This window comes from Microtus oregoni, unplaced genomic scaffold (assembly GCF_018167655.1).
Source record: "Microtus oregoni isolate MIOR12 unplaced genomic scaffold, Mior012 000067F_000, whole genome shotgun sequence".
Taxonomy (NCBI): Eukaryota; Metazoa; Chordata; class Mammalia; order Rodentia; family Cricetidae; genus Microtus; species Microtus oregoni.
Window position 1 is genome coordinate 4,918,461 of NW_024543953.1, and position 142,963 is coordinate 5,061,423.

Consider the following 142,963-nt stretch of genomic DNA (forward strand, 5'->3'; position numbering starts at 1 on the left):
TGATGCAGTGGCCTACTGGTAAGGTTCTGGCATCTTTCTCCTTTGGGAGGTACATGGCATCTCCTTGACTCTGCCTATTCTCTCTCTATATCTCTTCTATCCTGGCTATATTCTGCCCTGCCATAGGCCAAAGAAGCTTCTTTATTTACCAATAATAAAAAAATATTCATATCATATAGAGGGGAATCCCACATCATCGTCTGATGAGGCCTTCACTCCTATTACAAGTAGCCAAACATTTAGGGTAGAGCTTCCATGTACAAGTTACTGCCTGATCTTTCTAGAAATAGCATACTAAAAAGCCAATCATGTGCTTTCTGTCAAGTGTGGCATTTTGCACACATTTTTACTTTAGCATAGAAACACTTGCATCTGTTTCTTAAATTCATTTTTGAGACAGGCTCTTGGTGTGTAACTCTGGGTGGCCTCAAACTCACTGTGCACCCCACGGGGTGGTTTCACACTCAGATCAATTCTGCCTCAGCCTCCCAAGTGCTGAGACTACAGAGCCACTGTACCCTGCCAATAATTTAATTTTTATCAAAGGAAAAGAAGCCTCCTTATGGAGCAGCAAAAAGAAGAGACCAAAGTCTCAAAGATAGATTTCTCAGGACACCTAACAGGGCTGCTTAGTACCATTCCTAACACATAGTTAAGGCTGCAGTAAAGATTAGCTTCATTTTTTTTTTTTTTGATTTTTCGAGACAGGGTTTCTCCGTAGCTTTTGGTTCCTGTCCTGGAACTAACTCTTGTAGACCAGGATGGCCTCGAACTCACAGAGATCCACCTGCCTCTGCCTCCCGAGTGCTGGGATTAAAGGCGTGCGCCACCACCGCCCGGCTTTTCATTTTTTATATTAGGAGCACCACTACTCACCAACTGTAGAATCACAGCACCTTGTGTAAAATGTAAATAATTATCAGTGTACACCATACAGTGGTTTGAGGTTGGAAAGAAATTATCCCTGACATAAAAAGTGTTGTGAATATCAACTAACTCTGCACCCTGGAATCACTTGCCTTGATCCAGCTTTGTAGAGGCGGCCTTGTTGACCCCACAATGTCATGTCAAGCAGGGTTCAGAAGTCTCTGGTCTCTTGTGGTTACAGAAATTCAGATCAGATTAAGATGTCAATTGTGGGCTTGTGCTCACTGTTCTCTAGGCAGAGCAACCTCCTGGAAGAGGAGGTCTGCTGTGGGAGAATGCTTTTGTAAAGATTTGTCACTCATGTTGGTTTAATAAAATGCTGATTTGCCAGTAGCCAGGCAGGAAGTATAGGCAGGGCAATCAAACTAAGAGAATTCCGAGAAGAGGAAAGGCAGAGACCCAGTCACCAGTCAGATGTGGAGGAAGCGAGAGAAAATGCTTTGCTGAGAAAAGGTACCAAGCCACGTGGCTAAACAAAAGTGAGAATTACGGGTTAATAAGTCATAAGAGCTAGTTCATGATAAGCCTGAGCTAGTAGGTCAAACAGTTTATAATTAATGTAAGTTTCTGTGTGTTTCTTTGGGACTGAACAGCTGTAGGACTAAGCGAGACAGAAACTTATATTTACAGTCTATTCTTGGCATCCAGGTAAATCTCAATCAAGGTGACATCTGAGACCTTTTCTCCAACTCTTTTCTTGTGGGAATTGTCTATCATGTGTGTGGTTCCTCTCTGTCCTTCTCTGATCATCTTGACATACTCACTCTTTCTTATGCTACCTACATGACACCATGTCAACCCAAAGCCTCAAGGGGCCAAGACAAGCTGCCTTCAACCATACATAATTAGGCCTCTCTGAGCCCCAGCTCATGTCATTGCAGGGTGTCAACTCTGAGTTGTCATACAAGCCACTCAGCCAGCCAGTTCTGAAGATCACACAGTTTCCCTAAGATGTGTCAAGTGGAAGTTCTGACTCCTAAGTAAAGGTGATTGATGGAAGCAGCTGGTGCAAGAAGGCTGTCCTCTCACTGGGCTCAATGCCTTTTGAGTTAAGCATACTCATCCATGTGATGCACACCAAACATCAGTCCTTCTGTGTGGATTTTAGCTCACTGTTGAACCCCCAAGCCTCCCTGCTCAAAGCTGGGAGTGGGATCAGGGAAAGGGGAGATGAAAGTGTGTACCAGCCACACAGGAATTATTTCTGCTGCTGCAGGAAACCTACATCAAAGTGACCACAGGGTGAGCTAATAGAAGATTGATGAATGTGACTCTACATTTACTGCCCTTTATGTGGAATCTAGACTTTATAGGGAGGGAGGGGCCTACCTACGCCATTTTCGTGTTCTCTTCCCCTCTTTGAACCATACGGGGCCCCATTTAAGCAACTCTATGGCATTTGGGATTCTTTTGTCTTTATATTATTTTGAAGTATATACTGACATTTTCCTCTCTCCTCTACCATTATCTTTCTTTCTTTTTTCTTTTTTTTTTTTTTTTTTTTTTTTTTTGGTTTTTCAAGACAGAATTTCTCTATAGCTTTGAAGTCTGTCCTGGAACTAGCTCTTGTAGACCAGGTTGGCCTCAAACTCACAAAGATCCACCTGCCTCTACCTCCCAAGTGCTGGGATCAAAGGCGTGTGCCACCACCGCCCAGCTACCATTTTCTTTCCTGGGAGGAAATAGCACATAATGGAGGAATACCTATTTACCAAAAAACTCTGACGTGAGTCCAGCAGTTGAACATAGGGAATACACTGCCATGCCAGATCATTCCTATTTTTCTATGACACACTTCCTCCACTGACTTCCTCGGCCCTTCCCCCACTTACAGGGACTCCTTCTTCTAGGTTCTTGTTCCTGCCTCCATGTTCAGGGGCATTTGAGACCCCTGGATCTGGGCCTGAGTCAAGGCAGGAAATCAGGATGCTTGTGTTTCATGGGTAGGTTAGAGAGAGCTGCTCTCAAATTCACAGCAATCATCTTGCTTCGGTCCCCACCCCCAAGTATTGGAATTACAGGAGTGAGCCACCTTGCTCAGCTTGTATGACTTTTGAAATATCACTTCAAAACATAAATTAATGTGGTGTTTTAACCAGTTATTTCTGGATATGGTAGCTCAAATCTGTAATCCTATCACTGGGAAGGCTTCCCAGGACAGCTAAAGGGGACATAGTGAGACCCTGTCTTAAAATGACAAAGAAAAAAAACCTAGGAAAACACAGTAGTACAAGGAAAGCTAAAGGCGTTTTGTGTGCTATCATGAGGGAATGATCTGTAAAGTATGATTCTGGGTTGCTGTTTTATTTGGGGTGTGTTTATATATGTGTGTGTGAATGCCAGAAACTACAATATAAAGATTGTCTCTTCAGATGTCACCCACTTGTGACAAAGCCACTTGTCCAAGAAGGCTGCCTTGGCCACAGCTTTTGCCACCTCAGTAATTTAGTCAGGAAACATGTCCTGAGCTCTGTGGGCCACTGCCTAGACTCAAATACCGGGAGTGCTGGGAGACAGCCACGCATCACCTGCTACCTTGAATTTAGAAACATGGGCATTCACAAACTGTCACTTCTGTGTTTTGTGTGCTGTTTGTTGTGGAAATGTCCCCAGCATTTACTTACTACTCCGAAAGGAATGGCTTCTGCCTTGGAGAGCTCATGCGCTGCGGAGGGAAAAGAGGGCATTCAACTTGGAGGAACTCCAAATTCTGTCTTCAAGTATAGACTAAGGAGATTCATGTACACGATCATTTTCTTGTTTTGCAGACTATACCTTCCTGTCACCTTTATAAGCTGCCAGTGCTTGGTTAGAAAGACAGTCTGATGGGGCTGGGCTGCAGCTCAAGTAGCAGAAGGCTTCTGGTATGCACAAAACCCTGGCCCTAATGCCCAGACATTACAGTGCACACCTGTAATCCCAGCACTAGAAGTGGAGGCAGTAAAATCAGAAGTTTGAGGTCATCCTTGGCTAAATAGCAAAGTGAGTTGGAGGCCAGCCTGTGCCACAAGAGACCCTGTCTCAAAAATAATAAGGAAAAGAAAACAAAAGACAGGCTAGTTTGCTATTGGAGCTTTCTGGCCTTTGACAACCTGACAACCTGTTGGCTCCATGGTTGTGTTAACGTTTCCTTTCTGGGTTTCTGAGTGATAACCTCCCCTCCCAGCAAAGAGGGAAAAACCTATAACCAGTTATTTTATGGGGGTAACACATAGTTTCTGGCTTAAGGTATTACCCAGGAGCAAAAACTGCCACTGACTCTGGATCTCACAAGTTCCCCCCAAAAGAGTGGCCTGGCAGGGCTTGAGTTGACTCTGTAAAGTCTTGGGGGCATCAGAGTGACTCCTCAAGCTGGACCTAAAGTTTCTGAGACTGCTAAAGATAGCCTGAATGCTAAGAACAGCTTTCTTTCTTGTTTTTATTGGTTGAGTTTATTATGAAAGTAGTGTACTGTCATAAAAATATAAAAAAAAAACACAGGAACAAAGAAAATTTAAAATGTCCTCTTACCCTGCCCACACAAACCCACTTCCTAGAGGCAGCCACTATGATCATTTTTTTGTGAAACCTTCTAGATAATTTGTACATGGAGATATGAGATAAAGTGAAATTATTTTTGAATTTTTTTAAAAAAGACAAATTTAGCATCATTTTGGACAGTTGTGCACATATGCATACACGCAATGTATTAGGATCATATTCATCACATTACCCTCTCTTATCCCCTCCCACTCCTGTGGATGTCATCTTCCCAGCTAGTCCCTCTAACCTTCATGTCTCCTTTTTGAAATCACTGAGTCTAATTAGGATTAGTTGCATTGTATAATCTGTATGTCGAGGTCCAGGACCAGCCTGGACCTAAATTTGCATGAGCTTAGCTAAGCGTTATTTACTAGAACAGGGGCAACCTACCCATGGCTACACCACAGATGAAAACGATACCCTTCCCCCAGCAACCATTAACTGAGAACAGATCGCTAGGGACGGGTGAAGACCTCATGAGCACCTTCCTGATCCATGGTGGAATATTGAGGAACCCAATCTTGTGTAGGTCTTGAACAAGCAACTACAGTTGCTGTGTCTTCTTCGTGGTCATTGTATGTGTATGAGGGTATGAGTGGGATGTAGTGTGTGTGTGTGTGCTATTCATATGGGGGTCTGTAGGGATGCAGGAAAGGGGAACATAAAGAATATAAGGGCCTGAGAACGGAGAGGTATGCTTTCAAATGCTGTCTTCTAACTATGACCCCAGCTGAGGCAGGACCACAGACCTAGACCTGGTCTTTGGCAGAAGCCCAGGCCAGGATGTCACCATGGCTCCAGGTGAGTTGCACAGGCCACTCTGATTGGCATGGCCCCCAGCAATAACAGGAGCCATAGATACCAGCACATGCCCCCTCAGCTGCTCTAGGGCTCCAGACCAAGACTTGGGCCTTGGTCTTAGCCCAGGCCCAGCACTTCAACCTGGACTCCAATGGGCAGTAGGCCATTCATGTCAGCCTGTTCCCCACCACCGTTTCCTCTCCAGATCTGCCTCTCTCCTCAAACCATTCCCTCTCACCCTCTCTTCCATCTCCCCACCCCATATTCTCTCACACAGTAGTACCCAACAGCCCAGCACCAGGGCTCTTGGTTGGGTCACATTTGGCACTTGGTTGAGTCCTGCCTGCCCCAGCCACAGGCATGGCATGGATCTGTTGCCTTTTCTCTCTTTTGCCTGAGCATAGAAATCTCAGGTGACAATGTGATGGTGCCTCTGGCTCCAGACAGGCTCCTAGTTGATTGTGCCCCTTTGTCCCAGACCAAGAAGTCATGGGGGAGCATCTGTGTCCTCTGCCCATTCAGGCCCAGAAGGGACTGACATGCCCTGCTTTTTATGAAGGTTCTAGGGATTCAAACCCAGGTCCTCGTGCTTGTACAGCAAGTGCTAAACATTCAGAAGCAACCCTTCCACAACACTCCACTCTATTCTCAGGCTCTCATAGTCTCTCTGCCCCTTCCAAAATATTCCCTGGACCTTGGAAGGGGTGGTGTAGGTGTCCTTCCTGTTAAGGGCAGAGCCCTCAACAGTCACTTATTCTCAGCACTTTGATAAGTTAGGAGTCTTGGCATTAACCACCACCCACTACAAAAAGATGCTTCTCTGCCCAAGGTGGAGAGTCTGTGGGTATAATCAAGACTACTTAGAATGTAATTTGGCTCCATGTCCAAGTAGCAAAGCATCAATAGCACATTGTCCCCTGAGGCATGTGACTTCCCCAGTTACAGTCTTTTGATCAGTTCTACATGTATTCCCTACTGTAGATCAGGCCTCATCAGAAAGTGATTGCCCTCCAAAAAGTCATGCCACCATTATACTAATGGTCATATATTGCCTGGCAGATCAGCCTGCAAGGTCCACAGCTAGAAAAGACCACTGATGAGTGTTCTTCCCCGGGAACTGCACAGGACCTCCAGGCACTATGAAAGCTAGCCAGTAGAAAAGAAGCTTTCAATCAGTTTCAACTTGATTTCTATATGTCCTGCAGCAATACATTCTTACAATATACCCCTAATGGCAACCAAGAGCAATAACTGTATTCTGTATAATTTGGGGAAACTCCGGGGCTTCTATGGCTAATGATGCATAGGGAGCAGAGGGTATTTTTGTTGTTGTTTGCTTTTGTTTTGTTTTGTGTTTTGGAGACAGGGTTTCATGTAGCCCAGGCCATTCTGATCTTGAACTCTACTTTTTAAATGAGGATGACCTTAAGCTCCTAATCATCTGTCTTTACCTCCCAAGTACTGGGATTACAGGCATGGTTTTTAAAAAATGGAAGGGCCTAGAGAGATTCAGTGGTTAAGAGAACTGGCTGTTCTTCCAGAGGACCCAGATTTAGTTCCCAGCACCCTCATGACAGTCCACATAACTCCATTTCCAGGGGATCTGGTGCCCTTCTCACCTCCATGGGTATTTCATACACGTGGTGCACAGGCATATATACAGGCAAAAATCCCATAGATATAAAATAAAAATAAGTGAATCTTTAAAAAAGTGAAACATTATAGGAAATACAAAATAGAACATATAAAAACAACAAGCAGAAACAAAATTCGACTGGAATTCTAGCTTATAGATTATAATAACATTCTCCAAGGTGTTTTCAATGCCATTGTACTGAGCTGTAGAAATAAAATCACACCATGTTGTCATGTGTCCTTTCTTTCTCTCTTCCTTCCTCCCTTTCTTTTTTTAAGACAGTGTCTCACTATGTATCCTAATGCTATGTATACTAGTCTGTCTTTGAACTCCTATAGCTCCACTTGTCCGATGTGGGATTCCCCTCTTTATGCCGTGAATATGTTTTATTATCATTGGTTAATAAAGAAGCTGCTTTGGCCTATGGCAGCACAGAATAGAGCAAGGCAGGAATTGCAAGCAGAGACAGAGGAGAAAAGAAGGCAGAGTCAAGGAGATGCTGCTGAAGGAGAAAGGTGCCCACCCGGGAACCTTGCCAGTAAACCACGAGCCCCGTGGTAAAATACAAAGCAATAGAAATTGGTTAATTTAAGATGTAAGAGTTAGTTCATAAGAAGCCTATGCTATTGGCCAAGCGGTGTTGCAGTTAATATAGTTTCTCTGTGATTATTTCATAGCTGGGCTGCCGGTAAACAAACGAACAGGCTCCACCTACAAAATGACACCAACATGAGACAACTACATCCACATAAAACCTGAGAGAGCTTGGAAAGGAATGTTAGACACAACAGAGTTTAGTGCAATAAGGGACTACAAGAAATTGGAGCGACTGGCCTCAAATGACACTGGTGTCCAGTAAAATATGAACTTTAAAAATAGCCATTGGATTTAGCAACACAGCAGACTTCAGACCTTGACAAGAGCCAATAGTGATACAAATGAGGAAAAGAAGGAAACAAAGAGAGCCAGAGCAAGAAATGTAGATGATCCTCTGAAGGAAAATGGAGGTCAAGAAAAAGCTGGCTTCCTGTGGTGAGGAGAATTACAGAATGCTGATCAGAATGAAGAATGACTTGGTTAAGAGGGGCTAATGGAAGGCTGGAGAGGGAGCTCAGAGGTTAAGAACACTAACTGCTCTTTCAGAGGTCCTGAGTTCAATTCCCAGCAACCACATGGTAGCTCACAACTGTTGCGGGAGGTCCTCCCACTCCTCCAGCCTATCACCGCTGAGGTACCAGCCCACTGGGGCGTGGTTTCTCTCCCTTTAAAAAAGCGGCCACTTCCCTCTCCTCGCTCTCTTCACTTCCTGCTCCGCCTGCGACTAGACTCCTTTCCTGGTTGCGTAGAGGGCTGTTGCCTGGGACAGTGATCTGTAAGTTTTTTCCCCTTTAAATAAATACCACCCTAAAAATCATAACCCCGAATTGGTGTGGCATTGTTTGTGACTTACGCCTTCATTTTGGCGCCGAGACTATTGGCAATTTTAAAAGACATTGATCTTGAAATTTAACCATCATTTCACTTTCACAGGATCCCCCAGAAAGAACGTCGCCCCCATGACAGCTGGAAGTAATTCTAGAGGACGACGTCCCCTTTCCCAATAAAACTTGCCCTTGGGTTTAGGGACATCATTTAGGGGTCGATTATAATTAGTATACGATTGAGGGTTGGGGGAGGAATTTTATACGCTCAGGGATCATTTTGAAAGAAAAAAAAGAGGGATTTGATGGGATAATAGATTTGTAATTGTGAGTTACTGTTTTTAGACAAATACATTGCTATAGATTCTTGTATATTGATACAAAGTTAAATTATATTGACTATTGTACGCATGCATGTTTCTACCTCTGTTTAAAACATTTTTTTATGTATTGACATAAATTGTATTGATATATATATATATATATTGTATATATTTACCATATTGCAGTGTACATTTCTACCTCTGATTAAGATACTTATATAATGATTGTGTATTGATATATATTTACCTACTGCAATGTATATTTGTACATTGTTTATATTTGGAGGTCATTGTCCTCATTTGTTTCACAGTCGTTTATTGTCTTAGTCTTTAAGTTAGATAGATATTGAGAATTATATAGACTAATAGTCATCTAAGTTTGTCATTTATAATAGACTAATCAGGTTCTTTAGATATATAGAGATTATACTCAGTATAGATAGATAATCTTCAACTTCTTCAAAGAGCTGTAGAAAATGGCCTTTAATCTAACTCAGAGTTTTGTGGTAGTGAGACACAATTGCTCCTGGCAACACCACTCTATTCCCGAGAGAATGTTGAGCACCAAAGACACTCCACCTGGAGCCTTTCTTTTTGGCAGAACTGGCGTTTGGGCAAAGAAATGCCCATACCTCAACAACTGACAAAGATACAGAGCATGCATCAATGGATAAAACAGGACTGTCATATCCTGCCAAGACAGGGTAAGATAGTTTTGAAAAGTTGCTTGCCTTAGAAAATGGTATGTCAGTTATGTTAGGCCTTAGCCAAAGTTGGTTGCTTCAACGCTGCTAATGTGACTTTGGGTGATTGCCCAGGTAGCTAGTTGTCTCTGTAATTTGTTGCATGTTTTGGAAGTTGTTTTACTGAACTTCCTAATTACCCAGGTAACATTATTTCCCTTCTCAGATCTTCGATGGGGTTGAAGACTATATAAATGTAGTTACTTTCTCTCATGACTTGGCCAAGTTATTTATTATACAAGACCTAAGCTAGTTAGAATAGGATATTTGTACTTATTGTATATAATTTCATAGTAGGTTTAGAACTCTCTTATTTAAACAAAAGGGGGAGGACTGTAGTAATAAGAGCGGCGGGGCTGCGTTCCCAGCACCCGGGCCGCCTGCTCGGCTAGCTTATGCCCCAAAATAATTACACAGACACTGTATTCTTTTAAGCACTGCTTGGCCCTTTAGCTCTAGCACTTACAGGCTAATTCTCACATCCCAATCAACCCATCTCTAATAATCTGTGAGAACCGGTCTTACCGGGAAGATTCTAGCCTAGTCCATCCTGGGTCGGAGCTTCATGCCGGGAGCGGGGCATGGCGTCTCTCTCTCAGGCGTCTGCTCCCTAGAGGAGAGCTGTCAAGTCTCTGACCTCACTTCCTCTTCCTCCCAGCGTCCTGTTCTGCCTACTCCTCCCACCTATCTTTCAACCAATAAAATGGGCCAGGGCAGTGCCTTTATTAGCCAATGACCTTCCTCCATCATTTCCCCTTTTTCGGTTTAAACAAAAAAAAAGGCTTTAACATAGCAAAATTACATATAACAAAACAGTTATCAAGTAAAAGTTACAATAATCGTTATCATAACTAAGGAAAACTATAACTATAACTAACTATTCTTAACTCCATCAAAGACTCCAGAAAGATACACTACTACCTAAGCAAACAAGAAAAAAGCAACTTTTAAAACTCTAGAAATGACAGAGACATCTCGCTGTCTGGACAGTCACCCAAAGTTCCTCTGTACCGTTGGGGCATCCATCTTCAGCCTTCAGGCCCATAGTTTTTAGCAGACATTTCATTTCCACAAAGCAGGAAAATTCAAAGTCAGTTCAGTCACTATCTGTTGTGTCCTGCAGAATGTCTTGCAGACTCTTTCATGAATCAGGAACCCCGAAAGATCATCTCACCTTAGGCAAGTTCAGTAGTCCTCTCTCTGCGGGTTCTCTGTGTCCAGTTTATGCAATAGTCCAGGCAAGAGCAGTTTCTTGCCCAAATGGCTATCAAACTCCATAACGAGCCTCTTCGATGCCCATCTTCCTCTTGAAGTAGATTGGTGCTGCCAGGAGCAGAGTGTCTCATTGTCATGAAAAGTCCTCAGTTATTAAAACATTAAATGTCCTATTCTGTAATCTTTGAAAGACATGAAGAATGTCTATCTAAAATATATCTCTATATATCTAGAAAATCTAACTAACATGACTACAATGATTATCCATTAACAACCTATATTTCTTAATTATACATTACATATTTAAATGAACTACACAATCACAATACCTTAATCAAAATCAGAAATACATATACATATAACAAAATTGACCCTAAATTTCTATCAATAAAGCAAAGTCTATACTAATGCAAATTATTCATACCTATATCATATCCCCCTTTAAATGTAAAAGAACATTTAGAAACCATATTTGGGAACATGGGCGCAGTTTTTTCTCTCCAAACTGCTTCCTGCTGAATGGGGGCGTCATTAATTAGGTCTTTCATGGTATAACCTGTGTGCTAGTTTCATCTCAGTTGGCAGTTGAGCGAAGTAATTTTTTGAAGGCGTTCACACCAACCCTTCAGGAGGGCGTGGTCCATCATACCAAATCGGAATAGAAGAAATGAACAGCGTCTCATCCTCTGTGAAAACAAAATAAGAAACTCCTTTCCAAAGTATCATGTCCTTAGATCCAAATTTCAAAGCCAAGGCATCAAAACATCTATGTCGGATTAGTTCAGCAGCATTTATAAATAAATATCTTTTAGCAGCTGTTGCTCCTTCCTCAGCATTTAAACAATTCAAAGAGAGCATAATAGCATACAGTATCAAGATTCTCTGTGTATTTTCCATCTTTGTGCAGCTTTGTTTTAACCTCTATTTTGTTTATTTTTACTTTTAACTCTTTGCTTTTTGAGACAGGTTCTCTGTATCTTTGATCTGAAGTAACTCTGTAAACCAGGCTGTCTTTGAACTCTCAGAGATCCGCCTGTCTCTGCCTCTCAGGCATTTGGGATTAAAGGTGTACACTACTACACCTTGAACTCACAGAGATCTGTTTGTCTCTGCCTTCTAGGCACTGGGATTAAAGGCGTGTGCTACCACACACAACAACTCTCTTCCTTTTTTTTTATTTTTTACTTTAAGAACTTCAACTTTTAGTCTGCATATATTTTTAACACACTGTAAACCATTTAAAAATTTTCTTTGTCTTTGAATCTCTCTTTACTGTATATCTCTCTTTTTCTGACCACACGAGCCTTTAAATTACTGAGCAATATGGGTAGGATTAAAGGCGTGGCTTTGCCAGCTGGATCCAGTCCATTCCTTAGCTTTCCAGCCTCATGGCTGAGGTACTGGCTGTAGCCAGCAAGCGAGCTTCAGCAGCCTGTGCTTGCAAACCGCACAAACTGCCTGCGTAAAAGAGTCAGAGTTTGTCCTGGCAGGACAGCCCAGAAAGCCGGCATTTTTAAATGGCGCAGCTTTTTTCCTGCTATGGCTGAAAACCGAAAAGCATGCATTCAGCTTTTCGTCAACACCATTTAAGTGTTTCGTGGCAGGACCTCTTAATGAGCTGCAGGATTTTGCAGCTGAAGCTGAGTCAGGAAGCCTCTCTTAGATGAGGCGCTTGCTTGCATCTAACAAGCAGAGCAGACCCGAGAACACAGCGAGTCTAGTTGCCATCAAACAAATCGTAGCACTTTACTCCAAATGCTCTATTCAAAAGCTCTGTCTCCCGCAGGAGCCAGACAGAGATCGCAATGGCGGCACAGCCCCAGGAAGTCGCGCTTTAAAATGACACAGCGTTTTTTCTGCTACTGTTGCCGAATCAGGAAATCTCTCTACAGCACGCCACCAACAAACAGCAAAAATCTGTGTTAAACTCTCTCTCCCTTATTTTTAAGCCTTCTCAGGTTTTTTAAGTGGGTTTAGTCCGTCACGTGGGGCGCCAACTGTAGTAATAAGAGCGGCGGGGCTGCGTTCCCAGCACCCGGGCCGCCTGCTCGGCTAGCTTATGCCCCAAAATAATTACACAGACACTGTATTCTTTTAAGCACTGCTTGGCCCTTTAGCTCTAGCACTTACAGGCTAATTCTCACATCCCAATCAACCCATCTCTAATAATCTGTGAGAACCGGTCTTACCGGGAAGATTCTAGCCTAGTCCATCCTGGGTCGGAGCTTCATGCCGGGAGCGGGGCATGGCGTCTCTCTCTCAGGCGTCTGCTCCCTAGAGGAGAGCTGTCAAGTCTCTGACCTCACTTCCTCTTCCTCCCAGCGTCCTGTTCTGCCTACTCCTCCCACCTATCTTTCAACCAATAAAATGGGCCAGGGCAGTGCCTTTATTAGCCAATGACCTTCCTCCATCACACAACCTTCTGTAATGAGATCTGGTGCTCTCTTCTGAAGTGCAGGCATAACACTGTATATATAATAAATAAATAAAATCTTTTTTTTAAAAAAGAGGGGCTAATTGCTATCCCAGGAGGAAAGGAGAAGTGTATGCACAGAGCAGGAGATGGGATCTACAGCATATAAGTTGGCCTTTCATCTGAGTAAGGACATGTCATGCCCAAGCACCAGAACAGAGGCTGGAGTGCCTAGCTAATGCTGATGGCATGGAGAGATATTTATATGGATCATGTTTTATATAACATATAAATGTGCATATATGACATCACACAGTAAAAGCGATCTGTATATTATATGTTAGTCCTCTTGGGTGGAAGGGAGTTACCATTTTGTTACCTGGATCATGTTGAAGGAAGAAGACAGCACTGATCCCATTCCCAGGACCTACTGGAACATGAGTGTACCCACTTTCCCTCACCCCAAATAACCCATGTTTTATAGGTTTCTTTTCAGTTCTTCATTCCTGAGGCAGAGATAGAAACAGCCAGTTTCTTTTGTCTTCTGTTGTGTGTTAATTGGCAGTTGATGAGTTCTCTGGTTTGGATTGTCTGTTCTATTTCTTTACTGGCCTATTTTCCTGTTGGGTTAATTTTAAGGTGAGGGCTCAAGCTGTCATGTGCACAGCAAACAAGTCTTGCCCATTTGTTATTTCTGTAATTACAATTATGGTGGGTTTTGCTACACAGACCTTTTTCGTTTCTTCATCTTTTCTTTTATGGTTTCTGGTTTTCATCACATACTTAGAAAGCCTATTCCCACCCCAAGATTCCTTCTAGTGGTCTTATGGTTTCATTTTTACATTAAATTTCTGAGCCATCTGGAGTTTATTTTCATGTGGAGTGTAAAGTACAAAACCTAACTTGTTGTTCCAACGTAATTTCTTGGATGATATGCTTTTAATGCACTTATTTGAAGTGCTACCTTGGTCACACACTGCATTTGAATGAATTTTGTATCTCTTCCTTCCTTCAAGTATCCGTTGGATGTTTCCTGAGAGTTCAAGGCCAGCCTGATCTACAGATCAGTTCCAGGACAGCAAGGGCTGTTACACAGAGAAACCCTATCTTGAAAAACAAACATAAAGCCTTCCTGCTAGAGGTAGTGACCTTGCCTTGAAAACTGAGAATGGTGGTAAGGCAGGTAAGGGAGACATGAGTCAACACTAAAGCTTAAAGACAGGATGAGTTTTGGATGGGAACAAGAAGACATTCGGTATGAACTCAATGTGCATGCAGCTGAAGAGGATGGGGCTGTAGCTGGCATCAGACCTGGGTCAGGAGTTACAGAGTCTCAGATAGTGCCGTGTTGCCAGCTTGGATAGAAAGAACAGGGATAAACCACTCTGGCTTCTTGGCAATGGGTGACAGAGTGGGTTAACAGCAGCAGCCAAAAGAGCAGAGAAGAGGTGACACTGGTGTAGGCGTGGAGATGGCAGTGGGTGTGGGTGGAAGTGCTCAGGAAGGCAGAGCTGCAGTCAAGACTTGCAGATTGTTTGGTCAGATGTGGAGGAGCCCCTCAGTCAGGGAGTTAAGATTTATTTGGAGCAGTTTAATCTGAGACTAAAACATTCCACCTCCCAGGGAAGCTCCTTAAGACAGAAGGTAAACCATTCAAAAGAGCTTCAGGAACTTCCTAAAACTGAACAGATTTACTCTCTCTCCCAAGAGTAAACAATAAAGACTGCCAAGAGTCACTCTCAGACAAGCCAAGTTGTGAAGAAGGCTGAGACCAACCCAGCTGCCCAAAAGGAGAAACCAGCTGAGTTGTCTGGAAAGTTACTTAAAAGGGACAGTTTTTAACCTGTTGAGCTGCAGGTTGCGCAGAATGTTCCAGATTTCCAGCTTTTGTGAACTGTCACATGTGTTTGGATGTCTTTGAGTCACTTTTGTTCCAGTTAGTAACCCTCATCCATATTCCTGTAAGTAACCCCAACAAAGCCCATTGGTTCACCAAGTTGAACTTGGGTAATATGCATACTTTGATCTGTTGTAGACTCTGTATCTGGGATGAATAAATGTGTGTGTTCTAAAAGTCTAGCACAAAACAAAGGCTTAGAATGGCAAGACAATAAATTTTTTGAGCATGTTTTAATTTAGTTGATTCTTAAACATCCATGTGGTGAATTCAATGGCAGCAGCAAACATTTGTTGAGCATTGCCAAGTAACAAGCTATAGTCTAGCAGAATGCATGTGCTGTACTTAACTCTTACAGTGTCCCACAAAGGCAGGTATTGGTACTCTTGCTTCAAACGCACAGATAGGAAATTGAAACCTAGACAAGTAACTTGGATAATTTGCATATCCAGGATTTGTACCTAGATAATCTGGTTCCGGAGCCTGAGCATCTAACTTTCATATCTCCTGATAAGTGGGGTGTCAGGGAAGCCAAGACAAGTTTTTCTAGAAAGAAGGAGCAGTTAGTTTTACCTGTGAGCTGTGAGTTTGGCAATTGAATTAGTGCCAAGACTGATCTTAAGCAAGCGGTAGGCTGAAATCCTGATGGGAATGAGATTGTGAAAGAATGGGAGTAGACACAGTAAGTCTAGAAAACTCCTTTAGGTTTTTCCCAGTAGAGGAACAGAAATGGAACGGCAAATAGAGGTGGGAGTGAGGTTCACTGAGATTAAAATTAATAATCATAATAATGTTGATGGGAAATGTTCCAGGTAAAATGGACAGTTCTTTTGAAGTGCTAGGGATTGAGGTCATGGCCTTGTACATGCTAAGTGGGCATTATACCACTGAGCTAATGACAGGCATTGTTTGTGATACAAAAGAAAAGGAGATAGTTAAAGGGTTAAAGAGGTGGTTCTGTGAGTAAACTGTCTGCCATATAAACATAAGGACCTGAATTCAATCCCTATGACCTCAGTATTTAAAAAAAACAGGTGCCTTGATACACCTGTAATCCTGACACTGGGATGACGGTGGAGACAGGAAGATGTTACTGGCCAGCTAGTCTAGTTGAACCAGCATGCTCCAGGTTCAGTTATCAATCTTATTTCAAAAAATAAAATGGCCCAGTATAGTGACTCATATCTTAAATTCTAGCAGTCTAGAAGCAGAGGCAGGTAGATTACTGTGAGCTCAAGGCCAGCCTGGTCTGTATAGCAAGATGCAGGCCACACATGGCTACATAGTGAGACCCTATCTTGATAGATATATAGACAGACAGGCAGACAGACAGGTAGGTAGGTAGATACATAGAACAGTTGAGGAAGTCTGTGAAGGGCTAAAGCAAGTATATAAATCAGGATGGGAGCTCTGCGAAGCTTGATGTATTGTTGTTCCAGAAGCAACTGAACAAACCCTTAGAAAAATAGGAGGTTTTGGTAAAAATGGAGGCCTGGATTAGAGATTCTAGAAGTCCAGACACCATGGCATGTACCTAAAGTGGACTTGATAGTCTTTGGAGATACAAACGTACATAAACTTGGGAGGTGCAGGTTGGGGATGCCTGGTCCCCAGGTGTGACTGACTTTAGCCCTGCTCCATTGCTGCTGCCTCCAGTCATCCTCCCACTGCTGTTTCAGAGGACCGTGGAGCTGAGCTTTCATTCAGAAACAAACTGGCCCATTCCAAGAAAGATGAATTTGGGAGATCTTTTCCTGGAAAGGGTTCCAGGAGGTCTTTGCTAGGTGGAGGAATGAAGTAGAGAGAAATCTGTCAAAGGGGAAGTGGGCTACCCAGAGCAACACTACTAATGGAACTTTCTGTAATGAGGGATGCAACTACTATCTGTGCTCTCCAGCACAGTAGCCATCAATCCCATGGGGTGGCTGAGCATTTGAAATGGGGCCAGGATGACAGAGGAAGAGAATTTCCAACGGTATTTCACTGTGACTCATTTAAACTTCAGTTGGGCCCCTGAGCAGGACAGATGCAGCTGTTTAGAAATAGCTCTCTGCCAGACCTCCCAGCCCAGGATCCCTGTCTGGTCAGGGTTCCCATGGACCTCCCCCCAATCTCCAATGACCAGTGATGCCTCTGTAAGCCAGTACAGCTCTACAGATATATACTGGTTTCGGGTTATATAGTCACAGATCCCTAAGCCTGAAATGGGACAAGAGGAAGAGAAGAATGGAAGGCACAATGCCAGCCTAGAGTCATGTGGTCAGTTCATGGCCCACAGATATAGATTACTAAAACTACATGCCATGGACAGGGGCCAAGGGCATCCTCCAGCATGGTCAGTCTGATCCTTTTTGATGACAGCCAGGCCTTTGCCCAGAGCCTGACTTTTCATGATTGGGCCAGGAATCTGACCAACAGCAACTTGGGCAAGAAAAAGAAAGATGCTCATCTCAGTTGAAAGATGGACAGGGAAGTAAAGCTCCTCCTTGCATGGACAAGGAGCAACTCCCTACACTTCTTCCTTCTAGTCTCCCAAAGGCTGCCACCCTTGGTGAAGTCAAGACAGCTAAGAATACAGGAAGGTGTCCGAGAAAGATGAGTACGTCTACAGCCTGCAAGAGGTGAGCCTACAAATAACCTGCCCTTCCTGGATGAAGACGGCTTCAGGGATGTGCCGCATCCTAGGTGCTGCTCTCCAGTCGGAAGGGCAGAGGTCCACCCAAGAGAACAAATCCATAGCTCTGACACTTGAAAGCTCCTCTATCAGCCAGTGGCTTACTAGGCGAGGCTTAGCAGGACCAGGGGCTGAGGTACCTCTTTCTCTGCTTCCTGCAACCAATGGGGCTGTTCAGAATTTCAAATGCAGGCTGCCAGGCCTCCTAGTACAGGGCCCATTAGAGCCATGGGCCCCACAGACTCCAGTATCCACTATGCCTTCCTGTTTCTGAGCAGGTGACCGCTTCCATACGTTCCTCTTCCAGACACTGGTTCACAGTGCCCAACAGCCATCAGTCCTGTGAGAGGGTCCCAAGAGCCTGGAATACTTCTGAGGCAGCAATGGGGCCTCCTGGGGGTTGGATTGGGGTGGACTCCAGGAACAAGCTCACAGTTAAAGCCAGACAGCCTCTCTACTCTCAAGACTGACAAGCCCAGGCCCTCAGCATGGCCCCATGCTGGCTAGCAGTGGCTGAGTTAGTTCTGGAGATGAGGGGGCGCTGGGCAGGGAGCCCACTGTCTCCTCCTCATGACTTCCCTTCCTCCTCATCCCAGGAGCCTCCTTGCCGGCCAACTGTACTAAAACTCCGGAAAACCATGGCGGGGAGGTTTTCCAATTAGAACATTCTTTTTCCGATCTGTGGATGATTCTTAAAGCAGCAAAAAGCCATTCTTCAGGGCATGTGGGGATTATCTGCCAGCAAGGCCTTGGCTCAGCTTGTGCACTCGTGCTCTGGAGGCCTAGCCTGGGGCAGCTTCAGAGCCAGAGAGAAAAGGCAGAGTCTGTTCTGGGGCATCAGGTCATTCAGACAGAGACTGCTAGTAGAGTGTGTCCTGCTTATTCAAAACAGTGTATTTGCAAGACAGCACAGCTCCAGCACAGCGCTGGAAGTCCTTTGACAGTGGCCCATCTCAGGAAGCGCATAGCATCCCAGTCCCCTTACTGGAAGATAAGTTAAAGACTCCCAGCAGTTTGCAGCCTGCAGAGCAATCAATTCCTGAGCATGGAAGTTGGTCTTCAGAAAGAGACTTCTCTGCCTCTGCCACCACCCCAGGAGCTACCTGTTCCTGGGTGAGACGGAGGTGGCAGTGCAGTGTAGTGGGTGCTCTTGACAAGAAAGAGTGTTTGTCCTTGCTGGGGAAGAGACAGAGCCTCATAATGGACAGTGCAAACTGCTGGGGTTGTAGGAGGTCCCTGAAGGCAATGTTTTGTAGGAGAGGAACTCACCCCAAATGCTAAGAGTTTGGGCTACCTCCTAGCAGGTGAGCTGATCCCTAGTGTCACAAGCTCAGGGCTCCATAGATCTCTTTCTGGGTGTAGCTCTGCTTGGCTTAGGGACCCCTAGCCCCAGGGGACCCACCCTGTTGAGAGTCAGCAGAGTCACCCAGCAAGTATAAACTGGTTGAAGAGCTTAGCAGGATGAGGCAGCAGGGCAGGACCTGGGAAGGGGGGGGGAGAGGGGATTAGGGTACAAGCAGGAACGTGGCACTCCCTGTACACAAACTCAAGCACCCCAGCTTCTACCAATTGAACACATAGTCCATCTGGAGCCTCTGGACTCAACTCTGCACCAGACTGGCTTCAATCTTAAGGTCCCGCTCCCTGCTTCCATTTCTCCATGCGTACAGCTGCAGGGTTCAGGCCATTTGTCGCCAGTGTATTCTGGTATAGGAATCCTCCCCGGGCCTCCTCTGGGTTCTGGTAGCTTTCAGGGTACCACTTGTTCCCTTCCAAGCCTGGGAACTCTTCGGCTAAATTGGCCTGCCTGCGTTCTGTTTCCAGCCTTGCAGATGGGAAGGGGCCACCCTGGCAGCTTAGTGATCCTGCTAGCCCATTCTCTCAGAAAGCCACCTGTCCCTTGGTCCATCTGTTGACTTCAGTCTGGTCTTCCGGAGAAGCTATTTTGGCTGTCTACTCTTGAGTTGTGACCCTCGCTGAACAGAGCCACTCCCTGCCACCCCTTTCCTTTCCTGGCAGTCCAGCCTGCTCTTGGAGCCTTCTACACTTAGAAGCAGCACCTGTGCTTTCAGAGTAATGCCTTGTTGATGGCATGCCAGGGGGCTACTGCCCAGTCTCCTTGGGTGCTGCGACCCAAGCTCAAAGGATGCCGGAGCTATAAAGAAAGGTGGAGGGGAAAACTGCAACTCTGAAAGGAGACATTTTGGCTAGTCTCAGAGCTGAGCCAGGGGCTGCAAGGCACAGTAGTGGAAAGGAAGGCCACAGAAACCTTGGGCTAGAATTTGTGGGGTGTCCGAGGAAAGGTTCATGAAGACAACAACTTGACAGCTGAGAATGGGTAAAAAATTACCTGATGTCCCCAGAGAAGAAATGTCGTCCCAAACCAAGGGGCTTGGTCATATGACAGCACTTGGTTTATCTGAGTCCATATTACGTGTGCATATCTGTATGCTAGCACTTGAGAGGCTGAGGCCAGCATGGGCTACATAACATCCCTCCTCCCCACATGGTGCCTGGCTGAGGTATCTGGAGGTACCCCTGGAAGAGGGTGGGAGTGGAAAGCATCATTGGAAGAGTCTGTCGAGGCAGTGAACAGGTGGGCAGGGCAGGGCAGGGCAGGGCAGCTACCATTCGAGTCAAACCCGTTTCCAGGCAAGATCCACTGCAGGGCCTGGCAGCCAGGCTGAGAGGGAGGAGTCGAAGGCTGCTCTCTTTGACTAGACCTGTCATGAGGGATCTATCCTGGGCAGGGACTGAGTCACTTCGGACAGGAAAAGAGCTTGCGGCCAGTTATGCTTTTGGATACCAGTCCCGTTCATGCTTTTCAGATAGTCCTGATTCAAGGTTCTGGAGCAGGCAGAGCTTTCTGTTTTCTGGTGGACCTTGGGAGACAAGTGCCATCCCCTTATTCGTCCCTCCTCATGGTGTATCACTTCATTTTACATTCTGCCTCTTTTTAGGCTAGGTTCCAAAGGGTGTGTGATCTACTAGATCATATAGTTAGTACGTTTGGGAGCTAGGATGCCAAGCCAAATGCAAGACCATATCAGTAGCCTCTGTGGAAGAAGGGGAAGAAGCATTAGATGCTAGTCACTAGTCTGGGGCCAACTGAATTGAAAGGAGAAAGCCACCTATTAGCAGAAGACAAAGAGTAACCGCTCCCCCAGAACATGTGGAGTTCTTCTTTTCTGTCTGATAAACCCCTTGAAGAGAAGAGCCCTTCTTTTAGACTTGCAATCTCCCACCTCTTCCTTCTACAAATGCCCCAGATTCCCTGGTCTGGTTTCTGTGACCCAGAGATCATCAGACAGGGCACCAACCTCACCATGGAGAAGAAAGGGAACTGGGGGAGTGAGTGCACAGAAGGAAGTGCTCAGCTTGACTAGGTGGCAGGCTGCAGAGGGTGAAGTCTGAGGAATGACTGAGTTCACGAGCAGAGGGCTAGAGGAAAGGCACTTCAAGAGTGTGAGCACAGTCTGCGGTGTGAGGACCCATGATGGACTCAGAAGACATGGGGAAGGCAGGGGACTGGCTGCTCTTGCATACAGGTTGACCACAGGGAACCCCTTAGGCCTTCTGAAGACATCCATCCACTTTGATCCGAAGAATAACAGGAAACTGTAGGAAAGAGCTCTAAGCAGGTAACATCTGGTCATAGTCACTCAATGAAGCTGCTTAAACAGACTTCCGTGTGATAGCTGGGTGGGAAGGAAGTATAAGTTGCAAGGAGACACCAGTGGGCAGATTTGAAGGCTGTAGCTATAAAATTGGCAAGACTTGAGAAGTAGGACCTATTGGCTTCTCTCTTCTCTCCTCTCTCCTCTCTCCTCTCTCCTCTCTCTCTCTCTCTCTCTCTCTCTCTCTCTCTCTCTCTCTCTCTCTCTCTCTCTCTCTCTCTCTCTCTCTCTCCTTGAGCTACCTTAACTATCTCCTCTGTTGTAAGGCCTTCCCTGACCTCACAGGTAGGGTTAGGAGCCTTTGTGGGGTGTTCTTTTAAATTCAACAACCCCTACACCCTCTCACCCTGTGTCTTGTACACATTAAGTATCCAACAAACATGAAAGAATGTCATTTATCAAACTGAATGTGTGTCTTCTGGCCTGGTCTGAGAGGTGGTCCTGATTTCAGCGTTCTGCCCTGCCCCCTCCAAGAATGACTTTCCAGGGTACAAGTTTTCCCAGGCGCCAGACAGAAGTTTTTTGCTCACTTTTTTCTCCCCTCCCTGACTTCCTGCATGATCTCAACCACCAGTCGCCACCCCCCACCCCGGTCCTTTCCCCGCCCCTGTCTGGGATCTCCATCTGTAAAATGGATCTAGGCACAGTAGTTCTCGACAGAACTGATCCGCCAGCATCTGTGGAAGTCGTTGGCCCAGAGCCTGGGCCAGATCTCACCGGGCGCAGGCAGGGACGCCACTAGGCAGTGGGGCCCTTCACACGGTGGAGGCCTCCCAGCCCCGGGGCTGGGTGCCCAGAGGAATTAGCCTGGAAGTTTTCCATGGCGGCAAAACTTTCTGGAGCTCACTCCAAGCCAGGCGAGTGGAGCCCCAGCCTTGATTTCTCCAGCAGCCCCGCGGGACGGAGCAGGGAAGGGGTGGGAGGACCGAGGACACTGGCGGGAGAATGTGCGGAATGTGCCAGGCGCATCTACCTACCCCAGGAGAGGGCAGAGGAAGGGGGCCGGCCGAGGGGAGGGGCGAGGGGCGAGGCTCCCTGCAGCCGGAGAAAACCTGTTTGTTCTAGGGCGGGCGGAGCCCAGTCCGTGCCTCCCTGGTTCCCTGCGCTCCCCGCTGCGGCCCACGCCCGTCGACGCGGCCCGGTAGGGTCAAGCGCTGCCCACCCGAGGGAGCCCGCGCACCACACTCGCCTGACCCTCTGCCCATCCCACAAGCCAGGCACCTGTACCAGGTAGGGTTGTCGAGTTGCCTGCCGTCCGAAGGACGCGACTGATCGGGAGGCAGCACCCGGTCTGTGTCCTGGACACAAGGAAGAGCCTCAGTTTCCCTACCCATAATTCATACTTGCTCCAAGCATCCCTTCTGGGGTTCCCATCAGGGAGGCAGTACCGTCGGTTTTCTGCTTTTCACTGCTAGTGAAGAAACTGAGAGGCAGGGTACTTCAGTGTGACCAAGAAAGGCAAGTGGCCCTCTGGCCAGCCTTGTTCCTCTGTCCTAATCATTTGAGGATGAGACTGATTGTTGGTAGAGCGCCGGCTGGGAGGGGGCAGGGTGAGTCTAGAGTTGGTGTTTTGCAAAAATCACGGAATCTCCCATCCTCGGTAAAATGTGCCCATTTTGTAGATGAAGAAACTGAGGTGCAGAGGCAAACTCCGAGAATCCCCTCAATGGCCTGGAGCCTAGGGCAAAGGGACTTGATGGTGGTTTGTGATAGACATGTGCTGGGCATTGGGCAATCTCAGGGCTGGAAGGGAGCTGCTCATACTCAGACAGAAGGCGCCGAATCAAGTGTCACTGTGGTGTTATCAGTGGGATCTGCCGTATACAGTCTCTGTGACTGGATTCTTTGTGCGGGGGCAGGGGGAGCCAAGAGCCTCGTCCTCTTTGGAACTGCATAGTGATACTTGGCCTCTGAGAACGACTGAAAACTCAGGCCCTCCTGTCCACCCTGCCACTTCCTTCCAAGCTGGCAGCTCCACTGGTCACAGGGAGAAGCCTACCAGGCCCACCTTCCCCTTCTGGGCCGTTGAATCTCTGCAGTTTGTTGGGAGTTGTGTTCCCCACAAGGCATTTTTACTGAGTTTTGATATTAAGGTGGTTGGTGACACTTGCTCTTGGACTTGTCTTGGTCTCATGGCTCCTTGGAGTTCTGGTCATGGTACCTGGATTGGGGTAGAAAGCAGGTTTCCACAAGCTGATGAGCCTGAAGTGGTAAGGGGCTCTGAATCCCAGAGCTGCAGTTCGGAGGCTTAGGAGGTTATCTTCCCATAGCCTCAGCTGGCTCATCTGAACAAACAGTGCCAGCTTGGGTGCCAACAAGTCTCCAGGGCACAGGTGCATTCACCAGGTCCAATTTGCTGGAGGGCTTTAGTGTATGTGCTGTTCACCTCACCACCCTCAGCCCACTCACCGCAGAGTTTGACGGAACAGTGCCATCTCACCTGTCCTGCTCCTGTGGGTTCTCAGCCCTGGCTAAGGTAGGCATTGGCACCTGTTGCTGAACTTTTTTCTGCATGCCAAGAAAACACCCCCAATTCTGGATTGATGTATTCTGAAAGCCAGAAACCTGCCCTTCTCCTCTCTCACTGAAGTCTCCCTTTAGTTTGGACGTTGCTTCAAGCCATAGCCTATACTGTGCCAGGTCACACATAACACAAATTTGCCTTCTGCTTGCTGAGCCCTGAGGCCACTTTCATTGCCAGCCCCATGGTGACATGGGACAGAATCATTGCCAGGAAAGAAGAAAGCTGCTTTCTAGGGTTCTGGGGCTCAGAGAAACTTCCTGTGTTGCAGTCCAGACTTTGGACACCCATGGTTGGGAATGGACCTGGGTGCCCACAACTTGTCCAGCCTCTTCTTCCCAAGCCAGGCCCTCCCTTGCCTCTTGCTCCCATGATCTTAGAGGAGGAATCATCATTCCCAGTTAAACCCTCTCCTTGTACCAAAATGCTTAAATAAAAGGTGGGGAGCAATCTAGGCCATAAGAAGTGCCCAGATTTGTACAAGTGGATAGTTGCTGAACCGGATTCTGAACTCAGTGTGGCCTCTGGGCCTTTCTCTTACCCATGAGGCCATAAAGACACTATTCTCACTGACAGCACACCCTGCTAGGGACAATACGTTGGCTAGTTCATCCCCCTGATCTGCTGTCAGTTCCTGTAGTTCATTGTCCTGGTCCTAGTATGAGCTGGCTCTCCATTGATATGCCTGGTGTCAGTTCATTTTTCTCAAAGGGAAACTGAGACGTGGAATGGAGCCCTTTTACCTTGTGTGGATCCACGTGGAAGCATCTGGTAGGTCTTTTCAGTTCAATTTCCCTGCTAGAATGGTCAGAGTTAGAGGGTGTGGACAGGGAAAGGGGTCTGAGTGGAAAAGAGACTGGCAAACTCAATGCCGTTTTCCTGGGCTGATGTGCACACTTGGGCTCAGAGGCGAGGAGGCTGGAAGGGATCTGCAGCTCAAGCAGATGTCCCTGGGGAATTTTCTCTCAGAAACACGCTCTGGGCTTTTCCTGTGGGCAGTGCTGACTTCTTGTTTTGAGGGAGAGCTAGGAACTTAGGGGTTAGGTAGAGCAGAAGACGGGCAGTTCTTTACTTACTTGGTAGCCCCTCTTCTTGTACAGTTGCCCTTGAGGTTACTGCTGGTGGCCTGGGGGGAGGCTGTGGAGCTCTAGAGACACACCCTGGATTCAGAGGAGACTTGGCCTCTGGGGCAGTGGTGGGCAAGCCCAAGCTACTGGTGGTGCCTGTTGGTGGTCCCTGTCTTTGTATCTGTCTGTGGGCACATCTCAGGCCTGAGGTTCAGCCCCCTTGGGCTAATCCCTGTGATGGTTGGCTCAGAACACCACTTTGTGATGACTAAGTCACTTTTCCAGAGAGCTTGATGTGGCAGACAGTTGCTATGGAGAGAAGAGTCACCAGGATTCCAGTCACAGGAATGGGGAGCCCTGTTGAAAATGCTGACATCAGGCACTGCCTGGTTTAGCCTAGAAAGAAAAAAACCACAAAACCCAAAAAACAGACCTTGCCTCACTATTTCTGTCCATGAGCGCACTCATCTCTCCTACTCATTCTTCTATACTTTAGGACCTGAGCCAAGGGCGCCTCCTTGGGAAATGCAGAACTCTGGCAGGGCCCTCAGGGCCTGTCTCTCTTCCTCTGACTTCTGTGTATCTCCCCAGCACCCAGCCTGACTAGTACTTTGCCATAGGTGCTTGTTGCAGAAAAGAAAGTGTGATCTTGGGCAAATGCATTCTCATCTCTTGACTTCCATATTCTTATCCCAAAATGAGGATTGTTGTAGAGGCAAGGATGGAGTGAAAGGGACTTTGGGTTTAAGCTGGGCAGGGAAGTATGAGAGAGGGTACAGAGGACCTGGACGGGAAGCCTGTGGAGAGAGCTGGAGGGGCTGCTGGGGAGTGATCCTTTCTCACTAGAGGATCACTTGCAAAAAGGACAAAAGCAGTCTGGGCCAAAGTTAGGAGCAAGTGGGGCTGAGTTCTTATTACCTTGTGCTCTGGCAGAGAGTGGACAAGTGGCTGCTGTGGGGTACGCAGGGGAGAAAATGTTGAGGAGGTGGTGGCTTCCAAAGTCCCCAGCCCCTTTTGACCTCGTGATGTGCCCATCTGCAGATGGAGATAGCATCTCTGAGTGACTAGGCTGGCTTGAGACCTTAGAGCTCATGTTGCAGAAAGCTATTGGGATGTGAAGGTGTTGAGATCGCGCAGGTAGCTTGGCCTGTGGAGGAAGCCCTAGGAGCTCTTCATGCCCTTTCTTGTACTGCGGAGGCAACAATGGTAACAATGCAAATGGCTCATATGGGGAATTAGAGCAGGGGTCTTGGAAGCAAAAGGTCCCATGGTTCCTGCTATCCTCAGCAGGCTGGCCTCACCTAGATATCTCAGAGGCATCACTGAGCGCTCTTCCCAGCATCCCTTAGTAGTCCTGTAGACCAAGGCACCCCTGAAGTGACCCAGTTTCTCTAAGCAGGTGTTTGAGTCCATCCCTCTGAGAGCCAGAAAATGGATACAGGAGAGCCGGGGAAATTCTGGGGTCTTGGGAATGGCAGATAGCTAACAGTACTCCTTCCCCTTTGGGGTTTCAGCTCCCTACCCAGTTGGGAAGGACTTGGCCTGTGTCAGACATCTTCTTCCCAGGATCTGCAGACGCCAAGAAGTCTAGAATCTGGGGTTTGGGGATGGGATGGCAGGAGATGAAATTCCAGACTTTCATGTAGAAGTCATTTACCTGTAAAGCACATTTAAAATACACCCCCCATGCTTGCTTTTTCCATATTACATTTTCCCCTCTGCAACCCAAGTCTCTTCCAACTTTTTTTCCACGTAGTATCCCTCCTTCCCTCTGCCTTGTTGGCTTGCAGGCAGGAGCTCCAGTGATTAGAGCAATGGAGACAGGTCGCAGGCTCCTGCCAGAGGGGCCCAGCCTTCAGTTCCTAGGATCTGTACACTGAGTAGCAGACTCAGGAACTCAGACAGGAGCCAGCTGCTGCTCAGCCTTTGCTCTGGCAGAGCCAGCTCTGTCCAAGGTCTCTAAATCACTTGCAACTCCCCTCCCAATCCCAGTTCTGGATCTCAGCACCTCCTGCACTAGCGACAGCAGTGTCTCTTCTGGATCCTTATGGCTGGAAAGCAACCTGTCTGCTGACTACTGCTGGGGCTCAACTTGAAGACAGTGGGACTCAGAATGCCCAAGGTTACAAAACCTGGCCACAGGAGGCTGCTTCACAAATGTAACATTTCATCATTCCAGTCCTTTTGGCCTAGAGAATCAAGTTGGCAGCTTGCGTGATAGCTTAGGTCAGTCTGGGTCCAAACTTCATGGACCAAGTGCATTCCTTGAGAAAGGATCGAACCAGCGCAGCTAAGTATGCTGAGTTTAAGTTGGGGATAGAGGTCGTGTTTCCTAGCATTTTCAGCCCCTCATAACTCCTGGCAAGGACCTGGAGTGAGAACCCAGTGCTTTTTCCAGCCTGGCAAACCCCATGTACCTGCTCATCCTTGCACTTCTTTCTGCAGCCTCTAGAGGGAAACTGCGGCAGCCAAGACTGCCTGCTATGCTGGCCTTCCACCACCCATACAAAGCAGCAAACACTCTTTGGGTTCTGGTGGACAGGGTGATAAGCAGAGAAGCTGTTCTGATGCCTCTGCTTTCCCCACAGGAAAAACCAGATACGGGCTTGGATACATTTTGAGAACAAGGCTTCCCTAAGGCCATCCTTGCATCTGCTGGCATAGGTTGGGTTGGGCAAGAAGGGAGGGTTGAAAGGACTCTGGCCAAGGAGCTACCTAGGCTGGCTAGACTCTGGGGTTCAGGAAGCTTGGATTCTCAGAGCTGAAGAGTCCAAATATGGCTCTTGCAGGACAGCTGTAACATCAGGGGTCTCTCTCCCTTGCAGGACAGCTGTAACATCAGGGGTCTCTCTCCCTTGCAGGACAGCTGTAACATCAGGGGTCTCTCTCCCTTGCAGATTTAGATTTTTTCCAAGTTTGAACCTGTACCCATACAGTAGTGAGGAACCAAGGTGACATGTGGGGAAAAGGATACCAGAGCTAGTATGAGGATGCATTCTCCTTCCCACAGACCAACTGTCTTCTCTGAGACTGCCCATCCAAGAGATTACCATTGGCTGCATTCATCCATCTTGAATAGCAAGTTCCTTGGAGACTGGGACTCTCACTTTGTTGCTGTCCTCATGACCAGCTACATCCAAGCCTGTGGTTCTGTCACAGAAGGTGGACCCTTTGCTCCCAACAACAGAGAAATACTTGCAAGCAAACCTTTTCTATATCATGGCCTGATGTCAGGCTGACAGGGGCACCTACACTGGAAATCTCCAGCCTTATTGGATTCATACAGATGTCATTTGCTACGTCTGTCTTTAGCCACTGGGTCCCATGCTCTTGCTCTATCCTGCTATTTTTGTTTTATGCCTAGGGAGTCCATCTAGGGCTGAGATATAAACTCTGTAAAACCGGCAAAGCCAGGATTGAGCCCTACAAAAGGTTTGCAATGGTTGCTTGCAGATTTGGAGCTGGGCTTCCTCTCCAGTCCTGGGCATAAGGAATTACAGTTAATCCTTAGGAATGGAGCCCCCACCTCTTTATGCTCTTGCTTGCACTCAGACTAGCACACAAGCACTTTCACCTGTGTCCTCTTGTTGTAGAATATTCTTTTAAGGTGTGTTACATTTGTTTATGCTCTGAAACATGTGTTTAATGGTGTAAAAATGTGTTGCTTTTGCTTATGCTGCATTTGTTTAACTCTGTGAAGCTGTGATTTTTTATTTATTTATTTTTTGCCTGTCTAAAACACCCAATGGGTTAATAAAGAGCTAAATGGCCAATAGTGAGGCAGGAGCAAGGATAAGCGGGGCTGGCAGGCAGAGAGGATAAATAGAAGGAGAAACAAGGAAGAGCAAGAAGAGGATGCTAGGGGCACCTACCCAGCTCCCAAATAAATCACACATGGAGGCTTATTCTTACTTATAAAACCTGGTCTTAGCTTGTCTTATTTCTAGCCAGCTTTTCCTTTCTTAAATTATCCCATCTACCTTTTGCCTCTGGGCTTTTTCTTTTCTTCTATATGTCTTATTTTTCTTCTTACCATGGCTGGCTGTGTGGGTGCCCCCTAGCGTCCTCCTCTCCTTGTTCTACCTTGCTCCTTCTTTCCTTCCAGATTTCCTCTCCTGTTTATTCTCTGTTTGCCAGCTCCCCCATCCTTCCTCCTGCCTCGCTATTGCCCTCTGGTGGCATCTCCTTGTCACCCTGCACTAAAATGATCACTGTTCTGTGATCTTAGAAGTCAGCGCTAGGGCTGGGGATTTATCTCAATTGGTGGAGTGCTTGCCCTGGATTCAGTCCACAGCACTGCTCAGAGCAAGTGTGGTGGTCCACATTCACACTCCCGGCACTTGAGAGATGGAGGCAAGTGGAACAGAAGCTAACACTCATCCTTGGCTACATAGTGTGTTCAAGGCTGGCCTGGAATACTAAATAATGTATTCATGAATGAAAGAAAGAAAATGAAACAATGCTAGAGGCTTTCCATCTTTCATTCCCAGTTTACCTCTGCTTGGCATCTGGCTCCAATCTCAGAGCAGTTCCAGACCCCATATCCCCCTACCACCCAGACTTGGAGAAGGCAACCAGTCTGCTCTTTACTCTCACCCAAGCCCTTGCCAGAGCAATCCAGTTCCAGAGATCTTTGGGCCAAGAGCGGAGGACCAGCTGCTAATTGGATTAAGTCCTTCTTACCTCTTCCCAACATCTATTCCAGCTCTCTGCAAGATGCCCAGAAAGACATGGCTCCTTCCTCTTGGGGTGGGCGGATATGAAAACAGCAGAGGGCCAGAGTGAGGGCCCCAGGGTGGGGTGGCACCCAGAGGATACCACAGCCACTAGGGAAAATTTACCTCCAAGCCCATTTCCCCTGAGATTCCTACATCCAGACTAGAGCATCAAGGAGCCTGAACTTGGTCAGAAGGGTGTTAGCTCCTTAGACAGGCCGCCGGACTTTTCTTTTCTATCATGGTTCCCTCTTCCTCTATGTTTAGTATAATATGACAAGGTGGGACTAGGTTGTGATCCAGAGAGAAGTGGGAAAATGAGATTTGTGCCTCCCAGAGGTAATTAAAAATGTATTTGTGGGGGGCGGGTAGGTGAATGGTGTGTGTGAACTATGTATGCATGTGTGTCGTGTATGTTAACTGTGAGTGAGGAATGTGTGATGTTTGTGGATGTGGGGTGATAGTGTGTGTACATGTGTGGTGGGTGTATGTGTGTGTGGTGTATGCATGGCGGGTGTGTGGGCTGGATGGTATGTGTATGTGTAGAGGGGTATGTGCAGGGTGTGGGGTTATTATGTAGTGTGTGTATGTGTGTGGTTTATATAGAGATACGGGTGGTGTGTGTGGTGTGTATATGGGGGAAGGGGTGTGTATCTGTGGTTTGTATATAGTTAAGGGTAGTGTGTGGGTCTAGGGTGTAAGTGTGGTGTGTGTATGGAGTGTTGCATGCATGTGTATGTTTGTGTGGGGTGTTTATATATGTGTGTGAGTATGCATATGTGTGGATGGTGTGTGTGGTATGTGGTATGAGGTGTGTGTAGGAGTGTGTGGTATGTATATAGTGTGTGTGTTTGTGGTGTATGTGGTATGTGTATGTGGGGGTGTACGTGTGTGATGTGTGTATGGGCGTGTTGTATGCATGTGTATGTGTGGGGTGTGTATGTGTGTGAGTATGTGTGTATGTGTGAATGGTGTTGTGGTATGTATATGTGTGTGGTATGGGGTGTGTGCATGAGTGTGTGGTGTATATGTAGTGTGTGTGTATGTGTTTGTGGGGTGTGGGGGGAGTGTAGGGGAGTGTTGTGTGCATGTGTATACGTCATATATATGTGGTGTTTATATATGTATGAGTGTGTATATATGTGTGGATGGTGTTGTATGTATATATGTGGTATGGGACGTATGTATGTATTTGTGGTGTATGTGGGGGTTTATATGGGGGGTGTATGTAAATGGGGGGTATAGGTGGGGGGGCACACACACACGTGTGTGTGAGTTAGTTTTAGAGGCAGAGCAAAGCTGCTCCTAGTGCTGCCCCCGTTCTCATCTGCGCTTTCTCACAGTGGTTCAGTGTCTGCTGTCCCCAGTCCCTCTGCTCCCTGCAGCATGTGGTAATCTAGCTAGATTAGCTCCTGTGTGCAGCGGCTCTCCTGCTCTCGCTCTCCTCTGACTCGGCTCTGATGCCTCTGATGAAACCAGACATATAGCATTCTAGAAAAACAAGATATCTGTGTCTCCATTGGCTTGTTGTTTCTGTCTGTCCAATCAGGGCAAGGACTTCTTACCCAGAGGTTGCTTGGCAACCTTGAGAAGCCACAGTAGTAAGGAGATAGGTAGAAAAGGAACTTTCTACCCATGAGTGCTTTGAGAGCATCTGGATGTGGAAAGGACTGGCCCCATCTACCGCGCTCAGGCAGGCCAGAGTGCTTCTATTTTTCCCTTTGCCCTCCTCAGCCTAACCTGCCTCAAAGAGACATGTACAGATCAGAAGTGAGATCTTCTATGTAAGTGTCCTTTAAGATGTCCCCCTGAAGCCCCACTACCTGGAGGCTGCATCACAGTACCTCTTGCTTGCCAACTGGGTAGAAGCCCCAAGAAGAGTTAGTTGGCAACTCCCCAAAGAGCCGGAAGTCATTTCTCCATAAAGGCAGGATAGAAATGTGTCTTGGTGGGACATTTGGGAGGCATTTTGAGGGAACCCAGGGCCTTGTGAGTGCTCAACAACTACTGATAAAACTGAACTACATTCCCGGGCCCATTCAGGCTTACTGTCTTGTTGGGAAAGGAATTGGGCTTCTGAGATGCAGTCAGGCTCAAAGGAAAGCAGCGGATGCAGGAGCACCAACCCTGGTTCATTTCTGGCACGTACCCTTGCTCCTTTGCCTGGGGAGTTGCCACTGGTTCTTTCATGCAAAGAAGTAAGGGACTATCGAAGTTTTTCACATTTGAAAGCATCAAAAGACCCAGGGACCAAGGGCTCAGGCTTCAGTGGTCTGCCTAGAGGCATTAACTGTATCCATGCATTCTGGCTCATGGGGTCATTCCACATCCTACTACAGCTTCAATGCCATGATGAGGTGTCATTCCTGGCATGCAGAAGATTCAGCCTGCCTGGACTGCACTTGGTACAGTTTATGGGAGAGCAGGCTCTTGCTGATGTGGCTAATTTAGTCTAGTCTTTGCCCCCTTCACTTCCCCTTTAAGTGTGCCCCCGACTTCCATGGAAACATGTCCAGGTCCTGCCAGCTGGCACCATTACTGAGCTGGTCAAAGCCTAGCCCTGGAGGGACCCAGAGGGTAGAAGACCCTAGGAAGGAAGGATTTTTCCTTAGCCAGGGCCTTGCTTTCTGTCATGCCCACAGCTCTGAACATCCCAGGCTCTCTTTAGGTTTGCAGGATCAGCTGTGATTATTCAGGGTAGCATCCAAACCTGTCACAGTCTAGGATGTTACCTAGCCCTCAGCTAGTCCTCAGCTTTGGGTCTCTCAGCATGGAGAGCAGATGAATAGCCCTCTTCTGGCCCGCTCTCGGCAAGCCAGGGAGGAGGTGACGGGGGAGAACAAAGAACAAGGAACCTGTTGGCCCTGACCAGATTCTCTTCCTCATCTGAATCTGAGGCCACTCCTTAGCACTGGGTCCGTGAGGAAACAGGATGAGGAGCCAACCCCAAATAGGACTACATCATCTTACAGATAACAAAACCAAGGCAGCCCAGAGCAAATGAACGGATTTGCCCACGATCTGACAGCTACTAAGGTGTAAAATGGTAGTTCAGTCCTAAAGCAGCGGGTTCCCTGGGCCCTTGCCCTACCTCCAAGCCTACCCCCGAGAGGTGTTTCACCTGAGATATGCTTCAATCCTATCCTCTCAATTCTATAGTGCCGGGTCAACTCCGTACTAGTCTCCATGACACTGTTGGCTTCCTCGTTGCCAACTCTCCTCCCTAGTCTCTTTCCCTTAGCACTCCCTTAATAACAGACTAGAACAGACAGCAACAAGTTCCATATTCTCCAGGTGAGCAGCCATGGCTGTACGGGTAGGTGTGGCATTCAGCTGGTTCTCTAGGCTCTCTCTACACTTCAGAACTCTACTGCCTCTGTCCTTCCTGATCCCTGAAGGAAAATCTGCATGATCTTGGTGTGATAGGATCACAAAGGGCCTCTACAAGTTCATTTTCTGTCATGTAGGTGACGTAATAACCAGGCTAGCTTAATATGAAACAGCAAATTTTAATGAAGGGATAGCTTACAACACCAGGGATCCAGCGATGAGCAGGAGATACAAAAAAAGACACCCGCCAGATTTATAAGTAAACATTAGCCCGAGGCGAACACGCCCCTCCAATGGGCTGGGCTATCCCTACACTGTCATAATGTAGTAGCTGGGGCTTGGTGCTTTAGAGAGGACAGATACTCATTTAGTTCTGGAGACTCGAGGCCATGGTCTGAGCGGTCACTCGGGTAAGGAACTCATGGCTGGTGGTGTCACCGTGGCAGGCAGGAGAATGTGCGTGTCAGAAAGACAACTTACATGGTGAACTGGGAAGCCAAGGAGAAAACAGAGCTGGACTAGACTTGCTTTTGGGTGACAAACACCCATGAGAACTAACCAAGTTCTCCCAAGACATTAATTCTATCATACAACAGTCGTCCCCGCGATCTAATTACCTTTCATTGAACCTTACTTTTTGTGGGGGATGGGGATGGGTGTGTGGGTAGAGGGGATGAGTATGGATGGACCTGTGTGTACATGTTCATATGCACATGTGGAAATCAGAGGTCAATAGCAGGGGTCTTTATCACTGTTTGCCTTACTGTATGAAATAGGAACTCTCCGTAAACCTAGAGTTCACCCATTTGGCTAGACTGACTGTCCAGCAAGCCTCAGGGATCCTGCTATCTTTGCCTTCCCACTGATAGCAATAAGGATGTATTATTATGCCTAGCACTGACTGAGCCATTTCCACATCCCCCCAAGCTTCACTTCTCAAAAGTCCCACTACCTCTTTGGGGACCAAGCTTCCAACACAAGAGCCCTTAGGGGACACACCACATTCACACTCTAGAGGTGACCAATAAGCCATTAGAAATTCATGTATTGACAAATCTGTGTTTGTCTTTGATCCCAGGAGCCCACTGAATCCACTAGTAACATTACAACTCTGTTGAAAACGAAACATCATGAGCACTTCAGGAGGTAATGGAAAAGGTGAGCCTGGGCTACATGTCTGCTTGAATTATCACCAGCAAACCCCTAGAGGGACATGAACGTTGCCCAGGCAGCCGATGGATGACTTCATAATGGGAGGGCTGGCAAGGGCCCTGGGACTAGGGGCTGGGGTTCCCTCGTTAAGGCTCTTAGGTTTGCCCCTGCCAGGGAAACCTTTGTCAGCCAGTGAAGAGGAGCGGAAAAATGTCCTGAAGCAAATGAAAGTGCGAACTACACTGAAGGGCGACAAGAGCTGGATAACTAAGCACGAAGACTCAGACGACCATGCTGTGTAAGTCCAGGAGGCAAGGCCAGAAGGGAAGGCAGCAATCAACACTGAGGGTGGGGGCATGGCACCCAACCCTAGCTAGGGATGCTGAGGACATTCCACCATTTAGAGCTAGGTCAGGCTGTGGGTCACCAACCAGGTGAGGGTAAAGCCTGAACACAGCCACAGATGGGATGCTGAGGCATGTGTGGTCACACACCTGTAAGGTAGGTCGGGAGAGGAAAAGGTAAGATGCGGTGATGGTGCATAGTAGGCCGGTTTGGGGATGGAGCCACAGGTTAACAGGTGGCAGGGAGCATGGGAGCCACTATATTCAAGTCCTGTCTTTCCACAGAGCGCTTCCCTCAGGACAAAACTACGCTACACCCTCATCAGTTGGAGAGGGATCAAATGCCAGGTAAGAGGTGGTACCTAACTGAGTCTTAAATGGACCCCAGAGGCTCTTCTGCTGCCAGGAGGGGTGGACATCACATAGGGAGCACATAGGGAGGCTGAATTGAGTCATTTGAAATACATGGATAAGACAGGCTCTTTGGGCTTCCCTTTGAATGTTTTTTTTTAAAGATTTATTTATTTATTATATATACAGTATTCTGTCTGTCTGCTTGCTGGCCAGAAGAGGGCACCAGATCTCATTACAAATGGCTGTGAGCCACAATGTGGTTGCTGGAAATTGAACTCAGGACCTCTGAAAGAGCAGTCAGTGCTCTTAACCTCTGAGCCATCTATCCAGCCCCAATTATTTTTTAAGATTTATTTATTTAAGATTTATTTATTTATTGTGTAGGCCAGAAGAAGGCACCAGATCTCATTACAGATGGTTGTAAGCCACCATGTGGTTGCTGGGAATTGAACTCAGGACCTTTAGATGAGCAGGCGGTGCTCTTAACTAGCTTCCCTTTGAATGTTTCTGCAACTTGGCTATCTCCAAGAAGCTGCTCCCTGATAAAATCACAGTCTATAGGAATAAATGCTAGCTTTGTGGTACCCTTAGACCTACCTAGCTGCACAATTCCAGCCCAGAACTCTAATATTTCTGGATAGGACGATCTGCTGAGACCTGTCCTCTCGCCAACTCCTTGAAGGGGCCCTCATTGCCTTGCCTGAGCCCAAGATTACCCCCTCACTACTTCTAGCATGCTCTCCCTAGTGCCCCCCAAGTCTTCTGAACACCATCTTTTGTTGACACATAGCAAGCCCCAGTGCCCAGAAACTAACATTTTCCACTTTCAGCCCCACTAGGGGCCAGAGGAGTGGTAAGGGAAGGCCAAAGAGCATTACCTTCTGTTCGCTTCAGCCCCAGACTGAGGCAGCCTGGGCTCTGACCAAGGGACTTTCAGTCTGATCCAGGAGGCCCTGGTGCCTGGAAAAGCAGAAACTTCTGGAACTCTGCAGTAAATGTTAAACCATAGAGCAAGCCTGCCTGGCACCCTGTTGTAAGCCAGGACTATGCTGGGCATGGCTGGGGTGGAGTCAGCCATGGCAAGGTTCCTGGGAGAGACTGAAGGAAAGCTAGGTGGAGCAAAGTGGGCACCTGGCCACTATATTGGGATACACCTGACCACTATACTGGGATAGCCATCTGCTGTAGTTGAGAACCAGTAAAAATCGGTGGCCTGAGCTCTGTAGTGAAGCTGCCATTCCCTTCATGTTTCCTTTTCTCTTGGCAGTTCTCCGAACACAAAGGCTCCTGCTGGTTACATCATACGGTAAGTGAACTCAAGACTCTACCTGCATCCTCATACCACTAGGGCCACACCCAGACTTCTCAATACCTTTCGGTGTCTCTTGTAGGGGAGTGTTCACCCGAACAATAGACAGCTCATCTAACTCCCAACAGCACCACTCTAAGACCAATGGAGCTCCAAGAAGGTACATCCTTTGTATGCTGGCCAGATGCTCAATAGGAAGGTGGGGGAGTCTTGTCCCGAGCCAAGACCAAGGAAGGGCTAGCAGAGGAGTAAGAGAATGTCCTGCCTGGCTCTGGCCACTGGCCAAGGGCAGTGGCTGGGAGGGGAGCTCTGCATAGAGATGTGGATTATGCCTCCACTTCCTAGTGCCCACAGGCCTTTTTTTTTACTTACCCCATGTCCCATTGGCCTCACAGCTGGCACCTTGCTGAGAATATTGAAGTCATGTGCTTAGTTCACCTTCCTACTATGCCAAGGAGGCATGTTATGTAAACACCTTGCAATTAGTCATTATGCAAATGAGAGCCTGGCGGGCTGTTTCCTTGTGATGGAGCTGGGTCTGTCATGCTCAAAGTGCCTGGCAGGGCTGACGACAAGGAAGAACATCTCCTAGTGGCCCGCATCTCTACGGGGCTGTGTGGGTAAAGGTAGAGGCAAGAGCTGACCTGTGGTTGGGCAGATGGAAATGTCTTGCTCTTCTAGTGCTTCTGGACTGCCAGGAGCAGCTAATTCTGCTTCTGCTCCGCACTCCTCTGCTTATAAGATGACTACGGAAGATTATAAGAAACTGTAAGTATATAATGATCCCAGACACTGAACCCATCGAGGGGAGATGGACACTTACTTCTAAACTAGTCACTTATCTGGGGAGATCTAGTCTTATTGGCTTGACAGCCTTGCCACTTATAACTGTGGCCTGGAGCAGAGGGTGACACAGCTCTAGAAAATTGAATGGCTATTTCTAATACAATTATATGAGGCAAAGCAAAAGTTGTAAGAAACTTCTGGAAGGAGCACATTCTAGAAAATGGACAATGAGCCATGGCTATGAGGCCTGCTGCTCACTGTCTGTGTTTTCTGGATATATCCCTGTGCCCCTTCTTAGGTCTCAAGTTCTCAGGCAGGACTGGCTTCAGCTAAGCTATGCTCGGAGGCATGATGTTTCTTACATTGTCACTGTCCCCATAGACTATTGCTGTGGGCATTTTGTGTCTAAAGCTTCGCTTCACTTGAGGTTCCTTCCAAGGGCCCCAGGCCCAGGAGGAGAGCTCTGGACAAATGTCTGGATTGTGCCAGCACTTCCCAGGACTCCACATCCTTGTACAGCTTATTCCTTGCCCCATCGTCCTGTTAGTGGCATTGGCAGTCATGAAGCCAAGGTGCTAAGGGGAGTAACTTGCAACAGGGAACAGGAAGGACATGGAGGAAGAAGATTCATAACTGTTTCTCTCCCCCACAGGGCACCGTACAACATCAGGCGCAGCTCCACATCAGAGACCGAGGAAGTGGAGGTGCCCTTCACCTCAGATGAACAGAGACGGAGGTAATGTTAGCCTTTATAAGCATAGCCATGAGTACGGCCAGGGCCAGAGCCTGTGCTGGAAAGGATTCTACCAGTCAGAGCACAAAGTGCATAGCACATAATCCGTGAGGACACTCATGGTGTGTAGGTCCAGTTGGCATTCCACAAGTTCGTGAACATCTCAGTGCTGGGCCAGCTCAGGAGACGCTCCTGAGAACCTTGCATGGGTAGAATCTAGGAAACACAGGACTATGGATAAGGCTCACGTGTAGATTCAAACTGTCTCAAGAAACTTGAATAATATTCAGGGTAAAGTGCCCCGGGAAAGGCTGTCTGCACCCGCCATCTCTGGGTTTATTGTGTTTGCAGTGTTGTTTGGTTGCAGGAATGGTCTCCAGAGTTTCAAGTGCCCCTTGCTTACAACGGAGGAGCCCAACTAAAGGCCAGCATCAGCCAGCTCATATGTGCTTTAGGAAGCATAGTGACAGTCCCTTTTGAAGGCCTGGAAGGATGGCACTTCTGTGCAAAAAGAGCACACAGTTGCATGAGCTTTGAAATCTGGATAGTGCAGGGCCATGGGGAATGAATAAGAAACTCTGGAGGTGCCTCACATTGAATGCCATTCTGACACTTGCTTAGGTGTGTGCACTTAGGCAAACAACCAGAGCAGTGGCCAGGCTCCATCAGTTATGGAGTATATCAGCACCTACTTGCCTGGTTGTGAGGATCGATGAACCAGTGTGAGAATGTCAGCATCCAGGGCTGAGCTTGACATGTGCTACATGCTCCCTAAGAAAAGGTCCTTCCCTCGGTGTCCATGGTTCCTCTGAATAGTTCTTAGAGCAGTGCTATCCTAGCTTACCCTCCTCAACTCCCTGAGGGTATTCCTGGGCCAGTCCATGAATCTCCAAGGCTAGGCTGGCAGAGTGGCTAGTTTGACACACGTCAGATGCCCTCACCTCATACCACCCCAGGTCACAAGCTGCAAGTGGTGTTTTGAGGAAGACGGCCCCACGGGAACACTCTTATGTCCTCTCAGCGGCTAAGAAGTCCACTAGGTAAGTTGTCCAGGAATGAGGCCCCGTGGGCTTGAGCCTGCCTTGGCCATTACTGACTCCATGACCTGAGGTCCTTCTCTACTGGGGTTTCGGCTTTCCTCTGACTGGTGAAAGAATAAGGGTATTCCAGCTTTGACCTTCTGGCGAGTCTCAGATGTACTTCTTAGAATAAAATCAGGAGGTACTGGGAACAGGAGAGGCTGTAAGATGGCACCTGCCCTTCAGCTTTTTCCAACATGTTACCACTCTGCTTCCTTTCTAGCAGTCCTACCCAGGAGCTGCAGGCCCCATTTATTGCAAAGAGGTGAGTATCACCAAGGGAAGGAAGCCTCAGGAGCCAAATGCTAGCCAGGCAGCGAGCCTCCTGTCAGGGAGCAAAGAGAGTTGTCCTCCCCAGTCATAGCAAGAGTCCATTTGCTCTGGCCCTGCCCTGTACTCTCCTGTTGCCCAGAACCCCGAGAGATACTCCCTAGGAGTTGATGAGGATGTTATGGATTGGTCCTCTAGGGCAAACGGGGAAAAGGGGAATGGTTGCTTTGTCAGGAGACTACTAGCTGAGTGAGGCAAGGATCAATTTCTGTCGGAGGAAAATGATGGATAGAAGATAGAGAAGAAACTTATATGAAGGTGAATCTGAGGGACTGGGACCTTTAGTTGAGTGGACATCAAAGGCCTTCCAGATAAGGTGGCATCCATAATAAGCTGTAGGTGGAAAGTCAGTGAGGAACCAGTGTTCAGGCCAATACCTAGGCAGAGCAAAGAGCAGAGTGGAAATAGGGTGCTGTTGAGTGACAGTCGCTGACAAGAAAGCAGGGAGCGGCAGCACAAAGTACTGGAGAATAGTGGGTGCTTCTTAGCTCTCAATAATGGGGTAGAATGCTTTAAAACCCCAGAAGTGGAGGTCAGAACTCTGAAATTGGGGTGTTGGAAGGATTGGGACAAATCGTATTTGCCTCACCAAGCTAATGTCTTCTTCATTCACATCGATTGTATCTGTGTCCAGATTTCCTTAGTCTCAGAAGGACATTGCCATTGGATTCAGGGCCTCTCCTAATTTAGCAGGACCTCGTCTTAACCTTTTTATATCTCCTAAGAACCTATTTCCAAATGAAGTTCCCTGGGATCCAGGAACTAGCCCAATGATAATGTCCTACCCACTCCCCCTGAGCTGGAGTGGCCAAGACACCGGTAAAAGCACCAAGATAGCTGAGAAAACCACAGGGACCTCTTTTCTTGCCCACAGGGTTGATGTGGATGAGGATGTGCCTCCCGAGAAAAAACAGGAGCCCGCTGCTCTAGCACGATCTGTTTCTGGCAGGTAACAGTCACTCCTTAGCTGTGAGAGACGGGCCACTGCAGTGGCGTCCTGTTCTTACACTTGCTCCTGGTACTTCTCTAACTTGGCCAAGTTTACCCCACCTAGGGGGCAGGCCTGTTGTCTCCAGCACTTCTCACATCTGCCTTCTTTGCCAGTGTAAATGGAGGAAGAGCCCACGTGTCTCAAGCAATTCTACTTGGGTGTATACCAAGTATTCCCAGCCCCTCTGGAAGCCAGGAACCCAGGTGGGTTTCAAGAACCATCTCTGGACTATGAGCTGGTAACATGGTTTCCCGCTGGTCTGACTGGCTGTGTTTGGCAACCTAGGAAGGTCTAGCGGTGCGGTGACAGTGCCAGGTCATCTAAGTTCTACCTGTCTCACTTTCAGGTTGCTGCCTCCCATACCCTGGTGGCCTTTCTAAAATGTCAACCTAGCCATGTCAAACCCTCGTCTCTACTTCAAGCCCATTTCACAGCTTCCTCTTAGCAGACACATCTGTTCAAATGTCCATCTAGAAGACCCTGTACTTTCTAAGATTGGCCTAGAGTCAGCTCCAAGTAGGAGACTGGCAATACCCTTTCACCCGCCTACAATCAGTGACTTGAAATTAGTTACAGTGCCAAGAAGACTCAAACAAAGAACAGATGAGGGCAAAGAGGTGGGGAAGATGGGTCTGGGTATCACACTGCAGCTAAGCACCAGACAGAGAATGCTCTTGGGTGCTGACACAGAGGGAAAGAGGAAGCTTCTCTCCCAGAAATTCTCCAGTCTCTCCTTTGGCCCGCAGTTTGAAAACTGAGGAGATCGTCCGTTTGCAGATCACAACCCCCAGAGCAGGACTCCGCCTGGTGGCCCCGGACTTGGAAGCCCTGAGGTACTGAGGCCCCATTGCTGTCCTGCCTCCCTTTGCACCTTTCTCAAGATGAGTAGGAGGCAGGAGGCTCAGTCTAGCACTGTGGGGATAACTAGTTGGTAAAAGGTGTGGCCAATCTGCATTCTCTACCAGTCTCTCCATATTTTATTCAACAATAATTATGTAATGAGTATTTGGTTTTTGTGAGGCCAAAAGCCTGGCCCTGAGACCCAGTGGTAACTGGAACTCCCTGGGACAGAACTACTGATTCTGACAAGATCAACCATAGCATGTCCTCAGAAAGTGACAGGACTAACCAGCCAAACTGGGTGGGGACACTGGGTCTGTGTATTTTAGAACCAAGGTTTTAATTGTCTTGTTTATAAGAGAAGGCATTGGGGTGGGGTTCTTGGGTCTGCTTCCATGGTTTATAATGCCACAGTGCCCTGTGCTTAAGATGAGGAGCACAAAGGTCCAAGCTCTTTTCCTGGGAGAAGCAGCACGATCCCAGACGAAGGAGCACAGCTCTCTGGTCTCCTGAGCATCAGGTGGGACACCTGGAAACCAGGCATGGATGACAATATTACCCAGCACTCCATCATCAATCACCTAACACTCTGCCACCTTTCTTTCTGTCTGACTTCCACGTTCCTGCCTGGGGACATTTGGAGGTCATTAGATGATGGCAGGAAAGGAGTGTGAGTAGCAGTTGGTGGAGTATGTGGACAGGGAAGAACACTGGAACATGAATTGGTAAAGAACAGATAAGGTGGAGAAGATAAAAGGATACCAGAAATACGGAACCAGGGAAACAGAGGGTATCACAGGGCTGAGGGAAGAGAGATTGGAAGTCTGAGGGAGAGACCCACTGGTGGGTGACCCAGAGTAATGCCAAGACTGACTCCTGGACTTGATAACACGGCTCCCTGATGAGGAATTAGGATTAGAAAGTTGAGGGCAGATGCCTGGGCTCCAGCTCTTCTTGTTACTTGTGGAACTTGGAGCACACCGGCTCAGGCCTTCTGAGCATCAAGCGGCTCATCTGGAAAACGCGCATGGATGGCAATAGTACCCATGTCTTGAAACTGATGTGGAGAATTAACCTGTGGAAAGTTGGAAGAATAGAGTCTGGCCCCTAGTCGATACCAGTGAGGAGTAGTGAGGATTTGTGAGTTGGCCAGCCCATCATTAGCAAATTTTCAGCACCTAAGAGACAAGCAACATCTAAGGATGAGGTGAGCATCAGAGTGTGGGTGGCTGAGGAGTAGTTAAGTCATTTCTTTCCTCTGCAGGCCTTCCCATAAAACCAATGAAGCATCATGCTCTGAAGACTTCAACAGAGATTCAGCTTGGGAGGCTAAGTTTAAGAATTGCAACACAGATTTGGAAAGGTAACTCACTGCGGTGAATAGACCTTCCCCAGAATATAAAGCCCATGTGCACTCAACCAAAGGACTTCCATGGGCCTGGATCCAAAGTCAGCAGCTGAACTAAAGATCAGCACTATACTATTGCTACCTGTCTGCAGAGGGGAAAGTGGAGGGGGAGAGAGGGGGGGCCTAGAGAGAGCAAAACTGTAGTATTTCCCCAAATATCAAATTGCAGAGGGGCACCAACTCCAGACCAGGCTCTCCCTCTCAAAATTCTCCCCCTCCCCCGCTTTTCATTTGGGAGCTCTAGACCCCTAGTGTGGACTGAACCCTGAGAATGAGGGAAGGGGGCCTTAGATGGATGAGGAAGGGAAGTTTTTCTGTCTGCCCTCTCTGACTTGCTAGCAACCCCAATTCCCTGTCTCTTGCTCTGGTGAGCATTGGCCACTAATGTGGCTACCTCCCCCTGAGTTTCTAGCTCATTTGGTTTCTGTTCATGTTCCTTGCCCATTAAATTTGAGTGAAACAGAAATACTTGCTGAAAGAGTCCACTTAGGCTTGGATTGACTCTGATCAGAGCAGTTTAGGGAGCTAAGCAAGGACTTCTGCTCCCAAGTCATCAGACATACACTCAAGACATCAAAATTACACAAGGTTGCGCCTGATCAAAGTCAACAAATGCTTCTCTTCCAATATCAGATCAGCTGCACAGTTGGGTGGTGGCAGCGAGGAACCAGAAGCCCCAGAATCCCCACCAGAAGGTTTGGCTGGAGCAGGTGCGGGTGCAGAGCAAAAAGGGTAAGATTCTAGTGGGAGACAGTTCTCACAGATCCCTGTGACAGACCAGGTTCAAGCAGCCAAACTGCTTGCACTGCTGGGATCGGGACTCCTCTCTCCGGTACTCCCCCATCCTTTGCTCTTGGATTTTCTGCTCTTGGATTTACTTCCATTTCGGTCTAGCCACTGCCACACCTCTATCACTGACTCTCGGATTCCTCCAGAGCAAATGCAAGGCACTAACTCCCAGCTAAAGGCCTAGCCCTCAGCAAGGACCGGTCCTGGGTGGAATAAACTAAAAGAAACAAACTAACAAATGACATAAAAATGGAAGAATCAGTGCCTTCTTCCTTCATGGCTGAGCTCTGAAGACAAATCTAGGGTCCCTTTGTCTCTTTCTCCCTTTCCAGAAGAGGAAGAAGCCCCTCCATCTCTTGCTTGCCTCGCACTCTTCCCTGATCAAATGTTCTGAGAGTCATTGAAAGAAGCCCTGGCTGAGTCAGGAGCCACTCTTAGCGGGTGATTTGAGGAATCATCCCCGGAGACAAAGGCTAGTTATACAGATGTTGGCAAAATAATAGTACAGTTTCAAACTGTGCTAACAACATTATGGTTGGTCTGTAGAGAGCTGAAACTGCTAGAGGGCCAGCCCAACCCCATGACCTCCTGAAGTCTACCCAGAAGGATCCTGGGAGGATGCTCTTCTGGCTGCTTCCCCAACTGGATTTCTCACTAACTTAACTAGTTGCAGTGGGTGCCTGGAACCAGACATAGTAGGCACCACCTCTAAAATCTGCTTTTGAGCAGGTCTAGGAAAGGCCATTGGGTCATGGACTTGGTTCATTCTGCTGTCTGTGCAGACGTCAGAAAATCTTCCCAAAATGAACCAGGATACATTTATCCCCACTTTCAAGTTCCCGGTGGCCCCCCTCTTACTTGAAATTAAGTCCAAACTCCTCATAAAACAAATCCATTTCCTTAGAGTAAGACGAAACCTCAAAGTCATTTGCAAACTAGTATGAAGAATCTTCTAGATTTGTAGGATGCTTATTATAGTCCGTCACAGTCGTCTTATACTAGTTTTGACTTTGTGTGTACAAGTGTATGTGTGTTCATGTGGATGCTTATGTGTGTGCATGTGTGTTCAGGCCAGAGATCAACCTCTGGCGTTGTTTCTTAGGCACCATACACCTTGTGATTTGAGATAGGGTCTCATACCAGGACCTGGGCCTTACCAATTAGCAATCCCCAGGGGTCTGACTGTTTCTTCCTCCACTGTGCTGGGCTCACAAATGCACACCTCCACATCTGGCTTTTTGTTTTGCATATGAGTCCTGGGCATTGAATTGAAGCCAGGTCTTGGGCTTATAAGACAAACTCTTCATCATCATCTAAGCCATCCCTCCCACCCAATTGCTTTTTGTTTGCTTGTTTTTAAGAAAATGGTTTACAATCTTTCCAGACTGTAAGTTGCCCTCCTGGAAAGCACTACCCTCCTTTCCCAGTCATTTGTATGAGATTACTCATTAGTTGAATTTGGTTCTTATAATTGCGCAACTAACATAAGCAGGCTTAGGAGCCAACATAAAGGGCTCTGTTCATACGGAAGGCAGGGGCTTATGTAAGTGATGGGTGCACTGTGAGCATCAGTCTGCCAGGAAAGAAGATGGGGCCTAGGTCCGGGAAGCCTAGGTAAGAGAGTGCTATACCAGATCCACTGGGCAGATACAGATGGATTGTAAAGGAGCTATGCTTTTAACGGTGACCATAGATAGAGCTCAACAGGAGTGGAGAACATGTTCGCAGACGCAATGACCCAAATGTTATTTAAAGTAGCTGGCTATGAACTGAGAATGCTCATGAGACAGATATGATTATCATTCATAATTTATTAACTGATAAAACTGATGACCAAACAAGATCCCAGAGCTTAGAGGCATCAAAACTGTGGTTTGAGTCCACACTATGCTACCCCAGATAACGGGCTGTTTGGGGATGAAAGTGAGTCTTACTCCCCCAAGCATCTACGTGAGCAGCTCTTTCTTCATTGCCCAGCGTCTGCTAGGGCCATAGAGTTGTGACCTCAGATTAGCTTTGCTCCCCTTCCACGGGCTGAACTCAGCTGCTGGCTTCACTCCTTTTCTAGGTCCGAGTGACTGTGCAGCCAGCACCTCAGGAACTGACCCTGCTGTCACACAGAGCCCTCCCAGCTTTCTCAGTTCCAGTGGCCAAGGATCCCCTTATCTTCAGACCTTTGCCCCATCAAATAGTCATGGCTGGACCAAAAGCCTGCTAGGGGGCTGACCCAGAACTGTGTCCCTGCCATTGAAAGTACTACAAGAGGGACATGTGATGAGTTTGTTGGCCCAGAAATATCAGCACCAACCTACATGCACCCACTTGGGGTAGTGGTGGAGATTTGTGGAAAAGGGGGCTGAGCAGCCACTCTCGGTGAACCCCTCCTGTATAGACTGTAGTCTGCCCCAACCAGCTGGATTGTGGGAAAGAAATCTCAGGGAGAGACAGACAGGCAGCACTAGGAATGGCAGTGACTGGCGGAATCAAAGACAGGACAGTCTTTACTGACAAACTCAGTCCTTCCCTTTCCCCTGAGAAGGCACCTGGGCCCAGTCTCCTCATTCTGAGCCTTAGCAGACTTTTGTGCTTTCTTCCCTCAGGTCTGGCGCCATGATAATTTCTTTTCTGACTGACAAGAAGAGCAACAGTGCAACAGACTCCAAGGGGTAAGGCATTAGCAGACAGTGCTAGAAACCCAGCGGCTTGGGTAGCTATCAGGCTTTGGCTAGGAAGATGAAGCCAGCTATGTCTGTGAGCTGGCCTGAAATATATGAAGAGACAAAAGATCCAGCTGGAACTTTTTGGCCTGTCTGTGCCAGGAAGCCTTCCGTTACATACCATTGCTTGCAATGAAGCACTCTCTAGTCCAGCGAGGTCACTTTCCTTCCGTTGTTGGTGTGGCACTTGGGCCACAGACAACGAAGATGTGCTCCTGCTTTCAATGAGCCCTTATTGACTAACAAATCAGTGCGACAGAGGAGGGGTCTTTGGGATAGCTTAGTGGAGAGTGGAAACCGACAGCCTCTCGAGCAATGAGAATAGAAACAGGGAGATAGAAGTAGAAGTAGATACAGTTTATTAAGAAAGAGAAGATCATTCCTGAGAAGAGAAGTAGGGAGCTGAGGGGATTGCTCAGCTAGCAAGGTGCTTATAGTGTAAGCACTAAGACCTGTATTCCACCTCCAGAACTCACACAAAACGCTTGGCATCCCAGCATCGGGGAAATGCAGACAGGAGACTCTCTGGGTCTTGCTGGTCTTGCCTAATTGGTGGGCTCCAGGCCAGTGAGAGACCCTGTCTCAAAGGAGTTGATGCTGTAACTAAGGAGTAACACCTGGGGTGGTCCTCTAGCCTCCAGATGTGCAGGTACACATGCAAACACACACACACACACACACACACACACACACGTTTGTGTATATATGTCTGTGTGTGCACATATAGAGAAAAGAGAATGGAAGTGGATCAGATCTAGAAATGTTCTGAAGCCCAAAAGCCTTGGACAAGGAGAATCTTGATCCTTTATGGGTCATTTACATAGGCCCACACACTCACACATTTGAATCATGAAATTTTTCTCACTCATCCTATTACATGCAGCCTGCGATGTATGTATGGAGAGGTCCCGTCTTCTCACAGTGGTTTCTTTGCTATGCTAATCTCGATGCCTCTTTCTGCATGATCCATTCTCCTGCCACAGCCTTTTATTCTGTTTCCATGGAACCTTTCAGATTTATGCCTAGTTTGAAGAGCAAAGGCTTGAAACCCAGGTCCCTCCCCATGTCTTCTGGAAGAACAGTGTCTGAAGATAACAGCCATGGCTCTAAACTACAGATACTTGTTAAAGGGATTGTGAGGGCGGTGGCAGTAGCTCCAAAGCACAAAGAGAATCAAGCCTAGAAAGAAGGGGACAGCTAAAGCTACAGAACTGTGGCGGAAATGTGCCTAGCATGTTCCAAAGCATAGAGTAGCTGGTGACTAATGAGAACAGGGCCTTGTTTCGTTTAATAACAAGACTTTACCAATCAGGTTTTAATCCAAAGAGACTACTGTGCGTATGGACTTAAAGGTGAATGGGTGTTTAGATTTTCACAGTATACTACAGTTGTCTTTTTACTCTAAAGTGGTGTGAACAATGTCCCTTGAAGTCACAAGCCTTGTTATACAATGTTGCTTCTCTTAGATTGCACTGACAATTAGCACTCACTGAAAATATTAGCTGATGATAGTCACGGTATGTTGCCTTTATGTGCTGTAAGTTGTTCTGATAACTGTGAGATGGGGAAATGGGGAAACAAACAGAAAGGCTGTGACTTATCTAAAACCAATTGTAGAGTTTGGTTCCAAGTGGTACATTCCAATGCAAAAGCTCCTGATGGTGGGGTTTCCTAACTCTGGCTGTGCTTAAGAATCTCTTAGGGTTTTTCCATTTAAAAATTTAAAAATTTTTTGTGTATGGGTGTTTTGCCTGCATGCATGTTTGCACACCACCTGCATGCAGTATCAGTGGACATTAGAAGAAGGCAGTGGGTCCCCAGAGACAGATGATTGGAGCTGCATGTGGGTGCTAGCAATTGAAGAAGAGCAGACAGTGCTCTTACCTGCTCTTCCAGCCCCTCGCCTGGAAAAGTGTTAATAACACTCTCTGAGATTTTTGTTTAATTTTCTGAGTGTATGTCTCCAGTATTTTTCTTAAGCTCACCAGTTTCCTCTCTTCTCCAGTATACATTGAGAACCAATCTAAGTGTAACAGTTCTTTTGTTTTGTTTTGGGTTTTGGTTTTTTTGAGATAGGGTTTTTCTGTACCTATGGAGCCTGTCCTAGAACTTGCGCTGTAGACCAGGCTGGCCTCGAACTCACAAAGATCCGCCTGCCTCTGCCTCCCAAGTGCTGGGATTAAAGGTGTGTGCCACCATGCCTTTAATTACTAGGAGAGCAATTCTTAATCAGAGGTTTGTTCTGCCTACCCCCTACCTTCCTGTGTGGTCTCATAATAAGCCGAGTTATTTTTGGATGTCACAGCCAAGAGTGGGTTCTAAAGGATAGGAATCTGGGCGCTGCTAAACAAGTGAAAATGTTGCCTGATTCTTTTCAAAGCACACACTAGCTTTATCCAGTCTACAATGTTCATTGTATTAAGGATGACAAGCCTTCTTCTATTACCATCTCTTCGGGGACACACACTGAAAATGTCAAAGTGAACCACGGGTACAATCAGACTGCCTCGAACACGCACCGCGGGTACAGAACGCGTGCGCCTGTACCTATTCTAATTAGACTGCCGCATACTTCAACTGCGCAGGTCTACAATTTGGTGCTATGCCTGCGGCTATGCGCATGCGCATGATGCGCTGCGCATGGGTGTCTAGGCCAGAGCTTGGGTGTGAATTCGCCTACTCGCGCAGCCATTTCCTGCAGCCACTAGCTAGCTGGGGTATGAGACAGCAGGAAAGGCGAAATGGCTGCTCCGGAGACTAGCGTCAAGATTTCTCCTGCTGCAGTTCCTGTGCCAGCCACAAGATAGCGCTGGAGGATCACAAATGATCCTGGTTGCCCATTGCCCTGCCCATCCCCCCCCCCACCATCTCTGCGTGGGGGGTGGGTGGGGAGGGTGTGGTTGGCTACAGTGGCCAATTTGTGGCTGGCCTCACCTGGGCTGTTTGCAGGGGTTACTACAGTACTGGCTGGACCTCAAGGTCATTCATGACTGACCTCTCTCTCCTGGACAGGGACTCTACTGTGTAATTTCACAGTTCCCTATACATTTGATAAACAAACTAATTGAGGAGCATGAGGTCAGGACCAGCCACGGGGCAAAACTTTGCCAAGGTCATAGAGTTAATTTAACTGTCAGAAGCTAGAGGGATTTTGCCCAGTATTCATTTGATTGTGCATAGAGGGCTGAGAGCTTGGATTCTGAAGCTTTGATTTAACTCTCTGGGACCTTTGGCGTGCTGCTCAGCTTGTACAGGAACAATAACAGAAATAGCTCCTACTATATAGACTTTAAAGAGAATAAATGGGTTTACATATGTAAAGCACACAGGACATTTGGGGAGTCACAAAATACTATCAAATACTCATTTTATAAAACCATCAAGCTAAAGGAAGTAGTTGTAGAGAAACTATCCGACGAGACTCCAGAGAGCTCGCCTCGCTTTCCCACTGCCGGTTTATTTTATCCATTTATTCAGTCATTTAATAACACACTGTTTGCCTTTTTCCTTCTAGCCCGAGTTGTTTATAGTTTGCATCCTACATGAGAGGGTCTCACTGCTAGCAAGTGTTGCCAGGCAGTGAGTTACACTGTGGAAGGAGGCATATGTAGAGAGTGACGTTGTCTTCCAGGCAGAGTGTAGCTAGGTCAAGAGTTGGCAGTGGCTGTCTTGAACCACCAGATTCTGTGCAGGCTTCAGAGGCCTTCAAAGGCCTCCTTTGCTGCTATTTTCTCTTGGCCCACCGGACTTGCAAGCAGCTCAGCAGGAAACTAAGACACCTCCTCCCGGATGCTACTTTGCACAGAAGGGCCTCCTGGGCGTGTCTGGCTGCTCGCTCTTTTTCATGACCTATAAAGTTTACAGCTCCTGAAGTTGCAGTGGCTTAGTGTTGGAGAGTCTTTGTTCTGTTGGCTCATTTGACCAGGACAACCTCTGTTTCTACTACTGCTTCTTCCCGATAGAGCTGGATGTGACAGTTGCTTTCTTTTCGCTGCAGAGGGGTTTTAGCTTCTCACCTGAGGCTGAAAATCATGGCTACCACTCATTCTTTTTGATACAGCGGCTTAGAGCCCTGCCTGCTATGGGCTTGATGTGCACAGATGCGTTCCAGGGATAGTGGTCATGTTCTTCTCTTGTGGGAGGGTGGAATTAGGAGGGACTCAGGAGGGAATGCTGGGATACCAGGGTCCCAGTCTCAGTGCTTGAAGACAAGGGAGGGTGGGAGGAGGGGAACACCATCTAAGGGCATCTGCTGCCTTTCCTGTGGCCCCTGCCATGGAGTGTGCAGCGCGGGTGCTTCAGGCATACTTTTAGTGACAAGGGAGCAGCAGTACCTGGCTCCTCTCTTTAGATGAGAGTATCCCATCCTCTGGCCATGGGAGATGCCAGTAGAGTGAGGTGGAACAGTCCCCTGGGACTCTCTCTCTATGATACTTTTTCTTCCTCAGCCCCTCAGCTGATGGGGAGATGAACATGGCTCCCATGACCATCCAGGCCTATCAGGAGACATATGGTACTACAGAAGGCAGCCAGGGAGACCCAGCTGTGGCCCCTCAACAGCCTGCAGATCCCAGCACCCTGGAGCTGGGGAACAACTTCAGTGTACTCAGTCAGCTCGCCCCATCTGAGGCCCGTACCAGCAGGTAAGATCTTACCCTGGCCTTCTGATGCCTGTAGCCAAGGTGTGTGTGATGGCCACGCGGTAGGAGGGATCTGCTTCTCTCAGTCCAGGCCATTGTGTGACACACTGGCCCAGCCACTGCCTGGCTTCTTTTCTCAGGCAGCACTGACAACTTCCTGGGATTAGGAAGCTGGAATGGGGCTGTGATCACTGCAAGAAGCCTGGCCATTTCCCAGTGCACGAGGCAGGGGGGAAGTCTGTCTCCCAGAGTGTCTGTGTGTGGGGTCCTAGGGATGGTGAAGACTATTTTCATTTATACAATGATGGTGTCAAAGTATGACCCAGAGTATGAGTTCCATAGACTGTGAGGAAGGGAGAGAAAGGGTGAAGAAGAATGTTGGTGTTGGTGTCTGTGCCCGCATGACTGATGGGGACTGGGACTGGGATAGAGGTGACTATGAAGGCCAGGCTCTCGAGAATGCTCTTCGCTTGCCAGCCCACACATCTCTGGGCACGCGCGCAGACCATTACATGCAGAGTCCTTGTGCTGCTTGGTGATTTCTAGGGTGCAAACAAAAGTGTTAGGCAGTCATGAGGAGCAAAGCAAAGGATTCCTCAGAGAAGACAGAGATACTGAGAAGAGTCAAGACTCTAGGAACCAGGGAGACAGGAGAAGGTACAGTTGAGCAAGGACATTGATTAAACAACTTCATACATGTGGCTTCTTCCTTCAGTGTGATAAAACCTGAAGCCTACTATTCAGAACAGTCAAGGGATTGAGGCAGCCTCGGTCTCCAGCTTCAGAGAAGTGGATAAAGGACATGCACTCCATGTGCACAGTGGAATTCTTTTTAGCCATAAAAAAAGTTACATCACTTGCAGGAAAGGGGGTGTAACTGGAGGTCATCATACTAAGCCAGTCCCAGAAAGATAAATAATCATGTTTTCTCTCTTTTATGGTTCCTAGATGGTTTTTTTTTTAAAAAAAGAAAGAAAAGGTACACAAAATCAGTGGCATGAAATAGAAAGGAAACCGGCGAAATGTGCTCAGTATACAAAATGCTTTATATTTTAAATTTTTTTAAAAAAATTGTCCTTCTGTGACACAGTACCAGGTACAATGAAGAAACAACAGAAAATTTTGAAGTAAGCTTTAAAAAGCACAACCTACAGATGCAGGAGAAGGTGATTGGTCCTGTTGTCCTTTCCTTTGGTGATGGATGGGCATTTCTTTCCAGGAAGCTTGAGGTTGGAGCTGGGTTTGAAGGCTAAGGAGAATTTCCCCCCAATAGACATGCTGAAGAAGGCATTCCAGGTTGAGGAAACCAGAGGCAAAGGGTAGGGGAGACTACAAGGAATGAAAACTAATTGGTGGCCTGCCAAGAAGCACTGGGAGGTGCTAGGCAATCACTTGCTCCCGAGGAGCCAGAGGGCCAACCAACTTGGTTTCATGTTGGAGATAAGTTGCATGGGGTGTCAGGTCTGGGAGATGCGCAGCGCACAAGGCAGGAGACCCATGCGAGGTTGTGGCTCAGGCTGCAGGTGAGCTGCAATGCTACAGGTGATGCTGACTTTAATTAAAAGCAATGGCGCTAGAAAGGCAGTGCCCAGATTTCTGTTTGCGGTGACAGGGTGGATGCGGAAAGGAACTAGCTGAGGATGCGGAAGCTTGAGGAGTTGCTGTGCAGATGCGATGTTCAAGTCATTGGTCTTGCTGACTTTGAAGTGCCTGTAGGGGCTCCAGGTGACAGGTCAGCCCAGTAGGCTGGAGTAGAGTAAAGATGTGACCTCTGTCTAGAGTGTCGAGGTTTGTTAGCTTATAGATTACACGTGAAGGGAGTGTTCGAGAACAGGTCTGTTGTTTTTCTACAAAATCCCCAGTTGTCTGGATAGCTGTCGCTATCAGCTTGATGGGAAAATCCATGTGGTTCAGGGATATAAAGGGAGCCTGCCCTTTGGTTCCAAACTTGTAGGCTCCCAAACTTCATTGGTAGGTGTTTCTCTCCATTTCTATTTTCTTTTTAACTCGAAATGAGAAAAACAGAGGCACTAATTGAGTGTCCTCTCTTCTAAAGTCTTAAGCAAGGACATGAAATGGGAAAAAAGTTCCATTAATTGCTTTTCTCCTTGCGGTGGCCACCTGCAAGGAGCAGTTTCTCAACAGGAGAATTGATTTGGACCCCCAGCTTGAGGGAAACAGTCCGGTATGGTCAGAAGGCATCAGAGCATGGGACAGCAGCTCACACTGGGAGTGCAATCGGGAAGCCAAGCTGAATGCCGCTTGTAACGGCGTAAATGAATGCAGACAGAAATTGTAATAAATATATACAGCTTTAATTGGGAAATAGACTTACAGAACCAGAGGTTCCCTCAGAGAACAGGAAAGCAGAAGTGGCAGCAGGGAGCATGCCTGCAATCTTTATAAGTAAAAAAATATCCTCGGGGGACCCCGCCCTACAAGTAAGGTGATTGGCTGAGTCTCTCCTACATCTCCCCTTTTTGTCTAAATAAGATAGAGCCAAACCAAATACAACTATATACAATAGTAACAAATAATAAATATAACAAACAATATTGAGCAAGAAACATATGCTGAGTCTCTCCCATAGCCGCTCAGCTCTGCACCTCCTTTTGACTGTTTTATTCAGTTCAGCGTCCCAACTCATGCTGCCACCCCTATTCAAGGAGAACCTTCCTTCCTTGAGTCAATGTCTCTAGGAACCCCCCCCCCCCCATATATCTGCCCAGAGGAATGCCTTTAAACCCATCAAGTGGCAGTCAAGGTTAACCATCAACGGTAAAAATCAGAGAGACACGAAGCCATTTAGGCCAGAAGTTTGAAGGAAAATACTGGAGGGCCTGGGGAAATGAAGATGATTTGGGTGTGGTACCAAGAAGTAAATGTTTGGATAAATGGAAGAATTAGTAAAGACTGAAGCCATGGAAACCAAACCTTTTCCTCTGATTGCCACTTTGATACTGCCTGCTTTCTAAGAGTTAGGTGTCTGCTTGGCTCTTGAGATGGGTTACCCAATGCCCTTGGGAAGTGATAGCCAGACCCCAGAGACCCAGCAAGGTCAGGCTTCTGCTCCTCTTGGCATAATACACACACACAACACACACACACACATGTATACATAACATATACATAATATATACTTTCTCAGCACTCCGGCGGCCTGTGAAAATGTGACCCCCAAGATATGTGAGGCCTGGCAGGAGACACCTGAGGTCCTACAAGGTGGCCAAGGGGACCAAGCTGTGTCTAGTCAAGAACTTGCAGATCCCAGCACTCCAGAGCCACAGAGCAGCCCCAGCGGACCTGAGCAGCAAATGAAACTGGATAATACCAAGTAAGAGCCTGCACTGGCCACCCCCCCCCCCCACACACACGGCACAGGCCTGAGGGGCTAGAGAGCAGCAGGAAGCGGAGTGAGCGAGGAAGAGTCATTGCATCATATGTCAGAACAGGGCTGCAGTGCAGCAGCCACTGAAGCCTGAAAATGTGGGCTTGGGGGAGTTTTGCATTCATGGGGTTGTGGTTGAAACATATTGCCATAATTAAAGGCTGCCACCCCCACCAAGATGGTCAGAGTGGGAGCTTTCTGACGCCTGGCTACACCAAGGGTGCTTATACAATATTTTTTCTCATTGGAAAACAAAAAACAAACAAACAAACAAAAAACTCTTTATTTTTCGAAGTCTAGTATGACTTTTCTCTATTTTTCCTGGCTGTCCTGGCTATTCTGCCCTCCGACTTGATTCTGACCCACTGTCTTGTTCTCACCTTTGCTTCCCGGGTCTCTCAGTTCCAAGAGTCTTAACAGGAATTAGGATACAATCAGAGGCCAGAGCCTGCACTGTTAATCGCCAAGGTGTGCATACTGTTTTTCTGTTTGTTATCAGCCTAGGAAAAACCTGCGCTAGGGCCAAGAGGGTCAGGCAAAGTGTTGTTAAACAGGGAAGGCCGGTAGCAGCTGGGAGAGAAGAGGAAAGAGGGCCTGAAAGAAGGGCCCTGTGGCTGATAGGAATAGAGGAAGGTGACCAGAGGCAGGCCTTGTAGGTTAGGGAGAGGAGTCATTGGAAAGGATGAAGAACTTTGGAGACCTCTTGCTGTTTACATTGCAGATACTGGGAAGTCTTCTTTATTCCTTTTTTTTTTTGTCTCTTTACTGCTGGCATCCTTTGTATGTGTGTGTGCGTGCGTGTGTGTGTCTGTGTGTGCATGTGTGTTAAGTGTATGCAGACATGCTTACCCATCTATGGGTATGTGGAGGCCAGAGGATGAGCCCAGGTGTGTTTATCTCTCTCCACTTTATTAATGTTTTGCATGGGTATGTGTGTGGTGTGTGCATGTGTTTGCATGTGCACATACAAAGTGGGTGCAGATGCATGTATGTGGGTCGAAATTGGCATCAGTTATCTTTGATAATTTTTTTTTCTTGAGACAGGGTCTCTTGCTGTACCTGGAGCTTGCCAATTCCTGTTAGTATAGCTAGCCACCTTGCCCCAGGGATCACCTATTTCCACGTCCCCGGTGTTGGGGTCATAGATGACTGCCACATTGCCTAGATTTTTTGCATATTCAGTCATCACATTTTATTCTCCCCAGCCTCTCTACTTTATTTTTTGAGACAGGGTCTCTCGTAACTCCTGGATCTTACTGTTTCGGTATGAAGGGTCCTAACATGAATTCGAATGCACAGCAGCAAGAGTCTAGAGCCTGCACTGTTAATCACTGTGCTATGCATGCTGAGTCAGTAAGGGCTGGCCAAAGAAAGGCCTCGAGAGCTACTTAGGTGCTGACATCCAGGCCCAGGGCCATGTGCTGCAGCCAAGGTGACTGGTGTCTTGCAGAATGAGGTGCATCTTACCTACCTTCCCATTAATGCATGAGTCCAACTCTCTTCCCATGGCCTGCAGTTCTCCAGGGAGTTTGATGTGGGGCGAGGGAGTTAATCCTGCAGAAAAACTGTCTTTTCTGGTTTCCGAACTAGCACACTATACTGTTTGCCCTGGCTGCTCCCTCCTGGCTGCCTGATGGATACGTTACTGATGCCAAGGTTCTAGGCTGTAGTCCAGAAATCACAGTAGAGATTGAAAGACGTTTCACCCTGAATCATTTTGATTTAGGCAGTGTCTCTCCCCATCCTACCTGGGTTTTCTCGTCTGCATAGAGAGAGGCTCCACTCACTAATCTCTCAGGAACATTCAAGAGCAGCTACTGTTACCCAAACACTGGCATGCTTTCAAAGGCCTTGAAGTAGCAAACTTGAGGTTAGTCCATAAAGCACTATTTAACTCAGAAAGTAGAGCCAAGCTCACTCTTTTCTCCATTTCTACCAGGCTGCAGAGCCCTTCAAGCTTCGCGGTCACTGTTAATGTTGCTGCCGCTTCTGAAGAGCTGCGTATGCCAACTGCCTCAAGTGAGCTGGACTGCAGCTCAACTACGTAAGAAGGGCAACTAAGCTGTGATGTTCTTACTCATGGAGGTTCCCCATAACCTCCTTGCAAGTAAAGGATGTCACTTTTTTTCTGTGTTGCTTTCTCTATGAGGTCTCCTTCAACTCCTGGCATCCCAGTAGCAAATGGACAGATATAGTACAGTTCTTAGTTGCGCAAGTATAAACCTTATACTTCCCAAGCGTACTGGTAGGATTGGACATGGTCCTGTAGCATGCTTTCCTTCTCCACATCTCAACAAGAAGCTACTTATAGGACACTAGGAGATGCAGCTGGTGGCAAGGCTTTGCCATCTGCAGGGCCTTGCTAGCATCCCTGAGGGACATGCCTGGGAAGACCCATGAAAGCCAGGGAGGCCAGGTCTGTCTGTCTGTCTGTCTGTCTGTCTGTCTGTCTGTCTGTCTCTCTCTCTCTCTCTCTCTCTTTCTCTCTCTCTCTCCCTCTCTCTCTCTCTCCCCCACTCTTTCACCTCTTAGTCTACAAGAAGGGATGCCAGTCTAGGTACCCTGCTGAATAAGAGGTATGTGCTGAGATACCAAAACAGTTCTCTGCTGATATCAGGCCAGGGGTCAGGAGCATGGAATTGCAGGTCAATATTGGGACTACACTGAACCATGATAGAGCAGAACTAGTTTCCAAAGCTTGGAAGGCTCCCCCAAAGCAGAGAGTGAGGTGACTTGTAGGTCCCCAGAACATGATTGATAAGGAAATATGAAGTAGCAGGTCAATGCTGCAGGTAAGGTGCTGAGTGGAAAGAACCAGCCATCTGTCGCTCAGCCACTGACAACATTCTGATTGTGGGTGGAATGTAGAAGGAGACTCAGCCACAGAAGAGGTAGAAGAAAGCAGAGGGCCGGCAACACCCAAGTCTGGGAGAGGGCTGGGGGCTCGAGCTTCCATGGAAGAGGGTGTGCTACCATTGGTTCAGGGAGCCATCTTTTACATCTCTCAAACCATACACAAAATGAACCCAGGGCCTAAGATTTGAGGCCACTTGTCCAATGGCATCAACAGCCTGCATCTCTGTCTGCGGCTACCCTTGCAGCCTGGCTTGTGGAGCCCACTAGCCCCTCTACCCTTCTCGTGAGCTTCTGCATTTCCATCAAACTGGGCAGGGGCACTGGCCCTCCTCTTTGGGCCAGGCCCAGTCCCCTGAAATCTTCGAGTACACATCCTATTCTGATATGCTCCTTCTACAGCAAAGGAATTCTCTTCGTGAAGGAGTACATGGATGCTACTGAAGTGGCTTCTGGAAAGCCAGTGTTTTCGCACTATGGCAGGTAAGAACAAGCGTCAGCTGCTTTGTCATAGCCTGTACCAGGCCCAGTGCTGCCTTCATTCCTGCATCCCATTTCTTCATTCAGGACTCAGTGGAGAGTAGCTACCGGGTAATCCAGTGAATGAAGGCATACTACAGATGCCTCCTAATGCATGATTTAGGGTTTGCAGGTTTTCTGTGTAGTTGGGTGACGGAAAATCATTGTTAGCCTCCATGTTCTTTCATGATCCCCTTGTCTGCTCGCTTTCTGATCTGATGCCATGCAGGAAGGTACTTCCTCTTTTCGGTGCAATACCACCCACCTACCTCTCTAACCAGCATGGTTGATCCCTTGTCAACCTGATACACAAGCCTACCCCTAGTAAGCTGTAACCTTTCCTTTCTTATCCATCCTCTGGATCACATGTTAATATCTACATTATATTAAAAACACCCTAGAATTTAAAAGTCTCAGTCTTTAAAAATTCAGTCTTTTTAAACACCCAGTCTCTTCTAAAACTGAAACTTTAAAAAAATCCAATGTCTCAATCTTGGGTGCCTATAAAATAAATAAATGTATATATTACTTCAAGAGGGAAGAACCAGGGCATAGTCACAATCAAATCAAAGCAAAACCAAACTCCAACTGTTAACAACTCAGTATCCAGTATCTGGATCCACTCACCATCTTCTGGGGTCCTCCAGCGTGCTTGGGCCGCTTCTCCAGTGCTACCCTCTGCAGCACACACGGCTTGTCTCCTCAAGGCTCTAGCTGGCTCCACGCTCCAGCCGCTGCTGTCCTTGGTGCTCATTTCATGGTACTGGAATCTCCAAAAGTACCAGGGTCTCTAGTTGCAACTGGGCTGCACGTTCACCAACAGCCTCTCCAGGCTCTCTTCAGGGCCTGCAGCCCTGCCTCAGATTGCCAGGCCTTAGCTGTTCTCCATGACCTACCACTGCACCTGGGTGACTCTTATACTATCAAGTTCAGCTGCCAGCATGAGTTACAGCCTTGGCCTCTTCTGGAACACAGCTTCTGCGTGTTGACTCAGAAGAAACACTTCCCACCAGACTTCACCTCAGTGATGCAGCTCTCTTTTCGGAGCTGATTTCTTCAGCCACAGCTGGTCAGCATCAAGTACCTCAGCAAAACAAAAGTTTCAGTTCAGTACTTCTGGTTCCTTACTAATCACCACTGATATTTCAGCCCAGCTAACTAGAACCACAGATTCTCAACTCAGAATATGCAAAAGCCCTTAGAGGAGTCATTAAGGACGCGCTCTCAAACTTCCCTCGGGAACTTCCCAGGCCAGGCCTCCATTATCCGCACTCTTCTCAGCGTTCTTTTTTTTTTTTTTTTTTTTTTGACTTTTTCTTGATGGTTACTTTTTTTTTTATTGAGAAAAGAGAAAAAAAAAACAAATTTCCTCCTCCTCCCAGCCTCCCATTTCCCTCCCCCTCCTCCCACCCTTCTCCCCCTCCTCCCACCCTTCTCCCCCTCCCCCCACTCCTCTCCCCCTCCCTCTCCAGCCCAAAGAGCAGTCAAGGTTCCCTGCCCTGTGGTAAGTCCTAGGTCCTCAGCGTTCTTATTGTCCACGCTCCCACAGAATGGCCCAAGCTTTGGACACTCAGTGGCTTTTCTAACCCAGGGTTCCACAGTCCTCCCAAAAACATGGTCAGGTTGGTCACAGCAATACCCACTATCCTGGTACCAGTTTCTGCCCTTATCAGAGTTATTGTAGGGACCAAGCACCAAAACCAAAGCAACTTGGGGAGAAAAGTATTTAGCTTACACTTCCACATCATAGTCCACCACTGAAGGAAGTAGGACAGGGACTCAACCAGGGCAGGGACCTGGAGGCAGGCGCTGATGCAGAGGCCATGGAGGGTGCTGCTTACTGCCCATGACTTGCTCAGTCTGCTTTCTCCAAGACCACCAGCCCAGGATGGCAGCACCCACAAAGGGCTGGGCCCTCCCATGTCAATCACCAACTGAGAAAATGCCCTCCAGACGTTCCTACAGCCTGATCTTATGGGTGCATTTTCTCAACTGAGGTTCCTATTTCTCAAATGATTCTACCTTGTGTCACCTTGACATAAAACTAGCCAGCACATTTAGTTTCTGATTTCCTCAGAGTCTGGGCTCCTGGAAGTTCCCATATAAAACCCACACCTATGTACAAGAAGTGAAACTCATCATTTTTTCCTGCTGGTCGAAGGACCTGAGGTTCCCACTGGCTCATATTGTGCTCTCTTCTCCGTTACTCTTCCTGCAGTAGCAGCAGCATTGAGGACTCACTGAACCCGGAGAAGAAACCCCCACATGAAGGAACTCCACCCTCCGAGAGGTACGTCTGCTTTCTTGACAGAGGTCTTCCAGTTCCCTAGATGAGAGAGCACTGAGGAAGAGCTTCACATGGGTCTTTTCTCTGCTACTTTGAAACTTGTGGTCTCTTTGCAGATCACACAGTGGGACACAGCATAAGGTGGTCCTACCCTAGTCAGGATGTCACATCTGCATCAAATGATGAAACCCAGATGAAACGTAGACACAAAAGGCTGCCGAGGAAGGAAATTTCAGTGTCTGAAAGAAAGCCCAAGGAGGCTCTTGACAACCGGATAGACTCTTCAGAATAGAACCCAATGATTCATTTGATTCAATTGCACATCTGACAGCTACCAAAAGAAAACACAACTACACAAGACATTGTTGTATAGGGAAAACAAAGTTGTGTCTTCAAGAAGACACATGGTCTTCTTGGGTGCACAGTGGCCTGAAGCCATGGAACTGAACTAGGAGTATAGCAGATAACAGCAGTCATATGACAAATAAGGGTTATTTTTAAATTCTTGGAATAGGAAAGAAAAAAGTCTACATTAGAGAGTGAATCTATTCAAGTTATGGGGGACAGTTACACGGAGTTACTGGCAAAGCCAAAAATGAATCCTGGGCCTTGACTCCTAACAGGTTATGAATATTTCACCTCTGGCAAATATTCTCACTTATTATGAGATCTGTCTTACTGTGGATTACACTCAGAAGTCACAGTTAGACTGGGGAGAAAGTGGCATGAAGCAGAGCCTACCAGTGTACTCCCCTTCACCCCTACAAACAGGTACAGAGACTTGTAAAGAGGTAAGGTTACAGATGTCCCCTCCATCATATTTGAAGAAAAATCCATATAACTGAATCCTGAGCAATCACCAATCACTTGATAAGTCACTCATTACATGACTTCATAGTCTATTACATGCTGCTTAACAAAATACCCAAGGCTGACATGGGAGAACGCCTTTACTACTGGCATTCAGGAGGCAAAGGCAGGGGAATCTCTGTGAAGTTGAGGCCTGCTTGGTCTATACAGCAAGTTTCAGGGCACCTAGGACTACACAGTGAGACCCATTCTCAAAAACAAACATACAAAGAAAATACCTAAATGCCCACTTTGTGAAGGGCAGGGTACTAGGGGTCAAGTAAATAGAGTCCAGGTTTATTTAGTTCACAGTCTTTGAAATTCAAGAGCATGGACCTACTATCTATTTGGCTATGGTTCTAGATCTCATAGCAGACGGCATCACATAGACTAGAAGACATCCAGGAGAGGCACATTGGAGAAAAGGAAAGTCAGGCTTCTTTATTACATCCTCACAGGAACGAAACCATTCTCTTCCAAGGAAGCACCTACAATGAACCAATCTCTTAATTGTAACCCCCTATAAAATCAAAATAAAAAAGCAGATCACATACTTCCAACATATAATGGCATAGAATATATATAACCATTCCAAAACATAGGGAAGAGAGCATAGTGAGGAAATATTGGACCAAAGCAAGACCAAAAACCATCAGGGCAAACTCCAAACTCTGCCTCTGCATGTCTGATGTCAAAATGTTCTTCAGATCTCCAACTCCTTTCAGCTTTGTTGACTATGACACACTTCTCTCTCGGGGTGGTTCCACTCCCTGTCAGCAGTTTTGGGCAAGTATCCCATGGCTCTGGCATCTCCAACATCTTGGGGTCTTCAAGGCAATCCAGGCTTCACCTTCACAGCTTCACGCAATGGCCTCTCTGGACCTCCATGCAGGGACACCCCTGACACATGCCTGGCCTCAGAAGCTTTCCTTAGTTGCAGAGGGTGATTCCATAGCCCCTTTCTTCTGTTCTTGACTCTAAAACCAGAACCATGTGGCAGAAGCTGCCAAGTTCTGCTGCTTGCTGGGGCTGGAACATGGCCCCCTCATTCAAATATATTTTCACTGGCTTTCTGTTTTTGATGGTTTCCTTCACTGCTTAAGTTTGGCTATCCTGGAACTCAGCTCTATAAACCAGACTGGCTTCCAACCTCTACCTCCCGAGTGCTGGCATAAACTTTCCTTAAGTCCTTTTCACAGTTGGAAGCTTAGTTGGGTGGGGTCTTCCTCTGAGGTCACTACTCCTTTTATTCCACTTAGCATCAGGCTTTTCTTTAGTCTGTTTACAATTCATGGAGCTCATTTTCTCCATAAACTGCACATTTTGTATATTTCCTTGCTTAGCTTGCTCATTTTCATTATAGATCTGCATAAAACTGGTCATTAATAGCAACACAACATAGTCAATGCCAGGTTGTTTTAAAATGTCCTCTGCTAAAACTGTAAATACACAATTCTTCACTTTAGCCTCAGGCAGATATTTTGGACTAGGGCAGAAAGCAGCTATATTCTTCACCAAAATATCACAAGAACCATCTCTAGGCCACATACTAATATTCTTCTCTTCTAAAACCTCTTGTGTTTGGTCCCCTTGGTTAAAATCGCCCTCAGCACCATTGTTTTCCATGTTCCTACTAGTGTGGCCCAGTGTGCCATACTTAAAGCATCCCACTGCTTTCCTAACCCAAAGTACCAAAGTCCAAATTCTTCTGAACCAAAACATGGTCAGGTCTATCACAGCAGTACCCCCATCCCTGGTACCAACTTCTTAGTTGGATTTTATTGCTGTGAAGAGACACCAAGACCACAGCAACTCTTTTTTTTTTTTTTCGAGACAAGGTTTCTCTGTAGCTTTGATGCCTGTCCTGGAACTAGCTCTTGTAGAACAGGCTGGCCTCGAACTCTCAGAGTTCTGCCTGCCTCTGCCTCCCAGGTGCTGGGATTAAAGGCATGCACCACTACCACCCGGCCACAGCAACTCTTATAAAGGAAACCATTTAATTAGGACTGGCTTACAGTTTAGAGGTTTGGTCCATTATCATCATGGTGGGACATGGCAGCATGCAGGCAGGCATGGTGCTGGAGAAAGATCTATGAGTTCTACATCCAGATCTCTAGGCAGGAGGAAGAAGGAGTGAGGTACCAGACCTGACTTGAGCATCTGAAATCTTAAAGCCTACCTCCAGTGACACACTTCCTCCAATAAAGCCATATCTACTCCTACAAGGCCATACTTCCTAATAGTGTCACTCACTGCGAGCCTATGTGAGCCATATTTATTCAAACCACCACACAGGGAAAACCATTAATAGTCATGGCAGTGCTAATGACACCCTGGCTCCTGTTGGAATCAGGTCTACAACTCTGGAAGACAGAACTCTTAATTTTAGCCTGTAGGATCAGAGAAAAGAGCCTCTTTCAGCAGTTCCTGTTAGGGATAGAAAAGAAAAGAAGGGAGGATCGGAGATGATTCTCAGAAATAAAAGGAACCTTAGAAAAGAGGATACAACTGATCCAGAAGTCAGGATCTTCCAGAGAATTTAGGATGAGCTCTGAGTAGAGTATACAATGAGGCTAGAGATAGGGTGGCCTTGATAGTAACTGGGAGAAAGGGTGTGCCCCATGGTCCCAGGCATGCAGAAGAGGGCTGTTAGTACTGATTCAGGAGAATAGTTCCAAGTTTGAGAACCAGTTTGGCATAGGTGATACAACAGTTTGGCTACCAGTTATACAACACAACACAATGGGAAGCTGGGAATACTGGCGAACCTAGGTCTGCCTGCACCAAGCTAGATCTGCTGCATCCTATCAGAGTCTGAGTGCCTGGTTCTTGTTTCTATCTCCTAGACCAACTGAAGGCGCCTGTACTTACTGTAGCCGAGAGATCGGAGATTGTCCAAAGATTACCCTTGAACATCTTGGCATCTGCTGCCATGAGTACTGTTTTAAGGTAAGACAGAGGTGTGAATAGTTTTCAGAGCACAGATCTGATGAGAGAGTATGGATTTCCGTGCATAGCTGTGAACAATCTTAGAGGCTCAACAGAGCACTGAGCTGGTTAGTAACATAATGGAGGCAAAAAGGTGTTCGGGGCAGAGACTGTTTCTCACAGAGGGTCAGTAGTGCAAAGGTCCCAATACCGAAACATGGCTTATTCTAACTGGCATGAATAGAATGGCAAGAATGAGGAGTTATTGGATTAAATTCTCCTAGGGGACATGTAAACAGATGTCCTTTTCACCCCATATAGAGCACCAAAAATATATGAAAGAAATAATTACATTCAAGTCTAGTTTGGTGAAACAGTGAGTTTAATCAGAGTTAATTACAGGAGCATAGATGAGAGGTGCCTATAGGAACATGGGTAACTCATGACAAAGTTACACGACCAAGAAAAGTACCATCCCCATAGCAACCATTAACTGCTTATATATTCTTGGGGTGAGGTGAGGCCTACGGCATCTAGTCTCATGTGCTTCATATATTATTCCTCAAGTGCCAGTGACCCTTTCCTGAGTGCCGCATGAGTCCCACAAGGGAGTGTTATCGGGCCCAATCTTGGGAAGATCTCACATAGGTACTCACAGACACTAGGATTTTAAGATGCAAGTCATGCCTTCCTTGCCAGGAGAACAAAGTTCCACAGGGGTTTATCCCTCCCTCTGATTCCTACATTTTTCCATTCCCTCTTCTGTGATGTTCCCTGGGTCTTGGAAGGAGGTGATAGAGATACATGATTATTTTCTCCCAACTGGGGCTAAGCAACAGTCGTATCACTCAGCACTGAGACCAGTTAGAAATCTACAGCAACTACCTCTCACCGAGAAGAGACACTTCCCTGATGAAATTAACAACAGCAATAATCTGTGGCTATGAACAATGTCTGTTTAACAAAACAAAAGCAGTACTTTCCATACTAGGACCTATGCACTCCCCAGCCAGTGCCTTTGACAAGGCTTACAGTATGAAATGTGAATTACCTTCCGTGAGGCTGGCCTTAAATCCAATTGGGATGTTCTTGGTTATAGCAGTGCACATATCTCATGTATCAATAGTAGAGCATGCAGGATTGTCATCCAGGTACGACTATTGGTGACAATTCTCCCTCAGCAGCCTGTATAGATAGCATCTGAGCCAGGACATCACACTCATTTACTAAGGCAATGGCAGTTGTTTAACCACTGGGCCTATGGCTTCCTTTCTAGTGATATTTCATCTGTATTTTAATAAATAACATTTGCCTGAAGGTCAGAACAGCAAAGCAGCCAGCTACTGGCTTTTACCTCTACCTCAATTTGAAATGGTGATCCTGCCTTTAGGAATCTCAGAATGAGACTGTGTCTGAGAGCTGCCTCCTCCCGTCTTATAATATTCCCTAGTTCTGGGATTAGAGGTGTGCACCACTACCACCCAGTTTCTATGGCAACTAGTGTGTCTACTGGGAGTAAAGGTGTGTGTTACCACTACCTAGTCTGTAAGACTGACCAGTGTGGCTGTTTTACTCTCTGATTTTCAGCCAAGCTTTATTTATTAAAATGCAAATAAAATATCACTACATTCCTTAGCAGCACAGGTTTTGTTTAAGTTCCTTGAATCAGATATGAATTTCTCCTTGTGAATCAGAAAAGTAGTTCTATCCATAACCACATTTTAGTAAAAGTAGCCTTTATAAGTGGTGTACCAAGTTGCAAAAAGAAGGTACAATGTTTATATCCCTGTCTCTTTAAGATATGAGAAAGGCTTAGTAATAGAAAAATATCAAAAGATGAATTTTGTCATATAGACATAATATCTTTTTCTCTTTTAACTAAATAGCTGAGGGAGAGGAGATGCATTTACTGATTAAAATGTTTTCCTTAATGTTACTTTAAATTTATCTGTTGTGAGCTTAACAGTTATAGAAGTCAGCCCCCTTTTTAGATCATCATAGGGGATGTGAGCCAGCAATAGCCCCCCTATCTAAACTATTAGCCTAACAAAAGTGGAAGAGACAGGGAGGAAAGAAAGAGTACTTTTAAGACTTGAGATTAAGAGTACATATGCAAATAGTTATTGAAATTACCTGGCACGAGTGAGAAGAAAACACGGGACACACGTATGATTCAGCTAAAACCCATCTGCGTCATCAGCGTATAACACAGCCACACCAACCCCCTGTGCGCATGTACTAGGCAGCTTTTAAAAGCTGGATGTACCATTTCTCTCTCTCTCTCTGCACACCCCAGGCCTGTACCTGTACGCACCCCCTCTAATAAACTCCTTAGGATCAATGTGGAGAGAGAGAGAGAGAGAGAGAGAGAGAGAGAGAGAGAGAGAGAGAGAGAGAGAGAGAGAGAGAGAGAGCGCATGACTACATTATACGCTGATGATGCAAATAGGCAACTCAGGTATGTGCGCAAGGGTTTTAGCTGAGTCATACATGGATGTAACTATGCATGTGCGCACATGGGTCATACAGGACCCTTTGTGCCTAAGGGCCCATGCCTACTTTTAGAACTCAGAAGTGTAGCCTTATCTGTGGCTGAATAATTACAGTTATTCCTAATGTGCTGCTTTGGGGATGTAGTTCTCCATTTTGTCTTGGGCTGCTTTCTTGAAGGTAGAAGATGACCAAGGACATATAGGGGGATCAGGTCTTAAGTTGTCTCCTGAAAAAGCCATGTACTATTCCATCTAATCCAAAATCAGAGAATGGATATGTCAGGGAAATTTTTATTTATTTATTTATTTTGGTGCCAGTGGCACTTATCAAACTCTAAGTGGGTCTCTGGCCAGAAAAACAGAACTAAGGAACCTAAGGTAACATGAAAGCCCTGCTTAACAAGGTAGGTCAGCAAGCAACAGACAGGGAAACTCACCAACACTGCAAGATGGATTTCTCTCAGCTTGAGTCCCCAAAACATTAGCAGTGAGGAAACATAGCTCCACGTTGTAATGATTGTTCTGTCTCTTTAAGAGACAAGCCATGCCCACTCCCCCCCCCCATCCACTGAGGCAGGCAGGTCTTCCTTCCTGCTTGCAGCCTTAGCTTCTTTCTATCTCTGTCTCTCTCTCTCTGCCTCTCTGCTCTTCTCCCCTTCTCCTTTCCCTTCCACAACCACTAAATAAATATCCAACCTCACTCTGCATGGCATGCCTCTGTCTCTCATCTGCTGCCCGAGACCAGCCACCTTCAGAACCTGCCATGTGGTCTTGTGTGCCTTCCCTGCCTGGGACTGGCTGCTCTCGGGACCCCCTGTGCACTGCCTGCCAACGCCGGGGATCCTGCAGCAAGCTACTGGGGATCCGCAGTAATTTTTAATAATCCATTACACACATGGTCATCCACATCATCTTCTTTGGAGACTTTTGGATTGCCACTAGGACCTGACATTATCACAGGAAGTTTTTTTTTTTCATGAAACATTTTAAATGCCATATTCAGGAGATCTCTGAAGAGTTTAAGGATCATTATCTATTAATTATACCTGTTTTTTTCCTGAGGCTAGTCTTATGTGGAAAAAAAAATTATACCTGTTTTTAAGCAAACTTAACTTGTTTTTAGTTACTTGCTTTAGACTTAACATTGAAAACACATACAGGAGACTAAATAAAGTGTGTCCCTGTAAGTGAATTATATTTTTAATTTAGCATGACTGTGAGCCAGAGAGATGCCCAGATGATAGGCACCCCAGGAGGGGACAGGAGGGTCCAAGAGCCAGAGAGACCAAGAGTTACATGATAAGTGTAGCAGGCTGCAGAAAGGAGCCAGAGAGACACTAAGTAGACAGGTAGACACAAATGGTTAGAAGAGGTGGAGGGAGGATGGCACATTTGCAGTCAGATTTGGTGGGTGGAAGAAGGCAGTGGAAACAAATGAGCTGTACATACCTTAGGAGACTCTGATCAGCAGCTTAGTTTGGAGAGGCTGAGTCCCTTGGAAAGGAACTCATATATGTCACTCCTGTGGTTTCAACACCAGGTGAATGAAAATGACATGACAGCTCCTAGGTAGGTATGCTTGAGGAAAAGGTTTTACTGTAGATATGAGGGAGAAAACAGTCAGAGGCATCTGGAAGGGTCCAGACTGAACCATGAGAGCAGAGGGACGACAGGGGTGGGGGTTGGGGGAGCAAGACAGGAAGAGGAGAGAGAGGAGAAAAGGGGTCTAAGAGAGAAGCTGCAGATCAAGAGGCCAAGAGAGAAACCAGGAGCCAAGAGAACCAAAAGCATGTAGCCAAAATGGCTGAATTTTTTAAGAAAAGAGAAGCTCGTGTGTGTGTGTGTGTGTTTGTGTGTGTGTGTGTGTCTGTCTGTGAAGCAAAGCTCAAACTACAGAGGTTCTGGGTAGGGGATGGGGGAGAGAAGTTCTGAGAAAAGCCTGCTAGAACTCTGTCACAGGTACTGGGAAAGCCTGGCAGCTTCTGCATTGATATGTTAATAGGGACCTCATTCATTTGGTCAGGGTTTCTTTGATATCTAACACTTAGCAGACTGAGGTGTTCCCCTAAGCTTTAGGGACTTCACCTCAGACCAAACTGGGATTTGTGGCTTCAGCATGGAAAGGAATTTTAGGACTAGCTCATATAATAAAGATATTTTAGTACAGTCTTAATCATGAAGATCAAAACAAAAACTCTGCAGGTGTGAGTCTAGCTTCCCGAGTGAAAGTGATCTTTACACATGGAATTTTTGATATCTTAAGACAGGCCACTTCCCTTCCCTCTGGTATAGAATCTCAGTGTTAGGAGATAAAGAATGAACAGGCAAAGTCAGAGAAAGAGATGAACATAGACAGTTATCTCAAAGTGTATGTGTAATTTTGATATAAACTCTAATTTTTTAGATTAAATCCATTTTTTCTTTAATAGTTGCTTTTGTTTGCTTGGTCAGTACAAAGTATATTGTTTACCTTGACTGGTGGACTTCTATGAACAGTACCAGAAGAGTTGGTTTGAGGTCATATGCTTAATGATAGACCATTTACATAAAGAACAGCAAAATTATGGGGAACCTAAGACCTAGGCTACTCTTGAATACATGTGGTTACAGCGCTGACCATTCACAAGGGAGAATGCAATTGAAGTAGGCAAGAACTCCAGAGCTTTGTGAGGGAAGATGACTAGGAGTTAGAGGGGAAGGAAGGTGAGTTGTAAAGTAGCAAGGAGGAGGCAACTGCCATGTGTTGTACCTCTGACTGGCACATAGGGAGAAGTACTGTCAGGTAAGTTCTAAGCTGGTTCAAGCAGGAATCCCATACTGTGTGACAAAGCTGGAGTTGGGGCAGGAAGCTGCTGTGCTTAGGGGATCATTGGAAAGTGAGCAGAATGACCAAGAGTTGTAGGGAGACCACTTAGCCCCGAAATAATCACACTGAAACTGTATTATGTAAATTACTGCTTGGTCTATTATCTCTAGCTTTTGCTTGACTGACTCTTAATCTTGATTTAATCCATCTCCATTAATCTGTACATCACCATGAGGTCATGGCCTACAGGAAAGTTTCAGCATATCTGTCTCCAGCAGCTCTATGGCTTCTCCTAACTCCACCTCCTTTCTCCCAGCATTCAGCTTAGTTCCCCCACCCGCCCTGCCTAGCTCTGTTCCCCTATAGCTCTGCTATAGGCTGAAAGCAGTTCCTTTATTTATCAATGGTAATCACAGCATACAGAGGGAAATCCCACATAAACCAAGAGTTGTATCCCATGGGCCTTAAATGCTGGATTAGGGAAGCATTCTCTCTTTCTTTGTTGTGTGGTGTATCTATGTGTAGGTGTTCATGTATCTTTACATGTTCATGTATCTTTAGTGTCATGGTATTCTTGTGGAGGTCAGAGGACAGTTTGGGTGTTGGGCCTCACTTTCCACCTAGTTTGAAATGGTCTTGTCTGCTAGTGTATGCCAGTGTAGCTGGCCAATGAGTTTCTAGGGAGTCACGTCTCTTCCTCCCATCTCACTTTAGGGGTGTGGAAATTACAGGTGCATGCTATCACATCTAGATTTATATGGGTCCTAAGGGTCCAAATTCAGGTCCTGATGCTTACATGGCAAGTGCTTTACCCACGGAGTCATCTCCCTAGTCCAGCATTATTCTTATAAGGTCACAGAGTTGCTCAGCATCAGCAGCAGCCTGTTCAATTATAGGGAGCTAGAGACATATTTTTCTCAGTACTGGGGGTTAAACCTAGGATTTTACATGTGTTCTTTTTTCTTTTCTTTTTTTTAATTGATTTTTATTGAGCTCTACATTTTTCTCTGCTCCCCTCCCTGCCTCTCCCCTCCCCTTTCAATCCTCCCCCAAGGTCCCCATGGTCCCAATTTACTCAGGAGATCTTTTTCTACTTTCTACTTCCCATGTAGATTAGATCTATGCAAGTCTCTCTTAGTGTCCGCATTGTTTTCTAAGTTCTCTGAGATTGTGGCTGGCTTTCTTTGCCTTATGTTTAAAAACCACCTATGAGTGAGTACATGTGATAATTGTCTTTCTGTGTCTGGGTTACCTCACTCAAAATAATGTTTTCTAGCTCCATTCATTTTCCTGCAAAATTTAAGATGTCATTATTTTTTTCTGCTGTGTAGTACTCCATTGTGTAAATGTACCACATTTTCCTCATCCATTCCTCGATCAGGGGCATTTAGGTTGTTTCCAGGTTCTGGCTATGACAAACAATGCTGTGTGAACATAGTTGAGCACATGTCCTTGTGGCACGATTGTGCATCCTTTGGATATATACCCAAAAGTGGTATTACTGGGTCTTGAAGAAGGTTCTTTCCTAATTTTCTGAGAAATTGCCACACTGACATCCAAAGATGTTGTACCAGCTTGCATTCCCACCAGCAATGCAGAAGTGTTTCCTTTACCCCACAACCTCTCCAGCATAAGTTGTCATCAGTGTTTTTGATCTTGGCCATTCTTACAGGTGTAAGGTGGAATCTCAGAGTTGTTTTGATTTGCATTTCTCTGATGACTAAGGACGTTGAACATTTCCTTAAGTGTCTTTCAGCCATTTTAGATTCCTCTGTTGAGAGTTCTCTGTTTAGGTCTGTACTCCATTTTTTTATTGGATTGTGTGATCTTTTGGTGTCCAATTTCTTGAGTTCTTTGTATAATTTGGAGATCAGACCTCTTACATGTGTTCTACTAGTGCTTTGCTACTAAGTTTTATCATTGGCACTACCCAGCTTCTTTTTACTGTCCCAGGAAAAGTGATCACACTGGTTAGGGTCATTTGTATACATTTTCTGCATGCCCAGAAGTGACCCCTAAATGTATCATCATCATTCTAAGTCTATGCTCCAGTTTGGCACACACTAACTAAAAGGATAGAAGCATTATACAGGAAACAGAAGCACACTTGATTTACATTGAGGAATACTCTGCCAAGAAAAAGTAGCCAGGGTGTCATCAGAAGGGTGCATGGCGAGAATGAGCATTGGGACTTGAGTTATCTAAAGGTTGTCCTCTCCTTCCCAGCACCTCTGACTGCTTGAAGCTAGAAGCCCCAGGTTGGAGACACTAAGAGTTCTGGAAAACCAGGCACTTTCTGGTCTCCTTTTACTCAACTCTCAGTGCCAGGAAGTCCTGCTACTGACATTCCTGAGGACATAGGTTTGTGGGAGGAACTGGACTACTAAAACATCCTTTTCTCTTCTGTGGGACACTATCACCTTCCTCAGGACCTTAAGCTTCATATCCTCCAGCCTCTCCCAATCTTATAAATAGGAACGGGAAAAGTTTCAGTAACTTTCCATTTCACTCACGCAAGATTTTAACCTGGGCTGCCAGGCAGTGGCGGCGCAGGCCTTTAATCCCAGCACTCAGGAAGCAGAGGCAGGTCAATCTCTGTGAGTTTTGAGGCCAGTCTGGTCTACAGAGCAAGTTCCAGGACAGGCCCCAAAGCTACACAGAGAAGCCCTATCTAGAAAAAAAAAAAACATTTCTAACCTTGTCTGAATTGTGAATCTGCAACCCCTAACTAGGGTGTGCGTGTGGAGGCCAGACTGGATACATTTCCTCAGTTGTTCTCTGTGTTATTTGAGAGCAGGAACAGTGAACTTTACAGGAGTCAAAGCCCCAGGACTACTCCTGTAACTGGCACCCAGACTCTGGGGTTATGGGTTCATGCCTCTGCACCCAGCTTGTCTGAGTTCTGGAAATGTGCTCCCCAGTCCTTACTAGCTTACTTTTGCTGTTTTCTTGTGTTTATCTTGTTTCCTAGATCAGAGTTTCTATCTATGTTTGCAATGTCTTGTTATCTCCTTGAAGTCCAGGATGTGCCATCTGCTCATAGCATCTGCTTTGACCTCCACTTTGCTTTCTCTGCTAGTGTGGAATTTGCAGTAAACCGATGGGTGATCTCCTAGATCAGATCTTCATTCACCGTGACACCATCCACTGTGGGAAATGCTATGAGAAGCTCTTCTAGGTGAGTGCCGTAAGCCCATACAATAAGCAGCTAAGTCTCCCATTAGACTAAAGAAACAAAGTTTGCCCTGGTTTGGACCTGGGTTTTAGTTCAGGACCCTGATATGCTTCCATCAGCTAATCAGAGAATCCTAAGTCTTGTTTTGTAACCTATGCTACTTTGAGATCTTAGGCAATGTGGACAAAACCCCTCCTTAGGGTCCCTTTCCAAGTTGCTAGAGTCATAGTATCTTCCTTTAAAGAAATACCTCTCCCATCCAGAACCTCAGCGGACTCCTCTAACCCTGGGACACCTGGGCCTATTTTGTGACAAAGAAATTAAGATGTAGGTGGACAATGGTTCTGGACAAACACCTAGTTGGTTGGTGTGATAGAATGTGGACCTCATCCCAATCTCTGCACATTATGTCTTGTTTGCATAGCTTTAGATTTAGACTTAGTAACCGATGTTGAATAAAGCAGCCTTTGGGCCATTAGCAAGTGGGATTGTCCCAAGTGTCTGAACACAGCATATTTTCCCTCTCTAGCTACACAAAGGTTGCTTTCCCTCTAAGAAATGCCTTTGTGTTGGACTCAGGCTGACATTCACTGTAACAGTTACTCACCCCCAAGGACCCGGGTGGTCAGGTATTGGATGCTTACTTTATCTCATTGCTTTCCTTTTGGCTCCTCCAGGCTGAACAGAAGCTGACGAGTCCCAGATGCATTTGGCTGTTTAGTTGTCCCCAAATTGTTGGTTCTTCTTCCTTTACATCCTCCCCAACCTGGAGGAGTTTCACTGTACTTATGCCCACCTTGTAATGAAGTAACACATCTAGTGTCGTTATCTCAATGATGTTATAATTACACATGTATGGCCTCTTATACCTTTGAAATGCAAATCCGTATCTCAGTTGCTCCCAGGATACAGGACTCCACTTTGACTTCCCTAAGATATGTTGGCTATTGAGTGCAATGACCTGTTATCTTAGACATAAGCACAAGTGTAGGTATCAGTGTATGCAGACTTTCAGGCTTCTGAGGGGCCAAACCAAATGCTGTTGACGATCCCTGGTAGGGAAATTATAGGCACTGAATGCTAAGGGTTGGAAATAGGCTAAGGTTTAGCTTGTCTATTGACTGTATGTGTATTTTAATTTCTCATACAACTTTTAAAGTAGCTGTCTTTGAATTATGTAGCAGATTTAAAATACCTCCTCCCATTCTCTGAGTTTTTCCAGTCAGGCATGTCAGTACATATTGGAAAGTTTACCCTGGTTTAAATTTGATAGGATACAATATTAGGAGGCTTCTAACAAAAGGGATATCTGTGTCTGTTTGAATTTTGACAGCTAGTTCAAGTCTTTACCCCTAGTATCCTTCTTCTTCCTGGACTTTACATAGAAATTTTCTGAACTGCCTCGGGTGTGTACATCTCAAGACTAAAGAAAAGAGTTAAGGTTTCTTGAGACCTCACCACACACCAGGCATCACCACAAAGCACTGGCTTTTAAACTTTTTAACAGTCTCTAGATTCTCATCTTAGAAATAAAGAGAAGTGGAAAGAATCCAGTAGAAACAATGTTGTCTCTCTCTGGAGCCCGTACTTTCTCCAGTCGGGACACTGGCCAGGCACTGTGTGGAGGGTCCCGATACCTACCCTGCCCCGAGACATACTCTTAGAAATGGCAAGTGTGAAATTCACTCGTCTCCGGGCTTCTTGGATCCCTCCTTGAAGCATCACAATAATGTAATTGCCATCCAGTAGATGGTGCAGTTGCAGTAGTGACTTGTTTTCTGGTTTTGACTGTTTCAAACCAACATCAACTTCTAGGTCCCCAGGTACTCAAAGTGCTAAAAGCTGATGCCTGGCAGAGCAAGGCAGGTTCATCCCTGCAGTTTGCTCATAGACTGCTCTGATTCAGCTTCACTCTGCAGCATTAAAGTAAGATCCTTGAAAGCAATAATAGCCCTCAAGATTTGGGGATGCAAAATTGAGGCCTCTTCATTTGATTTACTTATAAAATAGCTCTTCTCTTTCTTCAAATTTTGAGTCCTAATCACATTTAAGCATGGACTTGTTCTTCCTATCAAGTTATCAGAGAACATTCTATTTATTTGTGTATTTATCTGCTGCATGTACTCTGAAGGGGAGAAAGAATACAGTAGGTCACATCCCCACACTAATTATCAACTAGTCTTTCTCAGTCCATTTCTAGCATGGGACTTGGCAGATGGTGGGCAGTAACATATGGGTGCCAAATGAATTAGTAAAAGTCTCCCCTTTGGTTAGAAGTGTTACTTGGGAATCTCCTTGCAGGCCTCAAAGATGGGATCCAAAGTAAAGAGGCCATGGTGGAATGGTTTCCCCATCTTAAAGGTGTACTTTATCATTTAAGCAGTTTCAGAAATATGGAAAATACTCTAAGACAGCTTGCAGTGTTTTAGTATTGATTTGAATTCAAAATAGCCCTTTTCTCTCAAAAAATTCTGCAATTAAGAGGGTTGGTTTTTCATTATTTTCTTTTTAATTGCTTCGTTTCTAGTTATATTTGCTTAATACACATTAATGTATGCAGATTATAATAAATGTTAAGATATTACACATCAGCATGATTTCCTTTTTAAAAAAATTTTTTTTTGTGTGTGTGTGTATGCGTGTATGTAAGTATAACTTGGTGATTTTAGGCCTGTGGTTTACCAGAATCCATTCTTGCTACAAAAGCAAGCTGGATATGGTCATGCCTGTAATGCTGCTGCTCAGGAGATTGAGACACAAAGATTACCAAAAGTTTGGGGAGAGGCAAGTTACTCTTGAGTTGGAGGAGGTAAATCTTGGAGCTGTAAGCCTAAAGGAAGAGAAAGAATTGCTGACTTACTAATAAATATTTCCTGAGTGCCCACCATAGATGCTACTGGGCCATGAGAGAGTGATGCGTAAAATCGGTGAAAATAAGACTAGGGTTGAGGGGGAGCAGAAGCCACCAACCTTATAAAACATTGGTTCACAAGCTCTGCACATTACAGTCACACTCATTCAGTAACACGTTTTACATCCATCGACATCCATTTAAGACAGCAGACGCTCACTGAGTCCAGTCTCACGCTCTAATACACCCATTCTCACATACAATAACGTAATCATGTTCACCTTCAGCGATACACAGTCACATTCAGAGATGGCCACAAATGTTCCCAACATTCAAAAACCTGCTCCTCCACACACAGTCAGTCACATCCACACCTATTCACTGGCCAACACTCCGGGAATCCTGGAGCCTGCCTTCTGGAGTGCACCCCCCCCCCCCCCTTCAGCATGCAGCCCCTGCATTCCCATTCATGCCAAGTGCCCCAGGAAGGCAGATAATTATTGTACACCATACCCATTGGCTACCAATAGTCTGACTCCTTCCCATCCAGGAGACCACTGTCATCCTTCATGGTCTCAACATGGACACATGCCAGTGTCAACCCAGCCACCACTGTTGCCCTCCAACTCTCCCAGCAAAGGCAAAACATAGCTGGAACATTCATGAAATTTATTCAACAAAAACTTGTACTAAAACCACTAAAAAAAAGGTAACACAGAAACTTTCAATGGGCACTAGAAGTTACAGGCTCTGCCCTTCCCCCCTCGCAGGGTCCTGTCTACACAAGGACCTTCTGCTACAATATGCTGTCTTAGGTGCCCTAGATTTGCCTCTTGTCAAGATGAGCTCTGATAATGTCCCTTATGAATGCTCTCAAGGGTTTACCACTATAGGACGGTGCTGCCTTACAGCATCACAGACCCATCACAGGGAATTGGGGGGGGCTTTCTTGCAGCACCCCACCAGTCCTAGAAAATAGTCGTAAGTAACAGCAGGCATAGATCACAGCACAGTCCCACACCAAAATCAACCAGTCCCTTGTCGACATCCTTGCTTCCTGCTGGCATCCAGGACTGGGCCTGGGGGTTCTGGGGAGCACTTGATCATGTAAGAACACCCACACATCTGCAGGAGAGCAAGCAGCGGGCAGCTGGCCTAGATGTACACCGGGAAAGCAGACGAGGAGCGTTCACAACACCGGTGGGAGGGGAGCTAGGCAGCCTTGGCTGGCAAAGCAGCTCAAAGAAGCTCACAACAGGTGCCAGGAGTAGGGGCCACTGACCAGGTAGTCAGGGCCTCCAGCTGCTCAAGTTAACACACACTTCACTCACAGCTTGGTACAGAAGCAACGGGTGGGGGATGAGCACTCAAGGGGGAAAAGGACTCGGTGGACAGCCGAGTGGGTCACTATGAGGTTAGCAGATAAGTGGGGGGGGGGGGATTCCAGAGGCGGGAGTAGCCTCCCTCGGGATAGCAATGGGGAGGGGGCATCCGTGTTGGGAGAGCCAGGCAGAAAGAACCCTTGAGGCGGAGGATGGCACCTCGGCAGCAGCGCCAGGCCACCCTCTCAGGTCGGCAGGGTTGGGGGCCAGCCGTGGCAGCTGCCTGCCGAGTTGTATTCACCAGGCTCTCCTTGCTTGCTCTCTGGAATTCTCCAGCAGCCCTGGACAAAAGAGAGCAGAACAAACTACCGCCCCACCAAGTCCTCCTGCTGCTGCTCTTCCACCTCCTTGTTCACACCAATCTGTCCTGCACACTCACGGGCTCTCAGACCAGCTGAGGGCACAAACCTTATGGTGCTGCGTACGCACCCCCAGCCCGGGGATCTTCTTGGGCACTGCTGTCTTCCCCCCACTCACAGTCCTGCCGGGGTGCCAGGATGGGATCTGCCTCCGGGTTGGCACTGGTGTCCCGGGGCCTTTGGGTCCAGGGACCCTGGTGTTTCACTCACGAAAGGACTCAAGGGTGCTGCCCTCGTGAGGCTCCCCTAGAGCAGTGTAGATGATCCTGAAGACGGGCTGGATCCTGCGGCCTCCTCTCCGGGGCACTGTCTCCCGGCCTTGCTGCACTTCTCCCCAGGCATTGGTTCTCTCTGGCCAGGACAGCCCTGTGATCGGTTCCTCCAAGCCCTGTCTTGCTTCAGTGCCAGTGGGCATTCTTAGCTCAGAGTCACCGCCCTCACTACCTTCATCCTCCGATTCACTAACATCCCAACTGGAGTCTGGATCACCCTTAAGTTTGGCTATAGTAGTTCCCCATTTCTTTTTCTGGTACTCTCCACGAGCCTGGGATATGGTAGTCACTGAGCTAGGTGGAGCTTGTTTTTGCTTGTTAGAATCATTTCTAATTAGTGGCCTGTGAGATGCCTTATCCTGGCCCTGGCCATCTTGCCCTTCTGTACAACTTAAGTCCCCTGCCATTTGTCTGGGCTGCCCCATCATTTTGCCAAGGTATCTTTGTTGCCTGCTAGAAGAAGGAATTTCTAGATCTCTTGAGCCTATATTTCCCTGGGGTTGGGGTGGCTCATAGCCCCAGCCCCTCTCTCGTTTCCCAACTCCTGATCTACAACATGGGGTTTCTGCTCCTCAGGTTCATTTGTAGCCCCCAAACTTGATTGCCCCAGAGGCCCCTCCTCCCCAGCACTGGGTCTCCATAGCAGTCGCCTCCGTTTCACTGATATAATTTCCTCTCCTGTGGTCTGGGTGCTGATTTCCCGAAAGAACCCTGCCTGGGTGGTAACCTGATCTGCTGCTGCCTCACACGTCCCACTCTCCTTCCCAGCCTGATTCTGCTCCTCCTTCGCCACCATGCTGGTCTCCCACTCTTCTTCCTCTTGAGTGAGTTTCATTAACTCCAGAAAAGTGAGTGGGCACCCTTGCTGATCTAAGAGGGACAGCCTGCTCCTAAGGCCAGTGGTCAGGGAGACTCGAGATAAGACATGCTGGAGGCGAATCGAGTCTGTGCTGTGTGCTGCCAAGGGGCTCTGCTGCGCTGCTTTCTGCAGGAGGGGCTCTAAGCGCAGCAAATAGTCAGACAGCTTCTCTGCAGCTTTCTGAGAGGAAATCGGATTCTGAAGGCATCGGAACTGTAAGATCTTACAGTCCTCTTTATTCCCAAAGACCTGCTTTAGTGCTTCCAAGCACTGCTCCATAGTTAGGGAGTCACTGCTAGCCCCTAGTGCCTGCATAATTGACAGGGCAGAGCCTCGCAGGCTCTCTAGAAGGCGCCGCTTCTTCTCCTCCTCACCCACCTGCCATAACTGCATCCTCTCAGTGACCTCCTCTAACCAGGTTTCAAAAGTCTCCTCTCCTGGGCCTGGAAAGGGACTGCCAGAAAACACTTTCAGTTTTCGGTAACACACGCTATTGCACAGAGACTTCAAACCTTCTGGTTTGTCTTGATCTGAATTCCTTAGCTCCATGCTCACTGTAGGGGCAGTGCTAAACCCCAGGGCTTTAGCTACATCTACCATTCTTCGTCCTTCATCTTTCAGAAAGTAGATCAGCTTATTGATAAACTCATTATCTGGGCTACGGGGTTTGACTACCACTTCCCAGGCGCCCCCTGCTGCTGGTATATGAGTGGGCATCATAGTATAATCGACAACTTCCGTCAGTTCAATTAAGACCGCCTTAGCTTTGTCTTCCCTCCTGAACATTCTACCTATCACCTTGTGAGCACACAAAGGAGGTAAGCCTTCCTTCAGAGTGTCCTTTATCTCAGCCTCACTGCACTGCACAGGGATGCCCACAACGAGCACCGCCTTCTTGGGATCCAGGTCCATCCCCATACACCAGTCATCTAATAGAGCCACAGCCATTGGTCCCACCCTCTAGAGACAGACCTAATACTCAGGTACTTATTAGCTAAGGATTTTCCTAAGACACAAACGATTCTAAAACCAATGCCATGTAGAAAGGCAGTATGTCCGTCCTGGGTTTCCCACAGCCTGAAATGCAAATGAAGAGCTTAGTTAATACTTCCTGTCACTTTTCCACTCCCAGAGAATCACTTTTCCTTCCCAGGCTCTTGAAATCATTTTGAGGGTCTTCCCACACAAAGCTCCCTGAAAATCACAGGACCCTGCTGACCTCTTGCCATGGTAACCTCTCTGGAAGTCTGGAGAATCTAGCGTGTATTCTCCAAGTACCTGTGGGGAAAATGTCAATGTCAGGAGGCAAACACTGGAAAAACTGGAAAAGACCCAGTGGTAGAAAAGACAGGAAGAAGAACACTCTGCCACCTACTAGAGGCTATACTGGGTTCAGACCACTCTTTGCTGTGTCCAAGACTGGCAATCATAGAAGACTCTCCTCTTGAGGAAAGCTCAGCAGAGGAAAGGATGACTGGAGATCAGCAGATGTGATCAGAGTGGTACGTGCAAAGTACTCTTTGTATGTGACAATCTAATGTACTGCCATGGATACAAGACCAGTGTGTTATCACATAGTGCCACGTGGGAAGGTAAACGCCCTTGGGAAACAGCAGGTGATGTCATGGTCATCCATCCAATAAAGCATCTCAGCAACAAGATGTTGGTGACAGGTATAGGGGGAGGTAAGCAGAGACTAAAGAATGGGCACTGATCTGAAAAATGCTTATGGTTTAAAATTGTATGAAATCTGCAATCAAAGGCAGAAAAAGGCCCCCAAAAGTAAACAGATATTGTCACCCTAAGTATAGTCCTATCCTGCAGTCCATGAACCTTGGCAGGTAGCCCCTTGACCTGCTCTTTGCTGCTCACAAAATAGCTGCTCACCCTGATGTTTGCTGAAGTATGGATACAGTGATTTTGCTGGCACTGATGGTTGATGCTATTGGTCTTCTGGCTTCTATTCAGATAGGCGGTGCAGGGATGCTGCTTCCTGTGCAAGGCAAAGTACGGGATTATTTAATACGGTCTATTCTGAATGTCCCTGCCCATGCAAGGTGTGCTAATCTGACTCTGCACAAGAATCTGAAGACAGCACCTTGCCGGCATGGTGGCAGACACCTTTAATACCTAAACTTGAAGGCGGCTAACAGGCTAAATGTGTCAGTTTGAAGCCTGCCACCACTACATTGTAAGACCTTTAAAAAAAAATCCTTGATAAGATTTGTGAAACCGCTCCACGAAAAGGCGCCGAGACAAAAAGAATGCTAACATAAAGTTGCTACCCTCCCTCCACCGACACCACCCACCCAAAAGTGTCACTCCTGGTTCCAGCACCAAGCCAAATTGTCCTAAACACCGCCTCTTCCCCATTCCTATGCCATTTTGGACCACCCGCTATTTTATTGATTCCCTCTACAAGCCTGCTAGCCCAAGCACCACTCCTTCCCTGTTCCTGGGCCATTTTGGACCATCCCGTATCATTGGTTGCAGCAACAAACCAGCTTCCCAAGAACCGCCACTTCCTCCGTTCCTATAACATCTTGGACCACCCACTATCTCATTGATTCCAGCAACAAGCCAGCTTTCCCAAGCACCGCCGCTTCACCGTTCTGTGCCATCCTGGACCATCAGCTATCTCGTTGGATCCGGCTACAAGCCAGCTTTCCCAAGCACCGCCGGTTCCCCGTTTCTGTGCCAGTTTGGAAAACCCGCTAAAATACCAGCTATCTCATTGGTTCCAGCAACAAGCCAGCCTGTCCCAAGCACCGCCCCTTCCCCCTGTCCCGTGCATTCTTGGACCACCCGCTATCTCATTGGTTCAGGCGACAAGGCAGCCATCTCAAGCACCGCCCTTTCCCTTTACTGTGACATCCTGGACCATCGCTATCTCATTGGTTCGGGCGACAAGCAAGCCGTCTCAAGCACCGCCCTTTCCCTTTCCTGTGACATCCTGGACCACCGCTATCTCATTGGTTCCGGTAACAAGCCAGCCGTCCCAAGCACCGCCCTTACTCTTTCCTGTGACATCATGGAAGACGGCTATCTCATTGGTTCCGGCAACAAGAGAACTGTCTCAAGCACCGCCCTTTCCCTTTCCTGTGACATCCTGGACCACCGCTATCTCATTGGTTCCGGCAACAAGAGAACGGCCCCCAAACACCGCCCTTTCTATTTCCTGTGACATCCTGGACGACCCGCTACCTCATTGGTTCCGGAAACAACAGAACGGCCCCAAGCACCGCCTTTTCCCTTTCCTGTGACATCCTGTACCACACGCTACCTCATTGGTTCCGGCAACAAGAGAACGGCCCCAAGCACCGCCCTTTCCCTTTCCTGTGACATCCTGTACCACACGCTACCTCATTGGTTCCGGCAAAAAGAGAATGGCCCCAACCACCGCCCTTTCCCTTTCCTGTGACATCCTGTACCACACGCTACCTCATTGGTTCCGGCAACAAGAGAACGGCCCCAAGCACCGCCCTTTCCCTTTCCTGTGACATCTTGTACCACACGCTACCTCATTGGTTCCGGCAAAAAGAGAACGGCCCCAACCACCGCCCTTTCCCTTTCCTGTGACATCCTGTACCACACGCTACCTCATTGGTTCCGGGGACAAGAGAACGGCCCCCAAGCACAGTCCCTTCTCTTTCCTGTGACAACCTGCAACACTGCTATCTCATTGGTTCTGGCGACGAGAACGGCCCCCAAACACCGCCCATTCCCCCTGTCCCTTGCGTTCTTGGACCACCCGCTATCTCATTGGTTGGAGCGTCAAGTCAGCCGTCCCAAGCACCGCCCTTTCTCTTTCCTGTGACATCCTGGACCACCACTACCTAATTGGTTCCGGCAACAAGAGAACGGCCCCAAGCACCGCCCTTTCTCTTTATTGTGACATCCTGGACCACCGCTATCTCATTGGTTCTGGTAACAATAGAACGGCCCCAAGCACCGCCCTTCCCCTTTCCTGTGACATCCTAGACCACTGCCATCTCATTGGTTCCGGCGACAAGAGAACGGCCCCAAGCACCGCCCCTTCCCCCTGTCCCGCGCATTCTTTGACCACCCGCTATCTCATTGGTTGGGGCGACAAGTCAGCCGTCCCAAGCACCGCCCATTCCCGTTCTTGTGACATTTCGGAGCACTGGCTATGTCATTGGTTCCGGTAAAAAGAGAACAGCCCCCAAGCACCGCCCCTTCTCTTTCCTGTGACAACCTGGACCACTGCTATCTCATTGGTTCCGGCAACAAGAGAACGTCCCCAAGCACCGCCCTTTCCCTTTCCTGTGACATCATGGACCACCCGCTACCTCATTGGTTCCGGTAACAAGAGCACTGTCTCAAGCACTGCCCTTTCCCTTTCCTGTGACATTCTGAACCACTGCTATCTCATTGGTTCCGGCGACAAGAGAACGGCCCCCAAGCACAGCCCCATCTCTTTCCTGTGACATCCTGGACCACTGCTATCTCATTGGTTCCGGCGAGAAGAGAACGGCCCCCAAGCACAGCCCCATCTCTTTCCTGTGACATCCTGGACCACTGCTATCTCATTGGTTCCGGCGAGAAGAGAACGGCTCCCAAGCACCGCCCCTTCCCCTGTCCCGTGCATTCTTGGACCTCCCGCTATCTCATTGGTTGGGGCGACAAGTCAGCCGTCCCAAGCACCGCCCGTTCCCTTTCCTGTGACATTTCCGAGCACTGGCTATCTCATTGGTTCCGGCAACAAGAGACCTGTCTCAAGCACCGCCCTTTCTCTTTCCTGTGACATCCTGGACCACCGCTATCTCATTGGTTCCGGCAACAAGAGAACGGCCCCAAGTACCGCCACTTCCCTTTCCTGTGACATCCTGGACCACCCGCTACCTCATTGGTTCCGGCAACAAGAGAACGGCCCCAAGTACCGCCACTTCCCTTTCCTGTGACATCCTGGACCACCCGCTACCTCATTGGTTCCGGCAACAACAGAACGGCCCCAAGCACCGCCCTTTCCCTTTCCTGTGACATACCTGGACCACCCGCTACCTCATTGGTTCCGGTAACAAGAGCACTGTCTTAAGCACTGCCCTTTCCCTTTCCTGTGACATTCTGAACCACTGCTATCTCATTGGTTCCGGCGACAAGAGAACGGCCCCCAATCACCGCCCCTTCCCCTGTCCCGTGCATTCTTGGACCACCTGCTATCTCATTGGTTGGGGCGACAAGTCAGCCGTCCCAAGCACCGCCCGTTCCCTTTCCTGTGACATTTCGGAGCATTGACTATCTCATTGGTTCCAGCAACAAGATAACTGCCCTCAAGCACCGCTCCTTCTCATTCCTGTGACATCCTGGACCATCGCTATCTCATTGGTTCCGGCAATAATCCAGCCGTCCCAAGCACCGCCCTTTCTTTCCTGTGACATCCTGGACCACCCGCTATCTCATTGGTTCCGGCAACAAGAGAATGGCCAAGTTCCGCCCTTTCTATTTCCTGTGACATCCTGGAACACCCACTATCTCATTGGTTCCGGCAAGAAGAGAACGGTCCCAAGCACCGCCCTTTCTCTTTCCTGTGACACCCTGAACCACTCGCTATCTCATTGGTTCCGGTAACAAGAGAACTGTCTCAAGCACTGCCCTTTCCCTTTCCTGTGACATTTTGAACCACTGCTATCTCATTGGTTCCGGCGACAAGAGAACGGCCCCCCAAGAACCCGCCCCTTACCCCGTTCCTGTGACGTCATGGACCACCTGCTATCTCAGTGGTTCGGCTACAAGCCAGCCGTCCCAAGCACCGCCTCTTCCCCCTGTCCCGTACATTCTTGGACCACCCGCTATCTCATTGGTTCGGGCAACAAGACAGCCGTCCCAAACACCGCCCATTCCCTTTCCTGTGACATTTTGGAGCACTGGATATCTCATTGGTTCCGGTGACAAGAGAACTGCCCCAAAGCACCGCCCTTTCTCTTTCCTGTGACATCCTGGACCATCGCTATCTCATTGGTTCCGGCAACAAGCCAGCCGTCCCAAGCACCGCCCTTTCTCTTTCCTGTGACATCCTGGACCACCGCTATCTCATTGGTTCCGGCAACAAGAGAACTGTCCCAAGCAACGCCCTTCTCTTTCCTGTGACATCATGGACCATCGCTATCTCATTGGTTCCAGCAACAAGCCAGCCGTCTCAAGCACCGTCTCAAGCACCGCCCTTTCCGTTGACATCCTGGACCACCGCTATCTCATTGGTTCCGGCAACAAGAGAACGGCCCCAAGCACCGCCCTTTCCCTTTCCTGTGACATCCTGGACCACCCGCTACCTCATTGGTTCCGGCAACAAGAGAACGGCCCCCCCCAAGCACCGCCCTTTCCATTTCCTGTGACATCCTGGACATCTCATTGGTTCCGGCAACACGAGAACGGCCCCCAAGCACCGCCCTCTTTCCTGTGACATCCTGGAACACCCACTATCTCATTGGTTCCGGCAAGAAGAGAACGGTCCCAAGCACCACCCTTTCTCTTTCCTGTGACATCCTGGACCACCGCTATCTCATTGGTTCCGGCAACAAGAGAACGGCCCCAAGCACTGCCTTTTCCATTTCCTGTGACATCCTGGACCAACGCTACCTCATTGGTTCCGGCAACAAGAGAACGGCCCCCAAGCACCGCCCTTTCCCTTTCCTCTGACATCCTGGACCACCTGCTATCTCATTTCATTGGTTCTGGCGACAAGCCATCCATCCCAAGCACCGTCGTCCCCTCCCCCCCTTTCTTGTGCCATCCTGGACCATCCACTATCTCAATTCCAGTTTTTTGTTTGTTTTTTTTTTTTTTTTTCGAGACAGGGTTTCTCCGTATCCTTTGATTTCTGTCCTAGAACTAGCTCTTATAGACCAGGCTGGCCTCGAACTCACAGAGATCCTCCTGCCTCTGCCTCCCGAGTGCTGGGATTAAAGGCGTGCGCCACCACCGCCCGGCTCAATTCCAGTTTTGAACAATTCTCTGAACTATCTGAGTTCCATCACCTTCTCAACTGTCCCAAGCATATTCCCTCCCCCAGTTCTGGCGTATTCCTAGAACCCATAGCCAACTCAGTTCCTGTTCTGAAACAGGCCTAGCTCTATCCAATATACATTTCAAGTCATGTGTCCAGGCCCCGATCCATCCGTGTCCTACTATCACATCCTAGCAACAACCCAAAGTCACTCATGCTGACAAATACCATCCTCACTTATGCCTAAACACCCCTACCTAAAACTCAAAATCCAGTGCATTGGATTCTTAGGAGGCAGGAAGATCACCTAAACCCAGAAATTTGAGAGCAACCTGTGCAACACAGAAACGCTGTCTCACAAACTGAAAACAACCAGAAAACAAAAAAAATCTGTTATGCTTCCCACTCCATCACAAATGTCCTCTGCTCCACATAACCCTCATCTCACATCCCCCCCCTCCCCCGCCCAAAAGGCTATAGTGGAAGTAAGCAGAAGGCCATAAAAAGAAAGGACACTAATGGCATGGGCGAGGTCTAGAAATGGCAGAAACCCTTAAGGTGCCAGGGGGAAGGCTGCACCATACCTGCCAAAGAGGCCACCAGACCCAAACTCCAGAAGATTCTAGGACCACATCCGCTGCAGGACAAAATGGGCTCAAGACCCGGGCCAGAAGATCTTATATATGCCACCCCACCCCCACCCCGTGGTGTTGCGCAGGACCCTTTTGCGCACTGGCATCACGTCCCCTCCCCCTCTCCCCAATAGGAGGATACTGTTGCCTCACCCAATCCTGCTGGTTCCACGGGGAGCAAGTAGGAGGGACAAAGAATTTGAACAGAGTGGCAGGAGATGTGGACTGAAGTTTGGCTTAGTAGAGAGCACCTAGCATGTCACGTGTGATGCCAGGCCCAGCAACCATTGGTTTCTCTGTTTGATGTGTCTGTGCCTCATTGGCTACTAGCTGTGGGGTCATGGTCATCAGTTACTCTTTTTTCCATGTTCAAATAGTGAAAGGTGGGTGTAACCACCTAACCCTACAGGCTGAGAGCAAGATAGTGTCTGATTCCAGAATATAGGGCCTCACAACAAATGCATGTCCATCAGGGACTTACCCTGTTTATTTATTAGACCGTGATGTAGAGTTGGAAGACCGATATTACAAAAGCTTCTCACATTTCTCCAGCCCACGAAACTTTTCCAGGTTCACTAAGACATAAAGTATCAAAAGGTTTCATTCTCTGGGCTTTGGAGGCAAGTGCCAGTAATCCTAGCATTTACTCACTAGGAGGCTAAAACAGGAGGAACATGAGTTTCAGACTACACAGTGAAAACCTTTTAACCCTTCTTTCTTTCTTTCTTTCTTTCCTTCCTTCCTTCCTTCCTTCCTTCCTTCCTTCCTTCCTTCCTTCCTTCCTTCCTTCCTTCCTTCCTTCCTTCCTTCCTTCCTTCCTTCCTTCCTTCTGTTCTCTCCCTTTCTTTCTTATTTCTCTTCCTTCTTGCCTCCCTTCCCTGTTTCTTTCATCCTTCCCTTCCCTCCTTTCCCTCCCTCCCTTCCTCCCCCCTCCCTCCCTCCCTCCCTCCCTCCCTCCCTCCCTCCCTCCCTCCCTCCCTCCCTCCCTCCCTTTCTTCCTCCCTTTCTCCTTGCCTCCCTCTCTTCCTAGTTTCTATTCACTTCAGTCTCTATAGGTCCTGTTCACAAATTGCTCACCTAGTACTTTAAGTACTTTTCCAACCTTTCCTAAGGAAGGCTTCTTCCACAGTGGAAAGACTGAAATGTTTGGCCAGGAGCACCAAATTTCGACTCCAAAGAAGGCCATGGGTAGGATACAGAAAACATATAACAGGGTGTTATATATGTATATGTTTGGCAGCAGAATAGATTTGTTTTGCTTTAATTGAGATTTAAAAAAAAAGAATTGGCTCATTCATGCCTGTTGTTCCAGCATCTGGGAGATGGAAACAAGAGGATGGAGAGTTTCAAAAGTCAACCCAGGCTATATAATATGTTCAAGGCCAGCCTAAGTGCCCAGCCCGGGTTACACTGTGAAACCTTGTCTCAAAAACCCTGAAACAAAAATACATAAACAGAATAGGCATCTCTGGAATGTTTTAATAAAAGAGTCACTTCTAAATATATTTGCAGACATTTCGGTCTCCCTACCTCTAGTTTGTTTATTTTTACAAGACTGAGACTAGAATTCACGGTAAATGCAAATGAAACTGAAGCTACATCCTCAGGTATGTGACGATAGATGCATAGGGTACATAATGCTGCTAGAGTCCCAAATCCATGCAGGTCATTTTACCCAGGAGTTGTCAGAGCACCAGCACAGTGTGTGTCCCAGAATCAGCCAATGCCACATAAAGAGTTTATACTCATCTCCGCAATACTGAGTACTCTCCTTCTCACTAGCAGAGAAATAGCTTCATCTCAACATATTTCCTTAACAACAATAAAACATTATGGAGGAGCAGCACCAATGTTGACTTTTACCTAAGCCATTGATGTTGGAATCACTAAAGGTCTAACAAACCCAGTCCTCTGTGTTACAGAAAACGGTTTTTCACAAAGGAATTTCCTTCCCCATGCAACAGAGAGTCAACGGATGCTTTCCTTCCTTGGTTGCACATGAGAAAGCCAGACCCAAAGCCTTTTAAATTCCTGTTCTTTGTGTCTCATAAATGATTAGCTGAACTGCTCGTTCCCTCTGATGAACGCAAGCATATTGTTTGCCTGCTCATTTGAGATAGATCCTTTTCTTTTTCCTGACTTTTGATCTTTGCCCTGCTGACTCCCAAGCTAGCAGATACCGTTAATGGTCTCTTCTTAGAATAGACAGACCTATCATCTATCTGCCCATCGCGAGTTCTCTCTCAGCCTGTTTGTTCTTCCCTTAAAAAAAAGTCTTATTACTATGGCAACAACGTATCATCAGGGTAAAACTAAAGGAAAAAAAAAACCTTTTTTTGGCCTAACCTTTGGGATATTTGAAGATCTCATGATTCAAGTTTTATTCCTATTGCTGCAACATCCTTTTCTTCTCTCTTGCAAGTAAAATCTTGTCATCAAGTCATAATTTATTCCAACCTTTATTGAGATGTTTTTAGCTAGTTGGTGGTGATTATAATCAGCTTTGGATCTTATCTCTTAAGTCCCTGGCAACACATTAATTAAAAACTTTCTTCTTTGTGAATTTCAAATCATGTATCTCAATGGTACTTCTCTCCCCATCCCCTTGCTTCCACCCTCTGCCCTTGTGACCTCCCCCAAACAGAAAGAAAATTTAAAAACATATCCTAAAAATAAAACAAGACAAAACATAAAAGAAAGAAAAGAAAATTTTGGTATGGTAGTGTAATGTGGCCTAGTGAGTCACACAGTTTACACCTTAGTCTTACAGCAATGCTTATAAGTGTTCTTTGCAATGAATCGTTGGTCTTGATCAAGGCGTCTGCCTTCTGCTACCCAATGGATAACTGAGACTTTTCTAGATATCCTGTTGTTGTCCTGTGTCAGGGCTAGGGTTTGAAATCCTGCACCTTTAGGTTTTCAGGACTGACCCCTTCATGTGTTCCAGCAGTTCATAGATAGGGTGGATGTTGGGGTGGGCTACCTCATAGTCCTGGTTCCGGGCCTGGGTGGTAGCAGGATTGGTCAGTCTGATGACGTTCTTTCCCTCATTGTCAACACCAGGGTACACACTCTAGCACTGCCCCAGTTAACTTACCCAATACAGCAGGTAGAAAGGAGCAGGACCATTTCTCCTGCCCTCACACCCTGGGGTCTGGCTCTCCCACACCTACACCACCAGGGCCAACTCTGCTATTTTGCCCAAGTGAGGTATATGACCTGTTCTCCCAATTACTGCAGTTGATGAGGGACAGGGCCAGTTCTTCTGTTCTCATGCCCCTGAGGCGGGCTCTCCCTGTCTGTTGCAGTTGGCAAGGAGTAGGGGTGTAGGGTATATTTCCCTTACCCAATGCCACCACATGGCATATGAGGGAGGAGGCAGGTGCTGCTCTCTTGCTGTCACATCAACAGGACCAGCTCACCTGCACCCCCACCAACAGGGTCAGCTGTAGTGTATTGCCCAGGCAAGGTGTAGGGCCTGTTCTCCTGTATGTTACAACTGGTGAGGGGCATAGCTGTAATCATTTTCTGACCAGGAGCACTTTTGTTAAATGCTAAGCGGGCATGGCTAGGACTGGTCAACATGGCAGAGGTATGTTCCCTGCCTCTGCAAGCCATGCTCACCAACCCAGCTCCAGGGATGCAGCGGGTCTATGCTGCCATTAATCAACTTGTAGCCCTCTGCTCACAAAGCCTAAATGCTCTGTAGAAGGACCTCCTGAAAGAGCCAGAGCCATTCCTGCTGCCAGTACAACCAGGAAGCCATTTCTTAAGGAGACGCACAGCTTTTGCTGCTAATGCTGAGACAGAAAGCCTTCTCTTAAAGAATTTATGCCTCTGCTCACTGCCAGCAGATAGAACCTATCTGAAAATATGCAGCTACGAAGAAACTTCAGTTGACTCTCATTTTTGTGGCTTTATGTTGATGTACATTGTCCTGTCTGTAGTCTCAGAGATCTGCCTGTCTCTGCCTCTGGAGTGTTGGGATTTAAGCTGTTTGCCACCACCACTCAGCCTCTTTCTCAGATTCATTATATGTGCACTTAAAGCTTTGCATGTTTAATCATCCTTGCATTCCTAGAATAAAGCCAAATTTATCCAAAATAGATCAATTTTAGGTCACAAAGCAAATCTTAACATATAAAAATAGGGATTTATTACTTGTACCTTATAAGATCATAATGGAATGCTTTATAAATTAATAGTGAGGGAAACTTTAACGTTTCTATTAATTTTCCCTATTTAGTGCCATGATAAACTAACTCACTATATGATCCTAGGATAGTACAAATGAAGTTTTTTGGTGTTTTCGAGATAGAGTTTCTCTGTAGCTTTGGAACCCATCCTGGAACTAGCTCTGTAGACCAGGCTGGTCTTGAACTCACAGAGATCCGCCTGCCTCTGCCTCCCAAGTGCTGGGATTAAAGGCGTGCGCCACCACGGCCAGGCAGGACAAATGTTTTTGTCAGTGCTGCGCATGTTTTCCAGAATTCTTCAAAAAAATTCTGAAAAAATACTAAGAAAGTGGGAAAGGCAGCTGAATGTTCAGCTGCAGTTTTGCTTGTCTTAAAATAAGCACTCTTCAGTTCAGTGCTTCTATAGGGGTTAAGGATTGACTCTGCAGTCGAAGAAGCTGTGGTACGACACCCGAGTCGGGAACACAGGCAACCTTTGCCTAAGGAACGTTCCTGGAATAATGAGGTGCTCTGGCAAATACAGAGGAAGAGTGGAGGCATAATCTGTAATCCTAGCACTTGGCTGATTATTGACTTCCAGCTGCCAGAACCAGCCCCTAACCATTCCACATTTCCTGGACCATTCTGTTTGTAGAAGGTCTCTAGATATACCTATTGCTCCAAGATCCTCCAAACCATAGCAGAAAGCTATGCTTTGCAGGTCTGTTGTCATAGAAACACTGATAGTTGCGTGTGTCCAGTTATTAGCCCAGAACAGATACCAGAGATTTTTTTTTTCATTTTCCTAGGGATTTTAGAAGCAAGACACCACCGTGACTTTATCCACAGACGATTTAGGAGACTTTCCTTCCCCCAAATGCAACAGTTTTGGAATGTTTGGCTTAAGTGTGTTCTTGGATTTCCTCTTCAGGGTTTTAAGGCAGTTCCAGAATCATCTCCACAATCTGCAGGCTGCAGTATCCCTGGAGTCAGAGTTGAGAAAATTATCAAGGAGCTGCAGGTTTCACTTTCTCAAGAACTCAGAGTTGGGGAGGGGGGGAACTGTGGTTGGTATGTTAAATAAGTGAAAAAAGTTAATAGAAAAAAGAAAAAAAAGAACTCGACTGACCATAGACACCCTGGGAAGAGATTGTTAACACTGGCAAATAGTGGATATAGTCTTAAGTCAGTCTGACACACAAACTAGAGTTATCTGAAAGGAAGGAACTTTAACTGAGAAGATGCCCCCACAAAATTTGGCCGTAAAGCATTTTGTTAATTAGTGATTGATGTGGGAGGGCCAAGCTCATTGTGGGTGTTGCCACCCCTGGGCTGGTGGCCCTGGGTTCTATAAGAAAGCAGGTTGAGCACGCCATGAGGAACAAGCCAGTAAGCAGCACCCCTCCATGGCTTCTACATCAGCTCCTGCATCCAGGATTCTGCCCTGTGTGAGTTCCTGTCCTAACTTCCTTTGGTGATGGACAGCCATATGGAAGTGTAAGCTGAAGAAACCCTTTCCTCCCCAACTTGCTTTTTGGTCATGGTGTTCTGTCACAGCAATAGAAACTGTGACTCAGACACATAGGGACACATGCAGAGAGGTGGTGGAACTTCTCCAGTAGCCACAGAAGCCTGAGTAGTGAGGGCTCTAGCTGCAGAAGAGGCTCTGGTAGCAAAAGTGCAGGTGATGGCGGGAGGGAAATTGAGCAACTCCATTTGAACTTCTTCTGTTGAGAATTCTCTGTTCAGCTCAGTGCCCCATTTTATAATTGGGTTGATTAGCCTTTTACGGTCTAGTTTCTTGAGTTCTTTATATATTTAGGAGATCAGACCTTTGTCAGTTGCGGGGTTGGTGAAGATCTTCTCCCAGTCAGTGTGTTGCCTTTTTGTCTTAGTGACAGTGTCCTTTGCTTTACAGAAGCTTCTCAGTCTCAGGAGGTCCCATTTATTCAATGAGACCCTTAATGTCTGTGCTGCTGGGGTTATACGTAGGAAGTGGTCTCCTGTGCCCATATGTTGTAGAGTACTTCCCACTTTCTCTTCTATCAGGTTCAGTGTGTTCGGACTGATATTGAGGTCTTTAATCCATTTGGACTTGAGTTTTGTGCATATTTGGTTTCTAGCCATAAATAAAGGACATTGAGCCTATAATTCGCGATCCTAGAGAAACTAAATAAGAAGGTGAATCCAAAGACAAACATATAGGCATCCTCCTGAATATTAACCTTCATCAGGCGATGAAAGGAGACAGAGACAGAGACCCACATTGGAGCACCGGACTGAAATCTCAAGGTCCAAATCAGGAGCAGAAGGAGAGAGAGCACGAGCAAGGAACTCAGGACCACGAGGGGTGCACCCACACACTGAGACAATGGGGATGTTCTGTCGGGAACTCACCAAGGCCAGCTGGCCTGGGTCTGAAAAAGCATGGGATAAAACCGGACTTGCTGAACATAGCAGACAATGAGGACTACTGAGAACTCAAGAACAATGCAATGGGTTTTTGATCCTACTGCACATACTGGCTTTGGGGGAGCCTAGGCAGTTTGGATGCTCACCTTACTAGACCTGAATGGAGGTGGGTGGTCCTTGGACTTCCCACAGGTCAGGGAACCCTGATTGCTTTTCGAGCTGATGAGGGAGGGGGACTTGATCGGGGGAGGGGGAGGGAAATGGGAGGCGGTGGCAGGGAGGAGGCAGAAATCTTTAATAAATAAATAAATTAAAAAACAAACAAACAAACAAAAACAAAAAAAAAACAAAAAGAAATTGAGCAACTCCAGATGGGATGGAGTGGGAATCCTAGGGCTGGGCTGTTGATTATAGTGTGTGTTAGGGTGGGCAATCTAACCCTAGGGAAGGCACTCAAGGTTTTCTGATTTCAGATCAGAGTAGGAAACTCAAGCTCCAGATCCTCTGTGGAGAAAGAAAGGATAAGGCTTTCAGTTACTCTGTAGCAGAGCGTATTGGGGAGAAGCTCCAGCTGGTATGGGTAAGATGGCTCACTTCCTCCAATAAGGTCACACCTCCTAGTCCTTCTAATACTATCAAAGAGTTCCACTCTGTGGTGTCGATAGTGTTGTTCCCTTGCAAGACTACAGCTCCCAGCGTTCCGCTGGACTCCAGTGCACGCAAGCGCGGAACACATTTCCCAGAAGCCTTTGCATTCCCCGTTAAAAAGCAAAGGCTGCCACGAGTTCTCTCTCTTCTCTCTCTTCCCCCGCCTTTCCTACCGTGTCCGCACGCCCCTTACCTGCCTGTTACCCCTTCCCCATTAAAGTGCACCCACGTGGGACCGCCCCGTGTCTGTGTCTTCTTCCTCACGTAACGTCTTTACCGTCTAACCCACAGAATTAAGAACAACAGATGGATGTTTCTTTGGTCTGCCAGCTCACAAAAAAAATTACCCTGAGATTTATTATTAATCCCTATAGCTTAGGCTTGCCCCACTAGCTCTTATAACTCAAATTAACCCTTTTCTATTCCTCTGCGTGTTGCCATGTGACTTGTGGCTTTACCTCTCCTCCTGCATGTCTTGCTCTCCCTGCTTCTGGCTCACAACACCTCCTTTCTTCTTCTCCGAGTTCTCTGTTCTCAGAAGTCCCTCTTCCTGCCTAGCTAATGGCCATTCAGCTCTTTATTAAACCAATCACAGTGATACATCTGCACACAGTGTACAGAAATATTCCGCAACACCCTGACTAAGTATTCAAATATATGAGTCTATGGGGGCCATTCTTATTTAAATAATGGAGGCAGGGCTGTCTGATACCAACTTTCATTTTTCTCTTTTGCACTCACAGACCGCTGCAGAGGCTCACACTTTTGTCCAATCATGCGCTGTCCACCTAGGCCCCCTGCTATGGGACTGGCTATTCTTCAGGACTGGTGCAGGTGGATGGGTGCCAATGCCCAGCGCTCCCTGCTCATCCTGGGTATCCCCGATGACTGTGAGGAAGAAGAATTCCAGGAGGCTGTGCAGGCTGCCCTCAGGCCCCTGGGCAGGTACCGAGTGCTTGGCAAGGTCTTCAGAAAAGAGATCGGGGCAAAGGTCGCTTTGGTTGAATTCGCTGACAATTTAAACCAAAGTCTGATCCCCCAACAAATACCAAATGATAGGGGGCCCTGGACTGTGATCTTCCTGCCTCGGGTCCCTGATATCGAGCTACAGGACACACTCAATTTCCCTGCTCACGGGCAAGCTTTGGAAGGGTCTTCAGGTGGGGCAGGGGCTTCAGGTAGGTCAGGGGCTACAATGGAGGAAGGAGATGTAGTTAGGGCTATGGGTGAGGCAGGAGGAGCAGCTGAGGAAGGAGCCGAGGATGAGGCAAGAGTACCTGTTGAGGAAGGAGCCGAGGGTGAGGAAGGAGGAGCAGATGTGGCTCCTCCTGCCCCCTTCCTACTGGAAGAAGGAGCTGCAGCCAAGGCAAGAGTGTCAGAAGAGGAAGAAACAGAAGGTGAGGAAGGAGCGGGTGAGGCAGGAGGAGCAGCCCAGGAAGAAGCTGCAGCTGAGGCGAGCATGCCAGATGAGGAAGGAGCAGCGGCGGATGGGGAAGGAGTTGTAGATGAGGGAGGGGCTGTGTATGAGGCAGCAGTAGTAGATGAAGCAAGCTTGTCAGATGAGGGGGCTGTGGATGGGGAAGATGATGTAGTTGAGGCAGGGGCTGCGAGAATGTCTGATGAGGAGGGAGCTGGAGGTGACATGGGGGTCGCAGGTGTTATAGGAGCTATGGGTTGGGCAGGGGCTGCAGGTGAGGTAGGAGCTGCAGGAGAAGGAGGCGTTTTAGAGGCAGGAGCAGGAGGTGATGAGGGGTCTGCAGGTGATGAGGAGTCTGCAGGTGATGAGGGCTTTGGAGATGATGAGGGGTTTGCAGGTGATGAGGGCTCTGGGAGCGATGAGGGGTCCGCAGGGGATGAAGGCTCTGTGGATGATGGAGGGGCCGTGGGAGAAGAAGGAGCTGTAGGAGAGGATGAGGCAGGAGCAGTAGGTGAGGCAAGACTGTCAGATGAGGAGGGAGCTGCAGGTGACATGGGAGTTGCAGGCATTCTAGGAGCCGTGGGATTGGCAGGAGCCGCAGGTGAGGCAGGAGGCTCGGGTGAGGAAGGGCCCTTTGATGTGGCAGGAGGGGCACGTGGGGCTGGAGCCTGGACCCAGCAGTGGGGCCAAGCCATGCAGCCCATCCTGGAAAACATGGCCTACCAGGAGCTGAGGCACTTCTCTGGGATGGAAGAGCCCGGCTGTGGGGGTCTGTCTTTCGAGAGCTGGTTGGACCACGCCAATGACATGCTATACATGTGGCGCCACATATCCGAGACGGAACGGCGTCGGCGGCTGGTCGAGAGCTTGGGCGGCCCTGCCCTGGATCTCCTGTGTGAGCTTCTGGAAGAGAATCCAGACACCCCTGCGCAGGACTGCCTGGCTGCACTGGTGCAGGTGTTTGGCAACAAGGATACTATCACAAGTTCAAAATTTTAAATTTCCCTCGGTTGTTTTCTAAGTATAGACAAAAATGCTTCTCAAAAAAAATTCCTATAAGCTTCAGGGAGTCAAGAGACTTGAATCAATCATTCCCAGGTCAAACTGACTCCAGATAATTACTCCTGTCAGTCAACAGCAGCCTATGTCTCCAGACCTGTTTATTCCTGCGTGTGGGTTTTCTCTTGCTTCCTCCCCCACTTGGTTGGCATGCTCCCTCTCCACCTACCAGGACCATGGGCCTGGAAGTTTCAAGTATAAACCCAAGATAAAAAAATTCCCCTATTCTCCTTAACTTTAACTTCTGTCTGTAGTCGATATATGTCCTAGAAGATTTCTAGTCATCTGCCACCCACATACCATCCCTAGGTGCTTCTAACTAAATTTCTGACCAACCTGAGTCTCTCCGGCACAGTCTGTTCCAAAGTGGTCTATTCTTCACTATGCACAGGTTGTCCTGCAGAATCTGGGCATTGAGTGTTGAGAAAAATGGGTATCCCCTGTTAGCATCCAAGCACATCTTGGCCCTGCCCATTGGGAAGCTGGCACAGTGCAGTCACCCCTCTGCACATGGCAAGAAGTATGCTGACTGTATGCAGGTGCAAAGGTCCCTAAGAGACAAGCCCTGCCTACTCCCACTCTCTTCCCACTGCTCTTCTGAAGAAGCAAGCAGGTCTTTGTGCCTCTCTCTCTTCCCTGTTACCCTTTTCTCAATAAACTACATATTCAAGCTTGTCTCCACAGTCTATTTGTTTCCTGCACCTGTGGCGCTCACCCACCAAAGTCCCAACTCACTCCATAATCATCACATAACCTCATTATGCTGTCATTTATAGTCATAACTAATATAGTCATATTAATATGACTATATATAATATAGTCATAACTAATCAATAAAGTTCTGATAAGCTATTAATCTAGCTCTGGCAGAATACCTCCACTACTATATTGCAAGATCAAGATTTTATATTCTCTTTGGTCATTTTCTACCTAAAAGATACTTTTCATTATGCAAAAACGTCTGTCACAGTCATTTCTGGAGGATTCACCTTAAACAGGTCAGATGTGCTCCTCCCTCAATTACCAGGCCCTAAGCAGCCCAAGTCTTCCCAGCTTTCCCTGATCCTGACACATTCCCCTTCAATCACCATGACCTAAAGAATTTTCTTTTCTTCCTAAACTTAACCTTGTCCTTTGCTCTGCCAACACCTCGCCAGGTCCAAGAAACACTAGACAATTCCACAGAGCCTGGACAGCAGTGGGGCAATCTGATACCCCTGGCTATGGCCAACATCCTAGCTTTCTCAGGTTCCCCAAGATTTCCACGCTCACAAATCAGCAGGAAGCAGTTTTGAGAGCTTGACTCCCTTATCTCCGTAACCTGCCATTCCTAACTCCTAGCTTTTTTTTTTTTTTAACTCCTAGCTTTTTAATAAAAGAAACAGTAAGGAATGTTAGTAGTATTCAGGCACACCCTATCATAGTGCTTCCTGCTCTGCACCAGCCTGCATAGCAAATGGTACCCTGTCCCTTTAAGAGAAGCTCTGCTCACTCCCAGTCTTCTCTCTTCCAAGGAAAGATGCCAAGACCCTAGGAAAGTGGGTATTGGTGTTCTCTCTGTCTCTCTGTCTGTCTCTCCTTTCCTCCCCTCTACACCCCCTTTTAATAAAACTTCACACTCAATCTCTCTCGACATGGCGAATTTGTCTGTTCCTTACCCGATGTCACCCACACTCCATGGGACCTGCAAAGTCCCCAACTGGCGCCATAATCTTTCAGCTCCCCAGCCTGTCTTTTGACCATCATTCCAGCCTTCCTGCCCACCCCCAATGATGCCCTAATTTCGGTCGGAAGTAGTTATAGAAAAGATTGTGTTGCCCTTTACCATAAGTTGCCAACTTGAGGCATGCGTGAGCTTGCATCCTCTTTTTTATACATTGCCTGTTTCAGAAAAAGAAAAATAAGACATGAAAGGGAAGGCAGAAAGTATACATATAAGCCCCACCATAGACATAGTTTCCTAGTTTATTTTACATTTTTTTTTGCAGTTTATAGTTTTAGGGTTCATGATCTCTTAGCAAACACAGTTATGATGGAAAAGAGTGGAACAATGTTTCATTCATATTTCCAGATACACGAGCAACAGAAACAGAAAACACCCATCTGTTTGTGTACTGTGTGTGTTAATTCTAGGGCAATGTAATCAAGCATGCTTAAGCTTTAGTGATCTACAAGTCTCCATATGAGCGTATCCTCATAAACAGTCTGGGGGGAACTTGTCCGCAAAGCAGATGCCTGGTTAAGAGTGCGCTTGCGCAAGCGGCCATTTCCTGCAGCCTTGAGCTCAAGTAGTGGTGGACCCTGGGGAATGCTACAGTGCAAACCATCAAATGGCTGCTAAGGCAGCTTTGGCGTCTTCGGGGCTTCTCCTGAGGCAGTGCCCGCACAAGACGCAAGATGGCGCTGGATGACCACAAATAGTTCCCACTGCGCCAGTGTTCTCCCACTGCCCATCCCCCACTCCATTTCCACTGTCTCAGGCAGGCCCCTGATTGGCCAAGGAGGTGCTCCTTAGGGTAGCCTTGCCTGGGCAGGCCGCTTAGGTGACCTCATTAACTGTGCTGATCTCCAGGACACCAGGTTCTCCCCAACTCCCCAAGACTGAGCCAACTTCCGCCGTGCCAGATGGGGGAGTTCAATTTCCCTGTGCATTTATTTAATAACTGAGGCCCAGCAGTGGGGGTCACACTTTGTCCAGTCTCAGTAGTTATGGAGTCTCTCGTTGTTTAAATGTAAAAAGAATAGTAGAAAGAGGATTGTTCTGTCCTGGTATTGAAGAGCCAAAGACGCTCCCTCCCCACATACGCACAAACACACCATTTAAAAAAAAGTTATACACACTTGCAGTGTATTGTGCACTGTGATTATATCCACTCCCCATTATACTCTGCTATATGCCTTCTCATTTCTCTGAATTCATTCCCACTTGATCCTAGCAGAGATCATCACTCTTTATTGTTTGGACAATTTTACACACACACACACACACACACACACACACCACTGTGTTGTGCTTATACTCACTCCTCCATTTCACTCTGCTATCCCCGTTCCCTTCCCTCTGACCTCATTCTTCCCACCTAGCTCCATTAGAAAAAAGACAGTCCCTCTTCTAACAACCATTAACAGTCAGTAGCTCCTGAGGGAAAAATGAGGCCACATGGGCACCTCCCCTGTCCATGGAGGAAAGTTTGAAGGCCCAATTACATACAAGTATCCCTAGCTGCTGTGTGTGTGGTTGCAGTGTCATATCTGGTTGGCAGAATGTATCCCTAGCTGCTGTGTGTGTGTGGTTGCAGTGTCGTATCTGGTTGGCAGAATGTATCCCTAGCTGCTGTGTGTGTGGTTGCAGTGTCGTATCTGGTTGGCAGAATGTATCCCTAGCTGCTGTGTGTGTGGTTGCAGTGTCATATCTGGTTGGCAGAATGTATCCCTAGCTGCTGTGTGTGTGTGGTTGCAGTGTCGTATCTGGTTGGCAGAATGTATCCCTAGCTGCTGTGTGTGTGGTTGCAGTGTCGTATCTGGTTGGCAGAATGTATCCCTAGCTGCTGTGTGTGTGGTTGCAGTGTCGTATCTGGTTGGCAGAATGTATCCCTAGCTGCTGTGTGTGTGGTTGCAGTGTCGTATCTGGTTGGCAGAATGTATCCCTAGCTGCTGTGTGTGTGGTTGCAGTGTCGTATCTGGTTGGCAGAATGTATCCCTAGCTGCTGTGTGTGTGGTTGCAGTGTCGTATCTGGTTGGCAGAATGTATCCCTAGCTGCTGTGTGTGTGGTTGCAGTGTTGTATCTGGTTGGCAGAATGTATCCCTAGCTGCTGTGTGTGTGTGGTTGCAGTGTCGTATCTGGTTGGCAGAATGTATCCCTAGCTGCTGTGTGTGTGGTTGCAGTGTCATATCTGGTTGGCAGAATGTATCCCTAGCTGCTGTGTGTGTGGTTGCAGTGTCGTATCTGGTTGGCAGAATTTCATCGCAGTCTCACCCACTCCCATCCTCTCTTCTCTGATGTTCCTTAGGCCTGGAGAACAGGGAAAAGTTGATATAATTGTCTAGTTTAGGGTTGAGCACGTAGCAGTGACTTATTCTGAACACTTTGTCTGGGAATTAGACATCACCCTCTGCAAAAAGGAGCTGGAAACTGTCTCACTGGTGGCTATTGATCATATTACTGGTGTAGGTTGCTGGCGAAGAAAAGTCGCCAAGGATCTTATCCAGTTGTAGACAGATATGTCTCCTATAATACTAACCAGTCAGGATGTGTGATCACTGGTATAATAGTGAAAGTTATTTGGGCATAACCAACCACTCTGTGATTGGATTTTAAACCTATTCCATGAGTGTGTTGTGTGTTGTTAAAGATACAGACCCATATACCTGGTCAAAAGGCTATAGCTTCCAGGTCTCTGTCTTCCATCCTGATTCACATGGAACAAGTTGTTAAGAAAGCCTTGGTGCTTCTTCGTTACTCAGAGCCTTTCAGTTTCTGATTCTCTCTCTCTCTCTCTCTCTCTCTCTCTCTCTCTCTCTCTCTCTCTCTCTCTCTCTCAATATATATATATTGAGAGAGAAATGTATATATTTCTGCAGAAATGTATATATATATATCCAACCACACACACAGCAGCTAGGGATATAATGTATATATATATATACACACACATACATGTATATGTATATATCTATATATATGTATATTCACACATATATACATATGCAGCATCCTCCCCAAAAGAAAACCCCCAAATTAATTAAAGACAAAACAAACAAACACACACCTCGTCTTTCCCACCTCTCCAATACTTCTTCATTTGCCCTAGTGGCATTGGAGGCTGCCGTGTGTCACACATCAGCCCCACATGCAATGTTCACTACAATGAGTGAGTGGTCTGGTCCAAGGCCTCTGGCACACCATCATCACTGGGCCCTCACTGAAACTCCTCTCGGACACCCTGCTGTGGCTCTGAGTTTTGGAGATCCTGCAGCTATCATTCTGTCCCTTCATGTGCTCCAGCAGGTTATAGATGGCATAGATGTTAGAGCGGGCCAACCCGAGGCCTAGGATGTGGGCCTGGATGGGAGCTGAGCTGGTCAGTCTGGGCTTTGGGCCACTGGGACTGCCCCCCTTACATGAGGGGCAGAACCAGCTTTCCCACAACCATGGTAAGGGGTGGGATCATCTCTTCCAAGTGCTGGGGTGAGGGGCAGCTCTCCAGTGAGGGTCTGGAAGAGCTCTCCTGCTGGAGAGGGAGTGCCAAGGGAGGGGTAGGGCCAGCTATCTCAGGGTCAGTGAAGGGCAAAGCCAGCTCAGCCGCCTTCAGATTTCAACAGACATGGTTCCCATGGAGATCAGCACAGATCCCAGCTGCAGCAGGACTAGAGACCTTGTTCAGCTTGTTTTCTTATAGAACCCAGGACCAGCAACCCAGGGATAGCACCACCCACCATGGGTGTGCCCGTGGATCAATAATTGAGAAAAAAGCCTTACAGCTGGATCTCATGGAGGCCTTTCTTTCTTCAGTTGAGGCTCTTTCCTCTCTAATGACTTTAGCTTGTGTTAAGTTGACCAGCCAGTACAGAGGGTTATGGACATAACCATCATGATGAGAAGCAGATAGGCAGGATGCTGGACTGGTAGCTGGGAACTTTACATCCCAATCCTTGAGGAGAGAGAGGGAGGGAGACAGGGAGGGAGGGAGGGAGTGCGCAGGAGGGAGGGAGGGAGCGTGCGGGAGGGAGGGAGAGACAGAGAGATAGCAGAGAGGAAGGGAGAGAGACAGCTTGACTTTTTGAAACCTCAAAGCACACTCCCAGAGACACACTTCCTCCAACAAACCTGCATCTTAGCCTTTAACAAACAGTTCGTGCAAATATATGAGCTTATAGGCGGCATTCTCATTCAAACCACCAGAGCCACCAGGCCTGGCTCCCTCTGTATCTTTGAAGCCAAGACTTAGCTATGACATTGGGGAGGGCATTATAATTGTCACTCTCCCATTATCTCCCTCTTGTGGCACCTTACTAGTCTATCTATGATGCTAAGAGAGCCTAGTGATATCCTTGTCACAGAGGGTTTACCTTTTGCCTATATCGTATTCTTATTTCTTCTAGTGAAACCCCTCGGTCTTAGTTACTTTTCTATTTCTGTGATAAAACACCGTGACCGATTCAACTTATGACTGAAAACATTTAATGTGGGACTTATGGTTTCAGAGGGTAGAGTCTATGATGGCAGAGCAAACACATGCATGGCAGCAGGGACAGCTGAGAGCTCACATCTTGTCAGCAAGTTGCAGGCAGAGAGGACTATTTGGGAAGAAACCTCAAAGCTCAGCACCAGCGGCACAGCTCTCCCAAGGCCACATTTCCTAATTCTTCCCAAATAGTTCTGCCAATAGGGGAACCAAATATTCAAACCCATGAGCCTATGTGGGCCATTCTCCTTCAAACCACCATATCCTTTGGGGTTGAAGGTCAGGCAGAGTGCAAGCCACTTCATTTTTAACTACCAAGAAGCTTCTATTCTCTGCACTGCAGAAGCCATGGACTCAGCCTTCATTGCCTATAGAAGTTAGCTTTCTATCTTCCATCTTGATCCAGGACAACCTGATAAAAAAAAAAAAGCCTTGGTGTTCCCTTTGTCATCTTAGGCACATTCAAACCAAACAAATCCCTGTTCTTACAGGGAACTTATACCTCTGCCTCACTATCACCAACACGGGAACCCAGATTGCCTTCTTTGTACCCCCAAGCCATCTTGAAACCTCTTCCACAACCCTCCAACCCTCAATTCTGTAACTAATGAAGTGTGTGTGTGTGTGTGTGTGGTGTTGTTGTCAGTGTCAACATCAGTAGCATTTCAGTAATGTGACTGTCCCACCTGTCCCTGCAGATGAGGAAAACCAAGTGGAAGCCTGAAGAAATGTACCCCTTCCTATCTCACATGGCCAGAAGATTATAATAAAACAATGACAGAGGTGGATTTCAGAGATTAGGACAATCTGCAAATTCTAAAAGATGTAGCTATAGTGGTCCCCAACATACCTACTTAATTTGCTCTTTAGTAACCTGTAAAAGCAGAGCATTTCTGCAGAATTACTGTACAGTATCTCATAGTGCAGCACGTGGTGATCCTAGTTGGCCTCTGAGTGGCCTTCTTACACACTGATGCTCTAGTCCAGGGCAAGGCCAAATAAATCGCAGTTTCCTTCTCCACAGTCTACTATACTTCGACAATGTAACTGATGTTTCCCCATCACTTTTCCATATGTGGTACCTTTGTGCTGGTTACTACATGTGCTGATGGGGACACAAAGCAAATGATGCATTTCTATTGGCTTCAAGGTCAATGATTAACTTTACAAATGTGTTAAGAAAAAACTTTACAATTTGAACAAATTCAAACCTATTGTTCCAATTTTGCTGTTACCCAATCCTCTGCCTAATGTTCAGAACATTCACAGATTAACTCTGTTTTAGAGAAATTCATGACAAGTCTCTCTGCTTTGACAAGACTGTTTTATGAGTGTGAGTGCTTTGCTTGATGTATGTCTGTACACCTCATACCTGGTGTCCATGGAGGCCAGAAGAGAACATTAGATCTCCTGAAACTGGAGTTATAAGCCAGCCTGTGGGTGCTGGGAATAGAACCTGACTATTCTGCAAGAATAGTCAGTACTCTTAACAGCTGAGCCATCTCTCCTCCCGGAACCAGCGTGTTTGGCATATGACAGTGTAGGTTGAGCAGATAAAGAAGTGGTTTGGAGCAAGTTGAACCTTTAGAGCAACAAAGCTGAGATCAGTATGAGGCCTGAAGGCAGCAACTGTTTTGTGAGAGACATTAATTGGGAACAATGTGTTTGATGTTATTTAAGGAGTATATACATGCTTGATCTCCAAAGTAGGCATGCCAAGGGGCTATTCCGTATGTCATGAAAGGAGACTCATTACTTGTGGAGCAGCAGTTCTCATCCTGTGGGTCACAACTGCCTTGGGCTTCAAATCTGAAAAGCAGCTTTTCAAGAAGCTGGATATACAGCATGCAGAGCAGGAAAGGCCCGCCAGTGCTGGACCCTCCTGTGAGCTGGCCACTGGCACCAAGGGCAGGAAGGCATGCAGGCCCCACAGTGGTGAAAGTGCCTGCAGCCCCTTCCACTGGGATGGCCATCACCCAGATGGTGCACGCTCCATGGGGAGTGGCGGGATGGGGTGTGTGGGCTCATGTGCTATCTATCTATTCCAGGGACTCTACCTAGAATAGGTGTTGCTTGCCCAGCTCTGTCACTAGACTAGGTCTAGATAGGGACTCACCAGGGCAAAAACCCTCAGAGTCCCTGCTCCCTGGCCTTGATCAGGAAACAGAGCTGGAGGGGGCAACACAGATTTTTGGTGCCCTTCTGTGGAGACCCCTGAGCACTCTGGGGCCCTGACTTTGTATTCTCGGGGAGAGCGGAACTGACCTGGATTCACGATAAGGGACAGCTTGGGGACAGTCAAAGGCAGGAGGACACTGGATACTGACTCACAAACGCCAGATTCCGAGAATTGAGGTGGGGTCCTCTGTGCTGGAGTAGCGGAGGTATGTTGGGGGTGGGCAGCAGCAGGTGACGTCACCTGAGGCCCCAGGTTGCCCAAGGCCTAGGCAACAGACTTGTCGCGTGATCCTCATGCGCCAATGGCTCAGCGGTCTCCCAGGCGACGCGGAGGGTCCGCGCTTCAGCGCCACAGCACCCCCGCCCCAAGTCCGCACTGCAGAGAGCGGAGGCGAGCCCGCGCCAGCGCATTGGACGACGTGCGGGACCAGAGGGCCAGAGAAAGCAAAGAAGCTGGCAAGAGACCCTGGAAAGGAATGGTGTCCGACCCCACCTCCTCTCTGAGCAGTCTGGGAACCTCACTGCGGCAGTGAATGAGGAAGCATCTTGACCTAAGAGGTACCAGCTCACAGGAGGAAGCGGCTGGCCTGGGCAGCCCCCTCCGCCCAGTAGGGTGGTACTGCTGCAGCCTTTGGGTTGGGGAGGGGGCTGCAGCGGAGGGCCCAACCCGGTGGGGCCTCCGCTGCAGCCTTTGGGGTGAGGAGGGGGCTATAGCACGCAGCGGGGTGGGCTGTAGAAGTGTCTTCGCAGGAGGTGGGTGGAGGCTGGGTGGCATAGAAGGGACGCGGGGGGGGGGCGCATTAATCTCCTTTCACCCTTTTTACAGACTCTGGAGGCCTGGGAGGGCTACGGATCTGGAATTTGCCCCAGATTTATGTGCATCACACCCTAATCACTCCCTACATTAGAATCTCTTGAAGTTGGAGCCATGCCATTGAACCTGTTGCAGGACTGGTGTAGGGGGGAGCATCTGAACACCCAGAGGTCTATGCTGATCCTGGGGATTCCTGAGGACTGTAGTGAGGATGAATTTGAGGAGACTCTGCACGAAGCTCTCAGGCATCTGGGAAGATATAGGATCATTGGCAGGATGTTTAGGAGGGAGGAGAACGCCCAGGCCTTTCTGGTGGAACTTGCACGTGATTTTGACTATGCGTTGGTACCCAGGGAAATAGAAGGAAAGGGTGGGCCCTGGGAAGTGATTGTGGAACCCCCTAATTCAGATGATGAATTTCTCAATAGACTGAACCACTTCTTAGAGGAAGAGAGGCGCTCAGTATCAGACCTAAACAGGCTCCTTGGGACATACTCTAATTGTTCACCTAACAAAGCAACGATATCAGCAGATTTCTGGGCCTGGGCTCAGACCTTCGGTGCAGTGATGCAGTCTCTGCTAGAACAAATGTTGTACCGAGAACTAAGAGTCTTTTCTGGGAACACAGCGACATTCCCAGGGTTATTGGCCTTTGATTCCTGGCTTGAGCACACCACTGAGATGTTACAGATGTGGCAGGTACCTGAGGTGGAGAAGAGGCGGAGGCTGATGGAATGCTTGCAAGGCCCCGCTCTACAAGTGGTCAATGTGCTCCGTGCTAACAATGCTGCCGTCACAGTGAAGGAGTGCCTGGAGGCCCTGCGCCAGGTATTTGGGCCCGTGGAGAGCCGCAGAATGGCCCAGATGAAATTTTGTAAGGCTTATCAGGAGCCAGGAGAGACAGTTTCTAACTTTGTGATCCGTTTGGAGACCCTGCTCCAAAAAGCCCTAGAAAAAAGGGCAATAGCACGAAGGAATGTGAATCAGACCCGCCTTAAACGAATCTTAGGTGGGGCCATCCTTACTGGAAAACTTCGAGAGAAACTTAAGCTAATGAAACAGCGTCGGAAGCCACCTGGTTTCCTGGCCCTGATGAGGCTTTTTCGTGAGGAGGAGGAGTGGGAAGCTACTACGGGGGCAGAGAATAGCTGCCCACAGGGGCTGGAAATAGGCAGGGAGAGGGCACTGTTTGTTCCTGCCTTTGACAGTGGTCTTGAGAAAAGATCTTACCAGGGTTCCCGTCGCCGGAGGGGCAGAGGCCAGCACCGAAGGGGAGGTGTGCCCAGAGATAGATCTCAAGGTACAAGAAAGCGGAATTATGACACATTCTGCTATAGTTGCGGGGAAGAAGGCCACATCAGAGTACACTGCTTGAACCCATCCAACCGGACCTTAGTGAAGCAGAAGAGACGGGCTGCAATGGAGATGGGAAACGGGGCCTGGGCTTGGGAGAAGAGCCACCCCAAGCCCAAGACCAAGTAGGCTCCAGGGAACAGGGTAACCACTGTTCCCGTAAGCCAAGGAGACAAAAAAGATGTTTGAAGGAGGGGAAAGAGCAGTTCAGAGAAATGGCAGGGGACCTTAGTAAGGTACAATGGCAACATAACCAGGCACAAGTTAAGACCCCTAAGCCAATGCCAGCTGGAGAAAACTCTAACAAGCAAAACTACACCACATTCAGCTCAGTAATGAGCAGATGCAAGGCTCCTAGGATGTACCATAGGAGGAAGCCAGGAGCCACTGCAGCTGCATGGAGCCACAAGGACTCAGATGGGGACATCAGGAAAGCAGAGGCAGAAGATAGGAAGGCTGTGACTCTAAGAAACCTAGCAACTTCCGGTCCCCATGGGGTGTGGAGGCTGTCCTGGCCAGAGAGAACCAATGCCTGGGGAGAAGTGCAGCAAGGCCGGGAGACAGTGCTCCGGAGAGGAGGCCGCAGGATCCAGCCCGTCTTCAGGATCATCTACACTGCTCTAGGGGAGCCTCATGAGGGCAGCACCCTTGAGTCCTTTCGTGAGTGAAACACCAGGGTCCCTGGACCCAAAGGCCCCGGGACACCAGTGCCAACCCGGAGGCAGATCCCATCCTGGCACCCCGGCAGGACTGTGAGTGGGGGGAAGACAGCAGTGCCCAAGAAGATCCCCGGGCTGGGGGTGCGTACGCAGCACCATAAGGTTTGTGCCCTCAGCTGGTCTGAGAGCCCGTGAGTGTGCAGGACAGATTGGTGTGAACAAGGAGGTGGAAGAGCAGCAGCAGGAGGACTTGGGGCGGTAGTTTGTTCTGCTCTCTTTTGTCCAGGGCTGCTGGAGAATTCCAGAGAGCAAGCAAGGAGAGCCTGGTGAATACAACTCGGCAGGCAGCTGCCACGGCTGGCCCCCAACCCTGCCGACCTGAGAGGGTGGCCTGGCGCTGCTGCCGAGGTGCCATCCTCCGTCTGCCATCCACACCAGACGGGTGGAGGTTACAGAAGAGGCCGCCTCAAGGGTTCTTTCTGCCTGGCTCTCCCAACACGGATGCCCCCTCCCCATTGCTATCCCGAGGGAGGCTACTCCCGCCTCTGGAACCCCTCCCCCACCCACTTATCTGCTAACCTCATAGTGACCCACTCGGCTGTCCACCGAGTCCTTTTCCCCCTTGAGTGCTCATCCCCCACCCGTTGCTTCTGTACCAAGCTGTGAGTGAAGTGTGTGTTAACTTGAGCAGCTGGAGGCCCTGACTACCTGGTCAGTGGCCCCTACTCCTGGCACCTGTTGTGAGCTTCTGTGAGCTGCTTTGCCAGCCAAGGCTGCCTAGCTCCCCTCCCACCGGTGTTGTGAACGCTCCTCGTCTGCTTTCCCGGTGTACATCTAGGCCAGCTGCCCGCTGCTTGCTCTCCTGCAGATGTGTGGGTGTTCTTACATGATCAAGTGCTCCCCAGAACCCCCAGGCCCAGTCCTGGATGCCAGCGGGAAGCAAGGATGTCGACAAGGGACTGGTTGATCTCTTATGACTGACTTCAATCTGGAGCAGACAGGAAGACCTGAACTGGAGATGGGTGGGACCTGGGGACTGTGCTGTAATGTTCTACTCCTGTAGTTACTTGTGACTATGTTTCCCAGGCTTGATGGAATATTCCTTGCTGTGCTTTGCAGTGTCCTGTGACTATCTTGTACCAGAATATGACAGGGCCACCCTACAGTGGGCAATTCCTTGTAAGGGTTCACCAAAGGCTGAGGGGATTGCAAAAGGTAGTTCTTGGGCCCTTGGGAAGAGAGAAAATAACAGAGGGATCCCAGAGTGTTTGGCCCTTTGGAGGAGCTCCATGGGGGTGGTCCAGAACTTGTGTTGCTTCTAGTGCTGTGGAGCATTTGTGTTCTCATCCCTTTCTCTTCAAGATATTTAGTAAATGTCTCTGTTCAATAAACTTAATATAAGTTCCAGCTGTTTCTGGCCTCTTCTGAAGTGGGGGATGGGGTGAGGCAGAGGAAGCAACATTAATATATGTTCAAAGCAGAGCCCATGCGGGCCTATGTGGCTCCCTGGGTAAGTGGGAGTTAGGTGACTAGGTGTTGTATGGGAGGAGGGAGAGTACTTTCCTGGTTTCCCCAGGACACCCAGGGAGACCCCAGGAATGAGTAGATTCGGCTTTTAAAGGAGGGCATTGGACAACAAGCAGGACCTGAGGCTCCCGGATGCCTGGCAATACACTGGAGGCTTAGTGTATCTGACCTGGCATATTGTCTGTGTGATATGACATCATGTATGAATATGTGTATGTCAGTTAGTGATTGTGTGTGAGTGAGTGTCCAGTTTATTAGATTTCTGTGTATTTCAACAGACTAGCAAGTGACTGCACGTTAGTGTGTGGCAGTATTGCGTTAGTGAATCTGTTAACACGTGAGCAAATGTGAGAGATGCCTCTGAATGTATCAATATTAATGAATATACATGTTTAAGTTTTAGTACACATTTTCAAGTGTTAGTCAAATTGTGTTTGTTGTACAGTGTATGGGAATATTAATGTGCATGCTAATGAACACATAGTACTCTGCCAGTATGTGGTTATGAATATGTATCTGTGAATTTATGGACTTTGAGTGTATTCATGAACGAATGTGAGCACATGAGAATGAAGAGCCTGACGTATAGGAGTTTGTTGTTGCATGTGTGAGGAGGAATGACATGTTTGTGTGTTAGTAAAGAAGAATGTAAAAAAAGCATGCAAATTTGTGCTGCAAATACATAACGATTGTTGATATTTTTATTTATTTAAGGAATTAAATAATGGTGTTGGAAAGAACAAGAGACAACTGACTTTCAAAAACAAACACACACACACAAAATCAGTTGTACAACTGAGACTCAACAGAGTATGTGAATTAATGATGATAGCCCCCAGACTAGAAAGCCTAATGCCAGTCCGGGAACATCCCTGTTTTCAAGTTTTTCTTCCACTGTTTACTATTGTTATTGAAATGCTGAAATTCAGTACAGTATCCTTGCTTGGATATCTTTGTCGGTTTTTTCCCCTTTCTTCTATGTAAACAATCAGGACTAGAATGGCTAGGGCATGTTGTTAGGCCTATACTTTACTATATATTAAGAAATTTCAGACAGATTTCCAAAGTTAATGTGACAGTTTACACTCTGATCACAGAAGTGCTCATGTGTCCTCCAAAGATGTTTATATTGTCAGCTTTGCATTTTGGCCAATCTGTTGCTGCATGCATGACTCATTATGGTTTTTTTTTTTTTTTTTTTCCGAGACTAGGTTTCTCTGTGATACTTTGGAGCCTGTCCTGGAACTAGCTCTTGTAGGCCAGGCTGGCCTTGCACTCACAGAGATCCACCTGCCTCTGCCTCCTGAGTGCTGGGATTAAAGGTGAGAGCTGCCATCGCCCAACTCCCATTGTGGTATGCTACAGCCATCTTTAATTTTTATAATTTTTATGGTTGTGGGATTTACATGGATGCCATGTTTGTGAATGCAGATATACATGCACGTCAAAACTGAAGGCTCAATCAGATGGCCTCCTCATTTGTGCTCCACAGTATTGTTTTTAATTTTTAAAAGATTTTTTTAACTTTAAAAGGCTTATTTTATGTGTGAGAGTGTTTTGTCTGTGTTTATGTATGTGCACCACATGCACATCTGTGGAGGTTTGGGACTGGAGTTACAGCTGTTTGGGAGCCACCCAGTATTGGAAATTGAATATGGATCCTCCAGAAAAGCATCATGTTCTTTTAACCACTTAGCCATCTATCCAACCTCATAACCATATTTTTTGAGACAAGGTTCCTCACTGAACCTGGAGCTCACTGATTTGGTTAGGCTGGTTAGTTCTAGAGATCTGGTTCCATGTCTGGGGTTCTGTGATTATAGTCTTGTGCAGTAGCGCCAGTTACATGGATTTCAGGGATCTAAATCCAGGTCCTAATTAACATAGCTTATCATACATCCCTCCTTTCTGCTTTCCTTCTTCCCTCTAAATGGTCTCACCTTTCTCTTTCACTTCTCTCTGTCTGTCTCTGTCTTTCTCTCGCTCTCTCTCACACAGATATGTATGCATGCCCTTGTATACTCATGTTGTATAGATGACATATATGCAATCTAGACTCCATATATATGATATTTGTCGATTGTGCTTGGTTTTTTTTGTTTATTTTGTTCTTTTTTGGTTTTTTGAGACAGGGTTTCTCTGTGGTTTTGGAGCCTGTCCTGGAACTAGCTCTTGTAGACCAGACTGGCCTCGAACTCCCAGAGATCCTCCTACCTGTGCCTCCTGAGTGCTGGGATTAAGAGTGCACCACCACCGCACTTGTTTTGTTCTTGTTTTACTTAACATGATGACCTATTGTTTCATCTAGCTTCACTTCAAGTCTCATACTTTTATTTTTCTTTATAGTTCAATAAAACTCAGTTGTGTGAATATACCACATTTTCTATATTCATCAGTTTATTATCATGTAGGCTAATTCTCTATTTTGTCTATTGTTAATAATTTTACAACAAACATGAATGTATAGGGATCTCTGCAGTATGGTGACTTAGCAGGAAAATGGTGTAGCTTTAACCTATATACTGATTTCAATAATGGCATTATTAGAATGCCAACAAAAGTTTCTAAGGATACATTCTCTAAATGTATTCTTATTTATGTGTATGCGTACCTGCCTGCTTCTCTGTATGAACCTCACTTACACTAAGAGTCCATGGAGGTCAAAAGAGGGCATTGATCTTCTGGAACTGGAGTTACAAGTGACTGTGAGTCACGTGCTGTGGGTGCTGAGAAGTGAACCTGGGTCCTATAAATGATCAGCAAGTACTCTTAACCTCTGAGACATGACTTTAGTCCCTTGTTTTCTTTTCTAAGAAATACTATAAATTATTCAAGGATGTCATACATTGTATTTTGGCTATTTTTGTCTCCTTCTCCATCAGTACTCCACTCTACACTCACTTCCAAACCCACCCAACTTTGTATAATGGTTGAAATCCATTGACTGCCATGAGTACTGCCGAGATACTATCAAGTATGTGGTAAGTTACTGGAGCATGGCAGAGCTACCACATGTCATATTCACAAAGAGAGCTACCTCCCCTTCTCTCAACAGCTATTACTTACCAATAGCTCCTCGCTGAGGGATCACACTGGCCCAATCCACGCTGTGATTTTGTTTGACTTGAGCTTGCATGGGTCTGCTGCATGCTGTCACAATTTGTGTGAGTTTATGTGAGCAACTGACCTCTTTAGAAAACACTGTTTTCCTTCTAATCATCCACTGTCTCTGGCTCCTATGCTTTTTCTACACCTCAGTGGTTAAGAGTACTAGCTCCTATTCCAATTGAACCTATTCCAGGTTAGATTCTGAATATTACATGGCAGATTACCACCAATATAATACTCCAGTTAGAGAGGGATATGACACTCTCTTGTGACTTTACAGGTATGAAGAGAGTCTAAAAATATACATGCAGACAAATGTCCCATAGAAGCAAAGTTAAACTGCAATAAAAATGAAAAAAAAGAAACTGGTGCCTATGGAGATGGTTTTAAAAGTCTGTACCCTAAAGATGTACTGAATCCATGGTCCAATGCAACATCTCAGGGCACTTGTAGAGTGAATGTGGCAGTGGGCATCATCTGCACATGAAAGGGCAAAGTTGATTTCTTACTGCTGACCTGGGCATTTGCATTTTTTTCTGGGAAGCATCACTTAGATTTCTGCACTAACAGGGCCATACCACTGTTGATGAGCATGTCCAACTGGCACAAAAGTGAGGTTAATGACAGGTATTAGTTGCCCTTTGACACAGACATTCGGCCTGTGTCCAAACATCTCCACTCCTGCATCATTTCCCTGCAGTCCTACTTCTGTGGAGGAGCAAAGAGCACAGCTCTGGTCTGGTCTGTATTCCCTGCAAGGACATGTGCTGTACCCCTCTTCTTAGGGTTCACACAGTGCAGTGTGACAGATGTGGTGTCATTGCACAGGGCTGACTTTCACCTGTGTGCCCAAACACCCCAGACCCCGGGCACTGAGTAATTGCTTCTCTATTGCTTGTGAGCTGTAAAATTCACCAACTCACACCTATTGCCTGAGATGTCACTTAGCTTTGGATATGTTGTGACCTGTTGGTATAGAAGAAACACACACACACACAGAGAAAGAGAGAGAGGGGGGGGGGGAGGGAGGGAGGGGGAGAGAGAGGCAGGGAGGGAAAGAGAGTGAGTGAGGGAGGGAGGGAGGGAGGGAGGGAGGGGGAGGGAGAGAAGCAGGGAGGGAAAGAGAGGGAGGGAGGGAGGGAGGGGGAGAGAGAGAGGCAGGGAGAAAGAGAGGGAGGGAGGGAGGGAGGGAGGGAGGGAGGGAGAGAGGGAGGGGAGAGTCTCTGCAGATGTCATGGTAGGCAGTAAAATAATCCACGCAGAGGTGAGAATGAAAATTTGGTTCAGATTGTTATGTCAACCAGGATCAATCTTCGGGGAGTCTGGTGGTAGGCAGGTTTGCTACCAGTATATTTACACACAGTATAATCAGGGGGGGAAGTCTCCTGGAGTAGTACATTCCCCGGTACACGAGGAAGCACAATTACATCGAAACTCAGTTCAGGTTACATGTCATGTCTTCCAAGAAGATGAGTTCTGGAGACAGGCTGCCTGTGCTATCTTAAGACCTAAGGAAGGATCTGGCCTCGTGTTGGTCATACAGATAGCATAGAGGCTGTAGAGGTGGGTCGGTGTTTAAGAGCACTTGTTGCTCTTCTAGAAGACCCGAGTTCAAATCCCAGGAACCCTGTCAGGTGACTGAAAATTCCACCTCTGGGAGGTCTGACACCCTCCATGGGAACCTGAATGAACATATTTGCACATACATACATAGTAACATACATACGCACGCACAGATACATACACATACCACATCTCAGGCCAATGGTGAGTGTCTGTAACACCAGCACTGAAGAAGAGAGACAGGGTAGAATCCTGGCACTCAATGGCCTAACGCTCTGGACCAATCAATGAGCCCCACGGTCACAGCGTTACCCTGTGTCAAAATAAGTTAGGTGCCTGGAGTATGTATGGCTTCTACATGCAAAATCATATCTGCCAGCATATGCACATGCAGTTGTGAACACATGCACGCATGCGTGCACATGCATTCACGCACATGAGTTCTACACACATGTGATGTGGGATTCCCCTCTGTATGCTATGAATAGGTTTTACTACCGTTGGTTTATTAATAAAGAAGCTTCTTTGGTCAATGGCAGGGCAGTACAAAGTTAGGTGGGAAATTTAAAATGAATGCAGGGAGAAAGACGGCAGAGTCAGGCAGATGCCATGCACCTGCCAAAGGAGACAGACACCGGAAACTTACCGGTAAGCAACAGCCTCGTGGTGATACACAGATGAGTAGAAATGGGTTAATTTAGGATGTAAGACATAGCTAGGAATATGCCTGGGCCGTCGGCAAAACTGTGTTGTAATTAATGAAGTTTTTGTTGTGACTATTTGGGTCTGGGTGGCCAGGAAATGAACGTGAAGTCTCCACTTACACCTATGATCACATAAACATACGTACCACATACCAAAAGATCTGCACACTCTCTCACACACATATCCAAACAAAAGGAGCACACACACACACACTCACAAACATGCACGCGTGCAAGCGTGCTCACACACAGAGAGATAAATAGAGAGGGAGAGACAGAGAGAGACACACGCAGAGACACACACGCAGAGACACACACACACACAAAGAGGGGGGGGTCCTTTGAAATCAGGCTATCCCTAGGGTCACAACATTTCCAACCCCTTCTTTGGCTTCAAAGCACAGCCTCAAAGCACACATGCGTTCCTCTCCTTCAACGTGAGTGAGCAAAGAGGGAGGTAATGGAGAAAGCAATGGGACCTGCCCCATCCAAGGCACCCTAGAGAGGACAGGGAGTAAGGGGAAGAGTCAGAGACACATAGAGAGACACAGTGTCATCAGGAACCTGGTGTGCTGTCTGGGTGCGTGGGGTCCAAGCAGAGAGGGCAAGTCTGCGCATAGCTAGCTAATACCCCACCCATAGCTGGTGACGGTCCAGAGAGGAGACCCCAAGGGACTTCTCCACGCTTGGGCACAGGCCACAGAGGGCTAGGCCCGGCCTGAGGCTAACAGGAATTGCCGAATCCATGTAGACAATCTGCAACGTCAAGCACGTTCGTGAACGTTTATTTCGGGAGTAAGGGGGTAGGGGTGGGGTCTGTGTGTGGAGAAACACGTATGCAGTGAGGAGCGGTCATAGCAAGCCCCACAGTCTCCCAGATGGTTCTCTTTTGGAGGTGGAGCTGCAGGGGGTGATGGCAGAAAGGAGGAGGCTCCCTTCTAAGGAGTGGGCGCAGGAGGGTCCCTGCCAGCCCCAATCCTGGCTGCTGACCTCTTCCGGGCCGCCTTTAGGATGGTCTTCTCAAAGAGCTCTTTTTCACGATAGTGCACAGGTGGGCCACGCAGGTACTTCTCTTCTGCCTCCTTGTAGCTGAGCTCATCCAGGGCAGCGATGGAGCAGATGATTGCCTCTGGAAGAAGAACCTCCATGGTGAGCCGGACTTGGTCTCCTCTTGCCAGCGAGAGCAGGGCCTGGTCTGCTTCCTTGGATATTTCTTGCAAATGTCTGGCCACGAGGTGCAACTGGTCTTCATCCTCCAGGTAGGTCTCAATGCAGAAGACTTCCCTCTTTGACTTCCAGAGGTCGTCCAGCCACCGGGACGGTTTCCTGCCCTTCACGATGTCCAGCAGGTGCTGGTCGGCCCCCTTTCTCTTCACGATGAAGTCTACGAGCTTCTGGTTGGCTCTGTCCCAAGCGGCTCTCATGCGGTCAGGCAGGAGTTTCTTGCGGGGCCTCTTCCCACCGGGGGCGGTCTCCTCCTCCCAGTCTTCCAAGTCGGCATAGCTCACCTTGGGGAAATCAATGCGCAGGTCGCCCTCTTGAATGGCTCTCCTCAGCGGGTAACTGGCTCGGGCGGTGTAGTAGTCCATAAAGGAGCCCCGGAAGGAGCCACAGGCGAGGTCCTCTCTGTAGCGGTCGATCACAGAGAGGCACCAGTTGATGCCCTGGCCGTACACTTTGCTGGCTCTCCGCAGGAGGGAGAATCTCTCCCCACAGTCCAGGAGCTTCAGCTTGCGGAGAGGGACGCGGACACCCCTGCGCTCAAACTGCATGTTGCCCTCGATCAGCAGCACCCTGGCCGTCTTGTCGTTCTTGCTGACACTCTTGACCACCGCCGGCCAGAAAGGATGGTCCTGGAATTTGAACCAGACCAGCATCCCTCGTTCGATGGTATTCGTCTCCTGGGCAGAAGCCACACTGGTGGCTTGGCAGTCTTCCTGAACTCCAGGGGCTCTCCTCTTGACCCTGGCCTTAGTCACCTTCGAGCGCACTCGAGTTTCCAGTCCCGAGAGCCCACAATGTGCACACAGCACATGGATCTTCCTTTTCCTGCCAGCAATGCGGACTGATCTTCGCAGGCTCGGGACTGGAGGCGTGCAGGCTGCCGATGCCCCCTCTGAGTCTGGCCTCGGGGTCGGCGGACCGGGATCCTCCTTGTTCTCTGGGAGGGTGGTCTTCCTTTGGGCTCCAATGGCCTGGATCTCTAGGCCACCACACCCTACTTGCTGCTTGAGAGCTTTGGGCGAGGTAGAGGCGTGCCTCCTCGGTGGCCCAGAGGCAGGTCTATGCTCATTGTTAGCAGGGGCACCCTCCCTAGTGGCCCGGGTGCTCAACTTTCTCTTGCCAGGATTATCACCAGCATTTCCTGTTGGCGTCTTGCAGGAACTTGGCCGAGCTCTGGTGCCCCTTAACATGTTCCCTTGCATTTCAGAGTAAGGGGACTCTACAGTGGCATGGGCCTGGGCTTCCCCCCCTTGCACTGCAGGCTCATTCCCTGAGCCCATCAACACAGGTCCTGGGCGGCCTCGCTTCCCAGGACTCCTGTGGGAGAGCCCTTGGCCTCTCTGGTTGCGCCCTTGGGGGTGCTGGCGCTGGCGTGGGCTGGAGCTGGTCTCCTCTTTTGGAACCTTGGGAGCCACTGTGCTGGTTCTTCGGCCACCTGCCCTTTCTCCTTGATACAAGCGGGTTCCCTCGCCCAGAACATCCAGGGCCACCCTGAGGGCTCTTCTGTATGCCCTGGTCTGCCCTGGCGGGCCACTGCCCTGTGACTCCTTTCCGGCCAAGGAGGCGATGGTTACGATTTCAGACTTGGTTAGGGGCCTCGCCTCTGTGCTCCTCACTCTGGTCTTCTCACCAACAGAGAGAATTTGGACCTCCAGGAAAGAGGCCCCTCTCCTCTTACTATGGGCCGAGGTCCTGGGTCTGGTCAACACCCTTGCAGGCCACAGCTGGCCCTTCCAGCCACAGAGCACATACTCTGCAGAGTCCATGGCGATGGAACCCTGGGGCTGTTCTGATCAGGGCAGGGTGACCCCCTGCGTTGTGGTAGGCACTGCTCCCTGCTGGTCGTCTCTGTCTGGCCTGGCTCCCCTGCCTGCGGTGCTGTCCTCCCTCCAGAATCTGGTAGACAAGCTCAACCTGAGGGCCTCTCTCAGGGTGATGTGGGCCTGCCCTGTAAGTGTGGGAGAGGGAAGCAGAGCTGCGTTAGGACGGAATTAGCCTTTAGTGGATACTGAAGCAACAGCTCAGTGAGGTGAGGAGAGAGAAAGCAAGGGGGTGCCCAAAGTCTGTCGTTCCACAGGGATGAGGGTGTGTGCCTGAGAAGATATGGAAGGATCCAGAGCAGATGTGTGACACAGGGTCACCCACCCTGAGGCTAGGGTGGTGAACTTCCTCCCGGAGAGGGGAGTGTCTTTACTTGGCTTGTGTATTTTCCTGCCCATCCAATGCCTTGGGGGCTCCCCGGGATTCCGTCCGGGTGGGGGGAGCCTCATTGCTTTCTTTCCTAGGGAGCTAACCCCCCCTGTGCCCCACCCCAGGAAGCCTGTGCACACCTAGTGCACCTTGCCTTCTGCACCAGTATGATACCAGGTTGAGGAACGGTGTGTGTGTGTGCGTGTGTGTGCCTGTGTGTGTGCGTGTGTGTGCGGAAATCTTCATGGCGATTTGCATAACATGGCAGGTAAGGATGGTTGCTGTCACTGTCATAGCTTCTGGCCTCCCTCCCCTTCCCCCGCCCCCTCATAGTTTGGTTCTGACCTCTTGCTCCCAACTCCGTGCTGGACCTCGCTATGGGATCAAGTGCACGCGTGGCACAAAGGAGAGCCCCCCCAAGGAAAGCACTTCACCGTGGAGAAATGCTTTCTAATTGGCAGACTCAGTAGTGTCAGATGAGAGCAACAGGGTAAGTGTCGCCATTGGTATTGCCCACTCTCCTGCTGCTGCCTCAAGTCCATGGGCCCTGCACACCCATATCTGCTGGCGATGGGCACTGTTCTACCATCAGATCCCAGGCCACAGAACTCTCCTGCCCACAACCTCTGTGCCATAATGTTAATCCACAGGGTCGTCTTAGACAGACAGGAAATCAAAGCGGCTGTTTGATGCCCTGGATGGTCACTTGCCCATCCCTAAGTCCAGAAGGCATGCTTTGAATCTTAAGTGGTGTCCAATCTCATCTGTAGCATAGCTCTCCCGTCCATGTCCCTCCATTCTCTGCCTCTCCACACAGGGCCTCCCCCGTGCTTCTCAGTGGAGTCTCGTCCCTTTCTGCTCACTGTCAGTGGGTGTGTGTCAGGGGTCTACTCCTTTCCTGACTGCTCTTGCCTTGGGTCCGCGCGGCTTCTCTCATTACCGGGCCAGCACCAGGCACAGCACCGCAGAGCACTGTGGACCCGGGGCTCCTGAGGCAGTTCCCTGAGGACCCTGGTCATTTTGGGGACTCCTGTTAGCCCACGACCCCTTCGGTGAGTGCGGGCACCCCGACCTCTCCCTTAGGGACTCCAGGCCTTGCCTTACCCATGGGAATTCCCGACCGGACAGAAATATGGGAGGCAAATGATATTCGCTTCAGTCCCTCAGCCCTCCCCTTCCCACCCTCTGTATCCATAAACACCCGTCGGTAATTCTAGCACCAGATCCCTATTCACTGCTCAAATGTACAGTGTCCCCTCTGCCGTATTCCCGTTCAAGTCTTACCGACTTCCAATCTGATCTCACAGTGCATAAAGTGGCTCTCAACATGCAGGAGTCTAGGTCTGGCCCAGGCCACACCTGCTGGGTGATGCAATAGTAAATGTGGACTGTGCAATCTGGGGCCCAATTTAGGGATCACCCGCAGTGGTTCTTCTTCCGAGAAATCTGTGTGACCTCACAGGGTTGGCCTGCTCTGATCCGGCCTCCGTGGAGTCCTCGACCACAGGTATCTATCTGCTGAGGACACAGAGGAAAACATAGGCACCTCAGTTACTTCCGGCTGCCCTCTGCTGGACCTTCCGAGCACATGCTCACCAGCAAGGCTGACTGAGCACCATCTAGCCCAAGCAACCATGCCCCCATCCATATGCGGGTACCACACCTCGGGCACAAGAGAGCCCACTGCTCACTCGGTGCCCTTAGCAATCACGGAGGCCCGCGTTATAGTTATAGAATGCAAGCTTTCCACCCCAGGCAGGGGTGCCTGCAGGAGCTTCTGCTTCCCTCAGGCGTGATGTTCTCAGCCTCACACACTTCCTGAGTTAGAAAACATACCCGGGAATATCAAGTTTGTGTTCAAGCCCACATGCCAGGACATCCAGGCAGCATCTGTATCTCAGTCACAGAGAAAAGCGTCTGCACCCATTATCAGGCCACGCTCTTCCCGGCGTGTGTATTCCATCTGTGCAGGCCTACTGCGCCGTGCCTTAGAAAAGCCCTCCGTCTTTCTACAACCTGCTTAAATATTGTCAGTTTTGCCATCCGGCTCCATCGATTCAGGCATCACCTCTAGTGCACTACCTTCGACAGTTACCTTTCCGATGAAAGCAGCAAAGTCTTTCCCAGAGGTGCACGGAGAAGGGTGCAAGATGGAATCCTGAAATCCCTGTCTAAACACATGCTTTGGCCCCGTGCCCGAGGCCTTCTGTCAAGAACTCGCACACGGTCTCCGTGTGCGACGTCCATTCACGTTTTTTCCAGATGGGAACTTCCAGATGGCTCCCCTCCCTGTGGTGAGACAAACAGACGGGGCCCAGTCTGACGAGAGGGTGCGAGAAGGGCACAGAGCGTATTGTTCACACGCAGGGGCCGAGATACAGGGAGAGATGCCGATGATGGGCTGCTGGGTCAGAGGGAAACCCCAGCTGCACACCCTGTAACACAGCCCAGCTGATGCTTAACCCATCTGTGAGCAGAGCAAAGACTCCGACCCGGGCACAAACTAACACCCGTCGTGGGAACAGACGCTGCCCCTTCTTCAGGTGCTCTCATACCGCACTGACTTTTTTTTTTTTTTGCCTCAGTCTGCCTAGCTGCGATTAGTGGCCACTTTAGAGGCGGCTGTCTTTTGGAGGCATTTCTTCCCTTCTTGTGTCAGGTCTCCAGGCCAAGAGATCTGGAGACCTCGGCTTCTATCCTCCAAGGGAACTGCCAGTCCTCATCCACGTTTACCTCCTCCTTAAATGCCTTCCAGCTTCTCTCTCTCAGACAACACAAGCTACAACTCTCTCGGGTAAGGTGCCATCGCACCAACACGGCCATTCTGTCAAGAGCACGTGGGACAATCATTGCCAAACAGCGACGAGGCAGCCATTTATGTAGGTTGGCGAGCTATCCTTTCAGGATATCCTTTCAGGGCCTGAAAGGATAAAGCTGGCACCAACGCGGTGAGGTGTCACCCGAGGACAAAGAGACAGGGCTGGCTGAGCACCAGTCCTTGGGGATTCGCGTCAAACAGTAATAGCCAGAACCTTTCCTGTCCCACGAAAGAGCCAGCACGTACCCACGGCACACTCACGGGCCCAGCTCACATTCACTCAGGATGGCTGCAGGCACCTACCTGTGTGCCTCGCGTGTCTGTCTAGTGATCCCACGTCTCCGCTCTGTGAGTATCTTTCGCTAATGTATCTGTAACCAGGAAAGAATGGCTTGTCCCCATTGTCATGGCAACCACAGTGTCATAGGAAAAACGTTCTCCCCTAGTAAGAGGCCAGTTCTCGGTAGAAATCAGGAAGGAGGCTGCCTGACTGTTCACTTACATCTCTGTCACCTAGTTCCCCCACCATCCCCTGCAGCTGCACGCATGAAACAGAGTAAGCATGCACACAACGACAGAAGACGATGTTGCCTGCCATTCCAGGGTGCAGGGTCCTTGGTGCTGGGCTTTGACAAGGGGCCGGGACAAGGCAAGACAAGAGCTGACAGGCTCCGTTCTACCTTCTACTATAATAAGATCAGGCAGGGGCCAGGTCTGAGAAGGACACCTTTTCACCTGACAGAATTTGGAAGGCAGGCACTTTGTCTCTCCAGCTGGAAATAAGTGTTCTAGGTCACTTTGCAACAAATATGGAGGACCGGGAACCTCCAGGAAACCAGGTGGCAGCATCATTCCCCCCACCCCGTCCTCACAAAAAAAAATTACATGGTGAATCTCAAGCAGAAAGGAGAGAGAACCCACTTCAAATGGCAGGAAGCTTTGGAAACCTCAAAGCCATGCACAGTGACATATTTCCTGCAGCAGTGCCACACCCCCAAACAAACCCAAACAGCAGCCATCTAGGAGAAAAGAAGTATTCAATATCCCCAGGCGGTGGAGGCTATCTCATTTAAATCAACACACCACACACACTCACACACACACACCACACAAACACACTCATACACAGACACACTCTCACACAGACACCAAACAATACACACACACACCACACACACCACACAAACACACTCAGACACACTCTCACACAGACACCAAACAATACACACACACACACACACACACACACACACACACACACACCACACAAACACAGACCTCTTACACCTGTTTAAGGTAATGGCAGAACAGAGAACAAAGTTAAGTTTAGGGGAAAAAAATTAGGACCAGGGAATTGAAGGGGGTGTTTCTGACTGTTTTTTCCTGGAACTCACAAGAATTCTTAGGGTTTGTGAAAAAAGAAGTTTCAGACATATACATTGTGTAAACAGTAGCATATTTATGTCAGAATGGCTGTGACAGATATTATTGCACAATGAAAAGTGTTAAGACTACGGAAGACAGCGTGTGAGAGAAATTTGATAACTTGTGTTCATAACTTGTGTTTATAAAAGCTCACACCTTTATAACCTGCAGGTCTTGTATTTGTATTTTACTGAAATTTGTTTGGTGAGGTTGTCCTTTTAAACTGACAAAACCTCTCAGCTGTCAAACTGCATCAGAGATCTTTGAGAAGGATGAAATTTTACTTGAATTACTGATTAAAAAACGACAGAGGACTTACTTGTTTGGCACCTAGACCTCAGGGTTCTCCGTGGTCACTGAAGGTCGCGTTTGCCTTTTGATGTTTAGAGCAGGGCCTGCCAGGCTCCAGAAGATCCTGCGGGCTACGAAATCTGTAGGCAGACAAGCCTACCTTGACCTGAGCAGCTAGGCTGTCGATTCCAGAGATTCTTTTCGTGTCTGGAGATCCTCAGTTCAGATGAAAGGCAGTTTTTCTCGGTGGTCAGCGCTTGGCAGTCGAAGCAAAGTGTGGATGGACGTTGTTCTGTGCCCATTTGCTTTCTGTCTTCTTTGAAGGAAGTAGAGTGCTGCTGCTAGGAGCCAACCTGTCTCTTTTTGTGAGGAAAAGTTTATTAATAATTAAATATTTAAATGCCATGTCTCCCAGATCTCGGAGCAGTTGTGGGCCGTTTATCAGGTGGAACTACAGTATAGAATCTGCCTGGAGAGCCGGGCCTGAGCTTGACTGTACCGGCTCTTAATTTACCAGGCAAGATTTACATTTGTAAAAAGACAGAAAGAAAAAAAAATGCTTGCAATAGAAGGTTAAGGGCAGAACTGACAATAGTAGAGAACATCTTACTACATTTTAAATGAGGTTTGGATCAAATATAAAGTGTTTTTGTAAGAAACTTAAAAGTACATGCCAGCATAAAACATAAGACTTATTGTTTCTGTAGTCTGAAATGAGATGCAATGAACAGACAATTATAACATTTAACGGTAAACATAGGTGCACCTAAGTTACATGTACGAACATACACACAGAGGGAACAGGAATTGGGCAAAGTGGATGTTCTTGGTGCGGCCAACCTAAGGCGTGCCACTGCACAAAACACACAAGCAACAGAGTCAGCACTGGGGGAGCAGACAGGGAAAACTTCAGTAAAGATGACAGGACTTGGTCATCTACCTGGCTCTCAGTTAAGATGTCGGTGAAGTCATCTGACCTCAGTTAAGATGATGGTAAGTTCACCTGACCTCAGTCAAAATGGCAGCGGGACATATAGTGTATGGAAAAGCCACGAAATTTGAGCCGCAGGGATTTTAAGTTTAATAAAAAGAGAGACCCAGAGGCGTGATCCGCCCTGTACCGAACCACCATACCACAAGCCGTGGTGGGGAGCAAAAGGCTGGAATTGAAAACAGCCGCCTCATGGATCCGACCAATCTTGTTGGCAGCAGTAGTGGTGGCAGGGACAGTTTGAGGAATCTCCTTCCGTTTGTTTGTATGTTGACAGTAGTTAGAAAGCTCCCATAAAAGTGGAACCTGGGGGACACTGGCGGAGTGAGGGAAGGAGCTGAAGAATTAGGACATTAAGGCCTGGGGTCTTAGGGCCTCTAAAAGGCACTCATCCCAGGGAATGGCTGGACTGACGGACATGGATGAAAGCCTGTGAAAATGGTGACACCACAAGGCCTATAGGGGGACATCTCCCATCTAAAGGCTGGTGACTAGGCTTCAGGGCCCGCGAGGTGATCATGGGCCTCACTTCCACCCTGGAGTGGACAAGGCCCAGAAAGGCTGCCTGGGAAAGCTTCCTGAAGGTGCTAGGGACCCCGAGGCGTGAGCAGGACCGCTTGTATGCCCCTGCAGAGACTCGAGGCCTTCCACATGGCTCGTTCAGTACCCTTTGAGCATTCCCGCCATTCCTCACAGGTCCTTACTTCCACATGTGGGAGCATTGCAAACAGGGAGCAGAGGTGTTCCGGGCACTTTCAGCCCTTCCTTGATGGAGGAAGGTCATTGGCTAATAAAGGCACTGCCCTGGCCCATTTTATTGGTTAGAGGATAGGTGGGAGGAGTAAACAGAACAAAATGCTGGGAGGAAGAGGAAGTGAGCTCGGAGACTCGACCGCTTTCCTCGCGGGAGCAGACGCCTGAAAGAGACGCCATGCCCTGCTCCCGGGATGAAGCTCGGACCCAGGATGGACTAGGCTAGAATCTCCCCGGTAAGCGCACCTTGGGGTGCTACACACAGATGATTAGGAATGGGCTAAATTAATATGTGAGAATTAGCCTAGAAGAGAATGGGCCAAGCAGTGATTAAAAGAATACAGTTTGTGTGTTGTTATTTCGGAGCATAAGCTAGCCATGTGGGCGGCCGGGTGTGGGGGACGTAGCCCCCCGCCACTCTTATTACTTCATATGGCGCCCCAACGTGATGGACTAAACCCACTTAAAAAAACTAAAAGACTTAAAAATAAGGGAGAAAGAGTTTAACACAGATTTTTGCTGTTTGTTGGTGTCGTGCTGTAGAGAGATTTCCTGATTCGGCAACAGTAGCAGAAAAAACGCTGTGTCATTTTAAAGCATGACTTCCTGGGGCTGTGCCGCCATTGTGATCTTTGTCTGGCTCCTGCGGGAGACAGAGCTTTTAAATAGAGCATTTGGAGTAAACTGCTACAATTTGTTTGATGGCAACTAGACTCGCTATGTTCTTGCTAGAGGCAAGCAAGCGCCTCATCTAAGAGAGGCTTCCTGACTCAGCTTTAGCTGCAAAGCCTGCAGCTCATTAAGAGGTCCTGCGACAAAACACTTAAACAGTATTGACGAAAAGCTGAACACATGCTTTTCGGTTTTCAGCTGTAGCAGGAAAAAAGCTGCGCCGTTTAAAAATGCCGGCTTTCTGGGCCATCCTGCCAGGCAAACTCTGACTGTTTGAGGCAGGAGGGCTGGCTACCGAGAGAGGACTTGAGTATTGTCTGTTGTAGCTCACTTGCTGGCAGGGACCTTCAAATGCCATACAGTTGTTGCAGTAAACATGGCTACAGCCTCTGTATCAGCCATGAGGCTGAAAAGCTAAGGAAAGGACTGGATCTAGCTGGCAAAGCCACGCCTTTAGTCCTACTGAGATTGCTTGGTAAATTAAAGATTCATATGGTCAAAAAAAGAGAAATATACAGTAAAGAGAGATTCAAAGACAAAGAAAATTTTTAAATGGTTTACATTGTGTTAAAAATATATGCAGACTAAAATTTAAAGTTCTTAAAGTAACAAAAAAAAAAAAAGGAAGAGAGTTGTTGTGTGTGGTAGCACACGCCTTTAATCCCAGTGCCTAAAAGGCAGAGACAAACAGATCTCTGTGAGTTCAAGGTGTAGTAGCTTACACCTTTAATCCCAATGCCTGGGAGGCAGAGACAGGCGGATCTCTGAGAGTTCAAAGACAGCCTGGTCTACAGAGTTACTTCAGGTCAAAGATACAGAGAACCTGTCTCAAAAAGCAAAGAGTTAAAAGTAAAAATAAACAAAATAGAGGTTAAAACAAAGCTGCACAAAGATGGAAAATACACAGATAATTTTGATACTGTATGCTATTATGCTCTCTTTGAATTGTTTGAATGCTGAGGAAAGAGCAAAAGCTACTAAAAGATATTTGTTTATAAATGCTGCTGAACTAATCCAACATAGATATTTTGAATTTGGATCTAAGGATATGATACTTTGGAAAGGAGTTTCTTATTTTCTTTTCACAGACGATGAGACCCTGTTCATTTCTTCTATTCCGATTTGGTATGATGGACCACGTCCTCCTGAAGGGTTGGTATAAACATCTTCAGAAAATTGCTTCGCTCAACTGCCAACTGAGATGAAACTAGCACACAGCTTATACCATGAAAGACCTAATTAACGACGCCCCCATTCAGCAGGAAGTAGTTTGGAGAGAAATAACTGTGCCCATATTCCCAAAAAATGTTTATAAATGTTCTTTTACATTTGAAGGGGGATATGATATAGATATGAATAATTTTACATTAGTATAGATTTTGCTTTATTGATAGAGATTTAAGGTCAATTTTGTTATATGTATAAATGTTTCTAATTTTGATTAAGGTATTGTAATTGTATAGTTCATTTAAATATGTACTGTATAATTGAGAAATATAGGTTGTTAATGGATAATCATCAATAATAATAAAGCTTGTAGTCATGTTAGTTAGATTTTCTAGATATATAGAGATATATTTTAGATAGACATTCTTCGTGTCTTTCAAAGATTACAGAATAGGACATTTAATGTTTTAATAACTGAGGACTTTTCATGACAATGAGACACTCTGCTCCTGGCAGCACCAATCTACTTCAAGAGAAAGATGGGCATCGAAGAGGCACCTTATGGGGTTTGATAGCCATTTGGGCAAGAAACTGCTCTTGCCTGGACTATTGCATAAACTGGAAACAGAGAACCCGCAGAGAGAGGGCTACTGAACTTGCCTAAGGTGAGATGATCTTTCGGGGTTCCTGATTCATGAAAGAGTCTGCGAGACATTCTGCAGGACACAACAGATAGTGACTAAACTGACTTTAAATTTTCCTGCTTTATGGAAATGTATGCTGGATACCATGGGCCTGAAGGCTGAAGATGGATGCCCCAACGGTACAGAGGAACTTTGGGTGACTGTCCAGGCAGCGAGATGTCTCTGTCATTTCTAGAGTATTAAAAGTTTCTTAGTTCTTGTTTACTTAGGTAATATTATATCTTTCTGGAGTCTTTGATGGAGTTAAGAATAGTTAGTTATAGTTATAGTTTTCCTTAGTTATGATAAAGATTATTGTAACTTTTACTTGATAACTGTTTTGTTATATGTAATTTTGCTATGTTAAATCCTTTTTTTTTTGTTTAAACCGAAAAAGGGGAAATGATGGAGGAAGGTCATTGGCTAATAAAGGCACTGCCCTGGCCCATTTTATTGGTTAGAGGATAGGTGGGAGGAGTAAACAGAACAAAATGCTGGGAGGAAGAGGAAGTGAGCTCGGAGACTCGACCGCTTTCCTCGCGGGAGCAGACGCCTGAAAGAGACGCCATGCCCTGCTCCCGGGATGAAGCTCGGACCCAGGATGGACTAGGCTAGAATCTCCCCGGTAAGCGCACCTTGGGGTGCTACACACAGATGATTAGGAATGGGCTAAATTAATATGTGAGAATTAGCCTAGAAGAGAATGGGCCAAGCAGTGATTAAAAGAATACAGTTTGTGTGTTGTTATTTCGGAGCATAAGCTAGCCATGTGGGCTGCCGGGTGTGGGGGACGCAGCCCTGCCGCCCCATATTACTACACTTCCTGGGTGAGTTTCCAGTTTGTGCATGCACAACCGAAAGCTCCAAGTCAAGTATGCTTCATTGCAGGGTCGGTCTCAAGACGGACCAGCGCCAGCCTGGCTCACATATGCTGACATGGTTTTCTATAGAGGTAGAACACTTCCCCATAGTGAGGCCGACCTGGGATGCCGCCCCCTCCCTCGCCCACCCGGAGGACCAAGAGCTAAAAGGGAGTCTGAGGATTGTGGAGAGCTGCGTCCCTCTGGGTGAGTGAGTAGTTACTGAAACCCAGGTTAGTCTCTGAGATGACGTCCTGAGCCCAAATTCCCCAGTGGAGTGGAGGAGGCCTGGAAGGGCTGTGTGGAAAGCTCTGATAGGAAGCAGGGACTGAGAAGAGTGGGCGGGACGATATGGGTGCTCACAAAGGACCAGGGACCTACCACATGGCCCTTTCTGATGTCTGGGCCAGTGAGACATTCATCCGGGTCCACAGGTCCACAGTTGTGCTGAGTCAAAACACGAGTGTGGGTGTTTAAGGTCCTCCCGAGCCTTAAAGGGAAATTTCCCCTCGACGCGTGCATACGTGTGTGCATGCCTGCGTGCATACGTGCTTGTGCGTGGTTGTGGGCGGGCCTAAAGACATTGGACAGGAGCACGCATGCTCACGCGCCCACGCTTTTCCACAGAGGCCGACGATTTACTGGAAGTGAGAACTAACTGGCTGTGACCCCTGCCGAGGGGAAGCCGGGTTTCGGGTCGCCCTCCAGAGGCCATTCCTCTAGGTGAGTGACCAGGTGTTAGGACCCAGGATCTTCCCTGAGGTGGTTGGTGCCTGGCTCCTGAATTCCACACCACATCTCCTCTCCTCATGGCCCAGGTTCCCGGAGGAAAGTCTAGGAATGCTTTGTGAGGGACGCGGGACTGAGAAGAGCGGACCAGAAACAGGGGTGCTTGGGGAAAGACTTAGGGACCTCCCCATGGCCCGTTCCGAGGTCTCTGGGCACTTCCGATGTCCTCCAGGACATCCGTGGAGGGCGGGCCTAGGTGAAAGGGGCGGTGGGTGTTCAGGTCCTCGCAAGCCTTAATCCGCTCTATTCCGGGACACGCGTGTGCCACCCCAACACTCAAGTCACGTATGTGTCATTGCCCCGTGGGCCTAGCTAGGTGTGACGCACCTTCGTGGGTAAGGAGGGTCTGTGGGGATCAACGTGAATCCTGTCCTCCTAGGTTTGTGACGAGGTATGGGGCCCCAGGAGAGCCCGTGATGTCCAGAGCCTCGCTTCTGAATGTGACTGGAAGAGGCCAGATTGAGCAGTCTGAGAAAGCTGTGCTGGGGCCCCACGGCCTGAGGGCACTGGGCAGGGCAGTTTTGCCTGCTGCTGGAGGGACTAGGGACCTTCCAGGAGGCACCTTTTGTACCTCTTGGGCATTTTCCAGATTGGTCCAGGGCAGAGAGCTCGACGGGCGGGCACACCGAGAAGAGGAGGTGCTCTGGGCCTTTCCCACCCTCGATAGTGGAGTCCCGTTTCAGCCATGTGTGACTGCAAGCCCAGAGTCCCTAGACATGATTTCTAGGTGAACCTTACCATAGAAGTGGAAGAGCCTTGGTTAGACCCTTGCCTACCCTCCTTTCCGCTCTTCCAGAATCAGGGATTCTTAGGTTCAGGAAGTGAGGACGAACTAGGTGTGATCCCCCTCAAGTGGAAGGACAGTCTCAGAGGATGGTGGTGAAGCAGGTCCACCTTGGCGAGTGACAGGTCACTAGGGCCCGCCATGGTGGCCCTTGAGGTGATGTCTGGAGCCTCCCTTCTGCATCAGACTGCAATCAAGGACAGAGGGGAGATCTGAGAAAGCTCTGTCAGGACCGCAGGGCCCTGAAGGAGTGGGCAGGACAGCATGTGTTCTGGTGAAGGAAGTCCTGTCCCTTCGAGCCCCCGTCACTGCAGTTCCCGGACCAGTCGTGTGCACCTTCAAGTCCAGGTCAACACACAAGCTTCCTTACTTGCATGGGTCTAGTCCTTTAGCTCCTTGCAGCAGGCTCATCCATGCATGCCTGCATGCTTCTCCACCTGATCACACATCATCCCATTCGGGGATGTGGGGCCCACTCAGGTGGGACAAGCTTCCCAAGGGAAGAGAACTCTCAGGGAAATGTGGCTGAAGTGTGGTCACGTTATCTGGGTGGGTCCCTCTTCTGAAGATCTGGTGGTTCCAAAATCAGAGTCAGCCTGGATCCACAGTACTTGGTGCTGTATCACCTACCACACACGCCAGGCACTACCCCACCCCCATTCTGCCACACACACACACACACACAAACACACACACACTCACACACGCACGCACACACACAGACAAACACACACACTCTCCTCATGTCTGTGTACCAGCTGGGCCCACATGCGAGGCATCTCTCATGCATAGGAGTTGTTCCAGCCAGTAGGAAAGCATGCTTGTGGAGGCAGGCAATGTCTAGGTGTTACCTTCCTCTAAAGAGAAAGAGGTTTCTGAGGGAAAGGTCTTGGAGTAGGCTCCTCTTGGTGGGTGACTGCTTATTCAAAGAGAAACTGTGTCAGAGTGTGCGGAGGTGATCAGGCTTGTGCCTGGAAGATCCAAACTTGGCCTGTGAGGTGACTTGTCGAGGGGCAAATAGAAGGGCCCCCGGGGGCTGCACTTCATCACAGAGGGGTGTGGATCGTCATGGGGCTCCCTACAAATGCCACGGTGAAAAGAGTAACGATCCCCACGAGATCAAGATGAAATCTGTGTGCAAATACCTTAGTTATTTAGCAGATGTTGGTTCAAACTTCTAGAGGCTGACCCCAGGCGGGTTGTTTTTGACACGATTAAATAAAGCACAATTTGGGGGAAAAAATTCTTGGTAACGATGATCTCAGTAACATGTCCAGAATGAATATGGAGGCCTGACTACATAGAAACTCTCTTGCAACGTACATGTGACCTCTACCACGAAGATGGGTTCTATAGCTTAGGGACCTGGGGTCTGGTGTGGCTCAGTCACGCGGATAGCGTTGAGGTCACCAGGCCGTAACGTCCATGGGCCATCTCCCCTAAGGATGGGCTCTGTTGACCGAGAAACCAAACTAAAGGTGAAGGTCTAGGGAGGGAGAGTCAAACATAATGATCTGGGAGATCCGGGTGTGGCCTGGCTCTGCAGGCAGCACAGATCACCAGGCTGTTAACAGCATCCTCTCCAGGTCTTCTGGTTGGAAAACAGACGTAGGCATCCCTTCTGTTGACGAGACTAGCCTGGGTGCTTACCGTTCCTAGTTCCCATAGTGCTTGTCTGTGAGCACAGGGGCCTCATGCCCGCTTACAGGCTGTGTGTCACTCCCTGTGCGTGGGTATATTGGCGAAACTCTGCATTTGCCTCCATTGGGTCCTTCAAGGATGTTGGAGTCCATGTGTTGCTTCTGAGACATGCAGACTCAGAGTGGGTAGGGATTTCAGCTGAGTGTTCAGCAGGACTCAAGCGTGAAGTGCAGAGACTTGGCTCCAGTGACCCCATTGGCCGTCAGTGGGCTGGTGTCTGGGTTAATGGCCACTTGGTTTGGGGCCAGCCCAAGCAGTCCTATCCTGGGGCCAAGAAGTCAGCAGAAAGGGCCGAGACTGAGGGCTACAGGGCTGTGGAGAGCTCTGCATTCAGACAGAAAATTGGGACAGAAGGTGATTGGATGTTGCGGGATATCGGTGTCATCCTCCTACCTCCTCTTGGCTGCAGCACAGAGAGTGCCAGGACTCATGGCCACAGCCTGTGCAGTCCGGGTCCCTGTTTCCATTGCGACCACGACATTCTTCTCGGTGTCTTTACTGTCTGTGTGCACCAACATTTCAGGAGTCGTCCCCAGCCCCGCAGAGCCCCAGCCATGTCAAGCAAGGAGCAGAAACATACAGAGAGAAGTGCCAAGCGCCCTAGGGTTGATCAGAATCTCCCACCAGATGACTTGCAGAACCCAGGTCGAGTCACCCCCGGTAACAACTGATATGGGGCATATGGGTGGGGGGGATCCTAACCGAGGGGGGACATTCTGCTACTCCTCGACAGGTGGAGCACCGGGGTGGCCTAGTACTCACCGGGTCTTTCCCCGGAGTTCCAGGTGTGGGTGTGGGGATTCGCGTGCTGAGAAGTGATTCTCAAGCACGCTCTGGGGTTTCTGTCCCCACCCGATGTTCTTCCCCGTGGCTGGGGTGCAAGGGAGTTGGCCTTGGCCAACAGGCCTCTGAAGAACCCGTGGGCCACGGTGGTTTTCCTTGCAAGGCTTGTACAAACACAAGTACCTGCTGTCCCCAGACTCAGGCCTAGTTGAATTTCACCTGGGTGGGACTGGGGTGGGTCATGAGTTCCTGGAAGAGTACTTTAAAACTGCCCTCGGCGATGGACTCTGTGGACCCCAGACTGAAGCTGTTTCCCACGTGGGACCATGAGAACAGCACACTTCATTCACAAAGGTTTTTCCTTTCTTCTCGGTGCAGCAAACAATCCGGCGGCTGATACCAGTGAGATGGGCAGCTGTTCCTCAGGATCAAACGTGCAGGAGGCCAGGTGATGTCTTAAAGCAACTTTGGCCTGACCCAGGAGGTAGTTTCAGTGTGGTTTTGTGCAGAAACTTCTGCCTTTTTCTGGGAGACGGCTACAAACGGAGAGTTTGGTGTTTCGTGAAATAAGCCAGCACCAGAGACGACAGTCAGCTGTTTTCTCTCATTTGAGGATCCCAGATTATAAATAGGTCCATAAAATGATATCACCCGAACTCAGAAGGGAGACTGGGGAGAGGCAGGCAATGGCCAATAGAGGGGAAGGTTTGAGGAGTGGAGGCCGACTCTGGAGGTGGAGTGTGGTCACGTGGCATGAAGGTTGAAGAGACACTGCTGGGTAATAGAGGAGGGGATTGAGGATGGAGGAGAGTGAATACGGCTGTAGTTCACGAAAGACGGCTGGGCACACCTCTATGAAACCCGTCAGTGCTGTACAGTGAATGGGCTCCGGTCAGCATGTAGTATACCAACCCCTAGGCTGTCACAACATAACACAAAGCCGCTGCTTGCGGAGAGGAGACTCTTTGTGGAGCCCAGTGCAGTTGGGCTGGGAAGGCCAGGGATGCAGTTTTCCTGAGTCATCCAGCACCCAGCCTGAGGTTGGTTTCCTGGGGATATGGCTGACTTTGAGTCACCCACGCTCCAGTAAGTAACCCTTAACCGTGTGTCCATATGTATCTGCAGTGAGCTCTTTGGTTCCCTGTGAAAACCTGAGTAAAGGGGTAAGACCAATGACCCGGGAGAGGCAAATCCGACTTTGCCTCACATGAGCGCTGGTCTCTCCGAAATCGCGTGCCTCGCCTGCCTTTCCTTCAGAGCGAAGTTAGGATGTTTGTCCTCAGTTAAGGATTCTTGTGTGCATTTTCCACAGGGAGCCTGTTCAGAAGAGGATACGGGATTTCAAAGGTGTGTTTGAGCAGGTCTTGCTAGTCCAGGAGCTTTCTTTCCGACCCTACAACTCAAGCGTGGTGAGAACGTGGTCGCCTGTCAACAGGACAACAGGAGTCTGTTAACAGTTCTGTCGCTCAGGGGATGGATTTTTATCATCATTATTATTAATTTTTGGAAGAGTAAATTGCCATTGTCGTCTAGGGGCTACCTTTAGCTTAACTTTTCACTAGCTGCTCTGAACAGGGGGATGTCGCAGCTGTCACTGAGGCGGGGAGAAGGGGGGGGGAGAGTGTCCTGCTTCCTGCATTGCACTGGAGATGATGGGCAAGCAGGTTGATCTCTGCTTTTTATCTTACTGCACGAATGGTATGTGGCATTTCGGCAACTGTTTTTCACCTTCTGAATTAAGTCACTTTTCTGGCTTTCCAAAGTTGCCCTCCTCCAGGAACCCCTGCCCAAGAAGGGCTTGGAGAGCAGCATTTAGGCCGTACACACCCGTGAGCCTGTCAGGGAATGGTGAAGGCAGCCAGGCCGTGGCCCGGCAAGAAGAGTGTCATGGCGTGCGAACGAACATCAGCATCACGCATGCCACACTAGCTTGTGGTCTGTCGTCCACGGTAACCAAGTCAGAGTACCACACGCCCCTCAAGCTGAGACAGCTTTTTTTTATTACTTGTGTAGGTGACCCTAAAACAGCATTACAAGAGAGACATCGTCAATTCTTTGCCGGTGTATAGAGTCAGTTCATGCAAGCAAGGATGTCCGACAGCATTCCTTCTTTGTGGTACAAATGAACTGCTTGGTTTTTGAGGTTTCCAGAAAACGGTTTGTCAGTTCAGTGGTGGTCACTCGTCAAAGCACGATGCCCCCGTTTCTGTATTGCTAGCACAGAGGAGGTAGAGGCGGGAGAAACCAGAACTGGAGGTCGTGCTCGCTTACCTCTCAGGTTTGAGACCGGCCTGGGCTACGCAAGAGGCGGTCTAAAATTTAAGAAAAGAAAAATAGAACAAAGAACAAAATGAACACCAGATCTGTACATACTCCTTCCTGTTACCGTGTAGGTGGTATGTCAGGGATGAAAGAGCGCCTCTTCCTGTGGATATTTGATTTAAAGTGATACCATTTCCTTTGTCGACTAGGGGACATTACCCGGTCCTTCCTGGCAAAGAGGAAGCAGTTTGAAAAGGATATACATGCCTCTTTCAGAATCCTGAATGCAAACCTCCACAGTATTTTCAAAGCGCAGCAGAAGTCAAGGTAAATTTGTGACCGACCCTCTGTAAAGGAAACCTGTACCGCTTTCGCTCTTCCTTCCAAAGTCACTCCCGCCTGCCATTGTGACACTGTGCTGAGTGGAGTCGCTAATGGGACCTAGGTAGCACTGCATTTTCTCTGTGAGCTAGTCCTGTCCATAGCTGGAGGACCGCCCCCCTCGTTTATGCCGCTCAGGTGTGTTAGCTGCAGCAGGACTGGTAAGAGAACAGTTCCTCACCGGTCAGATGACAATACAGATAATGTCCTGTGAGGAAGGCCAGGCCTCTGTGGTCCTCAAAACTGTACCTTTTAGGATGTGCCATCGGCGCTCTCTTTGGTAAATCGTCGTCCCCATGTGGGGAAATGGTTCTGTGCACTCTTTGTGTATGTGACTCCGAGAAGATGAAGGGTATGTTGCCTTCAGTACACGGACTTGGGCTTTCAGGATCTCTAGGTTACTCCATAAGGGGAAGGGAAGATGAATCTAATTTTAAGCCGAAATGCAATCTTAGGAAACATATGCCTCCGAGCATCCTCGGCGTGCGAGAGGGAAGACGCACAAAGTGATGACACCGGTAGCAAATTAAGACAAGTTCTTCTGGGACGAGAGTGATATTTCCGCCTCTCAGGAGACAATTTAATTCATGCCCCCTTTCTCTTTTGTGCCTGGCTCTTGTCTCAAAATGTGAAGTGTGTGCATGCGTCCTTGCCGTAGCCTCACACAGCGTGACAGTGCTCAGTAATTGTGACTGTGTTTCACAGGCAAGAGCTTCACGCCATGCACTCCCAGATGTTTGAGTCGCTGCATCAGGGGTGGCTGGACGATGTGGAGAGTTCAAGGAAGCAAGAAGATCACCTCGCTGTGAGTGTCGCTCTTAGCTTGGAATAGAGCCACCTGTCTGTTTCCGAAGTGGCAGGGCTTTGATGCTTTGATGCTGCATATCGCCACGGAAAGGGACCCGACAGGACAGGACGGGACATGAGCATCGGGAGACAGGGAGGGTGGTGCTTGTGTCCCCGAGAGACTGGCCATCCTCTCCAGCTTGCTTCTTTTTCTGTGGAGGGGTGGTGTGGTCATGGCTTAGGAGCCAGCATAGGAGGGAGGCGGAGTAGGCACTGCTTGGAGAGCGCAGGAGAAGGTATGGGCTTGGGTGCTCAGAGGGAAAGCTATACCATCCGTGCAGTGCAGATGCCAAAGGTGCAGGACAGGGTGAGGGTGCGGTCCCAGGTAGACTTCTGACACAGTGACGAGGGAGGCAGAGTGAGAGCAGTCCCTGTGGCTGTGGCAGAGCAGGTGGAGGCTTAGCGTTCAGAGGTAGCTAAGTGTTCATGGACACAGACTAGTGCTGTCTTTGAGAAGTCTTTCATCCTGATGGAGGACAGGGCGGTACTCCCAAAGATGCTGACTTCCAAAAGTAGGGAAGCAGAGCCTGGAATCTGAGGGAGATGGAGACAGATTCCAGTCTGGCGGTGAGGAGCATGTTCTCCGGACCCCACTGATTGCCATGCAGCCATAGTCCTGCTGCTTGCTCCTCATGAAAACTCAGAAAATGAGTCACCTCCCTGCCTCAGTTTCCTAGGAGGGTGAAAGCAGAGCCGTGAAGAATCCCCGCCTTTCTAGACTTTGTGTATCGAGTGCTTGCAGTTTTTGACATGTTGCTGTGGAATGTTTGACCACAGGAGCTGCAGTATGTTTGCTATTCGTCTTCCCTGCCCTTCTTATTAGGTCGATAATACAGTTGATGGGATGATGTCACACTCCGGGGAATGACTGATTGATGAAGAACTTTGGGGGGGGGGAGGGTTGGGAGAAGGGATTCCTTGGAAGCTAGTCCGTGCCCTCGGTGTCTTAAAAATACTTTGTGAATAAACAAAAGAACGTTTTGTGCTTAATTTTGGCGAGTGAGGAGGGAATCCACAGATGAGGTGGGGCTTATGTTAATTTCAAACTGAATAACGATTTTATAGTATTTTTGCACCAGCTAGACGGACTATCTCCCTCTGTGACAGGTCAGGTCTTGTTATGTTGCTTTTGGCACTGAAGGGCATGTCTTCAAACGCGTTCTTGAAATGTCAGCACACAAAACAACACGGGAAGCGATTTCTGTGACTGGCAGCAGGGTTGGATGTTCAGTTGTACTGACATTTTGTCATTATTCTCCTACGTTTCAGCTTATAACTTGGAAGCAGATGAAGATTTTACAGAAAGCTATAGGGGATCACGAAACTACGATTGGAAACGCTAAAGATTTACGTGACACATTTTTGAAGGTCTGGTAGATTGCACTTGTCAACAGAACACACCCCTATGCCATGCCACGTGTCTATAAAAGGAGAAGACAGATTGGCCCTTTCTCAGCTTGTGGGAGAAGTAATTAGTTTTGCAGAGCATGATCACACTCTCTTGGGAAAATTTTCCCCACACCTAGGAGCGATGCTAAGGTTTGTTTGACCTGGGAAGCCGATGACAGTGTTGGGGGCAGCTTTCTAGCACAGGAGCTGGTGACGAGAGCTCTGCTTAGAGAGGATCACAGTGCATCGCAGTGATGAGTTATGGACCTCCGGTGACATTGCGATGGAGATTGGCACGTCTGGGGATCCTTCTGGTTTTCTCTGACTGTTTGGATTGGACAGATCAGTGAAATACACAATGGGCAAGGGTAGCTTTTATTTTCTTTCATACATTTATAGTCTTCCGACATTAGCATTGTTCTCCAGTGTTGGTGGTCATGCGTTTCAGCATCTCCCCAAGAGATGTGGGAAATGAAAAAACTGGTAGAGGGTTAATCCTCTTTGAACTGCAAGCTGGCAGTTCTACCCTTGCTGAAGCTCCAGGTCCTAAGTGACCTCTGTATATCCAGGGATTGAAACAGCCCTTCAATGGGAATTCTTTTTGATGCTCTCATTAAAATGCTCTGTGAAAGATCTCTCCTCAGACCCGACTCAGATGCCCTATCTAAAGTGCTCCATGTGTCATAGTAAATTGAATGTTTTCAGGATGCTGGCGAGAAGCTAGGTCTGTCTTCTCTGAGCAAGTGTGAGTACCCCTGTTGGTACCCTAGTGAATATTCCTAGCACCCCCGTGTACTCCAGGAATGTGCCTATAAGCCCAGAGTGGAGAGGGTAGAGACAAAAGGATCCCTGGGGCTTGTGGGACCACCAGAACAGTCAAACTGTAAAGCCTCGTGTTTCGTGAGAGACCCTGCCTCAAAACTTGATGTGGTGAGGGGTTCTGGAAGGCGCAGGTGTTCCCGAGTGCACACGTATGCTTGCAGACAGGTACACGTGAAGGAAATCACTTTGAATTTGTTATGACCTCTGGTCGCCATACTCAGACACATGTGCATGCACACTCTCCTGCACCCCCATGCACGCAGAAATATAAGTTAGTATTCAAGACCTTGAGAGCCACCTACATACATCTAGGCCTTTAGGAAGAGCTTAAGAAAGGGAACATGCAGCTCTAATGCAGCTGAGTACTGCCTGGGAGCCTGTTGGAAGAGCCACCCAGAAAGGCTCCCTTCTAACTGTGGGTGCTCAGTGTGAGCAGCAGCAGTAGCTCAGAGGGAGCCTTGTGACTGGGTTTCTCTGGCTTCCCAGGTGGTCCCTTCTGCCCTGTGCTCGCTCTTCTCGCTCTCCCTCTGCTTCTCCACCCAGGCTTCCCTCCTTTCCTAGTCCTCAGTTCTGCCTCTGAGAGACTGTTGTCCTGAAACACGGCCTTTCCCTCTCCCAGATTTCCCGGTGGCCTTCTTGCTTTGTTCTCTCTGTTTCCTGTGTCCTCCGCACAACACCCTCTAACACACACACACACACACACACACACACACACACACACACACCACCCACACCTTCTTGAAAGCTTCACTGGCTGCTTGCTTCTGTCTCCCCGTCTTCCCTGCCAGAGTACCAGCTTCTCCTGAAGTGACTCCCATTCCCTACCCATGCTTTGCTTCTGTTTTGTGCCCAGAAAGCACCATGTGCGCTGTCTTCCCTAATGTTTCTACTGCTTGCAGTCGCCATCTGTGTCCTCTTCAGCCGCCAGCCCAGCAAGCTCCCCTTCCATACCTGTGTTCAGCTAGTGTGCAGGTCATCTGTTCCTAAGCTGCTCTGGACCCTGGGAATAGGGCAGGGACTGGACCGGCGTTTTGCCCTTTTCTGGACAGAGGGCGACACACTTCTTTCTCCTCTGTGTCCACCCCTGCAGTGTCCTTTGAGAGAACAGAGGGATTTGAGTCCTGGCTTGAGCTTTCCTTAGACCGAAGGGTCGTGGGGTTGCACACTGTGTGTTCTTCGGTGAAAATCACATTCTATGGGCATGGCAAATGGCTCCTTCCTCTGGGCAGCCTTGGGGGTGTCCAGTGTGGGAATCCTTGGGGAGTCTCCAATGTGGGCCCATGCCTGGCCTCCCAGGTCTGCCCCACGTGAGGCCTTTAACATATCTCCACCCATTTTCCAGATAAGTCCCTTTGCTCTTCTTGTCCCACAATGATACCACCTTAAAATGGGGGACTGGAAGGTTTCCTGAAGTGGAGTAACTCTTTAGATGTGCTGAAGTAGCCACTGTTCTTACTCTGAATTCCTAACAAGCATCCTTTGGCTATGCAAAGTCGGTTCTTTTAAAATTACATGAGGTGAGGTGTCAAGCCAGACTCGAGTGGAGATTTGTTCGTTTGTTTGTTTCAGAAAGCCAAGGACTTGCATGAACATGGCAAAACTCTCATTGGTGGCGAAGAAAGTGAAGTGAAGAAACAAATCTCCAAGGCGCAGGACAGAGTTATCATGGAAAGTGTAAGTCGTGGGTCTGTAATGCTGTGTGCCTCGGAATGGCTTCCTAAGGGCAGAGATGGAACAATGATCCCCTAACTCTCCGTTTTCCCACAGCAAGAGCAGGATGTGTCGGTAGTTGAAACGTACCTTCAGTCCCTGGTCCTTACAGCTGTGAAGAAACCTTCTGAAGCTCACCTGGAGGAGGCACAGGGAGCAATAGCCGTGCCCAGAGGGTGTTAGTAGTAGTCAGTGCAGCTCCTTTCTCTTTACTTTGTCGGTTAGAAATAAGACTGAGACTCTGTTGACCATGAAGTGAACCCCAACAGTTCTGTGAGTAGCAACATTTAAGTGTGGACCCTCCTGACCCTGACATTCTCCCCAGCAGGGCCAGTTACATTCAGGAAGCCAATGTCATTTGATTCTACGACAGGCTGCTTTGGTTCTCTGTCACCTGCCCAAAGTGAATGTTACCTTGCTTATTTCAGGAAGAAATAAATAACGGTGGGATCCGCCTTTCCGTGCTTGCTTTCATCCATTCATGAGGTCACAGAGCCAACTGCATTGCAAATGGAAAACCAGCCCCACCTGCTCACTCAGACGTTCATTAGAGCACAACTCTGTAGTTTCGTGCTCAGATGCGCTAGACTGTTAACACGGTTCCCGAGGCAGAGCCAGATCTTCACGTGTTGGCTTAGAGCTTGCAGTGGGGCTCTGGCTTTTCCCAAAGACATCCAGACTCATTTCTGGCATTATTCAACACTGGCTGGAAGATCCCTGCCCTTCCCTTTGGTCAAAAATATTTTATCTGTGAGTGTGTGCATAGGCACTTACAGTTTCAGTATTTTCGGTGGGTGTTTCCACGAGCATTTTCTAGTGTTCTCTTTAGAGTTTAATTTTACTCACGTAGTTCTGCGTGTGCGTGCGTGTGTGTTTGTCTGACTCTTGTGTCATTCTCTTACTCTTGTCCTGTGCTGTATCTTTTGAAGGAATCCTGAGAATCTGTGTTCAGTACATTTGACATTTATCTTCCTTGTTGAGTCTTTGCGAGCATATTCCCAGTGTGTGTCGGTACCAGGAAGGTCAGACTTTAGGCTCAGTTCCCCTAGGGCTTGAGTTACAGGGGGTTGTGAGCTACCCAAAGTCGGCGGTGGCTAGCTGAATCCCCTTCTTCTGGAACCACAGCTGGAGCTCTCAACCATGGAGCCATCTCTCCAGCCCTGTTCAGCACACTTGAAATTGCTTGACCTTTTACCCGGAGTTTGTGAGCTAAGCCTATTCTTTGTGTAGATTACAGAAATGAATCTATGATGGAGAACAAAAGCCTTCTGGGAGGGGAGAGAGGAAGGATGATCACATTCTCCTGTCCTTCCCGTCCTGTGGCTCTGCCTACCACTCTTTGTCCCAAATTTTCATGGTGAATTCTAGTCTTCCTTTGAAGGCCAACCTGATGGATTTTTTTCTTTTTTACAAAAATGTTACGTGTGTGTGTGTGCACGCACACGCACACGTACACAGATAGGACAGAGGATAGACCTTGGGAGTGAGTCCTGAAGTTGTCGGACCTGGAGATTGGACCCAACTCATCAGGCCTGGTGGAACGTGCCTGTTCAGCCATCTTACTAGCCCATTGACTTTACTACCACATACATCCCTTCATCCCTCCATCCCTCTTCCCTCTCTCCATCCCTCCTCCCTCCCTCTTCTCTCCCTCTTCCCTCCCTCCATCCCTCCTCTCCCTCCCTAGTATTCCCTTCCTCCTCTTGTGTTTCACCCTCACCCCTGCCGTGTGTGTGACTGTGTAGGGCAAAGGCTGACACTGCGTATCATCTGTAACCCCTCTTTTCCCAGACAGGATGTGATATTTATTACTGAACATGATTTAGTAGGGTAGAGGGTAGCACCACAGTAGAAGCCCCGAGGAGTGCGGGGCCCGCCAATGCCCGTGGGACCAGGATTGGTGATGCAGCTGACCCCTCGGCCATCAGGAACGAGTCACTTCTCAGCGACTGTGTCCTTCAGATCAATCTACATTCAGTTTAGTGAAGCCTCACCTCTTTGAGAGAGACAGACAAAGAAGAACTCAGTGAGGAGGACCAGGGCAAGAAAGTGGGAGGAAGGGGCTTAATAACACCACTTGCCTCTGGCAGCACGGAGAGCTTGAACTTGGCTTTACGTAGGGCCTCCATCCGATGTTCCTTATTCTGAGGCATGATTCAGGTGGACGTGATGGCCTGGACAGTGAGACCCCTGGCCGTGGTGACCTGAGGCTTCCCTAGGGCACAGCGAATACCTGTCTGGGGCCTAGATTGGAGGCGACATTGAGGTCAGAGCTCGAAGAGCCTTCAGAAGATTGTCTCCAAGGTCCCTTCGGGGAGCCCATACAGGCAACAGGGTGAGGTCACTCCGAACGAGTGTGCTGTTGGCAAGCATTGCACACCAGGCCCCAGTGAGAAGCTGCTGGCAACCGTTGCACAGCGGGCCCCGCTGAGAAAGGGGACCTCCCGTGCAGCTTAGTTGGCTGCAGATTTACCTTATCTTTTAAGACACAGTCTCTCAGTGAACATGAAACTCACTGATTTTGTCAGGCGGACTGGCCAGAGAGCTTTGCGGATGGATCCAGCACTCTGTCCTCCACACCAGACGTGCCGGCTCTAGGGTTTAAGAGTATTGCTGTGCCTGGATTTTCCGTGGGCGCTGGTGATCTGAACTCAGGTTCTCAGGTTTGCATGGGAAAACCTAACCCACTGAGCCATGATCCTTGCCCATCATTAATTTTATGGTCAGTAACATTAGTGTTAGAAATGAATGACATCTGCGGTGCCATTTCATCCCACGTACACATGTGCATGGATGGTGTGCAGCCTCGCCATACTGCTACCTTCTCCCTGCTCTCAGATGCTACAACTCACAAACCTCTTCACAGCCTGGCCTATCCTACTTTCTGCTCCCTGGGTTTCATTGTGTTTGTTTGTTTGGTTGGTTGGTTTTCATTATGAGATACAAGGGAACATGTGACACTTGGCGTGGCTCTCTTGCTGTTCTGTGATGTCCCGTTGCATCCATTTGCCTGTGGATGACAGGCTTTCCTTTGCTTGTCCCTCATGCGAATGTGCCATGTCATGTTTGTGTTAAATACTGTATACTGTATGTAACACAGCATTTTCTTCATGCCGTATTCGTTGATGGCCACCCAGGATACTTCCTTGAGCTTTTCAATGTCTCCTCTAACTATAAGGCAGCGTGTCTTTGTTGGTTTATGTTGTCAGCGTGGCTGGACTGACAGACACGTAGGGTAAGATTTGGGAAGCTCACTTCTGGTGTGTCTGTTCTAGAACCATTGTCAGAGAGGACGGATTTCCAGGAGAGTAACAGGGGAAGGTCTCTCCCTGGGTGTGGATTTTCCATGCAGTAGTCTGGGAGCCCAGGCAGAATTAAAGAAGAGAAAGCCTGCCAGGGCAGCCTAACTCCATCCTTCCTGAGCAAGAGCATGTAGTACCGTCACCATCACTCATGGCCACAAGACTCCAGAGCCTCCAGCCATCTAATGGAGATGCACAGCAGCTACAGTCCAGGGAGCTTCCAGGCCTGGATTGCAGCTACATCATTTGTTCTCCTTGAGCCGAGGCTTCCAGCTTGTCAGTTTAGCTGATACTGAATTATCCCACTGTCTGGCATGCAGAAAGCCATTTGTGGACAATCCAGCACCCAATTGGGTAAGGCATTCAAAGAATTCCAGCCACCCCGTGAATGTGTGTGTGTGTCTGTGTGTGTGTCTGTGTGTATGTCTGTGTCTGTGTGTGTGTACATTTCTCTATTGGTTCTATTCACCTAGACAGCCCTGACTTATACCGGATTCTCTCTTATGCGTGTGTTAGGATGAGGGGTTTAAGTTTAATTGGCCATGTTCATTAGGTGAAGCAAAGGGGGCTTCTGATTGCTGGACTTTGGTAGTCAACCTCAGGAAGAGGAAGTGACCACATGAGTGAATGGACCTTGGTGGCTAGCTTTAGGAATGTCATCTAACAGTCTTCAGCAAGGCAGAGGGAATGGGAGAGAAGGGCAAAGCCTGCCAGAGCCATGCACACCAATTTCAAGCTAGCCAGAGTCCCTTCAGCCATCCACGTTGGTGCCAGGACTAGAGAGAGCAAACTCGACATGGCACCTTTTGAGAGTCCTAAAACCCGTGGATTGCAACCTGAGGGCTGCAGACCCTCGGGGGTGGGGTGTCAAATGATCCTCTCACAGGGGTCGCCCGAGGCCATCGGAAAATGTAGATATTTCCATTTCTGTTCATAACAGTAGCAAAATTAGAGTTATGCAGTAGCAATGAAAACGACGTTTTGTTTGGGGTCACCACAACACGAGGGACTGTATTAAAGGGTTGCAGCATTAGGAAGGTTGAGAACCACTGCTTTACACTCTCAAAGCCCACCTCCAGTGACACACCTCTGCCCACAAGGCCACCCTTCCTGAGCCTCCCCAAAAGCAACACCAACTCGGGAACAAGAATTGAAATATCTGAGACTATGGAGGTGCATCCCCTTCTGACTACCATAGCCCTAATGCGGCTGAAGGCATTGCAGCCATGAATCAAGCCTCACGATAAGGGCCCTTATGGGGGGACACGCCCTGGAAAGCCTCCTCGAATCTAATACATGGACCCTGTTGGTCCCTGCTTCATGCATGCATCTATGTGCTGGACAGCCTCCCTCGTGAGCACACATTCTCCTGGTCTGCCTCATGCAGGCACGCCTCTGAGGCATCTCTCGGGCATGGCTCACGCATGAGCTTGCTGTGCTCACCTTTGTGCCTGCTAAGCCCGCCACTCACGTGGGCATGTGCTAGGCCCCACCTGCTGGAACACCCTCTCCCAGCCAATCATAGAGATGCAATCTTGGGGAGGAGAGGGACTGGTTCCATATGTCCTCTTTCTGAGGAGAAAGGCACTGGGGTGATAATGGCTAGGTGGGTGATCGGATATTGGGGGATGCTGTGCTGAGGTTTTGCGGGTAATGAGAGAAATGAAAAACCGGTCAGACTGATCTAATTGCTTTCCACCACGCTGTTTAGGCTAGGCTAAAACATTTCATATGTGACAAGGGCCATCTAGTAGGAGACAGTAGCACATGGGAGAGCATTGCCTTAGGATAGCCTAGAACTGGCCAATTAAAAATATGTCCAAAGTATGCTTCATCTACATACCCCAAGGACAGATAGGAACCGGCCAACCAAGGACATACGTATGTCCATACTTCATTTGTGTAATGATACGCTTATTGAATATCGCACCCTTTTGTCTCGATCCCTAGACTGGGTTAGGGGTCCAGGAGGGACCCCTGAGAGATTCTACCTGAGGTCTGACTGTTCGCTTTCAGAAGCTACTGGACGGAATTGGGGAGGGAGAGGATAGGGAGCCACCTGTGGAATTTATACCTTTGACTTGGAGTGTCTTTGGGCATATCCCACCTTGGAGGAAGGATGGTCTTCCCCTGGAATTCCAGGAAGCCTTGAGAGTCTGGTCGTCTTAATTTGTCTTGTGATTATTCTCGTTCGCTTCCTTTGTGGGATATTTCCCTATCTTCCCAGACCCAGAACTAACATAACCAACAACATGGGAACGACTTGCTCTGCTCCTTTGGATTTAACCCTTGCACACTGGCAGGACATGCAGGACACCGCGAACAACAATAGCTAGCATGACTGTGA

At 48.0% G+C, this 142,963-nt stretch overlaps 3 protein-coding genes, 1 long non-coding RNA gene and 1 pseudogene across 4 annotated transcripts; 2 read left to right on the plus strand and 3 right to left on the minus strand.

Moving 5' to 3' along the window:
- Nucleotides 1–22,400: 22,400 nt before the first annotated feature.
- LOC121440254 (zinc finger protein 185-like) lies at nt 22,401–74,232 on the plus strand. The gene is made up of 24 exons (XM_041641010.1): nt 22,401–22,479; nt 33,961–34,040; nt 34,209–34,332; nt 34,664–34,726; nt 36,000–36,038; nt 36,124–36,201; nt 36,723–36,809; nt 37,480–37,563; nt 38,517–38,600; nt 38,863–38,904; nt 39,844–39,918; nt 40,074–40,163; nt 40,707–40,793; nt 42,065–42,163; nt 42,842–42,940; nt 45,598–45,663; nt 50,163–50,357; nt 53,503–53,688; nt 55,682–55,786; nt 56,998–57,078; nt 59,333–59,404; nt 63,097–63,199; nt 71,556–71,654; nt 72,329–74,232. The coding sequence occupies exons 2-23, from the start codon at nt 34,013–34,015 to the stop codon at nt 71,652–71,654; spliced, it is 1,986 nt and encodes a 661-aa protein (XP_041496944.1). The 5' UTR covers nt 22,401–22,479; nt 33,961–34,012; the 3' UTR covers nt 72,329–74,232.
- Nucleotides 74,233–75,152: 920 nt separating this feature from the next.
- Nucleotides 75,153–80,069, minus strand: LOC121440252 (paraneoplastic antigen-like protein 5). Its single transcript, XM_041641007.1, is given in 5 exon segments — nt 75,153–76,921; nt 76,924–78,451; nt 78,594–78,652; nt 79,262–79,367; nt 79,983–80,069. Coding segments are annotated over 2 exon segments (1,875 nt in total). The 5' UTR covers nt 78,323–78,451; nt 78,594–78,652; nt 79,262–79,367; nt 79,983–80,069; the 3' UTR covers nt 75,153–76,445.
- Nucleotides 80,070–103,181: 23,112 nt separating this feature from the next.
- LOC121440250 (paraneoplastic antigen Ma3 homolog) lies at nt 103,182–107,272 on the plus strand. Its single transcript, XM_041641005.1, has 2 exons — nt 103,182–103,603; nt 103,872–107,272. Exon 2 carries the CDS (start codon nt 103,974–103,976, stop codon nt 105,339–105,341), a length of 1,368 nt encoding a protein of 455 aa, XP_041496939.1. The 5' UTR covers nt 103,182–103,603; nt 103,872–103,973; the 3' UTR covers nt 105,342–107,272.
- Nucleotides 107,273–117,650: 10,378 nt separating this feature from the next.
- Nucleotides 117,651–119,372, minus strand: LOC121440219. Its single transcript, XR_005973344.1, has 3 exons — nt 119,309–119,372; nt 118,283–118,476; nt 117,651–117,705 (listed from the first exon to the last, which is right to left on the minus strand). It is a non-coding gene; the product is annotated as an uncharacterized LOC121440219 (long non-coding RNA).
- A 20,233-nt stretch (nt 119,373–139,605) lies between these two features.
- Nucleotides 139,606–139,781, minus strand: LOC121440258 (annotated as a pseudogene).
- Between the last annotated feature and the right edge of the window lie 3,182 nt (nt 139,782–142,963).

Bases quoted from the DNA above. Each gene is read 5' to 3' on its own strand.
- LOC121440254 (XM_041641010.1), top strand. From the start codon at position 34,013: ATGAGCACTTCAGGAGGTAATGGAAAAG. The intron at 36,810-37,479 runs GTAAGTATATAA...TCTCCCCCACAG, and splicing joins ACGGAAGATTATAAGAAACT to GGCACCGTACAACATCAGGC. The intron at 38,601-38,862 runs GTAAGTTGTCCA...CTTCCTTTCTAG, and splicing joins GCGGCTAAGAAGTCCACTAG to CAGTCCTACCCAGGAGCTGC.
- LOC121440250 (XM_041641005.1), top strand. From the start codon at position 103,974: ATGCCATTGAACCTGTTGCAGGACTGGTGTAGGGGGGAGCATCTGAAC.